The sequence below is a fragment of the Lissotriton vulgaris genome, chromosome 3_2 (genome assembly GCF_964263255.1).
Source record: "Lissotriton vulgaris chromosome 3_2, aLisVul1.2, whole genome shotgun sequence".
Taxonomy (NCBI): Eukaryota; Metazoa; Chordata; class Amphibia; order Caudata; family Salamandridae; genus Lissotriton; species Lissotriton vulgaris.
In genome coordinates, this window is record NC_141690.1 from 228,955,090 (window position 1) to 229,099,268 (window position 144,179).

The window sequence follows — 144,179 nt, forward strand, 5'->3', positions numbered from 1 at the left end:
TGCTTATTAGAATCGGTTCTCTCATTCTTCCCTGATAATCACAAAATGTTTCTTAATACCACTTTATGGTATAATAAATTCATATTGATTAAAAGTAAACCTTTCTACTGGAAAACATAGAGACAAAAGGACCTACTTTGGGTGAATCAATTATTTGAAGCTGATAGAGTAATGTCCTTCTCTCGGGCTAGCCTCCTATTTGACTTTTTTCCTTCATTTCGAAATAAATACCTATGTTATATGACGCTTTGTGCCACTCCCTCACCCAATTTCCCTCATCTACCCCTAACATTTCCCAAAACATTATTCTTTTTCGTAATCTCCTTCACACAAACCGTAGAGCTTCCACCATTTACTCTTTTCTTAACAGGTCCCCCCAACACTAGAAACAAAACTAAAATAGAAGTAGCTTGGGAACAAGACTTTTGAAAGGTTTGGTCAATTTCCACCTGATCAAATATTTGGACTAAGATCAGGAAAACCTCCAGAGCAGCTCACAACACTCAAACACTTTTTTATAATAGGCTCCTCCTTTCTCCCTCAGCCCTGCATAGAATAAACACAGACATATCAGATATCTGTTGGTCGTGCTCGTCAGCACGGGCGAATTTTGCGAATCTGGCGTTTGCGAATTCGCGTATTTGCGAACTCGCAATCCGCAAAATCCGCGAATTTGCGGATTTTTTTGTTTTTATAGTGTTCGCAAGGGTTTCTGCCAGTTCGTGAGGATTTTGTACCAGTTCGCAATTGCGAACTTACTTGTCGGCACGCAACGGTCGAGACTATGTTGTTTCTACGTCTGGTTCATCATCACAGGTTCACAGCACCCTCTGTTTCAACACTGCCACCCTCTGTTTCACCCATGCCACCCTATGGTACATCAATGCCACCCTCTGGTTCATCACCATCACTGTAGATTATGGGGGGAAAAAGCAAGCACACCTGCCCTGCTTCAACTGACATGAATTAATTTGGGGTTGATTTATTAATGTGTCACTGTTTTAAAATTCCAGTCTGGCACCTGCTTCCTTATCTGTAATTTTCTTTCTGTTGCAGTGCAATTTTTTTTTCCAGGACCTTTGTGGCCTACTTGTAGCTATTCTATGATCCGGCAGTGAGGGTCAGAGCAGGGTCATACAATTGTTGCAACTAGCAACTGAACTCTGGAGGAGCCCCAGTCAGGAAGCACTCAGGGAATGGTTACTAATGATGAATTTGAACTTTTGCACCTGCTGAGTGCTTTCAGTTTAGCAAAACTCGTTTTTCTGCAGAACAGCAACTGTAATGCCCCAAACAAACTTACTTGTGAAAGTTGATTTCTAATCCAAAAGTGATCCAAAGAAAGTCAAAAGGCCTCAAATCCAAAAAAGTGCAGGCAAATGTCAACCTGAGGAGTTATTCTGATAAAAATCATCATTTTCAGAAGGTCTATGCTGCTTGCTAGTGGATTTCTTGTGCATAATGGCAAATTTTGTAATATCGCGAGTGCGAGAATGTTGCTGCCCGCCGCACCTACATGTTCGCAATTGCGAACTCTCGCGATGCGTCGCCAAACTCCCGCGGGATCCCGCAGCAAGATCCAAAATGGCGCAGCACTCGCAAAATATCGAGAAAAACAACTCGGCAAACGCTGAATGACGGTAAGTGAACGCCGCACGCCGCAAAATTGTATCACCAAGAAAAAAAAATCAGCTGCGTGCAAATTTGCGGATTTTCGGTAAATTCGCGAGCGTTCGCGGATTGCGAATTTACCGAAAATCCGCAAAATACGCGAGCGGAACGGAATTTCCGCCCATGCTTAATGCCGATTTAAATCACCTACTCTTTGCCTGTCCTTTTGTTCAGGATTTTTTGGGGGAAAGTATGGAAGCAGCTACCCGTGATTTTTGACTGTGTGGCTCCTCTTTCTCCCACTAATATTTTTTAGGTTCCCTGTCAGATGACTCGGATGATTGCTCCTTAAGTACACACATTCTGAACTTGCTCATAGCAGTTGCATCTCAGCAAATTACAAAAAATTGGAAACATTTATCCAAATTTTCTTTCCAGGCTTGGTGGTATGCAGTCTGTCATAACCACAGATTAGATACAGTTTATGTGTATCCTCCTTCTCTCGCTATTAAGCAATTATTATAATGGTACCCTGTCACTCAATACATTGATGGAAATGTGAAACGTTATAATATACGATCACCTGTAGAGCAAGAAGTCTTGAAGTCTCCTTGACATTCCACATTACATGATTGATAATATTATCTCTATTTAACAAACGCGTATGGTTATAATTTAGCACATTTTACCAAATTTTTCTTACTTGATATGTGATTCTTCTCCTCATTTCAATGTTATAATTGCTTTCTTTATATGACATTTATTGTAATTTATATTTTTCATCTTAATAAAATTACCTTTTAAAACACATAGATTGCACTGACCACAGGGAACCCTACCTTCACCGTGTGAATGTGTCTGTGTTCTCTCACATGGCTCGTAGTATTGCACTTTTTTAAATGAGGCAAGGCCAGCACTCGAATGCAGCAGGTTTGGTCTTTGTTTAAATCAACGATTGTGAACTCTGATAACATGTAAAATCTATATGGTTTTATCATTTTCTGCCCAAGTGAGTAGTATACTCCCTTTGCATGCTAAAAGAGTGGGCATGCCATAGTGATAAGACATCCATAGTTTATTACCGGGGCAGTGACAGTATTGTATTTCCATCCTAACAAATGTCCTGCACCATATTTGGCCTTTAGAGTAGGGCAGAAACATATTGACAAATTGAGGGCCAGAGAACCATTGTATCCTCTAGTGCCCCTCTTTCTATTATTAGTTTTAACATATCCATCCACCCCTCTAATAAAGGGATAGCTGGGTGCGGATATTAAGCCCGAGGTCACCAAAATATTCAAAGAGCTCCCTGGAATATGGTTGAGCCCATCTTGTCCTGTAGGAGCCAGGACGAACCTGATGATGAAGCATGCCACTATTAGAGTGGGTGAGGTTTTTATATGAAAAGAGAAAGACTCCCTCATAGCTTTATTCACTAAAGATGGTGATCATCCTGTAGGCGCAGTTTATATGCCTTTGTTTAGGCAGATGGATCCGTTTCAGGAAACAAATGTTATGTTATGTTATGTTATACCGTTTATTAAGCGCACAGCTGCCCTAGCAGAGGGGCATCCCGGCGCTGACAGCACATAACTACGATGCCTCAACCTACAGAAGAGGCCTACAATGGAGGGAAGAGGTATGTTTTAATTGCTTTCCGAAATGCCAGATAACTCTTCAAATTGCGGATGGAGTTGGGAAGCGCGTTCCAAAGTTTGGCAGCTAAAGTGCGAAAAGAGCGCCCCCCACTACGGAGCCTCCTCACCCGAGGGAGAACAGCCAGATGTTGTACCATCGACCGAAGTTGCCAGAAAGGAGTGTATGGTACAATCCGGTTGGCTAGGATAGCTGGGGAGGAAGAGTTCATGATCTTGAGGAGATACAAAGAGACTTAAACTCTATACGTTTAACCACAGGCAACCAATGAAGCCACATTATTCTGAACCTTTTGCAGTTGCGAGATTTCAGTTTTATTAGACCCAAGATAAAGTGAACTGGCATAGTCCAGTCTTGACAATATAGAAGCCTGGACAATAATCTGCCTAATGGAGGGGGTCAAAAAACCCCAGCCGAGGTTTGAGCCCTTGCAGGATCCTGAAACAGGTCCCTGCCGCCTTCTTGGTTTGTGTTTGGAAACTGAGGGCATCATCTACCCAGACACCCAGGTTTTTTACCACCTATTCGGTGGTGGGTGCATGCCCAAAAGTGGCCGGCCACCAATGCTCACTCCACAGCTCAGTGTATTTTCCTACCACCAAAACCACGGAATTGCTGGAATTGAGCTGGAGACAGTTGGCAGTCATCCACTCTGCGATAGCCTCAAGATCACTTGTAAACTCAGATGCGTCCTGGGTTAGATCGTCCGAGAGTGTGACTACCAACTGAGTATCATTCACATAGGACACTGCCAGGAGCCCTCTGCTCTTTGCCACCGTTGCTAGCGGTTGGACATTGAGATTAAAGAGGGTGGGCTCAGGGCTGAGCCCTGCGGCACTCCCTGTTTGATAGTGTAGAGCTTAGAGGCAAAAGGGGGGGGCGGCTACCTGGAAGGTCCTCTCCATAAGAATAGAGGTAAACCAGTCCAAGGTTGAATCTGTGATGCCCACCTCCTCCAGCTGTTACAGCAGGATTTGGGGGACACAGTGTGAAACGCGACACTCAGATCTCATAGGAGCAGTGCCGAAGTACGGCCCTCGTCTAAGGCCCCCTCAGGTGTTCGGTCACAGCTAGGAGAACAGATTCCGTGCTGTGACCAGAGCGAAAACCATTCTGAGAGGGGTCCAGTATATTACTGTCCTCCAGATAACTGGTCAAGATAGAATTGATATAGGCCTCCGAGATCTTAGAAACTCATGGCAGAAGGGAGATGGTTCGGAAACTTCCTGATTTTGCTGCATCAAGATTTTTTTTTTAGCAGGGGGACCACCATAGCTTGTTTCCATGAGCTGGGGACAACCGCCGTAGAGAAGGACAAATTGATCACCTGGCTCAAGGGAGTGAGGAGCACAGGTAAGATCTTCATAAATTGGTCCAGCTTCAGTGGATCAGTGGGAGACCCAGACTTAATCTTGCTCCAGAGTACAGACAGCTCCTCTTGTGAGATTGGAGGGAAGGCAGCCAAAGTATGCAAAGAGGGAGGTCTATGCACATGATCAGAACATAACGCAATCTGTGGGAAAGACTTATAGATCGTTTCCTCTTTCTCGACAAAGAAGGAGGCAAAAGTCTCACATTGCATATCTGACAATATTACGGTCATATTGTGGGCTGCTGATGATTTGAGAGCTTTCAGTATCGAAAAGATACTTTTGGAGGGGTTATTACTGTTCTTGATCTCATCCGCATAATAGGATGCCCATTCAGTCTCAATAGCCCTATGGTAATTCTTAATGGCTGCCTGATAACGCCCCTTCAAATTAGGGTCGTAGTCCCTCCTCCAAGCTCTCTCCAGCCTTTTACACACCTTCTGAAAAGATGTAAGCTTAGTATTGTACCAAGAATTTGATTTGGTAGTGCGACTTTTAGACCATTTTATGGATGAGAGAGTCCAGAGCACGGAGAATCCAGACCGACAATAAACTATCGTCCATGTTTGGATTATCCGCAGTGGTTGTAGAAAGGAGGCCAAGAAATTGAGCAATGTCGAGTTTATGCCAGGGACGTCTAGGTACGGACTTCTGCGGCACGCTCTTCACAGGCACTACCCCCAAGAGTGTCATAGTGATTAAATAATGATCAGACCAGCATATTGGCGTAGGAGTGTGAATGGTCAGGAGCGAAAGGTTGGAAAAAAACAGGTCCGATAAATGACCCACAGAGTGGGTAGGGCCCTGCACCCGTTGAGATAACTGACTCAAATTCAGCTAGGAAGTTGCCTATATCAGTATCTTGGGAATTATCCAAATGCAAATTCAAATCACCCAGAAGGCTAATGTTAGCTGCTCTCATGGCTAAGGGGCACACAGGCTCAATTAGTGCCGCCCTAAATGCCTTGGAGGGCCCTGGCGGGCAGTAGATCAGTAAGCCAGACATGGTATAACTAGTGTTGAAGGTGATCCCAAAATGCGCAGATTCACACCAAACCAGGGGCTCCTTTACAAAGGTGCATGGGTAGTAGGAGTTAAAGACAACTGCTATCCCAACCCCCTAGACTCTCTATTAAGAGTCAGAATGCTAAAACCCGTGGGAAGCGCTAGACCTGGTTGAGCCACCATGTTGGCTCGGCTGACAACCACGTGTCGGTTAGAAAGAGGACATCAGGGTCTTCGTCCTGTAGCAGATAATAAACATCAGCAAAATGTTTTGCTAAAGAACGACAGCTCAGGCTAAAATGTTTAATCCGAGGACTGGAGCTGGGAAGGGTGCAAAGGGATACAACGGCTGCTGAGTTAAAACCACAATTTAAACAAAAAAATTGACCCTCCACTGGAAAAGAAGAGGGGGGTGGCTACAACGCCTCAGACTGTTCTTAATAGCGAGGAGAGCATCCCGAGAATAAAGAGCCCTCCCTCTAATGGAACCAGCAGCGGGTCTGGCGACGGCCAGGCGTGGATGGGCGCAGACAGGCTTGCCTTTGACGCGCCAGCGGCGCACCCGCTGCGCGCCCGCTACCGCATGGGTTGAAATAGATGAAACACGGAAGTGCCGAGACCGTGCCCCTGAGTGGCAGAATGTCGTCACACCCTCCGCTTAATCGGCACATAGCTGCAGCGGAAAGGAACAGAGTACTAGAGGAGGCAAGTTGATCCCCACCTAGAAGGCAGAGTGTAGATAAAGCCCATTTAACAAATAAAATAAGAAGCTGGCCCCCACAAAGTACAAAAAACATATAACACAGTAGCAGCAGAGTTAAAAGCGCTATTCAATTAAGCAGTTTGAAATGCGGCAGTAAGCATACAGTAAAAATGTCCACAACGAAACATCCTTCTGACTTTGTTTTGGTGACTCTTCTATGCAAAATCACTGAGACCATGTGATATTTTAGACAAATCTAAAACTGTGGCTGAGGAACCCTTGGAGGTCCACAGCTTTCCTAAAAGAAAAGTCAACAATAAAGATACTTTGAAGAATCCCATATCTACACAAAGAGCATCCCATCACAACAGATCCATGACCCTTTGCCAGTCATATCGTTATATCATTTGGGAATTCAGTTTGGAATTTTTTAACTCTCTCACCACATCAGAGAAAACAACTTGTTTTCAAGCCAGGTAAGAAGCATGTTGATGTGTTAAAATGTTATGTGAAGCTTCTCAATGTTTTAAACCCCCACCCCCCATGGAGACACTTCAGTTAGTGCCCCTACTGTTTTAACCCCTCCCATGCTCATGACGAGCTCAGCTCGTCATGAGCCACGGTTCCCATGGGCTCATGACGAGCTGAGCTCATCATGACCGTTAGAACGCTCACACGCGGGGCTAATTCCCCTGCTGTGCTGAGCGTTCCATTAAACGGGCGTGGTTGTGACGAGCTCAGCTCGTCATGAGCACACGAGAACCCTGGCTCATGACAAGCTGAGTTCGTCTTGAGCACCGGGGCGCTGTGCGCGCCCCCTTCCCCCAGCACAGCAGGAGAATGTGTCCCGCAGCCAAGGGGTTAAAAATTCAGCCCCCTGAAATGGGGAAATACAATAATTGAGAATGTATCTCTTTGACTGGTAGTGTACCTAAAACAAAACAATTATTTAGGATTGGGAATGGATTTACCTCAGGGTTTCAATAGAGGACGAACACATTCCCTACCATATGGATCTGTCTCTACAGATTCATCCTGTGTCCCCACAACTGTATCCTCAATTAGTAATGGTAAAACTCTGTCTTTCCAGAAGGTCCTTTCGATCAAGGTCTTCTGGTTCCAAGAATTACCTGTGCTCAACACGCTTCATGAAAAAGTGGAACCTGCACTTGAGTGGATACCCTGACACCACTGCTCAACTGCTCCCTAGAAACTGGCATTGTGTCAGTATACTGGAAGTCATCTATTCAAACTCCCTTACTTAAAAAGCCAATCTTAGAGCCTGAGGACCTGAGCAATTTTCTCCCATGTCCCTGCTACCCTAATCAGTGAAGCTCTTGTAGAAGGCAGTGATGGTAGAACTACAGGGTTTTGTGAAGAAGACATGGCTCACTGGACAAGTTAAAGAAATAAGTATCATGAGCCATTGAGAGGAGCTGCAGTGCCACACATGCTGCACTTTTATTTTCTTTTTTTTTTTTTTTTTTTATTTATTAATTTTTTTCCCCCATTTACACCCATGGTGGTGGGAGACAGATTAAAGCAAACAAAGATAAATCATACATAATTGTACATAAGAAGAAATTATACAGTAATTATTAAAGAACATTATTATTTACGTCGCCAACCATTTTTCAAAAGGTGCCCAATTCTTGGAAGCAGTTAAACGTCTTTTCTTGCCTCTAAAAGCCTGTACAGAAGTCTCTAGTTTAAACCATGCCAACATCCTGGTCTTCCAGTGACAGAAAGTGGGGGGTTCAGGATTTATCCAAAGTGATGTAACACAAAGTCTGATCATAGCCATAGCAATAAACAAAAATGCTTGGAGATGTCTCGTTTTTTCAAGAGCTGTAGAATATTCATAACCAGTAATTACCATTTCCGCTGAAATTTTAACAGAGGTTTGAGTTATCAGAGTAAGAAAAGTTTCAATTTGATTGATGAACAAAGATAGCGCCGGACATTTATAAAACATATGAATAGAATCTGCAGAATGAAATTTACATCTTGCGCAAAACGCCCCTTTACCCCCACTAACAACCCCCCATCTAACAAGCTTTGCAGGCGTATAATAAAGATTATACATAGCCATATAGCTTTGCGTACGCAGAGTACCTGAGACCAAAACAGACCTGGCTAATACCAATGGAAATTTTAAATCAATAGAAGGTACTCCAAATTTCACCGCCCACTTGTTATTTTGGTCATCTAAATCATCAGGAAGTTGCGATAGGAGAGTCTGATATAGACTACCAATTTTTTCTTTCTTTCTTATAGATTCAACAATTGTAATTTTTTCAAACATTGTTAAGTTTTGAGGAAATATTTTATCAAGAAAACTTCTCAGTTGCAGATATTTGAAAAAATGATTAGACTGCATATGAAATTTCTCTTTCAAAAAAGCAAAAGAAGCCAATTGCCCATGATCAGCTAAATCACCTATCTCCTTCACACCAAGAGAAATCCAAGTAGTTACCACCCCCTCTTGAAATATCACTGGCAGTAATCCACAAGCATTTAATGGGGTATAATAATTGATCTTGGGAATATGAAAATGACGACGGACTTTTTGCCATACTGAAAATAGAGCCCACAGTACTTTAAATTTGGTTTTTTTAAAATAGCTCGGTTCAAGAATACGAGTTAATACGCCTTTTGTAGTATCTCCCAATGATATTGAATATATTGATGGAGATATATGTACCGGAAGCTCAGGAATATGCCCTAATAGAGGAAAAGCAAAATGTTGGATCATAGCTGCCCAATAATAATATAATAGATTCGGAACGGTCCAGCCCCCACGATCCTGCGGGAGACATGTCCACTTGGCCGCCCTCCTTGGTTTGCGATATGACCATAGGAATCGTTGACATATTCTTTCTGCTTTTATCAAAATTGGACTAGGGATTAACAATGGAAGGGATCTAAAAAGATATAAAAATTTAGGGAGAACAATCATTTTAAGGATATTGCATCGGCCAAACAGCGAAAGATGTAAATGATCCAGCCGTTCTAATTTATTATGGAGGGAATCAATAATGGGAGAATAATTCAAATCTGGGATCTGTTCCACGTCAGAAGAAATTTGGATACCGAGATATGTTGCCTCTGTAATTGTAGAAAGATGAGAATTTGGCATAGCAGTAGATTGTAAGATTTGGGTTTTTTCAATATTTAGCTTATAGCCCGAAATTAAGCCAAATTGAACTGCTAAAGCCTCCAATGCTGGAAATGATCGGGCGACATTGTCAGTTAATATTACAATATCATCGGCGTATGCCAGTGCCTTATATTCGATTCCATGAACAGTGATAGGAGTAATAGCCGGTGAGTTTTCTATCATACATAAAAAAGGGTCAATAAATAAGGCAAAAAGAAGAGGAGAACAGGGGCAGCCTTGCCTAGTGCCCCTGCTAATAGGAAAATAATGTGATTCAGTGCCTGAGATACGAATTTTAGCAGTTGGGGATATATACATAGCTTGGAGAGCCTGGGTAAACACTGGTGTGAAGCCCTTCCAGCTTAAAACAGCCCATAGATACCCCCAGGAGACCCTGTCGAACGCCTTTTCGGCGTCCAGCAGGATCACACCAAGGGGAGAGTTTGTAACCTTTGCCCAATCTAGAAGAGCTACAACACGCCTGATGTGGTCAGTCGTATCCCTACCGGGAATAAACCCGTGCTGGCGAATAGAAACCAGAGGGAGAATTATTTGGTTTAAACGGAAAGCAAGTATCCTTGAATAAATTTTACTATCAGTATTAATTAGCGCAATCGGGCGATATGATGCTGGATTTAATTCGTCCTTTCCTTTTTTTTTTGAAAAGTACAATAGTCGATTGCCGCCAGGAATCAGGAACCGACCCAGTCTGAGCAAGGCGAAAAACTTCTAGCAATTGTTGCTTAAATGTATGTGAAAAAATTTTATAGAATTCTAAATGAATAAGATCGGGCCCAGCAGCTTTGCCATTAGAGAGGGATTTCATAGCGTTTACCACTTCCTCCCAGCTGATAGGCTCGGCTAGAATTCGATTCTGATCATCTGTGACCTTCTGGGTGTCAATAGATTGAAAAAATTGAAAGAGACTGGTTTGTTGTTGGGAAATTATGTTCATATCCTCTGTGTATAGGGTTGAGTAAAAATCCACAAAGGCATTCATCACACCATTAGTTGTGTCTTGTACTATTCCAAACTGATCTTTGACCTTAATAATCTGGCTAGCTACAGCCCTTTGTTGTAGGCGTTTTGCTAACACCTTGCCAGAATTTTCACCAAGCTCATACATTGAAGATCGAAATTGAAAATATTTGGTTGCTATATCTTTATAGAAAGGCTCCAGTACGTTTGATTTTGCTACAGCAACTGATTTCAAACTGGCTGCTAGATCTTCCCCCATACGGATATTTAGACTTAAATCCAGTTCAGCTTGATGAAGAGCTGCCAGTCTGGTTTTAACTGCTTGTTGCTCTGTTTTCCAACGGTATGAGGCAAATCTCTTTGTTTCACCACGCAATGCAGCTTTAAATGTATCCCAGACAGTACCGACTGAGGCAGTATTACTATTAATTTCGAAAAACTCTGAGATCCAGAGAGTGAGTTGATCCTGATAAGTTTTATCTAATAGGAGTTTCCTATCAAAAGTCCATGATCTAATTTGATTGACAGGGCGATCCCAGGGACAACTGAAAATAATAGGATTATGGTCGGATATAGTCCTTGGGCTAATTTCAATCCTGACAGACCCTGCAGTTTGAAGAGATATAAAGACAAAATCAATGCGAACCAGTTTTTTATGAGGTATTGAATAAAAGGTATAGCCCTCTTGATTTGGATGATGATAATGCCAGAGATCAGTCAGACCGTGTTCGATTAAAAGAATCCGAAGTGCCTTATAAACTTGGGGTTTGCGTCCACCGTAAACATTATGTTTTGTTATATCTAGGTGGCTGGGAATATTGATATTAAAGTCACCACAGAAAAACATTGGATGGGGCCAGGTAGCTAGCTCTATATTTAAATTCCTCAAAACCTGCGGGTCGTCCAGATTGGAGGCATATACCGAACAAACAGAAAACAACCGGCCCCTAACCAAGAGTTCCGCTATTACCCATCTACCAAAATTATCTTGCTTTACCCGTTTAACATGGCCAACTCCAGTTTTTAAGATAATAGCCACACCCCGAATTGTAGAGGTTTGTCGGGTATAAGCCACAAGATCATAACCCAGAAATTTGAGATAAGCCCGATTGCCCCAAGGGATATGGGTTTCCTGCAAGCAAATTAAATCCACCGACATCACCTGCAACATCTTATGAAAAATCCTACGTTTTTTAGGATCGTTTAATCCACAAATATTCCAAGTTGCACATGTCAATCTAGGAGCTGCCATAAGATTGAATTAAGGACAAAAAACAAAAATAGCACGGAGAGACTATTAAACATTTTATAAAACAGATATTTGCAATCCAGCTGATTTTTAATGAGAAATGAAAAGGTTGGCTTCAAGTTAAATATGTTGAATACATTTGAGAAACAGAGACATCTGTCCCATGCCTCAGGTCTGTTCAGCTCCGTCCGCCACCACCACCACCACACCACCCCACAACCCACCCCAAACAACCCAACCACCCCAGCAAAGCCCACCCACCCACCCAGAGACCCCCCATACCCCTCGCCCCCCATAGCGGGCAACAGGACTGTAGTCCTTACGATGGTTGAGCAAGCGTATCACTCCGCTCCACTGAACCAATAGCTTCCCCCCTTTCTAGAACAAGGACAGGGATCAGCATTTTATATATACCTCTCTGGTCATCAGAAAAAAAAAAAAGAAGAAACAAAAGAAGATATGAGGTATAGATGATTACTACCCTGCATTTATCAAACAGACAGTATAATACAATGCCTAGATATAACTATATTGAATCCAAAAATTCCCTAGCAGGTATCTCAGAGAAAAAAAACGTTGTCTGTCCCTTAAAAATAACCTTTAATTTTGCCGGGAAAAGCAGGAATGCCTGGGCTCCCTTAGCCTGACATAGAGAAATCTGTTGTCGAAGATGCCAGCGGCGAGTGACAGTCTCTGAGCAGAAGTCTGGACGAACAAAGAACTGAGAGCCCTTAGCAGATCTCTTCTTGTTGGGTCTGGCAAGATCAAAGATACGTTCACGGGCAAGGAAATTGTTGAAGCATACCAGGATAGCACGGGGATAGGGATTATTGACAGTAGCAGAGGCAGAAGATTTTTTTTTATTGAATGGAAAACGATGCGCCCTCTGTATTTCGAGGTTCCAATTCCACTCGACAACCTCTGGAAATGCTTCGGAAAAAAGCTCCACTATAAACTGGCGAACATCATCACCTTCCTGGTTCCTGGAGCAAGATGGCGGCCGTGACCTCGGCCGAGTGAGGAGGCGTTCTGCTCTCCTAGACCATAGCGGACCCCTGAATGATTGCTTTGCCTGACTAAACTGCCTTGGAAAACTCCGGCATCCAGCACAGAAGGCGCTAGACTGCTTTCTGACATTTACCTTCTGCTTGGCTGCTAGCTTGAGCTCTGTGTTCTCCCGGCTGCTTGCTGCTCGTTTGGAGTCGGAGCGGCGTTCGTAGTGGTATTGCCGTTTCTGGTGCCTCACGCTGCCGGATTTCGAAAAGACAGAATGCCGCCCAAAGCACTTTCTAAAGCAGCGGCCGCCGCTTTCAAAAAGCGCGGCTCGACCCGCGGTCAGCAGGAGCCGGAATCCAAGGGCGTTACACCCGGTGCTCAAAAAGCCCGTCCTGGAGGCTCAGACAAGTCCTCCCTCGTAACATCAGTGGCGGCTGCTCTCGCTCCTCCCGCTCCTTTCATCCCCGCTAAGGAACAGACGGTGCCTGCAATGTTTGACAGGTTAGGAGCTAAGGGGAAGGAGTTGAAGGCAACTGATGATACGGCTGGGAAGGGGGTGGCGATTCTTACGGCAAGTCTACCTGTAGCAGTACCCAATATCATACTGTTCAATGTTGGAGGCTCCCCACCCCATATCGACCCTCTTGAGTCTCATGATACAACTTTTAACAACAGCTTGCTGAAAGAGGTAGTCGTGACTCCAGGCTCAGCTCCAGACATTTCTATTGCTAAATCTCCTCCCGTCCAGTGCATGCTGGGTAATGAAGTCCAATCTTCTAATAGCCTCACAACTGCTCCTTTGGAGTTGCCAATGGAAAAATGTCATGATACTAAGGGGTCTGTGCTTAGTGAATCCACTGAGAACTTTTTTTCTGTTTCTGAGCCTTCTTTATCTGAGGAGGATGGTGCTGATCACCCAGAGCTCCAATGGTCAGACTACGACAGCGACTCTGCCGATTGGCGTGAGGCCTCAACTGACTTCAATATTGCTACAGTACGTAAAGCTCCCGGCGCTAAGGCTCTGTCCCCTCAGCAAATTTTGCAGAAGGATTATGGGCAACAATCTCAATTAATAACGCAGGATCAAGATCAAGATCAAGATCTGGGTGGAGACACAAGTGAGGTCGTTTCAGCTATCCCCGAAGAGATTTCATTAGTCACAATTTACCAAACTATAATGATGCATAGAGAAGCAACCAAGCAAGAAAACATGCGCACGCAGGGGGTATGCCGCAAAATGCAAAATTCTCTTCGTCGAGTCATTAAAACCTGTACTGAGACTACCACCAGGATCATCGAAGCTGAAGAACGAATTTCAGTCCTTGAAGATGCCGTAGCCACTCAGAAAGATCTTGTTATAGAGGTTAAAGAACAACGTAAGGACATTTTATGGAAGCTTTCTGATCTTGAAAATCGGGCAAGAAGGAATAACCTCCGGGTCTTGGGTATAGAGGTGCACTTTTATTTTCAATGTCGATTGTATTCATTGCATTCAAACCAATCAGTACACATGTAGGAACTGCCCCTGCCTCACTGTGGCAAGAGAAAATAACTTTATTAACTATAAGCATAGTGAGTAGATTTGGGGATACCAAGTCTCTGAACTAAAATTTAGTGAGTGTTTGGAGTAAGCTGCTCTGTTTATGTTTATGTTTTGTAAAGCGCATGGCTACCCAAAGCTTTCCGGCGCTGGTGAGTGCTGTGAGCAGAGTCGGGCCTCTGGTACATTAACAAGGAAACAGACATGTCTTAAGTTTTTTCCTGAAAGAAAGTTCCTTTTCCAGTGCTCTGATCCTGGGTGGAAGCTCTTTCCTCAATTTTGATACTATGCGTGCAAACGATCTTCCTCCCCATCTTATCTTTTTTACCCTGGTTGTACTGAGGAAATGAAGATGCGAGGAACTCAGGTGTCTAGTTGGAACATAAGTAGTTACCAGCTCTATGAGCTTTACTGGGCCCTTATTATTTATGGCCCTATGAGCAATACAGAGGGATTTAAACTTAATCCTTGCATCAATTGGGAGCCAATGCAGCTGTTTGAGGGGTTCTTTTGAGGAGACATAACTTTGAACCTTTGGAAGGAGCCTTGCTGCCGCATTTTGCACAGTCTGAAGTCTCTTTATTACGTATTTGGGTGCCCCCACATAAAGTGACTTGCCATATCCAGACAGGAAACTATGAGGGATTGAATGACCGTTTTCGTTAGATTCTCTGGGATCAATACCAGTATCTTCCTGAGCATTCGGAATAAAGAGAAACAGATGTCAGACAGTTTGTTTGCTTGGTGATCCATTGCTAGCAAATTCTCTAATCAGATTCCCAAATTTACTATCACTGCTTTGGGAACAGGGGGTGGGGGGCATGTCAACAGGCCAGCTACTCAGAGGTCTGTGTATGGTCTGGTTTCCAAGGATCATCAATTTCGTCTTATCACCATTCGCCTTTAGACAGCTACTTGAAATCCAGGGGGGTAGTCAATCCAAACAGGGTGCAGAATGTTTATTTCCTGGATTAGGGTCTTCTGTGGGAGAAACAGCCAGCTGGGTGTCATCTGCATAGGAGACCGCTGACTGGTTAAAGTCCTGCACTAAGGTAGGAAGCTGGCACACATATATATTGAAAAACGTGGGGCTGAGAGACGATCCCTGTGGGACACCACAAATCATTGGAAAGCTGATAGAGAGGCAGTCTTTGTCCATGACTTGGTAGGATCTGTTTTGCAGATACGAGGTGAGGCAGTTTAATGATTGGCCCTGAATTCCCACCTCGCAAAGTCTATCTCTTAGGATCTTGTGATCCACTGTGTTGAATGCCGCATTTAGATCCAGTAGTAGGATGGCGGCTGGGTCTCGGTTATCCAGTATAGCTTTGAGCTCCTCTGTGACCACCAGAAGTGCTGCTTCCGTGCTATGGTGGGTACGGAAGCCCATCTGTGTTGGATGAAGAATGTTGTTATTTTCCAGAAGGTTTACTAGTGTCAGATTGACATGTTTCTCTAGTACTTTTCCTAGAAAAGGTAGTAATGAGATGGGTCATAAGCTGGCAAGGATTGCTGGATCTAGCTGAGGCTTTTTCAATAGTGGTCTAATTACTGCATGCTTTCATTGCTTAAGGACCAAGCTCACCTCTAGTCAGAGATTAAGAAGCTAAATAAATGACGGTAATATGACCTCTGCCACTTTGGATGTTGTTTGTGGGGGGGGGGATAGGGGGTCTAATGGAGATCTGGATTTAGTTGCCTTTCAACTAAATCCAGATCTCTATTTTGAATTATCTCTTTGTCTAGTTGCCTTTCTAAGATCTAGAAAGGCAACTAAATCCAGATCTCCATTTTGAATTATCTCTTTGTCTAGTTGCCTTTCTAAGATATAGAAAGGCAACTAAATCCAGATCTCCATTTTGAATTATCTCTTTGCCAAGCTTAGAGAATTTTGCTAGAATTGGAGGCAATGGCAGGTCCCTGCCGTTACTTACCTTCCCTAGTGCAGGTTCGGGATTGATCTGGAATTGATCATAGATATCGGCCACTTTTTTATGAAAGAAGGATGCTATATCGTTGCATCTTTCTTTTGTAGCTTGGGGAGCGGTGTTACTATCAAGTGGAGTGGATAGGGTTTTAACCACTCTAAATAGTTCTTTTGCGCAGTTCAAAGCCTGAATGATTTTTTCCTCATAGAATTTGGTCTGCGCTCTCTTTATTTAGTTGTGATAGGATCTGACTGAAGCTTTATATTTTGTTTTAAGTGCTGGGTCAAATTCCTTCCTCCAGTTTCTTTCTAATTTCTTGCAATGTATTTTTATTGCAAAGAGGTCATCATTGTACCAAGGGGCTTTTTTTGAATGTGTTTTAGGTCTGGACTTATTTTTGGGAATGCATGCATCTAGTGACTGGGTGATCCAATTTTCCCATTGCTGACAATCCTCTTCTAGATTACCTACAAACTTAGGAGTTGTAACCTTCAGGACGGTTCCCCAAGTCCCAAGATCTAGCTTAGACCATCTTCTTATGGCCGTCATCTGGGTACTTCCCTTGATCTGCTGGGAAGTTTAAAGAGAATAAGACAATGATCGGACCAGGGTACCAGGATTATTCTAGAAAGAGTAACCAGAGGGTCATTCGAAAAAATGAGGTCGAAAGTGTGCCCTTTCGCATGTGTGGGGGTTGATACGAGTTGGGTTAGTTGTAATGCCTCAAGATCTGCTTTTAGCTTTTTGACGGAGGGGTTGTCCTGTATGTTGCAGTGCAGGTTGAAGTCGCCCAAAATTGTCATGTGGGTTTTTTGTAGAACTAGGCTGGCCAGTATGTCTGGGATTGCCTTCAAGAATTTGGAGCTAGTACCCGGAGGTCTGTAGATGAGGACATCTGAAAACATATGTGTGAGGGAGAATGTGATCTAGAACTGAAGGCTGTTTCAATTTAACATTATTAAGTCATAAATGTAAACATGTTGAGTTTTGCAGGCTTGCACTTCCTTCCATTTCCCTTTCCTTTTCCACCCCTCCTTTCACCCCTCTTGGTATCTTCCTTTGTTCCACAGAGCTTGCTTTGGAATTTTTACAGTGTCAGTTTTTTCTGTCTCAGAAGCATTTCTGTTGGTGGAGAGAGGAGACTTAAATAAACTTCTCTTTAAACTTCCTTGCTTAATTCTTAATTATATCACTGCCGACGATCTGTGTAAGGGGACAGATGTCCGGTTTCCTCCCCTTCTGGATTCTACTCCACCTACTACTACAACTACAATTGTGGCTACTGAATTCTACATAGTTTAAGGTACTGTTTTACTCACTTTTCTTGGACCTTTTGATCCTTCTCTGTGGAATTGCTTTCATCTCCGTCTTGGATCTTCTGGCTGATCTGTGGGGTGTGACCTTTGGGGTGTCTGCTCCGGTGTCCTGGAATTGCTGGTGGAACCTCTCTGGGCGGTGTTGCCGCTCATCAGATCTTTTACACGTTTTCTCCATTTTGCAAGGTTTACGGTCATTGGATCCTCCTCACCTGGTGGATTGGGAGTCACTCCTTGTGAAACCTCATCGTGGAATTCCTCTTTTACAGCGATTTGCTTTGTTTTGCTGCCTCTGCCTGATCTTGGAGGTGTGTGACTCCTCGGTGTGTCTCTTTCCGGCTACCTTACAGACACGGAGGGAACCTTCTTGGGGCGAGGTAGGTTGGTGTTGTTCCCGCTGCCATTTGCTCAGACTTTAAGAACTGCCTCTGGGCGGGTATGCCTGATGTTGGTTACCGCCGCTCTTGCATACTTGCTTGATTTCCCTCAGCCTTATTCTGGCAGCAATTTCCGTGTGGCAATTTATGTGACAAGCACTCTGCATTGCTTTATTGTAGATTACCTCAGTGTGCTACTTCACGGTGACACGCTCACCTTTCTCTTCAGTTTATTTCCTCAGCGTGACACCGGAGATCACCTCAGCGTGCCACTTCACGGTGACACGCACACCAATTTCTTCAGTTTATTGCCTCAGTGTGCCAGTGGAGATTCCTTAGCATGCCACTTCACAGTGACACACACACCTAATTCTTAAGTTTATTGCCTAAGCATGCCAATTCACCGGGACACGCGGTCATCTCATGGCAGCAGCCTTTGTGTGCCTTCTTTCAATGACTCACACACCGCAGTTATTTTTAAGTTTCTCTCAGCGTGCCTCTTCACGATGACACGCACACCATTGCTTCCTATTATTGGGCATTGTTTCTGGAGGTTACACGCATTTTTCCTGACAGTGTTTTCGCATGTCAGTTTCAGTGATATACACACCATAATATTTATTGAAATTTACTTCAGCGTTGCCACATCGCAGTGACACACACACACCACTGTACTGTTTCTCATTATTGGGCATAGTTTTCCAACGGTGACACGCACACCAATGGTGCGATATTTTTGCGTGTCATTCTCAGGGTGACACTGGAGATTGCCTCAGAGTTCACAGTGACATGCACACTTATTTCTTCCGTTGATTGCTGCAGTGTGCCACTGGAGATTCCTCAGCGAGCCACTTCACAGTGACATGCTCACCTATTTCTTAAGTTTATTGCCTAACTGTGCTACTTCATTTGACACGCACAACAATTTCTTAAGTTTATTGCCTTGGCTGTCATATCTTGGGAGCAGCCATGCGTGTCTTTTTTCGGTGACACGCACACCGCTGTTTTTTTTTTTAGTTTCTCTCAGCGTACTCCTTAATACCAATATTCTCATTTTGTATTACCCCTTACTAATTGTATGTGTTGGGCATTTGTATTATGATGACAGCAGCTAGTATGTCCCAACCTGCACCATTTCTGAATGAATTTGTTGAACCTAACATTTCATGAAAGGAATGGGAGAAAATGTTTTAATCCTACTTTATCCGAATTCGGAGGAGAGAAATTTTTCTCAACAAGAAAACAACACATGGTAGGAAGATCTTCGTGTCATTACCTGAGCCAGAGTCTGTTTCTGGCGATAGTGAAACTGATGAGGATGAAGAGGATGCTCTTTTAAAACTACAGAATAACTTTGGTGATAAGGTTAACATTGTACTGGAACAACACAAGTTCTTTAGCCGAGTTCAAGGCAAACAAGAAACTGTATTCACCTATGTGGCTGTGCTCAAGGTATTAAGCAAATTGTGTAAATTTCGGGAATTGACTGATTCTTTTATATAAGATATCAACTAGGGCGCTGCCCTAATAATAATACAATTCAAGAGAAACTGTTACAAAAACAACCAAATCTTCAAGAAGCCATTGAGATTGCTAAGTCTTTTGACGGTGCTCTTCTTGGAAGCTTGGGGTTCATCGTAGTGGGAGGCTGTGTGTTCTTACCGGTGTTATGTGTCCATCGTGAGCGCTTAGATACCTCGGGGTGATATAGCGCTTTATAAAAGAATAATAACATAACATAACATAATAATAACATAACATTTTGAACACACTGCCATCTATTTGAAAGAAATTAGATCCCCATGCCCTAATGAACAAGTTTCAGAAGTTAAGGAGATGGAATCCGAAATTGCTGTGTACAAAATATAAATGACAATTGAATGATACTGAACATTTTAAACTCAAATGTTTCTGTTGCGAAAGTAGGAATCATTTAGCCAATAACCCTAATTGCCAAGCGAAAACAGTATGTAGGAATTGTGACAATTAAATAAATAAAACAAATTTCGTTGCGCGCCCTGCATTGCAAAATGTGATGCAGTGTGAGCTATGAAATTCGTTTTATTTATTTAATTGTTTACATACCTCCATCCATCCATAATCCGGTGTTTAATACCCCCACCCTGCCCCTCCCCGCCCCGCCTTTCTGCCCCACAGATCTCCCGTAACGGGCCGCTACTGGATAAGACCATGAGTCAACTCAAAGCTTACAAGGGTGGCCATATTCTATTGGCTCTGTTAATTTTGGGAAGTTCGTCATGAACTAAATTTTAACCATAATCTTTTACTAAGAAATGACAAAGTTATACCACTTGAACTCTTACACAACACGATTGTAGGTTTAGTACACAAGGGTCACCTAGGAAGAAGAATGACCAACGCCAGACTCAGGGAATGTTACTGGTTCCCTAACATGGATTCGATGGTAGAAAAAAAAGTCAAAGATTGCTCTATTTGCGCAAACAGTGACAAATCTAAAATAACTCGTAAAGTTCCTCTTTCACCAGTCTCTGTTCCAGACAAACCATGGGAGAAGCTGTCTTTAGACATTATTGGTCCTATAAACCAGAATAATTTATCTACATGTTTTGCATTTGTTTTGATAGACTACCAGTCCCACTGGACTGTCATGAAGATGGTGAATCAAATTACCACTGATTCTGTGATACAGTCCTTAAAGAAACCTTCGTAACAGAAGGTATTCCATCTGCTATTGTTACTGACAATGGGGTACAATTCACCTCTTCCATCAAGAGGGAATTTTTCAAGAATCTGGACATTACTCATTTTAAAACCTCCATTTACTGTCCTACGGCTAACGGCCTAGTAGAGAGAATGAATAGAATGATCCAAGAATTTTACAGTTATCTTGCACCAACATGATTCCAGTAGAACAAGTCATCCAAGAAATGCTATGGGCATACCCTACCACCCTCAACCAAGTCACAGGTATATCACCCTTCTCTGCCCTTAAGGGAAGGAAACCCTGCACAAAATCCTTTCCCAACTGGTTGGGAGGTGGTGTCGGCGTACATGTCAACACCAGGGACACCATATCCAAAATTGTTGCACACCAAGCCAAATACAAATCGTATTATGTCATTAAACATGGCACTAAAATTCTGCAGTGGGAAATTGGGGACTGTGTTTGTGTCAGGAACCCTAAGATAGAAAGTAGTGACTCCAAATTCTCCAAACCCATGCAAATTGCGACAATCAAACACAATATAGCTATCATGGATAATGGTCAAACATGTACCATGGATAGGTTGTCCAAAGCTCATTCTGCTACCAATATTACAAGATCCAAAGGGAACCCTCCCTCTTCCTCTTCACACTGGAACTCTTCACCCAGAGATTTCAGAAATCAAAGATTCCATAAGGCTCCCATATGGCATCGAGACTACAACATGATTGGGTAATTGTTTACGGCAATAACAATATATCATTCTATTAGCCATATGAATTTGATATTTGTTATTGTTTTCATTTATGACATATAGACTTTTAACAATTTTATAACTATTATGTGCCATGTGAATATCATACATTTGTTATTGTACTTGTATTTTTCTTTTTTCCTAGTTCTATTGATTTATTGTTGATTGGTTCCGGGGGGTGGGTAGCTGTGTTACAATTTAACTTTATAAAGTCATAAATGTAAACATGTTGAGTTATGCAGGCTTGTACTTTCTTCTGTTTCCCTTTCCTTTTCCACACCTCCTCTCACGACTCTTGGTATCTTCCTTTGCTCCACAGAGCTTGCTTTGGATTGTTTACGATGTCATTTTTTTTCTGTCAGAGAAAAACTTTGGTTGGTGGAGTGAGGAGACTTGAATAAAATTCTCTTTAAACTTCCTTTCTTAATTATATCAAAAGATTTCACATTTTGGTAGGGAGAGGGAGGAGGTAACAGATCTGTAATCAGTTTTTAGAATGATGGCAATTCCACCCCCAACTTTTCCTACCCAATCTGATCTGTGGATCTAGTAGCCCGCCGGGAGGGCTAGGTGGATATAAGTATCTGAGCTGTCATTAAGCCACGTTTCCATGACAAACAATACGTCCAGTGGATCGTCTTCCAACAGGGTTCTAATTTCAATGGCATGCCTGGAGAGTGAGCACGCATTGATCATTCTCAGATTCCATGTCGCTACTTGTAGCTCCTGAGTGATGAGATGAGAGTCCTTATTCCAATACAGTTGCCTACAGACTTGTTTGCTGTTAGTCCGTAGTTCATTATTTTATCCCAGCAATGATGAACATAGAGGTAGGGGGGTCTCAATGCTAGTAGCTGATTTGTGGTGTACTTGAATTGACCTGTGCTGGTAGGAGCAGGGATCCTGGCCCCTGGGCCAGGTCGGGCACGCATGGACGCAGAAGGGCTTTCATTTGGCGCGCCTTTGGCACGCCTGCGGCGCACCCACTGTGCACGTCCGCTGCACACCTGACTCGCAGCCGCCATTTAATGGAGAAATGAAGTTGCAACTAGAACACCAACCTCCTGCCTTCGTTCTCACTCTATGGTTAAAGGAGGCAAAAAACGTACTCTATTGTCAGCAGATTCAAATTCTATTTAATACAATTCAGTTCTAATAATCCTTTCAAGTGGTACCCTAAAACATATAAAACATAAAAATTATTTAGGATTTAGGAAGAGTTTAAAACATGTGTATGAAAAAAGTTAATGCGCATGAGGCAGAGGACATATCAGTGATCTCACCTCCACGCTCGACCCGCAGAAATGGAGTTGGCCACTAGAACGCCAACCTCCCGCCTTCGCTCTTACTCTATGGTTAGAGGAGGCAAAAAGCGTACTCTAGGGTCAGCAGATTCAAATTCAATTTAATACAGTTCAGTTCTAATAATCCTTTCAAGTGGTGCCTTCAAAGATATAATGCATAAAAACGATTTAGGATTTGGGAAGAGTTTAAAACAAGCATATAAAACAAGTTATTGCACATGAGGCAGAGGACAGAACAGTGCTCTCACAGTGCTATATGTCCCAAACCGAGCATTCGTTATGTAATACAGAACTTTTACATGGGAAAGATAAAAATCTCCAACAAGAAATATAAACTCTCAATTAAACTAAAACAAAAAGTTTAAATAATCGCTACAACTTAGTAGAGTACCTCAGCATTTCTGAAGATTTTTTTAACTGGTGTTTTCTGCAGGTCCACCTTTCCTGTCCTGTACAGCTTTTTTGCAGGAATTGCACCCCTTTACTGGTATTGTGAGGTTGGTATTGAGAACGTGTCAGTTGCAACATATAGCTGGCTGCTGATGGTGCATAGCTGTTTCAGTTAGTATATTTATTTAGCGAGTTGAGTCTTCTTTGTCCAACAAACTATTTGTACCTCAGCGTCAAATAACCTGTATTCTGCAACTGGATCTACAAGGAACCATTTGGAACTGGATTTTACACAAAGGGATGCATTGACTAAAGAAAGGACAACTAGGGCACCAGAAATCAAATGGCTAAGCTTGCATATTTATTCTAATTCAGCATAAATGCACACCAGATCATTGATTCTACCTAGGACCGTAATTGGCTGTATCAAGATGAAGATGTGAGCAGGGATATCTTACGTTTGCAGAAGAATTTGATGTTGATCAAAAATGCGATTAGAATGATGAGACTCAGTGCTACCAAAGGAACCAAGATGTACAAGGACCAGCTGAAATCGAAGGAGGCCTTCTTCAGGGGCTTCACTGCAAGACAAATGGCTCAGTGAGAGGTACAATCATTAGCTATTTCATCAAATCAGTCATGGCAATACACAGAGCAAATGGTAAACCTGCAAAAGATGGCTAATGTATAGAAATGAAATGTATATTTGAGACAAGTCTTGTTAAATGCATTTGTACGAACATGTTCCATTAATGCATTGCGGAACAAATCAATCTTCACAAGGACGTCATAGTATCCTTCAACCCTTACTGCCATTGCAAAAAAGGTTGGGTCTATCCATCATATGCTCTCTGCTGCACACAAATGTATGGAAGTCACACGAAAAAAGGCGATCTTTGACCTTCCAGAAAATGTTACCTGCCCCATAGTCACCTGTAATTCAGCTTTCTGCCCACACCTACCTGATAACAACTCAAAAGTAGCTTAGATGTATTGGAAATTTACTACTAGACCATCGATCCAATGTGGGTGAAACTGGCTTACTGTGAGAGGGGATGTAATTCGGCGTGGCCCTGAACTTAATCCGATATGGCTAGTGCCTGGTCATTCATCTGCATCAAAGATTTCAGGACTGGTACTCTGCTAATTTTGGCTGTCTCACAGCTGTATCCTGCCTGCCCTTTCTCTTCAACACAATACACTGCCAACTTATCAAATTACTTACCTTTGGAAATTCACTTTATGGTGGATACTCTGTCTAACCACAGATTTCTCACCTGGTGGCACCATTTGGGATGCTTCAGTGGGACCTGAACATGCATTCTACATTTGAATCAATACACAGCTGTTCTCTGCACTGCATTCTGAAGATGTAATTCCTCATATTGATCACTTCAATTCATTGCATAATTTAATTACAGGCAGTCTGTCCAGCAGCCCTTCACCATCTTCTGTAAGCTAGTCCTCATGATGAAAGTGCATCACGAATGTTGTTATGCCTTGAGAAGTCTATCACCCTGCCAGCTTTCATCACCCCACCTCATCCATCTAAAATATCATCCTCCTGATTCAAAGAGAGGCCCAAGCTTTTACTTTGATCGCACCAAAGAACATTGGGTGGATGATCAGCATTTTGTTGGGTTCCCTTGTGCAAAGAAGGGGAACGCTGTTCAGGAAAGAATCATCTCCAGATGTATTCTCTTGTGTATCAATGTCCATTATGGAGTGGCCAAGAAATAGCCTCCAGAAGGTCTACATGCTCATTCCACCAGAGCAAAGGCTACACTGCTGGCACACAGTGTGCCAGTGTTGGACAGTTGCCAGGATGCTACATGGATGTCACTCCACACGTTCATGAAGCATTACTGCCTTGATAGTCATTAAGCATGGGTGGATTTCGCGGATCCACGATCCGCAAATTTGCGGATCCGCAAAATCCACGATTTTGCGGATTCGCGGATTTTGTGGATTTTTTTAATGGGGGGGGGGTCTTCTGTGCGAGTTCAAGTGCCTCTTGTGTGTATAAATGGTCAGAGACCGATCAGAGCAGCAGATGAATAGAAAGAAACTCCTGGTCACAGGAACAGCACGAGGATTGCGCTCGTGAAAGTCAAGGATACAAAGGCCTCTATCCAGCATCACAGCTGATTTTCAACGGTGGATTTGGGAAGAAGGCACACCTGCCCAGCCTCGACGACGCTCACGATTGTTTTTGGGCTGATGAATGAGTCACTGGATTTGAGCTTCAACTAGTTCCAGCGACCATGTGTGTGTTACTATGCAATCGCCCCGAAGGGCGCAGGGGGTCCCTTGAGTGAGCTGTCCATCATAGTGGGTAAATGGCGGGAAGACGGTGCACAGCCACCGCGAGTGTGTGAGCGGGGCCAAACGGGCGGGGCTTCCATGCGAGTTCACATGCCTCTTGTGTGTATAAAAGGTCAGAGACCGATCAGAGCAGCAGATGAAGAGAAAGAAGCTCCTGGTCACAGGAACAGCACGAGGATTGCGCTCGTGAAAGTCAAGGATACAAAGGCCTCTATCCAGCATCACAGCTGATTTTCGACGGTAGATTTGGGAAGAAGGCACACCTGCCCAGCCTCGACGACGCTCACGATTGTTTTTGGGCTGATGAATGAGTCACTGAATTTGAGCTTCAACTAGTTCCAGCGACCATGTGTGTGTTACTATGCAATCGCCCCGAAGGGCGCAGGGGGTCCCTTGAGTGAGCTGTCCATCATAGTGGGTAAATGGCGGGAAGACGGTGCACAGCCACCGCAAGTGTGTGAGCGGGGCCAAACGGGCGGGGCTTCCATGCGAGTTCACATGCTTCTTGTGTGTATAAAAGGTCAGAGACCGATCAGAGCAGCAGATCAAGAGAAAGAAGCTCCTGGTCACAGGAACAGCACGAGGATTGCGCTCGTGAAAGTCAAGGATACAAAGGCCTCTATCCAGCATCACAGCTAATTTTCGGCGGTAGATTTGGGTAGAAGGGCGGCACACCTGCCCAGCCTCGACGACGCTCACGATTGTTTTTGGGCTGATGAATGAGTCACTGAATTTGAGCTTCAACTAGTTCCAGCGGCCATGTGTGTGTTACTATGCAATCGCCCCGAAGGGCTCAGGGGTCCCTTGAGTGAGCTGTCCAAAGTGTCCATCCATCATCCTGGGCTGTAACTATTTTAGGATGGCGCCGGCAAGCTGCCAGCGCCATCCTAAAATAGTTACTAAATTAGCTTCATCAGGAAGCACTAATAGATCAAATAAAGCAGGTGCTCGAGCACCTGCTTTATTTTATCTATTAGTGCTTCCTGTTGAAGCTAACTTAGTAACTATTTTAGGATGGCGCTGGCAGCTTGCCGGCGCCATCCTAAAATAGTTACAACAACAACTTCAAGCTTGAAGGCTTGAACTTTTGCCCCCCGAATCCGCCGCTCGGGATTCGCGGATTTTCGGTAAATTTGCGGGAGTTCGCGGATTGCGGATTTACCGAAAATCCGCGAGCGGAACGGATTTTGCGCTCACGCTTAATAGTCATGCCAGGTGGGAGGGGAATTTTGCCTACTCAGTCCTGCAGGAATTCTTGATCTGAGCCATTCCACAGAACGCTTTGTTATCTATTCACAAGGTGAGGAATCTTCAGTTAGAGGATCTCATCAGGAGAAGATGTTATTTACCTTCGTTAATGCAATTTCTTGTGGATACTCAATATAACTGCAGATTACTCAATGACCCACCCACACAGTGGTGTCATCAATGATGTAATTTGAGATGTAATTTATGTTGTCATTGAACATGTCATGCATGATGTAATTTGGAAAGTCATAAACATAGTAAGAGAGGGGTGCAAGTTATAGTTAGCTCAGTAAACTATAACTCATGAATTTCAGTGGGTTTTGTTTAGTTTAAAATGACATTTTCACCTAACTAGAACGTCAATTTAAAAGATATATGTTCTCAATGAATTTCTGAGGTTTCTTTTTTGTGTCGTACTTGTTTTATTGAAATAAAAGCATACAATAGGGCTTCAGTGCAAGAAATGCAATAATGAACAACATTGAGTGGCACAATAAGAAAGGAAGAAATGGGGGGGGGCGTGGCTAGCAGCCGAACATGGCAGCAGCCTAGGAGACGAGCTCCGTGAGTCGAGCGGCCTCTCCTCCGATCCGAGCATTGATCCGTGCACCTACAAGTCTCCAGAAGAGGGACCCGACGCCCGGGACCGGGCAGGAGCTGAGTCAGAAACTCAGGTAAATATTTAAGCCCGGGTACGAAAGTTCTGGCAGGGCGACACAGCGGCCTTGGGAGTGGCTAAGATCCGGGGACTGTGGTGTCCCAATAAGCTGACAGGAAGTGTCGCCGGACCGGGAGAAGAATCGCCGGAAGTGCCCTATTAATGAGGAGTGGTGGTCGCGGAGAACTGGGGTAGGCGGAGATAGCAGAACGACACGACTGCCCGGGGCATCCTGAAGTGTGACAAGGGGAACGCAATGCAAGCACCGACCGTGACAGCCGGACTGCGGGCTGCGGTGTAAAAACAGTGGGACCGCTGCGAGAGCCGTCGCCGTCATCTGAGGACACATCGATCCGCTAGGAGGGTGAGCTTAGCATTGCCGCAGTGATACTGGACATGGCATTGACGGCTAAGCGGACGCAGGGGCGAAACGATCAGCTGCTATATTTAAGACGGCCCCCCTGATGCAGGCTTTCAATACCGGACGGAACGCGACGGCCGGCACACCATAAATGTACCACGCATGGGGAGGAGCGCTAACATAGTGCAAAGTGCCGGAGAGCAGCCTGGCTCAACTGACTCCTCGCCGCATGGACTCTGTGGACGCTCGGCTGCGGGGGTGATCAGCTGCGCATAGCACCGGCAGCCAGTAAAGAGTCCCCTGGTCCTTTAGCATACGTTGGGACCCGCTAGGCACAGTGAAGCGGCAGTGCGGAATACAGCCCTGCGCAGATCGATGGCGGACAATGACCACGGCGTAGGTGCCCACTGCCTTCAGGAGCAATAGCGCGGGCGGTATGCAGTCCATGCGTCGAAGTGACGGCAGAAATGGCAATGGCGGCTCTTCACGATGTAGCAACACCGACTCTAACGCAAGAGGCGGTGGAGGAACTAGAGGCCGACTTGTCGCCTGATGAGGTGCAATAGGCCATTAATGCGATACATTCCGCCAAGGCACTAGGTCCCAACGGGATTCCTATCGAATGGTTTAAAACTATGTCGGAAGCGCTGAGTAAACCCCTGCTAGCCATGTATGAGGACAGCCGTGACCGAGAAATTCTGCCCTTGGACCAGCGGATGGCGACCATCGTGGTGATTCCAAAACCAAACAAGCCACCCTCAGAGTGCGCGTCATATCGCCCGATATCGCTCCTCAACGCAGAAGCTAAATTTCTAGCGAAGCTGTTGGCTACTAGATTAATGCCACACCTCGCACTGTTGATCCACCCTGATCAGTCGGGCTTTATGCCACATAGGAGCACAGCACTGAATCTCCGTAGATTACATGGAGCGATAGCACGTGCGTCGCTACTGACGGAACTGGCAGCCATCCTATCACTGGAGGCCAGGATGGCGTTCGATATGGTGGAATGGGAGTATCTTTTCGCTGTGCTAACCCACATGGGCTTCGGTCCAAATTTCATCTCATGGATAAGACTCTTATATATGAGTCCAGTGGCGCATGTGGTGGCGAACGGCCATATTTCTTGCGAGATACCATTGGCTAGAGGGACAAGGCAGGGATGCCCGCTCTCTCCTCTCTTATTTGCGCTGGTCCTGGAGCCTTTGGCCGTGGTGATTAGGGCTACCCCATTGTTAAGAGGGATACTGTGGGGGGAAAACTGGGAAGACAGAGTCTCCCTGTATGCCGATGACATGCTGATTTATTTGACTGACCCGGAGAGGGGCGTCCCAGAGCGATGCGCACGGGCGAGCATCTGGTTACACGATTAACTGGACAAAGTCTGTGCTTTACGAACTGCAGGGCCCTTCCCCATCTCTTCCCAGCGACTGTCCATTAACAATAGCAAACACTTCATTTAAATATCTGGGTATACACGTCACGCACAGCGCCGTCGACTTCTACGAACTAAACTTACTACCGCCGCTTGCTCGATTGAGGAGTGACGTGAGGCATTGGAAGACCCTACCACTGACACTGCTGGGCCGGGCTGCGCTATTTAAAATGATGGCGCTGCCGCGATTCCTCTATGTGCTTGAGAATGCACCGGCCCTGGTGCCACCGCGTTACTTCCAAAAAGTGACGGCTATGGTGACTGGGTTACTATGGGGAGACCGCCCGGCCCGCATAGCACATCTGAAGCTCAATAGGAGCTGGTATGACGGTGGAATAGCCCTACCAAATATACAACTGTATTACTGGGCGGTGCAGCTTAAGGTTATTAATCATTGGCTGCATGCCCTGCAGGACGACACGGCATACCTAGTAGATAGAACACAACTAGGCACAAATAGTCTGCTGGGCCCACTGTACTATAAGGGACTTGCAGCAAAACTAATAGGTCCAACCAAACACACAGTAACGCTGTGGCACAGAGCGTAGACTAGGCTTAAGTGGGAGGGGGTCATAACAAAACTCACACCCCTGTGGGACACTAAAGCATTGGGCCACCTACGACACACCAAGGGATTCACCCAATGGAACAGCATAGGGATCTCCACGGTGGGGGGCTTGTGGACAAAAGAGGAAGCGGTCCCGTTCACTCACCTTCAGCAATTATACAACCTGGGTTCTAATGAAACCTACCGATAAGTTCAAATTAGACATGCATTGATGACAGCCATTGCGGCAGACACGGAGGTCCCAGAGTCATCCCCGCTGGAGGATCGCCTCCTTACGGACTACATAAAATCCAGCGCGACCTCCCTCACGTATCGTAAATTATTGAATAATCTGCCTGACCCCTTAGATAAACTACGAGAAAAGTGGGTGGGCGAACTGGGGGAACTTGATGAGTCGGACTGGAACGCTGCACTGGCATCCCCAAGGGAGGCGGGTATATCGGCGAGATTCCGACTGGTGCAGCTTAAGATACTGCACCGGGTGTATTACACGAGGACCACCTTACACAAAATGCATAGGGTTGATCACCCGCACTGTCTTAGGGGCTGCGGAGAGGAAGGTACATTTTTACATACACTCTGGGGGTGCCCAGTCATCGCCGATTGCTGGCGCCAAGTAATGGGCACAGTCTCCCAGACTCTGGAGGTATCTCTTACACCTGACCCCCGAATGTGTCTCCTGAGTGTATGGAGCCCGAATGACCTAGCGCACCAGGGGCAATTGTGGGCCATAATAGGAATCATGGTCGCCAAGCGGGATATAGCACAGAGATGGGGGGCAGTAGAGCCGCCGACGTTGGCACAGTGGTGTAAGAACATGGATGTGATTATGTTGACTGAGCGAACGGTGTATGTGATGAGAGCTAGCCCTCGCAAATGGAACAAGGTTTGGCTACCCTCGAATAGCTACCGGGGAGACTTGTGTGATCCTCTACCTGAGGAAGACGTTGATAGCTCAGAGGACGAGGAGGAGACAGTCTACCAGCTTTCCGTAAGGCAATAAAAACTCACTTGTTCCCACTTCCTTAAACCATGACCCCCCCCCCCCTCAGTAGGTTATGCTATGGTTTCTCAGTGCCGGGACGCCCCGTTGCTGGGGCAGCTGTCGCGCTGCAACAAACTCGTAACATAACATAGACTGAATAACACCCCTTGCTGGCTGATAGCGGTGATGGACTGGTGGACTGCTAGATTGCTCGAGCAGATGTTTTGGGAGGAGCCATGGGGAGCGGGACGAGAGCTGTAAAGGCCTGAAATGTAATGTCAGTCGGGCAGACGGACCGATGGATAGCGATAATGATGATTGTCTACCACTTATTGAGTCACAAGTTTGATTATGTTTGGAGGGGGTGGGGGGGAGAAAAAAAAAACATAAAAGTAAGACAAACTCTATCATATCAAGAAAATGCTGTTACGTTGATTGCCATTAAGTCAATAATTGCTGCCGGACTGAAGGTTGTCGGCTGAATAGCTGTGTATCATATATTCTGCTCTGAGAATTGTACGGCAGCCAGCCCCGGGGTTGTAGGCATTGCGCTGTGTATTATGGGCAACTGTGAATAAAGTCTTACTTAAAAACATTTTTTTTTAAAAAGGAAGAAATGGGGGAGGGGAGAAGGGAGGGATGGGGAGCAGAGGGGCGCAAGATGAGGGGGAGCAGGTCACTACTGGAGACAGGGTATTCTACCATGTGCCCTATTGCTGTGTGCCAGACTTCGGGCGATGCTCGTGGTATAGTAGGCATAGGCATTTCTCCCATTACAGTCAACATGAAGACCTTTGTGCCATGATGTCTCAGGAGGTGGGGGGAGGGAGCAATGACTGGGTATCAAGGGTCTCCGCTTGGGGCTAAGTGGGTGGGGAGGGTGTTCCGGGGTTGGAGAAAGCCATTGTCTATGCCGCAGGGTGGGCTGGACCGCAAGCCCTAAACTATGCAGAAAATGCTGTAGCAGTGGGGTGTGGGGGAGAGATGGCTGTTGGGTTGTTCAGAGGGTCTGGGTGTGGGTCAGGGGGAGGAGGCGGGAGGGGAGTCCTATGTCACCAGTTTGTTGGGGCATACAGTCCACAGACGTGCAATATCTGGGGTCCCCATCGCAGTGGGAGAATTCGTACGTCTGAATGCCCAGAACGGGGGGGAAGAGGAGAAGGGGGAGACAGAGGGATAGGGATGGAAGAGGGGAAATGGAGTGGGAGGGAGTGGTAGGGAGGGGAAGATGACACAGGGTGGTAAGGAGGCGTTGGGGAAGAGTCAGTCAGGGAGACTGGTGAGGATGTTAGGGCCGGGATCTCAGCCAAGGGAGGAAGAGAGGGGCCTATACCGTGCGGAGTCCGGTTCTCCTCTGCACGCGTCCGGACTGGGCAGGGGAGAGAGAGCTAGTAACTGTGTTATCAGCATTGGGGAGCTAATTGGAGAAATGGCTGTCCATGAGTGAACACCTTAGCCTGGTCTTGCATACCGTAAATGATGTGTTCATGGGACGCTGTCTGTATCATTGACACCATCCAGGCTTCCTGAGAATGGGGTGTGGGTGAGTGCCACTGGCAAAGGATCCAGAGCTTGGCAGTGGACAGCGCAGTGTGCAGGAGGCGACACTGTGGCCGGGATAGATCAGCGGAGTCTCTGAGACGTGGAGAGGATAACGGAGGGAGTACAGGAGAATTGGAGAGGCATGGTCACCCCCAGAATGTCCCCTACATGAGTCCAAAAGGACTGGATTGAAGGGCAATCGCATAGAATATGGGTGAGGTTGCATTGGGTAGTCGAGCATCTCCAACAGTTCGAGTGGGATAGGAGGCCAGCCCTTTGCAGCTTTTGCGGGGTCCAATATCAATCATGGAGCATCTTGAACAAGCAAAAATTTCAATCAGGCTTTCCGGGCGCCTTTGTCTAGGGCTTCCAGAAACTCAGGCCAGTCCTCTTCCTCAATGGTGATCTGAAGGCGGTCTTGCAACTTGGTGTGAAGGCTGAAGGAGAGATGTTGTGAGAAGAGGTAGTTCGTAAGTATGCTATAAATCTCCGACTTCATGCCCGAATACCAGCCCCACATGAACAAGTATTCCACCACCTGTGAGGGTTGTAAGGACCATAGGCGGGGACCTAGGCAGCGCAGCAGTCAGTGTTGCATTTGCAGGTATTGCCAGGCCTGTCGTGTGTGGAGGCCAAATTCCTCTTTCAGGTGATTGAAAGGTTTCGGGTTGCTGTCCAGTGGTACCTGGTCCAAAGTATGTATGCCCGCTTCCACCCAACTAGCCAGCAAATGGCTGCCCACCAATGCGAAGGCTGTCATTGCCCCAAAGCAGCGCCCTGTTATGTAGTCGGTGAGCCACTCCAAGGAGACGGTGGGCACAGTGCCAGGCTTTGGACATGGTCTGCAGCACTGGATGTGGGTGTGAAGGCGGTCTTGCCACTTGGTGTGAAGGCTACGGGAGAGATGTTGTGAGAAGAGGTGGTTCGTGAGTATGCCATAAAGCTCTGACCTCATGCCCCAATGTCAGCCCACATGAACAAGTATTCCACTACCCGTGAGGGTTGTAAGGACCATAGGCAGGGACCCAGGCAGTGCTGCAGGCAGTGTTGCATTTGCAGGTGTTGCCAGGCCTGTCGTGGGTGGAGGCCAAATTCCTCCTTCAGGTGATTGAAAGGTTTCAGGTCGCCATCCAGTAGTACCTGGTCCAAAGTATGTAGGCATGCTTCCACCCAACCAGCCAGCGAAGAGTCAAGCCACCAATGTGGAGGCTGTCATTGCCCCACAGCAGCGCCATGTTATGTAGTTGGTGATCTATTCCAAGGAGATAGTGGGCACGGTGCCAGGCTTTGGACATGGCCTGCAGCACTGGATGTGGGTGTGATGGTTGGGGTGCATGAACCCCATAGAGAAGGCCGAGTCCATCGCCTCGAGCAATGTTCAGTGTGAACCCTTTGTGGAGGGTCAAAGCTACCCAGTATTAAGTTGGTGAGTTGAGAAAGATGTAAGGCGAGAGAATAGTGTTCCACCGATGGTAAGCCCAGGCCGCCACAGGAGCGACACCCCATAAGTTTGGCTGCAGCTAGTCTAGGTCGGGTGGATCCCCACACGAAGACTTGAGTCCAGGAGTCTGCAAGACGTAGTGTGGCCAGGGGCACTGTAACAGGGAGCATACCGAGCGTGTAGGTAAAGGGTGGTAGCATGACCATCCGCACCACCTGTCCTCTACTCCACATAGTAAAACCCAGCAGGAACCATTTATCAAAGTCCTGTTTTATCTGCTTGATGAGGGGGGTCAAGTTGTCCAGGATCATCTTGGTTAGGCCCCTGTTGACCAAGATCCCCAAAGACTTGAGCTGAGAAGCTTTCCAGCGGAAGGGGTATCCATGAATTGCCGCCATTGTGGTGCAGGTTGACAGAAGGAGGGCCTCACTCTTGTCCCAGTTTACCTTGTATCCGGACTATGGCAACAAAGTAATCTATGACTTCCAGTAATGCTGGAATGGAGTTGAGAAGATCCAGCAGAGTGAGCAGGATGTCGTCACCATAGAGATATACTTAGAGAGGCCTTCCACAATGGGGGTGCCAGCTATGAGTGGTGAGTGGCGAATGATGAAGGGCAAGGGTTCCATTGCTAGTAGGAATAGAAGTGGAGAGAGCGGGCAGCCTTGTTGTGTGCCCCTCCAGATCTGGAAGGGGTCGGAGATGAACCCTCCACAGTTCACCTGGGCCGTTAGGCAGTTGTATTGCAGCCGTACCTTAGAGGTAAACTGTTTCCCAGTTCAAACTGTTCCATGGTGATGAAAAGGTATCCCCAGTCAATGCGATTGAAGGCCTTTTTGGCCTCTAGGGATAGAGACACAGCCTCCTCTGGAATGTTCCTGGCAGTCTAGAGAGTATGTGCCAGGGTGCGGAGATGAATCCTTGAGGAATGGCCTGGTACAAAACCGACTTGCTAGTTATGAATGAGGGAGGGGATGAATGTTTTTTTAAGCATGATGCCAGTATGCTTGCCAGGATCTTAATGTCACTGTTTAGGAGAGATATGGGCTGGTAACTACCACACAGCAACAGATCCCTTCCTGGTTTGGGGAGGACCTCAATCACCAACCTGTTAGAGAGGGATCCCAAATAGGCCGTCCGCTCTGCCTCTTGGAAGGCTGCATGTAGGGAGCCAATTACCTCTTTCCCTGCCCATCGGTAGAATTCAGCCAGGAAGTCATCCTGTTCTGGGTTTTGTGATAGGGTAGCTTGGAGATGGCAGCTGCTATCTCCTCCTTACTAATGTCCTCCGATAGCAGCTCTTGTCCCTTGTCCGTTAAGCAAGGGAAGTCAACCTTCTCGAGAATGTTGTGATTTGATCTGCACCTACCGGTATCTCCGAGGCATGTAGCATGCCGTAAAACGATGCAAACTCTTTAACAATGGCCTGGGGTTGGGTGAGTTTCTCCCTGATCATCGACCTGATAGCTGGTATGGCCATGGCAGCCTCCCATTGCCAGGGCTGGGCCGCTAGCAGGCGGCCTTCCTTCTCTCCCTGATCGTAGTGCCTCCCTTTTATGCACTGGAGGGCATACTCTGCCTTGGAGGTTTAAAGGCTGTTGAGGGCCACACGGCCTGCTTAAGACGGTGGCGATTGGGCACAGTGGGGAGGAAGGAGTAGAGGCGCTTGAGAGTGGTGATCTGTGCCTCCAACTCAGCACTATGAAGAGAAGCCTGCTTATTGGCCATGGCGGGGTCCCTATAGTAAGTGGCGTGCAGCCACATCATGCACCCAGAACCTGTAGGTACTGCAGCAGAGAGCCATGTGTACAGGATTCTGGGTAAACACCAGTCCTGCACCTCTAACACCTATTTGACATTTTTTTACCCCATCCCTCCTTTTAGGTCAAAGCCTACCAGACAGCACACCTGTTGGGTTTGATAAAGAAACCTTGGAGACAATCAGAAAGCTTCCCTATGAATGCATTCTGCATATTGCTTATCATTGGCTTTGTGGTTTGTAACTCACATTTGCTTGATTTCTATTTGCTGACTTTATTTGTTTCAGGCTGTCCAGCTTACGATTGTCTCTTCCCTTGCCCAAACCTTATTTACAATATTTTTCCACGATTACTGGATTCCTGTAAACAGGCTTTGAAATCTTGTTCTATCTTGTCACATTTGCTTTGCAGTCAAAGACAGAGGTCAAATGTCGGGCTCTGTCCTCCAGGGAACTTGGTCTTTACTTTTCTATCTCTGACTTCAAGGTGAGAGGATTTATGTGACAATCATGCTGGTTACTGAGGGTGTCCTGGTCAGAAGGCTGCGAGATGGTATTTTTAAGTAGAGCTTAGGCAGAGCATGCGCTGACTCTCAACATGCTGTATCTACTCTGTGGGCTTTCACCACGCTCATCACTTTTCATTGGTTCCTTGGTCTGCCTTTCAAAACTCCTTTGGCTTCTTTGGCAAATACTTTACATTTGTCCCACCTTGTGGCTGTTTTGTTCCTCCCCTGTAGACTTACCCCGTTACATGGATCAGTTCACTTCTGGACATTTAGTTTCGGTGCACTACTTTTTCTTTTGCCTTGGCTCGTGTTGCCATCCCCCCACCACCTACTGCACGTCACTGCATTTCCTGGTCATGTCGGCGCCTGTTGATGCTCGCAATTCAGTTAATCTCACCTGTGTGGTGCCATCACCCCCACCACCTCCCACTTGTCCTTCTATTGTTATTGATATGTTTGCGCTGTGATTTAGGATTTCTTATATTTACTTTAACTGTTTTGTTCATGGTGCTCATGTTTTTAGTGGCTACTAAAAAATGTTGCCTGCGTTTCTTCTTTCCACTCCCATCTACCACTTCTCTGTGTTGCTGTCCACCGTTGATACACTGCTGCTCGCTCTATGATTTAGGATTTCTTTAATGCATTTTACAAGTTTTGCATGAGACGCTTCATTTTTTCTCCCACCTAGCACTTCTCTTTCTTGTTGCCCCATCCCACACCCCACCCCACTGCACCCACCTGTTTAAAGAGTAGTCTCCTTTCAGCGTTTTATTTATTTAAATAGTTTTGCTCGTATGTTTGATACCTAAGTATTGTGTTTCACAAACCATTTTCACCAAATTTTTCCAGGATTGTATTCCTAGATTCCATCTACCACTTCTCCATGTTGCTTACCGCTGTAGCTTCTTGTTGCGAGCGTTGTTATTTAGGATTTCTGTATTTATCTTACATTTTGCTCAAGATGCTTCCTTTCTGCTCCCAACAAGCACTTCTGTCTTGCTGCCTCCCCCTCACTCCTCCCTATCATCCCCACTTGTTTAAAGAGTAGGCTCCTTTCAGCGTTTTATTTATTTAAACTGTTTTGCTCTTATGTTTGATACCTAAGTATTGTGTTTCACCAAACATTGTCAGCACATCTTGCCAGGAACGTATTTCTTCATTTCACCTACCACTTCTCCATCTTGCTTCCCCCCATCGCTTCACTGCTAGTTGCGCTGTGATGTAGGATTTCTTTTATTCATTTGGCATATTTTGTTCCACCCAGCACTTCTGCCTTGCTGTTCGCCCCACACTCGTTCCAACCACCCCAGTTTGTTGAAAGAGAAGTCTCCTTTCAGCTTTATATTCATTTAAACTGTTTTGCTCATATGTTTGATACCTAAGTATTTTGTTTCACAAAACATTGTCACCACATCATGCCAGGAGCGTAAAGGGGAGAGGGGGGAGGGAGTGGGACTAGGGGGGGAGTTGAGAGGGTTGGGCGAGGGGGGGGTTTGGTAGGGGATGGTGAAGAAGGTTGGTTGGGATTGTTGAAGCATTACAATCATGGGGAGGGATGTGAGGACCGAAAAGCAGCCCTGCCATCTCCCAGTCAACCGGTTGTCGTTGATTCACGCTGTATTCCCCAGCACAGAACTTTCTCCGCTATTGCGCCGCTCGACCTCCGGGGTGTGAGCTAAATGGCTGTGTGACAGATGCAATGGAGAACCACATTTACACTGGGTAACGACTGGAATGGCATATATGATCTGTCTGTACTACCTGTTTTGCTGCAATAAAAATATATTTACAAAAAAAAAATCATGCCAGGAGCGTATACGCCTTCCTTTCACCTACCACGTGTTGCTGACCCGTTTCGCTTCCCTGCTGCTCGTGCTGTGATTTAGGATTTCTTTTATTTATTTTGCTCCAGGCACTTCCTTTCTGCTCCCACGCATCACGTCTGCCGCCTGCTTTTTAAAGAGTAAGCTCCTTTCTTTGTAGGACTATGCTATGCTTGTGAAGCGTGCGTAGTTTGCGCTACTACACGAATTGCATATAGCACTGTGCAAGAACGTGTAGCGGGCATTTTTTGCTTGCTCGTGGTCCTCAAAGTCAAGTTGGCGACTGTGAGCGAGAAAAATCAACATCCCGGTGAGACTTTTTCCCCGTTTGTGATCAGCAACATCAAGTTGATGATCGCGTGCATGGAAAATATACCTCCCATCGAGATTCTGAACTCAGGGAGGTCAGGTTTCTCATTGTGAGTGGTCGCGTATGCTTGCGACCGCTTGCGATGAGAAACTACTAGTCCGCATTGAGAAAGCTGCCGCTCGAGTACAAATCTACTCGAGCGGCAGAAAACGACTGCTTGCACTGTGCAAGATGCTATTTGCAATGCTATTTGCAATGATTGCACAGTGCGGACAAGCATCCGGCACTGTGCAATCAGTGCGAACAGCATTTCATTACTGCACTACGCAGTCTGCGTAGCTTACGTACGCGTAGTGCTACTACGCAAACTACGCCCAGGGTTGCTCCTTTCTGCATTTTATTTATTTACACTGTTTGGCTCGTATGTTTGGTAACAAAGTATTGTGTTTCACAAGCCATTATCAACACATCTTGCTAGCAACGTATGCCTTCATTTTATCTGCAGAAGGAGATCAGACATAAATCATGCAAATGTTTAATTCAAATATTTGATATACATTTTAACGTATAATTTCATCCTTCGGTTAGGGGCAGCTCTCAGGGAAAGCAACTTCACTTACGAATTCCCTCCATTTATGTGCAAGGCAAGTCAAGCACAGAAGATGCAGGGCAGATACCTCCGCACTGATTGAAAATGTGCCTTCTGCATGCTCTTTTCTGTAGCTGTTATGACACATTTAATTGCTGACATCCAGAACATTCCTGCGAATACACAGCTCTTGAATCACCCTCTGGACACTCACTGCGCTTCATTTCATTCGTTACGGTGAATATATGGAAGTTCAAAATAAAAAATAGTGCTGCTGAATATTATCAAGGGACTATTTTTGTTTCGGTAAAGGCTGTAGGGGGAAATTAGGTTTTCATGGATTTTTCTTTACCTTTTGAATGCACCTTAATGGCGAATATACGAGAAAAGTATTTATGTGTTCTGCATTTGCAGTTAACTTAATATATGGGCCTGGATACATTTGTTTACTTTATCAGGTACCTCTTATGGAATTATTTTATGGATTTCTAAACCTTTTAAATGATGTGATGAATGAAAATTGTGGAATTTATGTATAACTTGAAGGTATATGAGTTATTGTAAAGTTAAATAAGCAAAAATAATTTAAACAAGCGGAAAAAGGTATTTTCTGAATATAAAAACACAATTTCACACAAGTGACAGCATGCGCATCATACAATGAATAGTATGTCTCTAAGAAATCAAATTGAGAAAAGGACTTCATGTACTTCTTTACTAGGGATGCACAGAATATTTAATTTCCAGTATGTTAGCATATAAGCCTCTACAAAACCAGTTAAAGAACATCTTCTACCTCACTCCAAAGAGCAATCTTCTGCTTTCTAAATCACGAGTGTGGAGCAAATAGTGTTGAGGGTGCTTCTCCCACTCCTTACTAAGGACATTCTACTTGGAGAACGTTTTTTCCAAGAGGCATCTATGTTGGGAGTCAGCATACCCCTTCCTAAAAAGTACCATCCTTTTTAAAGGTCAGAGTTGAAAAATCTGCAAGGAAAACCTCTTAGAGATAAGTGAGTTTTAACAATGATATGCTAAAAGAATTTATACAGCGCACGTTCACCAACGGTTTCTTGGCGCTATTGGATAGGCAAAGGAAAAAATCTGCGGGATAGAAACATTAATCGGTCAATAATCAATCAAAGGCTTGGGAGAACAACCAAGTCTTCAAAGCCTTCCTAAATGAGTGGTAAGAGGAGATAAGACGAAGGTCAGAGGGCAGGGAGTTCCAGAACAGAGGAGCTTGGGAGGCGAATCTCAATCCCCTAAGTCTTTTCCGCTTGAAGGGGCACACAAACAGCAAATTGGAGCTAGAAGAGCGGAGAACTCGGGAAGGAACATATCGTTGGAGGAGAGAGTAAATGAAGGCCGGGCCATGATGGATAAGAGCCTGGAAGGTCAGACAACCCACCTTAAAGAGGCTGCACTGGATCACCGGGAGCCAGTGCAGGCTCTTCAGGAGAGGCTTAGCATTGCTGGTCCTAGGCTGCCGGAAGACCAGTCTGGCCGCTTGATTCTGGATAAGCTGAAGTTGATGAGACTGGTAGAGGGGAATACCAACATACAATGAGTTCCCATAATCAATGCGGGAGATGACCAAACCCAGCGTAACTTGGACCAGGGCCTCATGAGTGAGGAATCTGCTGATCTTTCTGATGTGGCGGAGGTGAAAAAAACAAGCTGACATCACCGATTTAATCTGGGATTTCATAGTCAGATCCTCACTAATGGTGACTCCAAGACTCTTGACCGAACTTACCGGGCAGGGGGCACTTCCCAGCAAGTGCGGCCAGAAGCTGGAGTTCCAGGGGTTGCCCGAGCTTCCAGTAAGCACAAGCTCAGTCTTTCCTGGATTTAGCTTGAGTTGGTTCGCATTCATCCAGTTGCTGATGAATGACATGGTTGACTGGAAGTTCTCAATAGAGGCAGGGGAGGAGTCCATGTTAAAAATTAGCTGGAGGTCATCCGCATAATTGAAGATGACTCCTGGTTTCTCACGCAGTCTAGAAATGAAGGGAGAAATATAAAGATTAAATAATAACGGGGAAAGGGAAGAACCTTGAGGGACCCCACAAGTAAGATTTTTAGCTTCCGACGTGAAGGGGCGGAGACGAACAGCTTGCTTACGGTCCTGTAAGAAGGAGGAGAGCCACCTAAGCGGGGTGCCCTTGATGCCGGCGTTCTCGACTCGCTGAAGAAGGATGGAATTGTCAACGGTGCCGAACGCCGCCGACAAATCAAGGAGCACCAGGGCATGGGAGATATTTTGATCAGCCCCTTTCCTAAGTTCGTCATGGACTGCCACCATCACGGATTCTGTAGAATGCTGGGGTCTAAAGCCAGCCTAATGTTGATCCAGTACCTGAGAGCCTTCTACAAAGGAACCAAGGCAACTGGAGACATAAGCCTCCATGAGTTTGCCCAAAAAGGGGAGCAGGGATATTGGCCGAAAGTTACTCAATGACGCAGGGTCTGCCCCAGGTTTCTTAAGGATAGGTGAGACCACAGCAGATCTAAATATGCTGGGGACTACCCCCCAAAGAAGGGAATCATTGAGCAATGAAAGTGGCACCTCTGGGAGACGAAGGAAGATCTTGCGGGCAATGTGAGCGGGGCAGCTGTCAGCAGGGGAACCAGAGCGAACCTTTCTAAGAAGAGAGACAAACATTTCACGTGTGATTGGCGGGAAATTCAAAAATAGGAGGGGTTACTAGGGATATTGCCTGGGTCAAAGCTTGCATCGGGTGTAGGGATACTTGCCTTGATTAGGGCTTTCTTTTCAACAAAGTAATCGTTGAGGGAGTCACAAAGATGCTGGGAGAAGGAAGGAGTCATCGTGATTTGGTCAGGTGTGGCCAATTCATCAACTATTGTGAAGATCTCCCTCGATTTATTGGAGGAGTTAAGGATTTTATCCGAAAAATACTTAGTTTTTTTCCCCAAGAATAGCTAATTTATATTCCTTCAGTGCAGCCAGGAAGGTGAGCTTCTTAAGGGGACAATAATCCGACCTCCACTTGCGTTCGGTTTGTCGAAGGGCAAGCTTCATATCTGTTAAGGCCTTACAAAACCAGCGCTGTGCATCGTGAGGACGCTTATTGCTAAGCTTCTTTAGTGGAGCGACAGCAAGCCAGGTATGAATATTTTCCACCTGAATATGAACAGACAGGGGGAGCCTGCTTCGTCCACAGAGGAGGGGATTGTGGTGGCTAACGAAAGACAGAGCGAAGGGATATCTACTTTGCCCCAATTCCGAATCAGTGGGCGATCAGTGGGGCACACTCTGGTGGGTAAGACTCTAGGTACAGTGAAAGAGATATGAAGTGATCATACCAAGCACAAGGGGAGATCGGTAGATTTAAATCATCCTGATTTAAACACCACAACTGGTCCAGGATATGACCCTTGACATGGGTGGTCGTGTGGACATGCTGGAGAAAATTTAGACTGGTTAACAGGTCCGTGAACTCTCTAGAAGGGGTGCTTTCATGCTGAGTATGGGGCCAATAATTGAAATCCCCTATGATAAGGGTTCTAGCATGATTAATTGCCAATTCGGCTGCCATGCTGCCAAAAGAATGCAGAAAGCCAGGCGACTGTCCAGGAGGGCGATAGAAAAGAGCAAAAGTGAGGGGAAGGGTGTCCGACTCAAATTTAAAAATCACATAATCCACCGACTGGATGGGGTACATAGTGAGAGAGATAACCTTATAGGCTTGAGAAATCTATGGCAGCAACACCCCCCCCCCCCCCCCCCCCCAGGTTTCCCCTGTGGCCGATTTGTCTGGAGAATATAATAGCCGTTAGGGACGGCAGTCAGGATATCAGGGGTGGACACAATGTACCTGTTAAAATGAATGATGTTGGTGTGTAGCCAAGTCATATGGATTAAGGATGAAGGTTTATTTAGCTTAGTTACAATCACAAGAACGCCCCACCAGGAGCAGCATCCTTGCTGCTCAGCCCATTCCATCAACTGACACTCATCCAAGCACAAACACATACGACATTCTAATGACCTCACATGCTGCCTGAGCAGCAGGGACCTGGAACACTGGGGAGGATGCATAATAACTAAGACAAGTTACAAGAGTACCCTTTAGGGTTCTTTCACTATTGTAGTGAAAGCCATTCATCCGACCACATTGTTGCTCTGCAAATGCACCTGACAGTCTGGGCTCTTGTGTTCTTGGAAGTGCTCTCATAGACAATGATTTGCACTTAACTGCCTAACTAGTGCATCTAATCAAGTTCTCTACTTATGCTTTTTTATTGGGGTTGCAGTACAGCTAAACATCCCCCAAGAACCTGTGTCTCACCATTTCAGAGCACGTACACTCTGGTGAGGAACCGCTGAGAAGATCCTTTTCACAAAGCATTTAATTTTACTCTTTCCATGCATGTTTTCTATTTACCAAGAACAAAGGAAAACTACCATGAGAATTAATTTGGTATGCGTAGTACCTCTCAGCTTTTAAGAATGTACGTGATTCCCTAACAACATCATCAGTGTAATCATTAGATTAGAAGACTGGATTTATCTGAGATAGAGACACCTATTCCAAGTTGGGGCAATGAGTACTATTCAGCTGTTTAATGTTTTGTTAGTCAAGCATGCATTCCTGTTTCCTGAGGCAAGCATGGATTCCCGAATCACACTGCATAACCCAGTGTTTACTAATTGTATAGCTCTCCAAACCCTGGCGGCACAGCACCCCGGATAATGTGCTGCATGTCTAAACACTTCCCTCTTAGTCTTTCTGTCTTCCTACGAAGCTCTCACCTTCATCTTCCTTCTCTCTCATCTTCCCCAATGCCTCTCTCCTTATCTGTTTATCTCCGTCCTCTCCTCTCTTGTACACACTCTCTTCTTTTTTCTATTTGTCCTGTCTTCTTCCTCTGCCTCTTATTCCTTTATCTCTCTCTCTCTGCCTCTCTCTAACGCTCTTGTTTATTTTCCCTGCTCTCTTTCTTGCCCTCGGTCTTCTCACTCTTTGTAGAAATTTCTCTCATTTTCCTAATATCTAAGTGCCCCCCTCTTAACTTCCTCTCTTTATTATCTTCCATCTTTCTATTTTTTATTTCTAACACAACCTAACCTTTTAGTTCTCAAGCATTGTCTTTTTTCTTTGACTAACAGCAGTTCACATTTTTGCTTCTCCGTCAGTTTTTACTTTCGCCCTGTCATTCCTTTGCTTTTCTCCCTGCTTTCCATGCATTTTCCTCTCATTTCCTGTATATTCATGTCTCTCCATTTTGCAATACTTCTGTCACCCTTTCTCTTATTCCTCTTTCTCTCCTCTGTTAATCTCTTTCCACTCTTCCTCTCACCATTTCCCCTCATCTTTTTCTTTTCCTTTTTGATGCTCTTTTTTCTCTCCTTCTCTAGACTTCTGCCTTCTCTCTGTCTCTATCTGATGATCACTTAGACACTCATCCTCTATTTATTTTAATCTCTCTTGTGGTCACTCTCATTCTGGCACACACTATCTGTCTCATCTCTCTCAGTTTCACTCATTCTCTCTCTCTCTTCCTCTATCTCCAGCAAGCACATACACACACACACACACACACACACACAATTTCTTGCTCTTTCTCTCTCTCTTAGTACTCTTTCTCTGCCACCCTCTGTCCTTCCTGGCGGTATAATTATTTCTATTCTTTTGCTCTCCTCTTATACTAATGCAGTCTGTCTATCTCACATTTATTTCTTCTCCCTTACACACCCCCTGTTACCTTAGTGCTTTATTCTCTCTCTCTGGTCTCAATACTTGTATATATATATCATATATATCATATATATCAAATTATACTGATGTCAGACTCTGTCTGCACAATATCTAATGTGCCCCATTGTCATAAGTGCAGTCTGCCCGTGGAATGTGGCATCTGTTGAATCTGCCCTATTTTTCCTTAGCTCTGGAATCCATTGTGGTGACTTAGAAGTTGTTACAGCTGCAGATTGCTCTGCTAAGCACTCTGCCCCAACCCTGCAAGCTTTTCGAAGACTTCTTACACAAGCACATTTATGAGGCTTTGAGCAAACTTTTTATTTTAAAATGTTTTGTTCTCAAGTACCATTTAGCCATCTTGCAAATGTAAATACAAGTTTTCAAATAATATGCCAAAATGAACTCACTGCATAACAATTTATACATGCACACAAATGCACAGATCATTAGCCATATCTACATATCAATATTCAATTTCTTAGAAAACACTTAGAGCTTAAATTGTTGACTGTGGAACCAGTAGATTTAGGCTTTAATCCTGACTCTCTTACTTGACTACATTGTGTAATCTTATGCAAATCCAGTAATCTTCATTAATCTGAATCCACTCGTCTGGGTACCTTGTGCCATACTTTGATATTTAGTGTGACATAAAACACCACACAATTCCTCACTACACAACTCACCACCACACAATTCAACACCACACAACATAATTTCACTCTACATAATACCACTTAACTCAACATGATTCAACTCCACATAATTACACTCTACTCACTAACAGATAAACACACCCCAGATAAAACCACTTTATGCCACATACCAACATTCCACATAAATACACTCCACACCATGCCACATAAATCCATTTAGCATAATTTCACTCAATGCAACACAGTTCCATGCCACACAATTCAACTCCACACAGTTCCGTTACACAACACATATTTTGACAACAAACCACATCATTCAAAACAATTACACATTTACACAACACACCTAATACATACAATCCACACCACCGAATTCCACATCATGTCACAAAATTCAAATCCAAACCACATAATTCTACTCCAATCTACAACACATGGGTAAAAGACATTATCATTTACAACGCCTATCTCATATGGTTTCTTTAGGTCTTCACGCACAGGTTTTTCCCATGCCTTTTCAAGGTTTCCATCCTTCAATTCCACACTCTCCTCTTCTTCTTGGGGTGTCTTCTACATAAACAGGTGCTCCATCTTTATATGTCTCTCCACTGCTATCTCCTTCTTTCTCACACATTCTTTCAACTCCTCAGTCTGGATTTTATGCAGTACTTTGTGCGCAAACTACCAATCCCTCTCTGTCTTCCTGTATATCTATTCTGTGAATCTCTCACGACTATCTGTCCACCACGCCACATAATTCCACTCCACAAATCCACTCCACATCACAGAATTCCACCCCACATAATTCCACATATAAGAAATCCAATCCAACCCATTTAATTCCACTTCACATCACATACATCCACTCCACTCCAAATCAAAACACATGGGTAAAAGACATTGTCATTGAGAACGCCAATTGCTCTAACTCTCGAGAATGAGAAACCTATTGGCATTTCCAGTGCTTGTTTTTCTAGCACACAACAAAATTGAAATGTCTGTAAATTAATTGTGAAGATACTTCAGAATATATGAGAATTAGGACAGCATAAATTGAGCACATGGTTTTTTTCAACTCTGAAGTGTGGTGTAAGCAAATATTTTAATACAATCAAACCAAATTAATACACTAGGTTTTGACAATTCCACACATTACCGTTTGTGCACTGTATACTTCCATCAGTTAAACTGTATGTCTGTGCAAATGTAATGGCCATTTCAATTGAAAATGTGTGGGATGTAATGGCAGTACACTACCACACCATACATACTCCAATTTACCCTACTTCACTCTACTCTACATCACTCCACGCCACTGCACTCTACTCTGCACCACTCCACACTACATCACAGCATGCCATTTTACACTTGATCACTGCTCTCATCACTGCACCACTCCACTCTACGCCATTCCACTCTGTGCCAATGCACTCTACCCCACACTTCTCTACTATTCACCACTGCAGTCTTCGTCACTTCACCTTACACCACTCTGCGCAAATCCACTCTGCGCCACTCTACTCTGTAGCACAGCACTCTGTGCCACTGCACTCTTCTGTGTACCACTCCACTATATGCAAGTCCACTCTATGCCAATCCTTTCTATTCCACTCTACTCTGAACCTCTGCAATCTATGCCACTCTACGCTACACCACTGTACTGCACCACTCCACTCAACTCTGAACCAATCAACTCTATGCTACTGCACTCTGTGCTACAGCACTCTACACCATGGCACTCTGCGCCATGGCACTCTACTCTGCACCACTCTACTCTATGCTACTATACTCTACTCTGCAACACTCTATTCAACTGCAATCTAAGCCAATTGCACTCTATGCTTTTGTACTTTATGCCACTGAACTTCACACCAATGCACTCTACCCCACTCTACTATATACCACTGCACTCTATGACAGTCTTCTCTGCAACACTGCATGCACTCTCTGCCTCTACACTTTATGCCAATGCACTCTACTCTGCCCCACTCTACTCTCCACCAATGCACTCAAACCTGCATCACTCCACTGTACATCACTGCACACTAACTTGTACCACTCTACTCTGCAACACTCCTTTCTATGCTACTTCACTCTACTCTGCACCACTCTACTATATGCCACTCTACTACACTCTAAGCCACTCTACTCCACTGCCCTCTAAAATACTGCACTCTATGACTATCTATTTTATGCCACTACACTCAATGCCACTCTATTCTACTCTGGGCCACTCCACTCTATGCCACTCTATTGTACGCCACTCCATTCTCACCAGTGCAATCTACCGGCACCATCCACTCAACTCCACTCTACACCACTCTATTCTACACTCTATGGCCTCTGCTCTCTACACCAATGCACTCTACACCACTGTACTCAAAACCAATGTATTCTATACCACTGCACTGAACACCAGTCTACTCTGCACCACTGCACTGTACACCACTATACTCTACAACACAGTATGCCACTGCACTCTACACCAATGCACTCTACGCCAAAGATCACTGCTTTCGTGCAATAAAGGAGCTACATGTAGATGTAGTAATATATATTCACATGTATATTTGCAAATGACACTAGCACGAAGTAGAATACTTAATATGTTGTTTTTTTCGCATTTTTCATGTGCATTGTCTACTAAAAACCCAAATGCATGCATCTGAATAAATTCACGTTTTTTCTGTTTACCGTATTGTTTGTCTCAAGGAATTTGGTAAAGAAATAAAATGTTGGACACACATCTGTAAATTGATAAATATGTCCCAGTAGAACGAAATACTGGAAAGGATTGCTCCAGTGCTAAGCAGGTAGGCATTTATTGGACATTTACCTGTGGTCGGGGCAGTGGGACAAGGGCAGTTGTCTGAAGTCCTCCCATCAGCAGTGTGATTGGAAATGCTTCTAGGAGCTGACGTGGTGACTGCAAGTAGAGAAAAGGAAAACACGTGACTAAACTAATATCTACTGCTCTAACTTCTCCAAACAGTGCTACTCTTGCCATTCCACAAGGAATAATATTAACCTAATTTTATGTAATCCCGCAGACGCCATTTTGTATTTTTATAATTCTCTAAATAGCATCTCTTATCATTAGCAGGAGTAATCATGACACAATTGAATACTTAATCATTGATTGGCATATCAATTATAATGTTAGCAATATTATAACTCTAACTACTACTAAAAAGTAATAATACTAATACTAGTAATAAAAGCACAATTATATTCAAAGTTTATTGTAGTCCAGTTTGATGTACGGTATCATTCAAAACATATTAAGCAACAACTTGGCTATCAGTGCGGCTCGACCATTTGGTTCTTGTGGCACCACCCTAAATCTGTCCCTCTTCAACCCAATGGTCTGACAGTGTGGAGCAAACAGCAGCAGACCCTCGGACTGACGGGGGAAATAAAAGATGTGCATATTAGATGGACCCGCAGGCTACCTCCCCATCAGGCATGGAGTTTGTATGGCTCTGATGCTGCTACAAAATACTCTGTGGGACCTAAATTCATGGGGCAGATTTACGAGCCGCTTGTGCAACTTATGCGCCGACGTTGTGATGTGTTTTATCTAGGAACCTGATCAATATTGTGACCTCATGCCCCTATACGGCTATAATCAATACATATCCCTATAATGGCATAATAATCAGAGCCATATTTCAGTAACTCGCCTCTGCAGTGAATGACACAGCAGAAGCCACTTCCTTAGATTCCTAGAGAGCACACCGAGTTCTTTCGACATACCAAACCCCCAGCAACCTGGGAAAGCCCCGCTTGCTTTGTTTTGATTAGTAATAGAACTCCTGCGAGCACTGTAAGAACGACCAGTTCTTAGTGACATCTTTATTGACGTCTTATGCCCAAAAACTTACGTCAAACTCGGCACCTTTCAGGTATAAATATACCAACGTTGCCTTAAGCAAACACACAGTGGTGGTGAATACTGGAGCAGAACAGCTGTCCCCTTGCAGAAAGCCCAGCAGACGCGAGAAGCCCACGGACGCTGCCCCTCCTCTTTGACGCACAAGAGAAAGACGCTGTCTTTTCTCCTGCAGAGAAAATCCAGCTCCGGCGTTTCTAGCCTACCCTTTGCTGGTGACTGGGATATCGGGTCCTGAGAGGGAGATACCAGACCTCCTACATACTATTCCAGAGGTACGGTGCTGACTAAACCCTTAGAGAGAATTCTTGAATCAAACTCTTGGCAACCCAACTTAACTTAAACTGCTACTTACTTACTCCCTCCCACGTATTAGGCTTAGGTCAGGTACACCGGGGTAGGCGTAGTTAGAAGCACCAGTTGAGGTCGTTAGCCAATGTATATATGAATGTATATATTTTATTCATTTTAACTATCTTATGGCTAAGAAACCATATCAATGCTTTTACAGTATTATTTCGTAATACTCCTTTTACTGTACCCCCTTTTCATTATAACAAGTCTTGCAATTGTGGCAATTCATTTCTCTTGCATGAGAAAGAAGACTGCTCAATAAATAATATCTTTTATTGAAAACGCCCGTCTCTCTATTCTCTGCACCCTGGTGAAACTAAGAACGCACGTCTGACTGAGTGAAATAGCTGTCTATTGTTTCACACGACTCTAGAGATTGACTCTTATTCTGGGGAGCAAAGTTGTCATGTTTATGCGGTTGTCGGAAGCTGAATCCCTTCTTGTCTGAGCCAGGGAAGCTGATCACTTCCTATTCAGTCAAGAAAGTTTCCAGTGACCTCTGAGCTAGCTGGCGCAAACCTAAATTAAGTCTTACATAGTCAGTAGGGACCTAGAACACCACAGTCCTACGTCTACACTGCTGTTTATGTTATTCCAATGCGCAGGGCCTATAGGGAAAATAGGAACTACACTACATGGCGCCCAACGTTTGGTAAGGCGATAAAACTAACGCAAGACGTTAGAGTAACTCAGTCGTGCTTTTTCACACAGACCCTTTCTCCCGTAAATACTCCAATAGACGTCTGGAGTGGGTGAAAGGTTAAAATCCGCCGGAACTTAGTAAGAAGAGATTCCTATGTAGAGTTTCTGGTTTAGTCAACGTTGAAGGATACAGTGTTCCAAAATATTGTGCACCTAATCTTTGTTTCCTTGAAAACTGCTCTGCAAACCTTCATTAATAAAATGTCAGAACATGGCGAAAACAAAGAAACCAATGAAACCGCTGTAGATGCGAATCATCGGGGTTTTGATGTTACAGGGATTAATGAACCGGGTGCAATTATCATCCCGGCAAACATAAGAAAAACTATAACTTTAAAACTTATAGAAAACGGACTGACAGCACGAGGTGGTACAGTAATTTTCGTGATAGAGGCACACGAATATCGGCAGACAGAGGTATTCTATTCTTGGATAAATTTTCCAGCGGCAAACGCTACAACACACGAGTTCCACTATTACAAAATAGAGGAACCACCGGAAGAGTACGCTCCTTTCGAGGAGATTGAAATCCCATTAAAATATCAAGAGCACCTGCTCTGTTTTAAAGGCGCCCTAAAACATAATGATCACATCACCAGGCTCGGTCCACTAGGTAGACCAGGAGCAACGTGGCCGGTTCTAGCCAGCTACACACCACATCCAGACATTGAAAAAATGTCAAGAGAAGAACTTTTAGCACAGCTAAAATTATTAATTAAAATACACGGACAGTTAGTCCAATATGTAATGCGGACTGCAACAGTCCAAACAGCTGTTAATATTCCACAGCTAACCCCTCATCAGGGGAACACAAATAAAATCACACCACAGAACATACAATCATGTCTTGGAAAAACAAATTCCTTTCTGGTTAGCACAGAAAATTACTCAAATAGAGGCAGTATTCCCGAATACTACCCCTATTGAGAAACACAGAATTCTGACTATCTGCCTTCCAATGGGGGTTGCACCACATGTGGAGGATTGTGACACTTGGGGTACAGTCTTTGCTTCCATTTACACAAAAACACATGGTGTTCCGTCTATGGCGGTAATACCAGATGTGCTAAAACAAATTCAGAATGGTCCAGAACCTGCTTTAACTCTTGCTATGAAATTACTGAAAGACTTCAAGCAGGTCTCGGCTATATTACTAGCCAACATAAAGGGAGAAGCAGCATCTGTGGCGATCCGCCAGAAATTGAAAGAAACGATATATCAGAACAACCAATTGAACTTGCCAGAATCATAGAAAAATGCTATGAAGAATTAGGTAGAGATAGTTTGGGTGGGAAACCAGTAAAACCCCAACTACTTGAAAATCCTGAAAAATTATTTATTAAAAATAATCTAAACACTCCTAAAAAGAGCTGGGATGGAAATAAACAATCCACTCCCAAAGAAAAAGTTTTCCAGTCCAGAGGAAGGTCTCCTCGGCGGAGAGAAAGAACTCCGAATGGAGAACACCAGTCTCCCCAGAGGGAGCCCTCTGAGAAAAGATATAACCTTAGAAATAGGGATAACTTGAAAAAAACTGATAGATATCAAAGTATTGATACACGTCCCTCTCGATCTTTTTCGCAGAAATCGGAAAGAAGAGGACGGTCAGATCCAAGGGAAGAGCACACCAAGTCCAAAGACAAGGAACCTGCTCAAAGTAAAAAATTACAATTTCCAAGAAAGAAGGTAGCCAGTATTAGAGTAATCGAACATGCCGAGAATACTGAGGACACAGCTGAAAAACGGAGAGTGGGCACAGACAATGCTAGACAGTGCAGCAGAAATCAGCATAGCTCGCAAGATCCTGATGAGTCATCTGGAGACAGTGGACACGAATGAATACATTCAAGTAGAAACTGCAGATACCAGAGTTAGCGAACCTCATAAGATATACAAAATAACACTGCGCATAGAGGGAGATAAGACTAGGAAAATAAGGGGTCTATTTTGGGATAACCTCTCAAAAGGCTATGACATCCTGTTAGCCGAGAAAGATTGGCCCCCAGAGTTTGTCAGGGAGTGCCCTCATGGCGAAGAAATGATTATGCCTGCCTACTCAAATCACATTCCAATTCACACTAAATATATATATATGCAAGGGAATGGGCAGTAGCCCAGGCACCGGCATTATATAAGAATCATGTAGGATGGGATGAGGACTCTCCTCCTCATAAAATCCAGTTAAAATGTCAACCAACTGCACAAAGGCAGTACCCAATTAAGCAAGAAGCAAAAAAACTGGTCAGGGAGATTTTAGATCAACTTGAATACCAAGGGGTAATTGAAACATGCACCTCTCAAATGAACAATCCTTTGTTTCCTGTCTCCAAACCAGACGATTCGTATCGTCTAGTCTTGGACTACAGACACCTTAACTCATGTTGCAAAACATTTGCGGTACAAAATTCGCACAGTGCAGCACTAATGAATAACATAGTTCGCAAAAAATACAAAACAACATTAGACATATCTAATGGGTTCTTTTGTCAAAATATTGCACCAGAAAGGAGGTACTTGACCGCTTTTTCAATAATGGGGTCACAGAAAATTTCTGTAGGCTCCCACAAGGATTCAAGAACAGCCCAGGACTATTCTCAGCCAGAGTAACAGAGTTACTACAAATGTATGATGATGAGGCATTATCTTATGTCGATGACATCTATCTCACAGACGACGACTTGGATACTCACTTGAAAAGAGTGAAAACCATAATACTTGGGTTCGCAGCAGAGGGTTACAAATTCAACTTTAAAAAGTCACGAATTGCCCATCTAACAGTCCTATTTTTAGGATACGAATTATCAAGTGAAGGAAAAAGCCTAGCGGACAACTTCTTAGAGAAGTGTGCTGTACTCCAAGCACCAAAAACGCTGAAGAACTTACAATCGATTCTAGGCTTCCTGAATTTCGGAAGAACTTACATTCTAAATTATGCAGAGAGGATTAAACCTCTTTATGAATTAATAAAACCTGATTTTAAACCAATCAACTGGACTCAAAAACACACAGAAATTTTGAGATCACTACGAACAGACATGTTAGCTAAAACAAAATTAGAAACACGTGACAATACACGCAACCTTGTAATCCGGGTCATCCCAGGAAGATGCGGATTCACGTACCTGACCTCTAATGAGGGAGAAACGGTACCAATAGCTTACAAATCACATTTGTACACACAAGCAGAAAAAACATTCAGTCTCACAGAAAATACTGTAAAGGTAGTTCAAACTGCTATAGCAAGAGAACGAGCCCTAGCCCAAGGCAAAAGAATAACTGTTTTCACCGCAGAATCAGCCTTCGAGGCACTAATCAGCCCAGTAAATCTAAAAACAGTGGCACTAGATCGGAAATGGATGCAGTGGGAAAATTCTCTTGCTGCAGAAGACGTGACATACTATTTTGTCCCGAACATGAAAAAACTAAATGATTTAAAATACGAAAAATAATATCCTCTGCCAATCGAAATTCTTTCTCTAGAACAGTACTCTTGTATAATCTATACAGACAGATTTGTACAGTATTACAATGTTGATGATAAATCCTACGATGCAGCCTGCGAGATTATTAAAGGTCGCTGGCTCAGCGGTAAATTCAGACCGAAAATAACAAAAACTGAATCACTGAGAAAATGTTCGGCTCAGCGAGCTGAAATCAGATCTTTAAAGATGGCGCTTGAAAATGCCGAACGTGAATTCCCAACACTAATAGTGTGCGATTCGCATTTTTGCGTCAATTCTTACAATAATGATTTGCAGAACTGGGTTCAAAATTATTACAAAGATGACACAGGCGCCACAATCAAGCATAAAATGCTTTGGAAACAAGTAGTTCTTTTACAGAAAGAACTACAAAAGACTCACGTGATACACACTCTGAGTCATCAACGTGATGGCGTTCATGTTGCAGGGAATTCATTGGCTAATACAGCCAGAGCGGATGCAACTAAACCGGCTTCTGTAGCCACAAAAAAGCGTTCAGAAAAATACATAGACGGGGAAACCATGCTGGCGGTAAAAACGTCTTCAAAAGACAACTGTGCAGCACTACCTGTGAACTATCCACTCAATTATACTAGCGTAATAGATGCAAACTCCGTTACTTTTGCTCGAATCCCTGGAGTGGGGGATAGGGTAATTCCAAACACAAACCGGAGAATCTTTTTAATAGCAGACGCACACATGGGATTGGGTCCGAGGCACAGAGGAATCTCTGATAGAATTACAATCAGAATACTGGTGGCCGGGGATGAGCCTGCAACATTATAAATTTGCGAAGAGCTGTCCAGACTGCAACAGAGACCGCAGTAACGAGTCAACCGGAGTAATGCCATGGCCAAGAAATCCAGCATCCTATTAATTCCTTTTTAGACTATAATCACTTAAAAATGTGGCCCCAGCGCTCGGCTGACGCCAGAACTGTTATAAAAGATTTGCGAGTCTTTATCGGCACATACGCAATTGCCATGCTTCATTCTGACCAGGGTCCTGCTTTTAGCTCCCGAGCTTATAAGGAGGCCATGACCAGCATGGGCATTGGATTGCGGTTCTCTTGTCCCTTCCATCTTGAGGGAAACGGGGTAGTGGAAAGAAAAAACCGAGACATAAAGAAATCTATAACGGCAAAGGTATTAGGTTCGGGTGATGGGTGGGTCCAGCATTTAACAAGTGTCCAATGTAGTCTTAACAACTTGCCAAGAAATTCTCTAAAAGGTTTCAGCCCGTACGAACTATTGTTCGGAACTAGAATGTATGTTCAGGACTTAGATAGTCATGCTTCAGTGGTAGTAGATAAGAAAAAAGACTTTGACATCAAAGATCGTTTGGCTGTTTTACAGTACTTAAATGAAACAAGAAAAGCCCTGAGCAACATAAAGTTAAAGCAACAGCCAACAACCACTGAAGACACACCACCTGTCCCAGCAAGACCTGTCTGGATTACAAAGATTGGGGATCTGGTCAGAGAGAAAATAGCGGTGAAGAAGGAATTTGGGCCTTCTTATAGAAAAGCAGTACCTGTCTTAGCAATCATCGGAACAAGACCAGTCGTACTACCGCCCCTTGCTGGTAAAAAGGAGAACAGAGTTGTATCCATCGACCTGGTAAAACCACAATCATGTGGCCTATAATAAATAGTAGGCCCAGTGGACTCCCAAGAAGTAACAGAATACCCAAATTTGCTAGTATCCAAGAGGTTCAAACTGAAAGACTAATCACATTTGATAAACCTACAGTGAATAAAAAAGGACTATGCAGAAATGCCATGGAACTTGTGCCTCTTGAAACCCAAATTGAAACAGTTCGTCATGAAACACCAGTCTACAATGATGTAGCATCAGAATGTGCTAATGAAAGCCAAATGGAGAAAACAATTCCAACTATCGACAGAACTGCATCTGGCTAATTCATCAATTTCGATAATTTCTCTGAAGATCAAAGCGACCCTGAAGTGACGCCAGAAACAAAGACTTTTAAAGAAAAAGCAACAGAACTCTTTCATCAACTCAAAGAAACCTATCTTATTTCTCCATGATTGGAATTTTGGATTGGGCTAGGTGTATTTTTCCTCCTGCTTTGGCTCATCATGGTACTTTACTTGGGAAAATTCATTGAGGGAAAATACAGTACAATGGACACAGCAAGTCAGAACATCAACTTAGTTCTGAAGCTTCACAAATCATCTCACATCGAGAAAAGAGAACTATCATCAGTAAATGTCACAGCCATTCCAATACCCGGCGGGGTAGTTTGGGACAAGACAGACTACGAAATATATGGCCCGGTCGAACTCTTGAAATATCCTCATCAATTTAAGGTTTCATTAAGTGACTTCGTAAAAACCAAGTACATTCTCTGATGATTGGGACTTTGAAAGTATAAATAATATGATGTCGGATTTAGTTTTGTCAGCAAAATTTACAGAACATGATTATTTGCATGGTTCATCGAATTATGAACAGATGTACTGTTTTACTCATTATGTAGACCACTATTTACATAAATCTGCTCAACCTAGAAATGTTTTTAAATATAACCAATGGGAACATTTTGCTACTCCACGTAAAAGCAGTTCAAAAACATTCTATGAGAAATTCCAATACTTCTCAGGGTTTAAGTGATGCAGAAACATTTTATTATAAACTGTTAGATAAAACAGGGACGAAAACCATGCTGACAAATACTAAATTCATATATTCAGAAGCATTTTATGAAAAAATGATTACATTTGGTTTTGATTTCTGGAAGAATAACATTGAAACAAAAACCATCTGGGGTACAAATGATTGGCAGGTACAAGGCCTAGAAGCATTCGAGCCTGCATGATCCCAGAACAAAAAATGTTCTTGAATGACACAATTCAACAAACGACCTGTCTTGGCCTAGCCAAGATTAAAGACCTTAACAAACCATCTATTCCAAAGCCAATACCTGATAATGCAACAACAGATATTGAGGTAGACGTATCCCAAATTTTAAATGAAAACAGAACACATCCTGATTGGAAAAAGTGGTTAATCTGGCCTACAGACACGAATAACTGTCAAGACAGATTCCTGAACAAAATACAGGGGCTAAAAATGACGAGACCAGACCCTAGATACTCCCAGAGACAACATCCAGGGATAGTAACAACATACAGTGTAGGGAAATTATGCCTTGAATAGCTACAAACATCCACACTGGCACAAATTAAGCAACACTTATCTTTACTTAAAGATGGTGCTGACGTGCGAGATTTCATAATGGGACCACGCAAGCAGCGTCAAAAACGTTTCATAGTGGCCAGTATATATGCTGCTTACAACGAGGCATGGAAAGTGACTCAAATTGAAACAGCAGAGAAAATACGAGAAATTGATCGTATTAATTTGGAAAAATCACTTTCTGTTGTGGACAATGGGTTAATGACTCTGTCCTCCAGAATATATTTACTGGACAGTATTGTATCATCTGCTATTGATATAATAGACCAGGACTTGCTAATGTTACAACATGGCCAGTCCCAATTACGTTCTATTGTACAACTAGGCTGGACGTTGCAAAACCTCAGTTGGGGCTATGTGCCATGGCGTTTAATCAACACAACGTCATTGTTTTCTATCTTTAACCTTACTGATAAACAAATCAGTTTGGCACAAAAAGGAGCAGACTATACAATCCTGAGCATCGAAAAACTTGAGAGATTACCATTGACAATGTCAGAAAGACCTGTCATTGAATGGATAATACACCGGATTATCACAATTCCGATAACAACTTTCCAGTTTAAAAATTGCCTTGAGTATATACCGGCAGGCCAGTATGAAAGGTTGGGTAAAGGATACATTAAGTCATCATGGAAATTACCTTATACACATACATGTTATAGTGACAACAACAAAAATGTATTTCTTAGTGGTAATGAATGTAAACAATCACTAAGCGGTATACTTTTGTGCCAAGGTATTAACTTGCATGGGGCCTGTGAGGGTACTTTAAATAACATTTCATGCCACCAGCACGGCACACCTGCAGCACAAATAGAGCCATTCTTTAGACAACTTTCTAACGGTAGTTACGTTCTAATAACGGATCACAGCTGTTGTGGCTTGGTGCCAGGGAAAGAATATTTCTTAAGCGTCAGCTCCATGGTCACTTGCTGTATGCAAGCATTGTATCCAAATGGCCCTGGAGACTCAGTGGCTCCGATTTGGCCTCCTTTGAATATCTCTTCTATACAAATTGATACTTTAAGCAGAATGAAGTCTGTGCTTTTGCAGACAACAGTGCCCATCACGTCATCAAAAGAGACGTATGATCTCCATAACTAAAGTCCTTGGACTAGCCCGGCAAAGAGATCTGAATATGACCTGGTTTCTTTCATTCAGACCTATATGGCAGACCTGCATCTTACCTGTGCTTCGATGTATGCTATGCGGAGAGGAATGCGTGTTAGTCACCTGTCTTGCACTACAGTCAGCAGTACCAATGGATGTCAATACTTTGCTAAGTCCAGTAACGGCTCACGCATCGTGTTGTCCCCAGCGGTTACCAATCCTGATGACGGCATTCGTTGAGACTCCTGCGCTACGACTAGGTGGTGGCAGTGAAGCAAGACATGAAAGCAACATCACCCAGGTACGACCTTCTGTGAGCATTGCTGATCCTGAAATCAATGATAGCAATCATTCTCACAACTGCCAAGTTACAGCATTATCGAACTTGGTCGAACTGTCACCTGAATATGTAGACCAATTCTTTGCGAGCCTGTCTGAAATGATGTTCTCCCCTGAACAGAAACAATAACTTTTTGGAAAACAATCCGGCACACAGCGTTCCCATGAACTCTGAATTCGGCCTTCAGCTTTGATAAACAAAAGCTACTGAAAAACGTTTGGAACTATTTTTGCTCCGCTCATCATGAAATTATTTTTTCCAAAAATCCAAAATATTTACCTTTTTCTGGCACAAGTACTTTGCTTAAAGTAGAACTATTCATAAAGAACAGAGCTTCTATTTTTAGTAGATCTAGAGACAAAATTTTACCTCAGCCTCCAGCACATTTTCAGCAACTGCATTTATGTGTGATGAAATAGTCTCGCCCTTCTTTTCTGTATTAAGAGACATTTCATGTGTAATGTTTCGCAAAATCGTTCAACTGAATATATATGCAAAATTTTTTTGAATGATTACTCTGCTTAATACGTACAGTACCTATTATCATTTTCATGTATTTCATATACACCATTTCAAATGCAAAAATGTATTTTGGGGTGGGTAGGAATACACGTGCATCTTATTGCTTAAGTTTTTAGTAATTGATGGACATAAATTCATGGAGTGGGTGATGTGTTTTATCTAGGAACCCGATCAATATTGTGACCTCATGCCCCTATACGGCTATAATCAATACATATCCCTATAATGGCATAATAATCAGAGCCATATTTCAGTAACTCGCCTCTGCAGTGAATGACACAGCAGAAGCCACTTCCTTAGATTCCTAGAGAGCACACCGAGTTCTTTCGACATACAAAACCCCCAGCAACCTGGGAAAGCCCAGCTTGCTTTGTTTTCATTAGTAATAGAACTCCTGCGAGCACTGTAAGAACGACCAGTTCTTAGTGACATCTTTATTGACGTCTTATGTCCAAAAACTTACGTCAAACTCGGCACCTTTCAGGTATAAATATACCAACGTTGCCTTAAGCAAACACACGGTGGTGGTGAATACTGGAGCAGAACAGCTGTCCCCTTGCAGAAAGCCCAGCAGACGCGAGAAGCCCACGGACGCTGCCCCTCCTCTTTGACGCGCTGAGAAAGATGCTGTTTTTTCTTCTGCAGAGAAAATCCAGCTCCGGCGTTTCCAGCCTACCCTTGCGGGTGACTGGGATATCGGGTCCTGAGAGGGAGATACCAGACCTCCTACATTCTATTCCAGAGGTACGGTGCTGACTAAACCCTTAGAGAGAATTCTTGATTCAAACTCTTGGCAAAACCAACTTAACTTAAACTGCTACTTACTTACTCCCTCCCACGTATTAGGCTTAGGTCAGGTACACCGGGGTAGGCGTAGCTAGAAGCACCAGTTGAGGTCGTTAGCCAATGTATATATGAATGTATATATTTTATTCATTTTAACTATCTTATGGCTAAGAAACCATATCAATGCTTTTACAGTATTATTTCGTAATACTCCTTTTACTGTACGCACTTTTCATTATAACAAGTCTTGCAATTGTGGCAATTCATTTCTCTTGCATGAGAAAGAAGACTGCTCAATAAATAATATCTTTTATTGAAAACGCCCATCTCTCTATTCTCTGCACCCTGGTGAAACTAAGAACGCACGTCTGACTGAGTGAAATAGCTGTCTATTGTTTCACACGACTCTAGAGATTGACTCTTATTCTGGGGAGCAAAGTTGTCATGTTTATGCAGTTGTCGGAAGCTGAATCCCTTCTTGTCTGAGCCAGGGAAGCTGATCACTTCCTATTCAGTCAAGAAAGTTTCCAGTGACCTCTGAGCTAGCTGGCGTAAACCTAAATTAAGTCTAACATAGTCAGTAGAGACCTAGAAGACCACAGTCCTACGTCTACACTGCTGTTTATGTTATTCCAATGCGCAGGGCCTATAGGGAAAATAGGAACTACACTACAGTTGCATCACTTCTGTGACACAGCGGCGGCGTAAACCATGCGCCACGTTGTGCCCTATTTACCTACTTCATCTTAAAAACCCGTGAGTATGCGTTCCAAAGAACCAAAACACTTACATGTCACGTTTTGTCTAGTTAAATCCTGAACTCAGTGTGAAAGCTGTCAGGAGACATAAATGAACACATTCTGAATTAACACCAATTCTTGGCATCAACTTCTATCAGCGACTAACAGTGAAATATTCCAGAAACATAAGATCAGTTCAACAACACTAACCTGCTCTCGTTTGCTTAGGAGCGAATTTCCTCTCTTACTGAGGCATTCCGCCATATGAAAACGCCAGATATACTATTGCCCTCCATTTTAAATTCAAAACCCGCCGGTAGCGTTCATCATCCTGATCACGTGGTGCATGAAACTGAAAGAGTTACTCCGTGCCTAAACGTTCTAAACACAACCAAAAAGCCACATGATATACTCTTAGCTCTCTCAATCTGATAAGCCAACAAAATTACTATTTTAAAAGATTACAGGTGAGGAAAAAACGAGAAAAAAATACTTAGAACACTAAGACTCGAACTCCTGAAACAAAAAGTGTCCTAACCCGCGGCAATCGCGGCGTGCTATGTGTGTGGTGATGTGAGTGTAATGTGTAATGATGCAAGTAAGACATTTACTCCATTAGCATAACAATAAACAAAACAATAAAAAATAAAATAAATCGCAAGATCCACTCTCTGGCCAAGGAAAATGAAAAACATTCATAACTAACATGATAATTCCATGTGTTCATTGAGACCATTAGGATTCTGGGTTGACAGTTTTTGAATCCAAAAGTTCTCTCGTTGCAACAAGTGCTTGGTATTGTCTCTTCCTTCTTTTTTCTCCACTGTTTCAAGTATCATATATTTCAATTAAGAGATATTATGCTGTTCCTCCATAAAATGTGTTGCCACCGTGGATTTAGTGTTTTTCATGCGCATGTTGGATTTGTGTTCTGTAAGCCTTATTTTTATACGTCTTTCAGTCTTGCCAATGTAAAGTTTTCCACAGGGACATTTCAAAGCGTAGATCACATTGGCCGTGTCACATGTTGCGTTGACCTTGACTTTAATCTCATGTCCTTTCATGGGGTGATTTATTTTGTTTCCTCTGATGATACTGTTACAATTGCCGCAGTTCAAACATGCTCTTGTGCCGTTATATATTTTGATATCAGATGGTCTATTCTTCAGTATTTCTCCTAGATTGCAAGCTCTTGTGTACGCAAATAGGGGTATATTCTCAAAAGATTTCTGAAAATTGGGTTCCAATTTGAGTATGGTCAAGTTTTTTGTGATGATTTTCCTGAACTTCTGACTGAGTGTGGAGAATTTAGATACAGCTACAATCCTTGTCTCTTCCTTTTTGGTTGTTGCTTTTAGGAATTCCCTCCTTTCAATTGTATCGACCTTTTTCGTGAGTCCTCCATGATGTTTTTAGGGTACCCTCTATTTGAAAATCTCATTGCCATTTCCTCCAATCTAGATTCCATTTTGGTCTTGTCGGACGTAATTCTTTTGACTCTTGCAATTTGAGGGAAAGGAAGATGTTTCTTGAGATTGGGCTGATGAAAACTCGCAAAATGTAACATGTCGTTCCTATCAGTGCTTTTCCTGAATATATCTGTTTCAAACCCTTTGTCTGTGATTGATACCTTCACGTCCAAGAAGGTAACAGTTGTATCTGAAATGTCCCAAGTGAGTTGTATCCGATCATCTACGTCATTGAATTTGCAGAGAGCAGATTGTAAGTGCTCTTTAGATGATTTCCAGATGATAAATATATTGTCTATGTATCGTACTAGGAGCTTTACATTGTCACACCATTCAGTTTTTGCAAAGATATTAGTTTCTTCGTAATCCTGCATGAATATATTGGCGTATACCGGCGCCGCCAAATTTCCCATGGCTGTTCCTGTTAGTTGCTGGTACCAAGTGTCTTTATATCGAAAATAGCTCTGGTAAAGTGTAAACATCATTAATTCCATTAGGAATGTCTGAAAAGAGTGATCTAAATCCGTGTTGAGTAATGCTTTTTCTACTGATTCCATTCCTAGAGAGTGTGGTATGGATGTGTACACGGAACGTATGTCTGCTGTGCACAAGATGAGACTTTCTTCAGGTTCAATTGTGATTGTCTCAAGTTTCAGTAAAAAGTCAGTGGTGTCTTTTACCTAAGTTCTCATGGTCTTAACTGTGGGCTGCAGATACTTATCAAGTAGTTGGCCAATGGGTTCGTGAAGACTTCCACGAGTGGAAACAATCTGTCGTAATGGTGGATCCATCAAATTTTTGTGAATTTTGGGTATCATATATAATACCGGACTCTTTGGGTTGTGTTTGATTAGAAAGTTCTTTGTTTTCGCATTGATGGTTCCCATTTCATAGGCTTTTTCAATGATAGTTCCTAAATGTTTCATGTATTCCATGGTGGGATTTCCATCCAATCTCATGTATGTATTGGTGTCTGTTATGTGCTCCATGACTTTTTCCTCATACATGATACTGTTCATGATAACTAGAGCGCCTCCCTTATCCGCTTTTGTACAAGTGTTCTCAGGTTTTGAAGCTAATTTCTTGAGAGTATCTAGATCTTTTTGGGTGATATTCTTCTTGTTGTGGGTCACAAAACTCAACCGTGATAAATCTTGTTTCACTAATTTTTCAAATACATCCAATGTTTTGTGGCTAACCGGTGCTTGAAAAGTGCCGGTAGTCCTCAATCCTCGTAACTGGTCTATTCCTTCTTTATCTTGTTTCGGAAGTACATTATCGAAAAAGTGACGTAATCTCAATTTTCGCATTAGCTTAAAAAAGCTAACTTCCAATTCTAGGGCATCAGTATTAGTCGTGGGTACAAAATATGTTCCTCTTTGTAACAATTCCATTTCATATGTACTCAACTTATAGTTGCTGATGTTAATGACTAATTCGTCTGGATCTTGTACTCAGCGGCCGCTCCCACTCGCTCCCTGCCTGTCCAGAGAAAGTGCCTCGGCGATTTCCTAGCGCCTGGTATCGTTTGCATTGATTTATTTATTTATCTGTGCTCCTACGTAGCGGTAAAATAATTAATTAATTTGCGCTTTACAGAATTTAGGCATTTCTGAACGACGACTGTGCCCCTGCTTTGTCCCGCGCTACCCCACCGCCATTTGCTGTTGTTGTTGTGTTTACCCTGTCCCCGTGTCTCCTCCCCGCGCCCGCCTCCCAGCCGACCCTCCCACACTCCGCCCCCTCCACTATCCATTTATGGACAGATGGACCTACGCGCAGCGACCACGCGCTGCGGCCGCGCCGAAGGTGCGCCAAAGGTAAGCCCGTCTACGCCCGTCCGCGCCTGGACCGCGCCCAGCGCCAGACCCCCTGGCCCCCGTCCCTCCCAGCCCCCCCGCATTACCTACGATGCCGCTTCCCTCCTAGCCCTTAACCCCGGTCGCGCTCCCAACTGCGTCCAAGCCGCCCCCGGATACACCCATGGACCCTTCTCTTGCTACTCCTGCAAATTCAGCGGCACCGACAACATCTCCGCTACGACCACACCACAGACTCCCGACCCCACCCACCTACAATGCATCCTTCTCAACACCCGATCGGTCCACAGACACGCCATTGACCTATGGAATCTACTAGACACCATCTCTCCAGACGTCGCCTTCCTTACGGAAACATGGATGAACGCTTCCTCCGCACCAGACATCACCATTGCCATCCCTGAAGACTATAAGATCACTCGCAAGGACCGTACCGGCACAGGAGGAGGAATCGCTATCGTCCATAAGAAATCAATCCGCATATCAACCAGCTCGGACGCCAACCTCGCCAACTCCGAACACCTTCACTTCCAGATCCACGTCGACCCCAAGACTACACTCAGAGGCACCCTCCTCTACAGACCACCAGGACCCCGCGCAAAATTCAGTGAAGACATCACGGACTTCATCACTCCACACGCGCTCCCCTCCAAAGACTACATCCTTTTGGGAGACCTCAACTTTCACCTTGAAAAGAACAACGACCGCAACACCGCCACCCTTTTGGACAACCTCGCCAATCTCGGACTTAAACAACTTGTCACCACCTCCACCCACATCGCAGGTCACACACTCGACCCCATCTTCACATCCAGCAACCATGTCTCCTTCAGCCACACCACAGACCTCCTCTGGACTGACCACAGCTGCGTCCACTTCACCTACAACAAACCAAAACCCAGCATCCACCTCCAACCTACCCTGCAAAGAAACTGGAACAAAATCACCACGGACCAAATCTCCGCTTCGCTCCTTCAAAACACCCCAGCCCTCTCATCCAACGCTAACGAAGCTGCCGCCAACCTCACCATCTGGCTATCCAAAACCGCTGACACCCTAGCGCCACTGAAAAGACGTCAAAACAAACCTAGCAGCAAGAAGGCCTCCTGGTTCAACGATGATCTCAAGAAGTCCAAGAAACTCTGCCGCACCCTTGAAAAGACCTGGAAAAAAGACCCAACCACCAGCACCAAGGACGCCTTCAAAAACGCCACCCGCATTCACCACCAACTAATCCGAAAGGCCAAAAGAACAGCATTCAAGGATCGACTTGACAACAACGCTCACAACAGCAAGGAACTTTTCAACATCGTCAAGGAATTTTCCAATCCCTCGGCCAACTCCAACGACATCACCCCCTCTCAAACCCTCTGCGACTCCCTAGCCTCATTTTTCCACAACAAAATTGCAGACATCCACAACAGCTTTGACAACCAACCCGGAAACCAACCCACCCTACCAGTTGCTGATCATCCTCCCCCGGCGAACACCCTTAACGATTGGAACCCAATCTCCACTGAAGACACCATCCGCCTAATGAACTCCATCCACTCAGGATCTCCCACAGACCCATGTCCTCACCACATCTTCAACAAAGCAGACTCCGTCATAGCACTGCACCTCCGAGACGTCATCAACTGCTCCTACAACTCCGCCACCTTTCCGGCAGACTGGAAACACGCTGAACTCACCGCCCTTCTGAAAAAACCCACAGCGGACCCCACCGAACTCAAAAACTACCGCCCCATCTCGCTCCTACCATTCCCGGCCAAAGTCATCGAGAAAGCTGTCAACAACCAGCTCGCCGCCTTCCTCGAAGTCAACAAATCCCTCGACCCCTCACAATCCGGATTCAGAGCAAAACACAGCACTGAGACCGCCCTCATCGCAGCTACAGACGACATTCGAACTCTACTGGACAATGGTGACACCGTCGCCCTCATCCTCCTTGACCTCTCTGCAGCATTCGACACAGTTTGCCACAAAACACTGTTACAACGCCTCAATAACATCGGAATCCAAGGAAAAGCACTTGAATGGATCACCTCATTCCTCACCGGAAGAACCCAGAGAGTCCGTCTTCCACCATTCACGTCAGAGGCCTCTGAAGTCATCTGCGGCGTACCACAAGGATCCTCTCTCAGTCCCACCCTCTTCAACGTATACATGAGCCCCCTCGCGGCCATCGCACGCCAACACAACCTCAACATCATCTCCTACGCGGATGACACGCAACTGATCCTTTCTCTCACCAATGACCCCAGCACCGCCAAAACTAACCTACACAAAGGAATGAAAGAAGTTGCCGAATGGATGAAACTAAGCCGTCTGAAACTGAACTCAGACAAAACAGAAGTCCTCATCCTAGGTACATCCCCATCTGCATGGGACGACTCCTGGTGGCCGGAAGCCCTTGGAAAAGCACCCATCCCGACAGACCACGCACGGAACCTAGGCGTCATCCTGGATTCTTCACTTTCAATGAACAGACAAGTCAGCGCCGTATCCTCTTCCTGCTTCAACATTCTTCGCATGCTCAAAAAAACATTTCGCTGGATCCCCTCCGACACAAGGAAAACAGTCACCCACGCTCTGGTCACGAGCCGACTGGACTATGGAAACACCCTCTACGCAGGTACTACCGCAAAACTCCAGAAGAAACTCCAACGAATCCAAAACGCCTCAGCCAGACTCATATTAGACATCCCACGCAACGAACACATCTCTGGCCACCTTAAAGACCTCCACTGGCTTCCCGTCAATAAGAGAATCACTTTCAGACTGCTTACCCACGCACACAAATCACTCTACGACATCGGTCCAGAATGCCTCAACTCACGACTGTCCTTCTACACCCCCTCCCGCCAACTACGTTCTTCCAACCAAGCCCTCGCCACTGTACCTCGCATCACCAAGACCACCATGGGAGGCAGATCCTTTTCATACCTAGCTGCTAGAACATGGAACTCACTCCCCGCCTACCTTCGCCTTACCCAGAACCACCTAGCATTCAGAAAGCAACTTAAAACTTGGATATTTGACAAGTAATCCCCCCCCTTCCTAAGCGCCTTGAAACCCTCTGGGTATGTAGTGCGCTATACAAATTCTTTGACTTGACTTGACTTGACTTGTTTGAGTTTCTTCTTTTCTTTGTCTTTCTTTGGTACTGTCGTGCTTCTCGTGTTGGGATGTTCCTTCTCTTTTTCCTTTACTCTTTCCTCTCCTGGGTCTCCTTTTTGGGCTTGGCCCTGGTCTAAAAAAGGATTGATTTCAATTGGAGCGCTTGATATCACAGCTGTGCGACCTGCCTCAAATTTCCAGTTTAACAACCCTGCTGATCAGCAGTGATGCGCCAGTCATCATAAATCTGCCCCATGGTCTCCAAATCTCCAGTAGGGCCCTGCATGTCAACACCGAGAAACCATTAGTGTTGACATACAGAGCTCACACTAACAATGTCATTAATACTACAGGGTCCATTTAGGCCCTGTGCTGTCGCTCATCCTCTGTGTGTGATGCAGGACCTGCCATGTGTGCTGAACGAGGAGTTGATGGACCCAAATGAGCCTGAGAGATGTGTAGGAAATGTGAGTGGGACAGGTTTAACCAATCAGCACAACATATGCATTACAAAAATGAAAGTCTTGAATGATCTGTAGTAACATAAGACACGGTCTACTGTCCCAGCATGATGTAAGCACGCTAAACACACACCCACCACCAGGCGTCATTGGTCAGATGACCGTGGCCAATAAAAGGGACTGAGTGCACGTGCTCAGGGCCCATTAGCTAACCATCACCACTGTGTCTGCGTGTCTGATTTCATACCAGCATAATGAGGGCCTAGTGCCCCTCATCATCACTACATTGGCGACGAGGCGGAGCTGTGCCCAGCGTGCCACAGCTACCAGAAAAATCGTGGGAAAAAGGGGAGAGAGTTGCAGAGCGACGTCCCGCCCCCCCTTACCCGCAGGATGGCGCCGGCCGCCGAGAGGCCAGCGGGGCGTGTGGCGAGCCCAGGCCTGGACAGAAATGAGAAGGTGACCGGGAGCCCACCCCACACCTCTCAAGCACTGCTGCGTGCCGCCATGGTAGGTGAAGTGCGTGGCGGAAGAAGTGCCCAGAGAAGAGTGCGGACCGACCAGTGCCGACCTGCGCCGGCCGCATCTGAGGCCTGACCCAAGGAAAGCCAGCGGAGCCCACCCGCGTGGCAGCAGAGGCCGCCGGCTGAAGTTGACGAGGCCGAGTGCCCACCTCGACCCCGCGGTACCGACCAGTGAGTGCCCCCAGCAGATGAGCGCTGCACGCACCGGGGGTGCACAAGAGGCACAGCGGGGGCCCACCCCGCTCAGGTGGCCAATGACGAAGGACACTACCCCCAATGAAGCAAGGCCAGCGGAGCCCACCCGCGGCCTGCCAGCAGCGTCCACTGTCCTCCGCCGTGCAGCGTGTATGATGTGAGGCTGCGGCGGGGTGAATGAACTTAGGAGTGAAGTACCCGCAGTGTGTGGAGAGCTGCCGGGTGGGAGTGCATTGCAAGCGGAGCCCACCCGCATGGCCATGGCGCCCTGCCGGGCGCGATGCGGCCGAAAAGAACATATAGCAAAGCAAGGCCAGCGGAGCCCACCCGCGGCCTGCTATCAGCGACTCCTGCCCCCCCTCCCCGCCGCGCGGCTGCTAACAAGAAGCAAAGCGGCCCTGGTCAACCGGAGGAAGTCGGGTGCTCACCCCGACCCTGTAGCGCCTACCGCTGACGACCCCAGCCGAGTGCTCCATCGGAGGGCATGAAAAGAGCGGCCAGAGAAGAACCCCGAGACTGCCGGCGAATTGTCCCTCACCCTGCGCAGCAAGAGTGTTGCAAGCTGCTGCCGCGGGTGGGGAAAGTGGAGAAAAGACAAAGGAAGGTGCGGCCTGCGGCCGCAGAAATAAGGAAAGCCAGGCCCAGGGAAAGGAACTCGCCGCACGAAGCAGAGCCCTCCCACGGTGGTTCCGCGCCTGCCCAGACCACAGTGCCTGCACTCGGAGACGGCACACAATGAACTAGCCCGGAAAAAAACCACGACTTACCGGGGGTGAGTCTCTGGGGTGCCTGGCTCCAGATCAGCCATCGGAGCCAGCGCCCAGCCCGCTCATAGGGTGACAAATGCGAGGCCATGAGGAGCACTGAGACCAGCCAAAATGAGCCTGGGGCCTGGCAGGCAGGAAAATGAAAATGCACGAGGCCCGTAGCATAATGAACACTGCCGGAGACAGTGAACATAAAACCCAAGCAAGGCAGCACTGCCATCTAGTGGCCGTTTTCCTGCACAACAGAGGATGAGGAAACAAAGAAGCATTGCACAAGCCCAGGAAAGGCCAGCAACAGCACAAGACTGTAGCAGCAAGTGAATGCAGGAAAAGCCTGGTTCAAAGCACAGGGCGGAAAAGGGGGCAACTGTGACAAGAAAGCAGATTGCAAGACATGAACACGGCCACGTCCGAGTGACACCAGACTACTACACAGCCTTTAAGGGCAAAAAGAGACGGCACAGGAACGCTCCAGAAGAGCTGGAAAATGGAGTGAAAGAACTCCACGCACAAGGAGGACAACGGAGCAGTGGCGCAGACCACCGGACGCACTAAGCCAAGCGGAGACCAACCAAAGGCGGAGCGGGACCTGATGGCCACAGGTTGTCATTGCACCACCGCGGGAAGTGAAACAGGAGCACCACCATGTGAAGATACAGTGGTCCCAAGACTCCCCACCAGGCAAGTGCGAGACAAGAAGGAAGCGCGACGATCACCGACACTGCTCCAGGGTCCCAGAAAGAAAGCAAGCACACCCCGTGAAGTAACGGGAAGCGACCTGAACGCGAAGCAAGGAGTGGTGATGTAACCCTCCGCACCCAACGAAGCACAGGAAGAGCGCAGACATAAAGCGCGCCAACGCCAAAGCACCGCAACAGAGTGAGTAGCGAGCACACGGAAGACGGCAAAGCGTGAAGACTCACGCAGAAGATGAAGCCGACCACTCAGTCTGGTCGCAAAGAAGAAGGGAGAAGCCGACCAACCAGATGGTCGCACGAAGAACCCGTATGACCACACGACGTGACGCATCCATGAAGCCGGCCAGCCAGATGGCCGCACCAAAAGCCGACCCACCGGGGGTCGCGAAAGGAGGTGACCGAAGCAAGGGTCAACAAACAGTGACATAGCAAGTATCCAGCAGGAGAACTGAAGATGGCCTGCCAGCATCGGCAGAGTGGACCGCCAAGAGGCCCAAGAAGTTCGAACACCAAGACACAGTCCACGAACATGGGCAAGCAAACTTCGACAACCACAATTTAACACAACGACCGGTCCAGTCACAGACGAGAAGGAGACAGTGTCCGAGAACCAGGACAAGATCAGGGGGGAAACAGGCGGAGTGCACGCTGCCTGGAGAAGTCTGGTCAGGAAGATGAAGACAGCAAGATGACCAGACCGCGTTGCGAAAAGGACGATGGAGAAGGAGTGGCACGACGCCACAGAAGAAAAGAGAGGTGAAGAGGTCTGAGTGGCACGATTGCCACCACCAAAGAAAAGAAAGGAGAAGAGGTCTGAGTGACATGACGACAGGAAGACAAGAGAAAGGAGCAGAGCAAAGTGGAGTGTGGAACAAGACACTACAACACACCAGAAGGGGAAACACCGAGGAGAACGTGAGCGGTGCACGTGCGAACCCGACAGTCGCCCAGGAAGGACAGAAGCGAGCAGGCTGGTCTGTTGGCAACAACCACCTCTGGGATGGAACTGACACAGGGCCGTGGAAATCCAGGGGCAGAGGCCTCAGGAACACGGGAGGCAGCGGATCCCACAACGAGAGACGGACTGTTGAAGCTCGAGCTGAAGATCCTGGAAGACCGAAGGTCGCACACGACGGAACCAGTGCCAACAACACCCTTTCAGGTGGAGCTTCGGACACGGAAAGAGGACCCGTAGCGACGTCCTGCAACACGTTGGAGTGACAAGGCGGCATGTCCTCCGGTCCAGTGGGAGCCTGGCAGAAAAGGGGCTCCGGGTCGTCCAGTGAGAGGGGACACCCACGAGAGAGGGGTATCCGTGAGAGGGATAACCTGCAGCTGAAGATCCCATCAGGAACAGACACCAGTTTGAACCGAACACCGTGACCAGGACGGTCCAGCGGAAAGCAACACACTCCGGACCTGCTAGTCTTACCTCTACACGTTCACAGGATGTGAAACTGAGCGAGAGAGACTGTACAGCCCAACCACTAGCTGCAAGTCTGCCAAGGCAAAACGAGACACCATTGCCAGTATTTGACGAGACCAGCAGTGGAGAAGACTACGTGGGGGTCCTCGTGATTGAGTTATGGGTTTTCCGCCGTGGAAAAGCATACGGATCTTCACTGCGGGGGCCCGTTGCGGGCCCCCTAGGTGAAGGGGGCTGGGGGGTGCACATGGGGGGTACCTATGGTACCCCCCTGCATTTGTATGCAGAAAGCGGCAGGCACCGCACGGTGCCTGCCTCTTTCTGCATGCAAATGCAATGACTGCATTTTTAACATTGCCGTGGGTGCAGCTTGAAGCCGCACCCGCCGCAATGTTAAAAATAGAGGATGTGACCACCAGGGTGGCGGTCACATCCTAATCGCACAGGAGGGGACTCCGCAGCCCATGCGGACATCCCCTCCTCCTCAGTAATCGCGGACGGATGCAAGTCCGTCCGCGATCATAATCGGCCCCTAAATTTGTAATTGATCAGAATTTTTCTCCCGCTTTTCTTCTTAAAAAGTATACTGCAAGGAGGAACCTACTGATACCAAATACTAAAATCTGGCGCGTATCAGATATAAAAATTCTTTCAGCTACTCTATACTTCCGCACACCAATATTTATATAGAGGGGTTTGATCCATTTTCTCCTTTGAGCCACGTAAGATGGACAAAAAAAAACGCATGCGTAATGTCCTCCCTCGCTTTCTCGCTACACATAGTACATTTATCATCAGAACTTTTGTTCCAACTTTTTAACATCAATGTACCATATCTAAACTTTAAGTACAGTGTTTTAGCTAAGGGTGGATTTACTTCATTCAAAAAAGGTTCGAAGTAGGGGTCTGATTTAAACGCAAGAAATTCTTTGGTGAGGGAGCCATTTGCTATATCATTCGTTCTATGTTCATTCATGTAGGCCCAAAAGGTAACTTTTAAAATCTTTTTCGAACTAGAAATCAATACAGTAGGATTTTTCCAAAAATGGAATAACCCGACCCTCTCTAACCACACTCTGATATGTTTAAACCATGTGATACAGTTGGAAACATCCAGGTCTTTTATCTCCACTAGTGCTGCTCTGTAGTGAAGGAGCTCGGGTGTGGTCCAAATCCTGACCCAAAACATTAAAGGCCTAAGTATTGCATAATGATCTGTGCGCCTCATGTTAAAGTCAGACATCATCGGAATTGTAGGAGTGCGCACAGGTACTTTTAAAAGAGTTCTCTAAAATATATTCTCTTTCACCTCGAAAGTCTTTTTGTAGGTCAGGCCCCGCAATTCCGCCCCATATAAGGCTGCCGCTTGGGCTTTGGCTCAAAACACCTCAAGTGCTGGTAGCACAGCTTTATTATGGCTGTCCCATGCCTTTTTAAGATTGGGCGACTATTCTGTGTTAGCAGTAGCTTACTTTTTTCAATTTGCAATTTCCACTGCATTTTAGAATCAAGGGAAATGCCCAAGTAACTCAAATTGTGTACATGTTCCAGCTTTTGATTTCCTAAGACCAGGTTTCCCCTAAATGAACTGTGGGGATTTATGAATGAAATATTATTTATAACGCGCAGCTATGCCCAGTGGGCGTCAAGGCGCCTAAACCAAAATATAAAGCTGTTAGCAGACAGAGACAGAGCCTACTGGTATGCCTTAATAAAGAGCCAAGTTTTCAATGACTTCCTAAAGAGGTCAAGGGAAGGAAGTCGTTTGATTTCAAGGGGGAGTGAATTCCACATCAGAGGTGCCAATATGGAGAAAGCTTTGGACCCCCATCTAGCCTTCTTGGCTCTGGGGATTACCAGTTGGTGTTGCTCGCTGGATCGTAAACATCTGCTCGGAACATATCTGGTAAGTAATGAACCAAGGGCATCAGCCGAGCCTGCAGTTAGAGCCTTATATGTAAGGCAAAGAAGTTTGAAAGTGATCCTTGACGGAATGGGGAGCCAGTGGAGGTTCTTCCTCGCTAAGGTCATAGATGACAACCACGGCAAAGCGAGAGCAAACCGCGCTGCAGCGTTCTGTATGACCTGTAGACGCTGGAGCAAGCCCTTGTTGGCCCCGGCGTACACTGAGTTACAGTAATCGAGCCTTGAGCCAACAAGGGCAATCACCACCTGTTTCCGCGCCTGTGGGGACAGATAGTGCACAATCCTTTTCAGGGTCTTGATGACACCCCAACAGGTCGCCACCGTTCTATTCACCTGTAGCTCCATGGAGAGCTGGGTGTCAAAGATGACACCTAGGTTTCTAGCAGATTTGGTAGGTATGGGGCAACTGCCCAAAGAAGGGGGCCACCAGTCATCTGACCATATGTCCTGGTCCTTGCCAAAGACCAGGACCTCTGTCTTGTCCCCGTTCAACTTTAGGGAGTTGGAGACCATCCACTCTGCAACAAGTTGCATGCAGGCCCTAAAGTTAGAAGCAGTTTCACTGACAGAGTGGGTCAGGGATACCATAATCTGCGTGTCGTCCGCATACGACACTAACTCCATCCCCTGAGATCTTACAAGTCTTGCAAGGGGGGCCACATAGATGTTGAACAGGGTCGGACTCAATGCCGACCCCTGTGGCACCCCACATTGCAAAGACTTGGCAGGGGAGAGGTATTCACCTAGCATGACACGTTGCTCTCGATGTTGTAAAAAGGAGCTCAGGAGACTGAGCGCTGGTCCGACTACCCCTGCCTCCCTTAACCTAGATGTTAAAGTCAGGGGAGACAGGGTGTCGAAAGCTGCTGAAAGATCAAGCAGCACCAGTACGGTGGTGAGACCCAAATCTACTTTTCTGCGGATGTTATCCATGACTTTTGTCAAGGCAGACTCCGTGCTATGTAGCTTTCTAAAGCCATGTTGGGACCCATCCAAGAAGCCAGAGGCGTCGAGGAAGTTCGAGAGATGGAAATTCAAGTGGGTCTCCAACATCTTAGCAGGGGCTGGCAGCAGAGAGATGGGTCTAAAATTTTTCAGCACTCCAGGGTCTAAGGTGGTCTTTTTCAGAAGCGGCTTTACGATGGCTCTCTTCCAAAGTGATGGAAAAATGCCCTGTTCCAAGGCTCCATTCATTACCTCAAGCATCGGGGGAAGAATGATCTCTCTGCAGTTTTTAAGTACCTTGAGGGGCAGTGGGTCAAGGGGAGATGAAGATTTAGTTTTATCCAACAGGCTATTGAGATCTTCTAGCGTAAGAGCCGGGAAGTGTTCAAGGGACTGAGGGGAGTCTAAATTCCAAGCCTCCAGTCGTGTGATTTGCACGGAATCCTCCGAACTGAGTAAATTCCTCTGCGTCTTTAGGGCTATGTAAATATCGTCTATCTTTTTATAAAAAAAGTTCGATATGTCATCACATAGCTCCTGGGAAGCAACTACTGGATCAGGAACCTGAAGAGAGCAAAGGGAGTCTACAATTTTAAAAAGCTCTCTGGAGGATGTTAACGAACAGGTTAAGCTGGAAAAATAGTCCTGTTTTTCCTTAATGATTCGCTTTCTATACTCCCGTAGTAGACTCTTGTAGCCTTCTCTATCTTTTAAATCCCAAGATTTACGCCAGCCACGTTCCTTCTGTCTACATTTTTGTCTGAGCAGCCTCAGATCGGCAGAGAACCAAGGGGCGGATGGCTTCTGTCTAGCTGCAGATTTCAAGGAGGGGGGAGCTAGCTCATCAGCAGCTTTGATAATGGCATCAGTTAAATCTTGAGCCGAGTCATCAACCTTCTGTTTAGTTGAAATACTGATGTTGCGGATAAAAGGTGCAAGTGCCTCCTTAGTGAAATTTTTGAAGCTCCTTTTAGATTGTTTTTTACCAGTGTCGGCCGTAACATCAGGACATGCATTTTGTCTTGCTAGTGTTTATCTCTAGGCCTTTTCCCCTGCAATAAGAGTGAAAAGTATTAAGCAGGCATTGCAAGCCTTTAGCAGTTTGGGAAATTAAAATAGTGTTGTCCGCAAACAATAGGGCCGACACTACCTCACCCCCCCAGTTTGGGAGAATCATTTTTACATTTGCTTAGGAAGGTAGGGATATCATTGACAAACAGGGAAAAAAGAGTTGGTGCGAGTACGCAACCTTGGCGAACACCCCTTTTTATAGGGATGGGACTAGTCAGTTCGCCACATGGACCCCACCTCACCTTTGCAAAGTTGTTTTGGTGTAGTCTTTTTAACTGGTCTAAAATGTTGGTCGGTAGTCCCTGTCTTTCAAGTGCCTTCCACAGCAAGTGCCTGGGGAGGAGATCGAATGCGGCTCTTAGATCGACGAATGCCACATACAAATGGCCCTTCCTTAAGTTTACATATTTCCAGCACATGCAACACAGCCTAAACACTTGGTCTATGGTGCTGATTTTAGTTCTAAAACCCGCTTGAAATTTAGTGAGTATGTCTCCGTCTTCAATCCATAAATTAATTCGATTTGAAAGGTGCCTAGCATAATTTTTTTGTAATACATCAATTAAATTAATAGGGCAATAGTTCGCGGGATCCCCCCTATCACCCTTTTTAAAAATACAGATAATTACTGCCCCCCTCCACGTGGCCGGTATATCTGCTCCCGCAGCTATGAAATTGCACAGATAATTAAGATACGCCCCCCAAATACTTGTTTCATGCTTGAACAAGTCTCCTGGAATAGAGTCTAATCCTGGGGCTTTACCTTTTTTCACCAAATTAATGGCAGTAATTGTTTCATGTAGGCGAAATTCTAAATAACCCTCATTCTGATTGGACTTGATCGAATGATCCCCTTCAGCCTCAATTTCCGGTGCTGCATAAAGATTTGTGAAATGGTCACTCCATGTCTTTTCATCCAAATAGACTTCTCTAGAGCCTTTCTCTTTCCTATTTCTATTAGCCACTATTTTCCAAAATGCAAAGGAGTCTTTGCTCCTTGCAGCAATCAAAATATCTGACCAAATCGCTTCGTTCCAAACGGTTTTAGCATTCACAAGTACCTTCCTTTAGTTTTGTCGGGCTTCCCTGACCTTGAGAATATATTCCTTATTTTAAATTAAATTTATTAATTCAGTTTTAGCACTCCGGCATGCTTTATCATACCAGGGTTTCCCCATTGGCTTTTGGATTCCTGCCGCTCTATCTACCTTAACTGTCTTTGTTAATAGGGGGACTATTTCACTAAAGAACCCTTTATGTGATTCTAAGAATAAGCCCCCATCAATTATAGCTTCAGTATTTGTATAAATAGAAAAGGTGGAAGCAAATATCTGATAAATATTTGCCGGATTTGTACCATTGTCAAGTGTCTGAGCCCATTTAACTGCGCGGCAATTATTAGACACAATTACATTGTCAGCGCTTGATGGAAGAGGGCGGTTATTGTCAGATGCACAGGGTATCATCCCACCTTTTAGAATTAATTCAAGCGGCCGGTGGTCACTTTCCACTCTTAACACCACCTTAGAATCAATTGCATATTGCTATAGGTCAAGGACTAGTACTATATAATCAATTTTACTATAAGAGTTGTTCCTATGAAAGGTTGGGACCATAGGTTTATCCGAAGGAAGACGCCCACTACATGATCTTAATCCATGGGTCATCATCAGGCTCATTATTTAGAGTACTAATGATGTACAGGGGACCGTTTTTGTACTAAATAATTCAGGGATTTCGTTTGCCAAATCTTCATCCTCCTGAATGGAGTCTAGTCCTTTGATAGGCTCATATTCACATAATAAAGTCTCCTCCTATAATTATACCTGTACCTGTTTTAATTCTACTTAAAACCTGGTCCAGTTAGGCAAATACTAGTGATGGCTTTTTGGTTGCCGGGCAAGGTCGGCTATAAACATTATATACATGCAGGTCCCTCTTATCATTGGTCACAATTTTTATACCAAGAATATCAGGGGAATCCATCTCCATCTGCTTTTTAGTTCCATCAATGGTGATTTTCATCCAGATGACTAGACCTCCAGACGGCCTACCTCTATAGCTGCAATAATTCTGCCCTCTTGCTGCTGAGCCAAGCTCGAGCAGGGAAAGGCAGGACAATAGGTTTCCTTTCACAGGGATGTGTGACCACCTCCCAGACAGGACTTAGTGTATTTGGCCAGGGGAGGGGCGCTTGCCAGCGCCACTAGACTGATTTGAAGGGCACATTTGGTGCCCTCCTTGCATATCCAGTTGGAATCATTTCAGGGAGCCGTTCGCTCCCGCTCTGGCGCAAAATTAGACAAAGGACATGGGAGTATCCTCCCCACTGTCCAGCCTGTAGGAAGGACCCCTGAATCATCCCAACCCTTTCCTTAGGGTACTTAAGGGCCTACCTACTTCATCTTTAACCATCTGGGCATGTTGGACTTTGTTGGACTTCGCTTTGGGAAACAGGACTGCAACTGGGAAGACTCCTGCTGCTCCTGGTATTGTCGTCCTGCCAGTCTTCTGCATTGTTTGTGCCTCCAAACAGGTCTTCACCGGACCTGTGGATATCCAAGACACCCACAGGAATCTCCCTTGGAGTGAAGGAGTCACTCCTCTGCTTCTGCAGGCACCCCAATTAAGCTGACCTGTTGGCTGTTCCTGATCTCCCATGGACTCCGAAAGGTTCAGCAACACAGGTGGTGAGTCTGCAATTCCTTCGAGGGCTGCACTGTCTTCACATCAAGTTTTGAAGCTAGTATCCCTCGTCGGAACCGCTGGAGCAGTACCTCTGTGCACTGTGTTGACTTGCCATTGCCAAGGCTTGTTGACTCTTTTCTCCAGAGATCTTCGAGCTCCAAGAAGCTCCAGCCTCAAGCATCTCTTGCTACCAAGATATTCGTCCTCAACACATCCTCTGCACCGTGGGTCTTCATTATTGGGTGAGCTGCTCGAGGTCCTCTTGCGTCTCCTGTGCCTCCGGGCCGTGGGACCTCTTGAGAGTCTTCTTTGGCTCCAGTGGGCTTCCCTGCTTGCTTCGGGCCTGCTCTGACTTACTTGTGGTGAGTCACTTGGACCTTGCTGGTCCCGACACTGCATCTTTTTCGTCTACTACTTTGGTTGCCGTTGCCAAGGCTTGTAGGTGCTCTGACGGACACTGACCCCCTGGCTCTTGACATCCATCGTGGGACAGCTTGTGAATTGCTCCAAGTCTTCCACAGCATCCCCTGGCCTGCACAGATACAGCACCAAGGTCACGTTAACTCTTGTGCATCTCCGACATTGGTGGGCATTCGCCTTCCGTTCCTCCTGGTCACTTCTGAGTGGCATATACTCTGTCCCCTCTGCTTGCAGGTACATCTCATACTGAATTCACCTTTGGGTTCCTCCGGACTCTTTCGCCATCTTCGCCAGCTGCATCTTCACTGAAGTCCTCCATTGTGGTCTACGGTGGTGTCAGACGTCACTTTGCACCTATGGCCCTGCCTTCCCCGGTTTACGTATCCTGGTTTCTGGGGTATCCACACATGGGGTGACTCTCCAACCTTCTATCTTCCACGGGGTTTCTTCAGGGTCCTCTGGGAAGGGTCCTTCTTATTAAAAACTGCAATCACGACTTTTCCATTGACTTGTATTGAGTATGTGGTCGTGTTCCCACTCTGCACACGTCCTCGGTAGGGTTCCTGGGTACTTACCTTGGGTGGTTCCTTTGGTCACCAGCTCTTCTACATCTTCTGGGTCCAGTCTCGACTTAGGTCGTTGTTTGCATTCCACTTTATAAGTATATAGTTTGGTCTCCCCCTGGAGACCACTGTGTATTTGTGCTACTTCCGTGTTCTATTGCTAAAGTATTGTGTGTATTGTGATTATATCTCTGGGTAGGAGATATTGCAATGTGTTAGTGAGAGTTTATGATAAATATATATTTTTATAACTACACTTTGTGGTTCTTTTTCACTTAACCTACACTATGTGATTAGTACTGGTAAAACAAGTTGCTTTACACTCCTTCTGGACTAAACCTGAAGGCTGCTCTCCACAGCTACCACTTATAGAGCTTTCAGAAGTTGCCTCATGACCACTAACATCACCGTAAGGGTTGTCTGGATTATTGAAGGCTGCTACTCTTACATAAGTGAGCCCCATATACTAAGCCAACCACCTACAAAAAGAAATAATGTTTTTTGGTCTAAAAAAGCACACATTGTCACAGTAGTCCCTGGCACTACAGGGAACTAGTTTGTGTGTGAATGTGTTCCTTGTGAAAGAGCAGAATGCATCACACACAGTGAATTTATCCCATGGCTGACAAATTGGTCCATGCTATATGGTGTAGTGGGCAGAAGAAAAATTTGATTGCCCCAATAACAGACCAATGGATGAAGAGAGCTGGCTGGAAATCCCTATGAGTAAATAGAATTTAAATATAATTTTAGTAAAATGAAATGCTCTTCATTTTCACATATGGCATTTAAGGCATTCTTAGGGGAAAATGTACTGACAAATGTGCCATTTTGCTACCATATTCTTTAAAGATTTTGGGAAAGATGAAGTTACAACACTCCTGCAGAGGACTAGACTTGTCTGACTCCATTTAATGTTTACTGAGTGCCTTTTGGAAATATATGACTTCATAAGACTATCGTGACCTAAAAAAACCTCAAATTCACCCATTTCTTTTCCAGGATTTCCCTGGGGTGAATCCCCAACCTTCTGGAAAGTCCATTGAGGAGGTGGGATGAACTTACTTCACTCACTTTAATGTCGGATGCGTATTTATGCCCCAGCAGTTTCAAAGATCTCCAGCCTTTGCTGCCTGCTACAAAGGAGGGAAATAACATAAAATACAATTGACAATCTCCCTACTAAATCTTCAAAATCCTGCTTTTCCACGGTCCTTGTTTTTTTGTCATCCTTTCACTTTCTGTTTATTCAAGGCAATATCATCAATTATAAAAAAGTTATAATAGGCGCAAGTTCGTTCAACACAATGGGGCATATTTACAAGCCCGTAGTACCACCGAAGCGTCACTTTTTTGACACCCCGGTGGCGCTGTGTGCTGGCCCATTTTTACAAGGACACGCAAAGCCACCACACGTGGCTTTTCTTGACCTTGTTACTACTGTCCCATTTCATGCATCACTTTGCGTGAAAGGGGGGTGAAATGGGTGTTGCTGTGGGCGTTCCACTGCAACAACCATTGCTTTTTGATGCTGACCCTGGTGTACAATGATCTGTAAATCTGAGGCAGCACCAAAAACGAACGACATTGAAAAGCTGGCGTTATACTTGCACAAGGAGGAGAAAGGAGCAAATCGCCCTAATGGTTGTTTATGCGCAGGAAGGTGTGCCCTCCTGCACATCATCCCTTGGTTCAAGGGTGTCTGCATCGGCGCTAGGCAGCTTTTTTAATGTTGGCACAAGGAAAAACACGGGCTGCAACGTATTCTTGTGAATATGGTGCATCCCTGCATTTTTTTAAATGATGCTGTGCAGCAGTGCTAAATTACTTGCAGCGCCGCGCGTCTCAGCAGTGTCCTCTAGGCTAGTGTAAACCCCTCTACATCCACCAGTTTGAGAAGGGCTAATTTGGGGGTTTCGTCTATGCGGTGACCCATGGCGGCCCTATGTGTGGATTCTGCTGTGTCCTAAAAAGGTGGAAGGACTGTGCACCTCCATGCCGTCTGTAAAAATCACCCTGTACTGCATAACTGCAGCAGGGGCAGCGAGTGTCGAAGGTTCCATGCATGTGCCGCCATCACTGGGGTATATGCAGTGTAGGTATTTAAATTCTATGGGGGGGAATGCGCCATCACCGACCCCTCCTTTGGTCCCATTAGGGCCAGTGACCATTCAGTACTGTGCAATGCGACCAGATCCTCCTCCCAATGTTAACAAAACCTAGGCAAGGATTTGGGTGTATGTAGTACTAGGGACTTATAAGGTATGGATCCTTGGTTCTTAGGGGGAATGGGACCCATTGTCAGTTTCGTTTCTCAGGGGTTCTTTTCTTGCAGCTAGCAAGTGGGGTGAGGGAGGGCCTAAGGGTGTGCCTAAGTTGCAAGTACCTATAAAATTGTGTATGTTCAGGGCCAAATTAGTCTTGGAAGTATGTGCAGGGTTTGATAACCGTGCCACATACATGTCCCAGGGTGGTGATGCCCAAGGCGTCCCATCCAGGGAACCCCTCCAGGTATCGGACCATCTGTACCTCTGTGAGGGCGGATCAGTCCGAAGAACCACGTCCAAGGGCTCAACTGCATGAGCAAATAACAGGGACGACAATGGGCATTCCTGGCGCATCCTTCATCCTAGCACAAACGGTGTCAACATGGCACACGCAATTCTGACCTGAGCATGTGGCTCAGTCTATAAAAGTGGGTTGTAGGCCAGAAATCGGGGGCCAAAGCCCATGCATTGCAGTACATCAAACAAGTAGTCCCATGATATGCAGTCAAAGGCCTTTTCAAATTCTACGGGCATCACAGCAAAGGGCTGCCGAAGGGGGTCAGCAGTTGCCAATGCATTGTGTAAACGGCTATTGTGCTGACGTGGATCTGGTCGGCATGGATCCCATTTGATCCTTGTGTACAAGGTCTACGACCACCGTGAGGAGGCTAGTCACCAATATTTTGGCTAGTATTTTGGTATAACAATTTATTAGTGATACAGGTCTGTCTGATGAGTATAAATGAGGGGGACACTACACCACCATCTGCCATGAGTGTGTCATCAAGAGTAAGGTGGTATTCTGCTGATATCTGCTGTAGTTGAAGCTGAGAGAGATGCACATTCATCTCCTTTAAGGGGAGACATGGGGATAGTTCATATAGTCGACATAATATTCGGTGCATGCGTTTGCTGTCTCATTAGGTGTTGTGTGCGGGGTGTCCCTGCTGTTAGCATCACGGGCGGTGTTTGTTGGGTGCCTGTCTAGTATAAGAGCTTGCTAGTTTTGTTGCTATGGTCATATCAAAGTATATAAAAAAGTGAATGATATTGGCAGCTTAAGAGGCCTACCAAAAGCTTCCTGGATTCATCTGTTTTTAGTTAGTTGTGTGCCATGAGGGTTCTCTTAAGCTTGTGGTGTGCCTCTACTGTAGGTTGACCCTCATATTCACGTTTTGCTAATTGCACCAATAGACGAGCAATCTTCTGAAGCTTCTCTTTCTTCCGGTGGGCCAGGGTCGATATTACCATCACAGAGTCTCTGCCCCAAATGCCCCCACCGTGTTGCTGTGGAATCCAGTGATTCCTTGTTGGTCTTGAAGAACTGTGTTGGTCCTTCTCTAAGGGTTTCACTATATCACTATTTGTTGTCACACACATCGCGACGGCTCATCGTCTCAGCAAATGTAGCCATTAGATGTGAGGAGGGTTGGGTGCGGGGCGGCGGCTGTGTTCCACCTGATCAAGGGATGGGCCCATCACCCCATTGAAGTCACCACCAATCATTGTGAGGCCCGTGGGAGACCAAGAGGAGGGCCTCACTGAGGCATATGAGAAGGGTCTGTGTGAGGGGCAGTGGGGTACAGAACAATGCGCACATCCCACAGGGAAAATGCCACTCAGAAAAATTGGCCCAGCCGATCGGAATGGACCCAGTCACTCAGAGACATCTTAAGGACTTAGGGGGCCCTGGGCCAAACGTATTTTGGTGGGGTCCCTTTTGGGAAGAGTTTTGAATTCATGATTCAATTTAAGCTCTTTCACACAGTCTTTAGCCACATCACTAACAGGCTCACTCGTCCAAATTCTAAATGGGTTTACATCTAATTTTCAGTGTTAGTGTCTTGTGTTTTCAATATTGTAACACAGCAGTAGCTCACCAATATTGCTGCAAATAATCTCAGTGACACCCTCCCATTTCATATATGTGAAGTCCTGTTTTGATCTAAAAGAAAGTTTTTCGTATGGATGCTGCATGAAACATAAACACATTTCTCTGCAAAATGTGTGAGACAGACTCTCACATGTCGCCCACCATAAAAATAAATTAAAGGGAAAATGGTATTTAAAATGATCTGTCTCAAGAATTAGTATAGGTCATCAGGGCAAGACTTTCTGGCTCTCTCAGGGGGCCTCCTAAAAGAGTAGGGTCCTGGGCCACAGCCCACTTTGCCCATCTCTTAACGTCTCTGAATGGATGTCAATATCACTCGAGAAATGGAGAGAACAGTGCTGGAGCGATATTGCATGAGCGATTGGTTTTCTTCATGGGTATACCTCGGCTTGGAGAGCTGAGTGAGTATTGTTTCCTGTCTTTCATAACAGCCTGGTTTGACTGGATTCTGCCAGTATTCGACTGTCGCTTTGCGGATAAGGAAGTATGTTGGACCTCTGTCTGACACTTCCATCGGGTGCGCCGCCGGACATAGACATGCTCTTGGTACCTTTGAGGACAGTTGTCAAAAATATATTCCCATGTTGATGATGGCGTTCCTAGAGACTTCATGGGATGCTTCAACACCTGTTGGAATGGAGATCGGCTCCACCACGGATGTGCAGGCATTGGTGTCAAGCACACATGCATCTGGTTCCTCTCCGACAGCTGCCATGGGAACCAGTGATGACCACTCCTGCTCAATTGATATCATACTGGAAGTACTGGAGGGACTGCCTCCTGTGGATGCCATGTTCAGTGATGTTGAGCCTCCGGTACAGGATTCCTAAACAATTTGCCCTCTCCTGTGCTGGGAACCATTTGGCAAGTTTTTAAACATTTATTAAATTGAAGGTCAAACTAACTTTGTTTTTCTTCTCTGCTCTGTCTGAGCATAGCACTTTTCAAGGTGCTCTGAAAACCAATGATAATATAATCAAACATATAAAGGACCTTTTATGAACGCTTTTTAGGGAAGAACACTTTTTTCAATAGACCCTGCTTTTATGGAAATTTTTTATGAGACTTTTTTAGTGCTTTCTACTATGTTTTCATATACATGATTTTTATGCTTTTTTTATAGCATTTCCTTTAGCATTACCTAGCTGACCTTGTTGACCTTTTGATGATGAGTGGGTATCATGTACCTTAGGATAGTTCCATCATGTACATACCAATTACATACATTTTGTCCCATCCACATGACATAACAGTTCTACATAGGTGACCTTTTACCTAGAGGCTTACTTCTATCTCTCAGACACCAAGCTCTCGGTTCCCTAACTCAATCTCTGTACCTGACGTACATAAACATGTATTCAGGCACAGCAATTTATTCTGTCTAGTGATTGTCGCAGCTAATATGTTTTACACCAGACTGATGCTTGACCAATAAATACTTATTGAAACTATTCCAATCGTCATTCCATGTGTATTCTGAGAAAGATAAGCACGAGTGACTTACCGAAAAGATACAGTATTGTTTTCCACGCTACCTGAGGAATCAGGGTTGTCATGTGCAGTGGTTGCCAGAAACGACCTCCACTGCTATAGAATACAGGGGGTGGTAGTGGCACTGAAGAGCTAGCTGGTCTAACGGCTGACTCAACCTGTGGGGGTGTCCAGAGTCTGTCTGCCACCAAGCCCACAGTTTTGGTCATCCAAAACGCGCAGGTCCTGGGGGTCCTAGGAACTAAACGACAGTTCCTCCTCCAGTTTATTGTCTTTATGGGCCAGTCTCATATGTATTTCATCCACCAGGGCCCATTCCTTCACGTCCTTGTACCATAAGTTTATAAATGGTGTCCTCAGGTTCAACCATCCAATGGCCACCCTGCTCTTTGCCAACACCATTGTCAACAGCAGGAACCTCCAGCGCATCTCTCTCCCCCTGGGTTTCTTAACTATACATAACAAGCATACCTGTGGGGTTGCTGTCTGAATTAGACCAGCCACCTCCCTCATTCGTTCTGCCACTTTTTGCTAATATTGCCGGACTGCCCAGCATTCCCTTGCCATATGAAGTAACGCTGCACCATTTACTCCACAACTGGGACAACTCACTCCTCTGTCCGAATACATTCTACTAATTTTGATCTGTGTTAAGTGTGTGTGGTATGGGTAGTGAAAATGGGTCAATTTAAAACGGGCATTGCAAAATACTTTTTGAACGAGTTCGCATGTTGGGTTCCAAGCAGTGTCCTCCAAAGGGGTTCCCATGTCCTCCTCCTATGCACGTCTAGCAGGTGTCCCACCCTACCCTATCATCCTCTAATGTCTTGTACAGGAAAGTGACCATGTGTCTTGTTGTCCTGAAGAATGTTAACTTCAAGGTAGCAGTCTCCTTCGGGGTATTCAGGTAGTCCGTCCATGTTACCCTTGCTGTATGAGTTATTTTGGCATACTGAAGGAACTGACCCTGTCCAACACTAAATGCCTCCTGTGCCTCCTTAAACGTCAGCCATGTATCCCCCGGGTACAAATCCCCAAGTGTCAGGCAGCTGGGGTCCCTACACTGAACATTGGTCATGCCTTGGTCAAAAATAAGGCAACGGATGCAGGGTTCACATATACAGGTCCCTGGCAAAAGGTGATTTCTTAAATACTCTTGTTAATGCACGCTCTCATAGGTCTGCAACTTGACTTATCGGGTATAACCTTTGTTAGTTAGAAGAGTAGCCCATTTTTTTGCTTTTAGAATAGATAGGTAATTGTGATTCATGTGATTTGCACCATGTGTGGGGATGAAAAAGATCCTCCTGTATCAGGCAGACTGGATCAAAGATGCATCCAAAGTCATGCAGCTCTGTGCGCCTTTGTTCGATGATGAGAATGAGGGGAGTTTACCCCTCCCCGAGATTACGCAAACTGATTGGCCTGTCCATAGGGATGGGTGGGTAGAAATTCTCGAAGAATTTAATGTATTTTACTCTGTGCCTTTGAATAATTTAGCAGAATCTATCCAGACTTTCCTTAGAGAAGATATTTCCTTTCATCTGCTGATTTCCCATATCCCTGATTTTCAAGTCAGACTCTTGAATGCCTCTGTCGCTTTCGCTCTGAACCTTAATGTGGTTCACTAACAACTGACACCTTATTCTTAGGACTTCCGCTTACTTTTTTTGATGCTTCATTTAGTTTCGGTCAGTTCCATTATGGAACCGGGACTTCCTCTGTTCTGCATTTTGTTGTCTTGTAATGATTTGCATTGCCATCTGCCTGATGTATAATCTCAGATTGATTAACCATTCTGTTTTTTATGCATTTCTGATAAATTGGTTATTGGAATGAAGAAAGCCTGTACCTTTGATTAATCTGCTAATAAACCTTTATTGGAAATCTATCCTCTCTTTTCCAGGGGCAGCTCCTACGTTGGAGCAGAGGAGAGTCGCCCCACTTAAATTACCCCCAAAGATAAAAAAATAAAATGGTAATTCATACAATTTTATTTTTCATTCTCCTGTCTTGAACTGAGCGTCAGGATGGGGACAGGGATGCTGCTGAATGACAGCAGCAGGGAGGAGGGTGGTCTCTTTTCAGATTTCGCATGTCCCTTTTGCCAGCCGTCTTACGATGGCCAGCTACAGATGCGCACTTTGTAACCTCTAATCCAGCTGTTTTAAGACAGCTGGGTTAGAGTAAGTGCAGCTCTCCAGTGTCCTCAGGAGTGGCGAATAAGGCCGCTCCCTCCAATTAGGGCGCTGCTCTCACAGCATGAGAGCAGCTCTAGGATTTGTGTCTGCTAGCAGATTTGCTTGAAACTGATCCCGCACTGTTTTTTAGATTTGGAAATATGAGAGACACCTAATAAAGTTATTTAGCTCTCTATTATCCAATTTTTATATTCCTTCGCCTATTTCACTCTTCTACCCACATTTTCACGCACTGCTTTTCAGTCCCCTCTAGAAGGGTACACCACCCATACATTTAGTTACATTGGGACATCCATGTTCATACTGTGCATTTACAACAAATGCAGGAGCTCTTTCTTTGGTGAAAGGAGTCCCAAATGATGACAAGGGCGGTACCGAGAGATGACTGATGTGTACTTTTTCACCTGAAGAAGTATCATGCACTGTTGTTATTGATCCTTTTCACTATGCTTTGACTGAAGATTAGGTCAGTGGTCAGACTTTCCTCCACACTCTACGTTTAGACCTACAGTTACTCAGTGTTTTGTTTATAATATTAATAGGGAATGTAACTGTTTATGGTCTTTAAATATTTTCCCCAGGACCCTCCTCTTATCGGTTTGTTTACAATAAGTATGCATCCACACTTCATTCCCCATTCAGACTTGGAAAAACTCTGCATCTGGCAGTAGAATCTCCACTTTCCCCAAAACTATTTTACCACACAGAATTCTATGGGTCTCAGCATTCAGAATTGCCGTTTACATGTATTCCATGCACAAATGCTGCTTATCACATTCAAGTCAAACCATTGGCTTTGCCAATTCTGGGGAAAAGTAACAAAAAAAGATTGCTTTCTGTATAGAATGAATATAAGAGCTAAATAATTGAATATGTCAAACAGCGTGATAATTGACAGCATGCCGATGATTGAGCGTAATTTTCAGATGCAAAATAGTGTCTCATGCGGTTCAATGGAAGTAGTTCCTAGAGGGTGGAGTGGTACTCCAAACAACCAATAGCATGAAACGAGAGAGAAATTGGTAACAAAAGGTCATGCTGATAGATACGCTTTCAATCCATACCTAAAAAGAAGAGCAAATTGAGCGAGAAGACGGAGAGCCAAAGACACATGGCGACACCAGTACACACACTGGTCCATGGAAGCCTTACCTGGTGGGTAGTTCAGCCGGGCCCTGGTACTAAAGAACAGTACCATGTTTTTGCTAATGAGGCAGTAGTAATCTCCCTGGTCTCCCTCACCAAAGTTTTTGATTTCGAGGGTGAAGCTTGAAAAATCCCTGTTAACCTTGAACTTGTCCTCGCCAAAGCCATCGGCCCATTTGGGTTTGACATGGAAATGCAGAAAGAACTGGGGTGCTTTCATGGTTGCCAATTGACGGAACCAGTAGACCCCGTGATCCACCAACTCCTTATTTGACGGGACGCACTGGAGTCTGAGGGAGGCGGCGCTTCCCCTCATAGGGGGGGATGAGATCAACTTCAGCTCAAGCTTCTCCTGGGTAGAGTCTGCAGAAGAAACAAACACAAGACACATTATCACTCATGCTCAGGGAAGAATAGGACAGGACACTTTTTAAACACAACAACACAAAAGAAACAGTTTCTATTAAATAAAGGGCATGCAGTCTTTACATAAACACCCGGAGCAAGTAAGGCTTTCTGAATCTGAGGGCCACAACCAGAAAGGATAGTTCCAACGGTTAATGCCGCTGCAGCTGCACTAGTAATACGATGACTTTTTATGTAGCGTATCATGCAATATCTCCCCTACTTCTAAGATTCGAAACAACAAATGTTCCCATTAGCCAGTATCAATATGCTTAATTTATCAACCACGGAAGAATGGTAGGTTGAGTCAGCCCTACCAGGATCTTAACCTGTAATCAGCAGGATAAGCACAGATCTGGATCGCAAGCATCCAACCCACTGTTCTTAATTACTGATTTGTGCAAGCTATGCCTTTTCTAACTACTTTTATACTCTGTTGATCGGAGATTTTGACTCAGTCTTTCACCCTCCCTATGGTGAAAGGTACAATGAGTTGAAAACTTTAGCATATGATGACAAAGCACCTAGAAAGCTCCAAAGGGGATGAAACACTACACAAATTCAAATACTTGTTATTAGTTCCGTCAAGGGAATGTTAAGTGGGAGTGAGAACCAATCAGCCCCTTGCTTTCGTAGAGGGACTGGAGAGGCAGATCTATCACATTCAAACATTAATGAAACCCAGAGCCTGCTGATAAGCCAGCATATTAACTTCAACACTATATCTGCTCCCAGAAGTGGGATGAGGGCCAATACCTTTCAATATTGCCATGATTGTACTTATTATGCATAAAGATCTGGAAAAAAGTACACAGTCTCTGAGAGAATTATGTTTATGAAATTAGCCACTCCGTCAATAAGGATGTAACAGGTACATCCATCAAGCTAGACTTTTGTGATTTCTTAATTGGGATTTTTAAGGAATCGCAATAAAGGAATCGCAAAGGCCTATGCATATAGAAATCGCAAAAAAATAGAGATTTCTATACATTCCTTAATTGCGACTCACAATTTGCGAGTCACAATTAAGGAATGTCTTCCCATTTATTCCTATAGGCCTAGAGGCCCATAGGAATGAATGGGAAATGCATTCGCAATTTGCGAGTACCCAATAGGTACTCGCAAATTGCGCATGCAATTTCAAGGGTGCAAGGGTGTCAAAAGGGTACCTTGTTACACCCCTAAAATCTGCATATGAGTACATCTTGCACACACACATGCCCCAAGGGCATGTGTGTGTGTGTAAAATGGAACTTTGAAAAATGCACTTTAATGCATTTTTCAAAGTTTTTGCAAATTACAATCAAGCACAAATTGATTGTAATTTGAGACTTCTATTAGCGAAATCGCTATTTGTTTTACTTTAATGCATTGTATTTAAGGAATCTCAATTTGGGATTCCTTAAATGCAATCGCAATTTAAGTAATTGCAAATTGGAAATTACTTAAATTGCGATTTTTGCATTTGGGATGATGCATCCCAAATTCAAAAATTCTGGTCGCAAAGGGACAGATTCTAAGAATCTGCCCGTTTGAGACCGTTTTTTCTTCTGATGCATGTGCCTGTAAGTATTGTATAAAATTTAGATACATCAATTAATACAAGAATGTAGCAATTAAGTCAGAATTTAGCATATGTAGGAGTAGTATGAAAGTACAATTCAAAAGAAAAATTTAGAGGAATAACTCATAATCTGAACAATCAATTGTGAAAGGCAAATTACAAGCAAACTCTGTCCGACAGGACTTTTGGGAAACTGCAGTTAGGGATAGGAAGTCCATAGGATATTCATGAAACTAAGGGGCATGAAACTAAGGGCCATATCGCTGCTTTTGCAGCACTTTTTGTAGAAAAAGCGGCAATATTTTTATCGCCCTATTATCAAGCCTACGCTAACATGTGTTAGCGCACGCTTTCAGACGTTAGCTGTCTCTTTTTCTATCGCCTTGCATGTCAGCGATATTTATCGCTAATGACATGCAAGGTAGGTGTTCGTCAATAAAATAACATGAAAACTGTCGCTAACACAACTTCCCCTTAATATCAATCCTGCCGCGAACCTGCGTAGCGATAATAAAAGTAGCGTTAATCGCGATGTTCGCTGGTTTCTGAATGCCTGATTTATTCTTGACATAGCCATCTTGTCAATGGGAGATGGATTGTCATGACAAGTCCACCCTGGTCTATATGCAATGATTTCCCTATCGCTGAGCTTTTATCGCTGGATTTCCAGAAAAATACACACATTCAATCAATTAATCACATATTTTGTATAGTGCGCTACTCACCCGGTGGGTCTCAAGGTGCTGAGGGGGGGGGGGGGGGGCGGTACTGCTCGAAAAGCCAGGTCTTGAGTTGCTTCCTGAAGGAGAGGTGGTCCTGGGTCAGTCGGAGGTGGATGGGGAGGGAGGTCCATGTCTTGGCTGCCAGGTAGCAAAAGGATCTTCCTCCAGCTGTGGCTCTGCGGATGCGTGGTATGGCGGCGAGGGCGAGGCTGGTCGATCGTAGCTGGTGGGTGGGTGTGTAGAAAGTCAGGCGGTTGTTGAGGTACTTTGGGCCCAGGTCGTGGAGAGCCTTGTGTGCGTGGGTGAGGAGCCTGAACGTGATCCTTTTCCTGACGGGGAGCCAGTGCAGGTCTCTCAGGTGGCCGCAGATGTGGCAGTGTCGGGGGATGTCCAGGACGAGTCATGCGGAGGCGTTCTGGATGCGCTGGAGTCTTTTCTGTAGTTTGGCTGTGGTTCCAGAGTAGAGGGTGTTTCCGTAGTCCAGTCGGTTGGTGACGAGTGCCTGGGTGACCGTCTTTCTGGTTCCGGGGGGGATCCATCGGAAGATCTTGCGGAGCATGCGCAGGGTGTTGAAGCATGAGGACGAGACGGCATTGACTTGTCTTGTCATCGAGAGGGTGGAGTCTAGGATGAAGCCTAGGTTGCGTGCGTGGTCCGTTGGCTTGGAAGTGGTGCCCAGGGCAGGGGGCCACCAGGAGTCGTCCCAGGCGGAGGGCGATGATCCCAGGATGAGGACTTCCGTCTTGTCTGAGTTCAGTTTCAGGCGGCTGTTCTTCATCCATTCGGCGACGTCTTTCATTCCTTCGTGTAGGCTGGTTCTGGTGGTGGCGGGGTCGTTTGTGAGGGAGAAGATCAGCTGGATGTCGTCGGCGTAGGAGATGATGTTGAGGTTGTGTTTGCGTGCGATGGCTGCGAGAGGGCTCATGTAGACATTGAAGAGGGTTGGGCTGAGTGATGATCCTTGTAGTTCGCCGCAGATGACTTCGGTGGCCTTGGATCTGAACGGGGGAGGCGGACTCTCTGGGTTCTTCCGGCGAGGAACAAGATGATCCACTCCAGTGCCTTCTCTTGGATTCCGATGTTGCTGAGGCGCTGCACTAGGGTGCGGTGGCAGACAGTGTTGAATGCTGCAGAGAGGTCCAGGAGGATGAGGGCCGCTGTGTCCCCGTTGTCGAGCAGGGATCTGATGTCATCAGTGGCTGCGATGAGGGCGGTTTCGGTGCTGTGGTTGGCTCGGAAACCGGACTGTGATGGGTCGAGGGATCCGTTCGTCTCGAGGAAGGTGGCAAGCTGTCTGTTGACGGTCTTCTCAATGACTTTGGCAGGAAAGGGGAGGAGCGAGATGGGGCGGAAGTTCTTGAGGTCGGTGGGGTCCGCCGTTGGTTTCTTCAGGAGGGCGCTGAGCTCGGCGTGCTTCCAGCTCTCCGGGAAGGTGGCGGTGTTGAAGGAGGCGTTGATGATGTCCCGGAGTTGGGGTGCGATGATGGAGTCGGCCTTGTTGAAGACGTGGTGGGGGCAGGGGTTGGTTGGTGATCCGGAGTGGATGGTGTTCATCGTGCGAGTGGTGTCTTCGGTGCTGACCGGGATCCAGGCGCCGAGGGTGGTGGTGGGGGCGTTGGTTCGGTGGTAGCGTGCGTGGTTGGTGTACCGAAGCTGTTGTGTATTTTGGCGATCTTGCGGTGGAAGAACGAGGCGAGTGAGTCGCAGAGGTCTTGCGAGGGAGCGATGTTGTTGTTTCCGGTGCTGGGGTTGGAGAACTCTTTGACGATGCTGAAGAGTTCCTTGCTGTTGTGGGCGTTGTTGTCCAGTCGTTCTTTGAATGTTGTCCTTTTGGTGGTGCGGATCAGCTGGTGGTTTTTGTGGGTGGTGTGCTTGAGGGCAGTCATGTTTTCTGTGGTCTGGTCGTGGCGCCAGGCTTTCTCGAGGGTGCGGCAGTTCTTCTTGGAGTTCTTGAGTTCGTCGGTGAACCAAGAGGCTTTATTGCTGCCGGGTCTGCTGGGAGGGTTCTTCAGTGGTGTGAGGTCATCTGCGCAGTTGGTGAGCCACTGTGTGAGGTTGCTGGCTGCTTCGTTAGGGTCTGTTGTGCTGGCGGGAGGGTTCTGGCTGAGGGAGGTGATGAGCTGGTCAGCGGTGATCTTGCTCCAGTTTCTGCGGGGGATCTGCTGCGGGTGGTGGTGGTTTGTGGTTCTCCTGAAGCTGAAGTGGACGCAGCTGTGATCAGTCCAACGGAGTCCGGTGGAGTGGCTGAAGGAGATGTGCTTGCTGGAGGAGAAGACGGGGTCAAGCGTGTGGCCGGCGTAGTGGGTGGGAGTGTTAACCAGTTGCTTGAGTCCGAGGTTGGCGAGGTTGTCCAGCAGGGCGGCAGTGTTGCAGTCCTTGTTGTTCTCCAGGTGGAAGTTGAGGTCCCCTAGGAGGATGTAGTCTGAGGAGGCGAGGGCGTGCGGGCTGATGAAGTCTGAGATGGCTTCACTGAATTGTGTGCGTGGTCCCGCGGGCTGTAGATGAGGGTGCCTCTGAGGGTGGTCTTGGGGTCGGTGTGTATCTGGAAGTGGAGGTATTCGGCGGCGGTGAAGGTGTCGTCGGAGTTGGTCGTGATGCGGATGGTGTTCTTGTGTACGATGGCGATGCCTCCTCCAGTCTGGTTGACGCGGTCCTTCCAGGTGATCTTGTATCCGTCTGGGATGGCTATGGTGATGTCGGGCGCTGAGGAGGCGTTCATCCAGGTTTCTGTGAGGAAGGCGACGTCTGGTGATGTTGTGTCGAGCAGGTTCCAGAGTTCCACGGGGTGCCTGTGGACGGAGCGTGTGTTGAGCAGGATGCACTTGAGGTGGTTGCTACTCGTGCTCGGCTTGGCGGGTGAGATGCAGGTCCGGAGCAGGTGAAGGGTCCGTGGGTGCGTTTCGGGGTGGCTCGGTAGCAGGCGGGGTTCCGGTCGGGATTGAGTGCGTTGAGGGTGGCGGCGTCGTAGGTCAGTCGTGTGGGCTGGCGTCCTCGGGGGCCAGGGGTTCTGGTGCTGGGCGCGGTCCAGGCGCGGACTGGCGCAGACGGGCTTGCCTTTAGCGCACCTTCGGCGCACAATCGGCGCGCCCGCTGCGCTTCCGTGCAGCGACATCCATAAGTGGCGAAGTGGGAGGGAGGAGCAGCTGGTAGGCGAGAGCGGGGTGGCCAATGGCGGGAACAGAAGAGAAAGGGGCGGGCCGCAGGGGAGCAGCGGCGGGGAGCGGGGAGGGGAAGAAGCGGCTGGAACAATCACAGGTGCACGGGGACGGCTAAATAACAGGGGCACAGCTAACTACAAGACTGGCAAAAAACAGCAATACCGAAGAAAAAGGTATTGGCAAAAAACGGGGGCACAAGCAGAGACAACACAATACTGGCACAAGTCACAGGAATAACGCAACAAACCGGCGCTCAGCCGGAGCGAGGCAGCAGCGGAGGGGTCAGGGGTCCTGGCACTCATGGGGGAGCCGCGCGGTGTATCGAGCGACCGGCCCTGCAGGCAGGGACAAAGGTCATAGCTCAACACCGCGCGGCGACCTCCATAAATGGCCAAGTGGGAGGGAGGAGCAGCTGGGAGGCGGGAGCGGGGTGGCCAATGGCGGGAACAGAAGAGAAAGGGGGCGGGCCGTAGGGGAGCAGCGGCGGGGAGCGGGGAGGGGAAGAAGAGGCGGGAACAATTACGGGTGCACGAGGACGGCTAAATAACAGGGGCACAGCTAAATACAAGACTGGCAAAAAACAGCAATACAGAAGAAAAAGGGATAGGCAAAAAACGACGGGGACACAAGCAGAGACAACACAATCCTGGCACAAGTCACAAGAATAACGCAACAAAACGGCACTCAGCCGGAGCGAGGCAGCAGCGGAGGGGTCAGGGGTCCTGGAACTCACGGGGGGAGCCGCGCGGTGTATCGAGCGACCGGCCCTGCAGGACATTTCACTGCTATCGCTGGTTTTTTTTATCGCCTTGGAGATAAGCATTGAAAATAACGCGCTATCTCAGCGATAAAATCCGGCGATGAAAAAAACCGCACTAACGCCCTTAGCGGTAATTATCGCTGCCTGTTGATAATATGCCCCTAAGATTTCCACCAGCAGCAAGGACGGAAGACGGTTCTCTGGGTTCTCTCAAAGGACAAACAGGTACATGCATCCAGGTAGACTTTTGCGATTCCTTAATTGCGATTTTTAAGGAATCCAGTTAAGGATTCACAAAAGCCAAAACATGTAGAAATCGCTGGAAAAATATTGATTTCTAAACATTCCTTAATTGCGACTCGCAATTAGAGGCCCGTTGGAATGAATAGAAATGCATTCGCAATTTGGGAATACCCAATAGGTACTCGCAATTTGCGCATAATAATTTCAAGGGTGCCCAAGGGCATGTGTGTGTAAAATGGAACTTTCAAAAATGCACTTTAGTGCATTTTTTAAAGTTTTTGCAAATTACCATCAAGTACAAATTGATTGTAATTTGCGACTCCTATTAGCGAAATCACTATTTTTTTACTTTAATGCATTGCATTTAAGGAATCTCAATTTGCGATTCCTTAAATGCAATCGCAATTTAAGTAATCGCAATTTAGAGATTACTTAAATTGCGATTTTTGCATTTGGATTGATGCATCCCAAATGCAAAAATACTGGTCGCAACCGTTTGCGACCGGTTTTTCTTTTGATGCATGTGCATGATGGGATCTAGACAAATGGCAAGGAAAAATGAGGGTATTAGCAAGCCTGCTAGCATCTGACCATAAAACGACAGGGGCAGGAACTGAGCTAGGCAAGAGGAGCAGTGGCTCGGCGGTCAGTTCAATAAGTCTGCATAGTTTGCAAAGAGATGATCTTTGCACCTGCTCTGCATCAGAAGTGTCGCCAAGGAATGAGTCCATGGCAGATCTCCCCATCAGGCAGAGAGACAAAGCAGCATCAAAGGGCAAAGGGCAAGAGCAGCAAGGGACTCATGACAAAGAAGAGTGCTCAGGAGTCAGGAGCTCATCCTTCCAAAAAGTGTTAATATATTTTAGCAAGCCCAGAGATGATATAAGCAATCACCTCATTATGGTACGAAATTCCAAATGATGATCATCCGCTCACGAGGTATAAAAGTAGTAAGTAAAGTATATAGTTCCATTTAAGAATGCATGGGAACTGGTAGTCTGTCCATGGCACTCAGGTCATTGAACAATAGCCCATTGATCCATCAATTGTCTCATGGGAAAAGAGTGAAAGTTGTAGTCCCATACAAATGCTCTCCATAAGTATACAGAGGTGACATTTGTCACAAGAATACCCTTTGGAACATGCGTCTAAGAAGAAGGTGTAAGCTTTGCATTTTAAAGTTAAAGTTTTTAAGTCAAAATTCAAATTACATAGATATATGTGTACTTTCAGAAGTAAACGATATAAACCAATCAGTATATTGATAAAACAGTCACTCGTTATAAACGTTTTATGTAAATGTTCATTGGTATTCATGGCCTATTACCACATTTAAAGTATATACGTGGCTGCTATAAGTAAACAAATATTTATCCTAAAAAGGACGGTGCACAGAGAAGTAAGTGAAGGTCAATTGGTCTCCAGAAGTCTTCGGAAATACTTTATTGTTATGAATCTTTTTTTTTAAACCTCAGCATCAGCCGCAAAAAAAAAAAAAAGAAAAAGATTCTGAACAATAAAGTATTTCCGAAGACTTCTGGAGACCAATTGAACTTTACTTACTTTTCTGTGCACCGTCCTTTTTGGATAAATATTTGGTATCTGTGAATACAGTGGAGCTAAAGTGTGGCAAGCTCCGGACGTGTGTTGCACTCTTTTTGGATGGACTTGTGAGAACTAAGAAATTGAAGAGCCTTACCAGGGTCAGCTGCGCTGTTTGTTGTTGTAAATTATAAGTAAACAAATAGTTAAGAAATTTGTTTTAAGAAATATAGAACGCTAGTGTTAAAAATAACATGTTTGCGAAGTTTTATATTTCTATTTCAAATGTGACAGATTTCCACCAATATTTCAAGCGTTCAATGGTCCATTACAATGAGAGTAAAAGAATAGAATTTAGCCTTTACATTGTAGTATTTGTAATGAATTATCACACCGCAATCAAAAGGAAGCGGTATGAGGCGTTAATATGTTAATAGTTCATTGCTTTTATAATTGCAAAAAATGCATTTTAACGAGTTATTTCTTTTAATAAATTAAAGCATATGAATATGAACTGTAAGGAAGTTAGGTAGACTGGGCCTTATTAGCAAAGAATTAACGGAGCACGGTGCCACAAGCCATTTGTCTGCACTGCGTCAGGGATGCATCATATCTACAACAATTTAAAGGATCCTTTTGCTCTCCCCTGCGCTGACGCACAATTAGCTGCCATGCGCTGAAGCAGGCACCCTTGCACCATGGTGCAAGAATGCCTGCTTCATGCGGTTGATTGTTTATGTGAACGAGGGTGTCCCTTTCTGTACATAAGGAATCTGAAATGGCATTTTTCAACTTCTATGTGTGCTGCATTAGCACACAAAGAAGTTGCAAAACGTAATTTGTTTTAATGATTGTTTATAGACAGGAAGGGCCGCCTTCCTGCACATAAAGAATCACAAGAGGTGATCTCCTCATTCAATGTGTGCTGCAGAAAACAAGGAGAAATTAATACATTTCTCCTCGTTGCTCCTCCCTACGCCTCCCCAGGGGAGGCCTAGCATTCTGACGCATTTCCAGGTTTACGATTTCTCATAAATCTAGAAATGCGTCAGGTTCCATGGGTGTTGCGTGGGAACACCCACAGCAACACCAATGGAACTTCCCTTTCACGCAAAGTGCTGCATGTAAAGGGGCCAGCGTGGCTTTTCCTGTCCTTGTAAAGATGGGGCAGCAAAATGTGCAGCCAGTGCGTCACAAACAGTGACGTGCCAGAGGCACAAGGGGCTTGTAAACAAGCCCCACCCTTCTTACTTTATTTCTAAATCAAAGCACGCTTTTACAGTGCTTGTACTACAAGTTTAATTTAAGACTTCATTATCTCTTTTGAAACTCATGCAAGATGCACATGTTTTCACTTTACATCCATAATATATGTCATGAAAAGAGAAATCAGCATTTATGCTGCATAAATATATATGAAGTAAAGCAAATAAGTGCAAATCGCTCCCTTGCATTACTCTGTCCCAGGAGGCATTCTATGGGTGGAGCCGATGGCGTTTCTACGCATCCCCCATGGATGTTGGTGCATTCCAGATGTACCGTTAGTGGTAGAACTGGGAATGCGCCAAAATGCTATGCCTCCTCAGGGGAGGTGTAATGTGGAGAAATTCCGCAGCACACATAGAAAAAGGAAAATGCCTCTGCACCTTCCTGCACAAACATAATCCTGCCTGCAAAGCAGGCACCCTTGTACCATGATGCAATGGTGCCTGCATTGACACTAGGCAGCCAAAAGTGCTGCAGTGCAAGGAAAGTACAGGAAGGCGCTGTTTAATGTTAACTACGGTGCATTCCTGCCCTTTCTCTTTCATAAAGCGCAGCAAGCAGCCGCAGTCTGTGCAGGTAACAGTGGTGGGGCCCAGTGAGGGAGAGGCAGGATCTCGCGGGACGATGCAGAGGGAAAAATAATTATTTATTTAATTTTGCCTCTGCATCATCCCTCGAAACTGCCCCCACGGGGACCCTCTGACCCACCCCCGTTACCTGCACGGACCGCAGCTGGTAGCAAGGTGACTTGCTGCGTTGCGTGAATGTTTGATAAATATGGCTCTGAGTTAGTTATACCAGCGTAGCAGATCATAGACTTCAATAACAACATAGGAACAAGTTCGCAAAAAGTAATAATAATATTAGTCTTTGCCTTATTAGATACGTTTTTAAAAGTTATTACTTTTTTTAATACACAAATACCTAGATTGTCACCAAAATTGTCTGTTCTATGGTTTATGCCACACCATAAACTTTTGGATATTTCTCCAGTGTGAAATCTGTAAATTTACTTTGAAGCTAAAGGTAGAAGTGAAACTCTTTTTTCCTCTTAATTGTATATATTATACTGTGCGGTGCAATACCCTCGTCTGCACCCTCTGAAAAAAACAGGAGTGCAAAGAACTTTCCCAGACTCAATTTGCGCCTTGGTTCAGCAGACGTGTACCATGTAGCACGAGTGGGAAACTGGGTACAAAATACCACAGGAAATATTGGTCAGTAGTGATACAATGACAATTTTGTGGCTGTTCCCCACATTTCCAATGGCCACCTAATGAATATTTCCTGGAAACACCAATGGTTCCAACTCTAACCCTACACTGTGGATATTTCATGCAGTGAAGTAATGTAAAATGATGGGGCCCCCTGCAGAATATAACAAAGAGCCCCTGAGTCTTCCACATCTCACAGATATTCATTGCTATTGGGCTGAATGGCGACTCCATGAAATGTTGGGGGCCATCCTCCACCACCGCAGGAACTGGAGGCTTCTGTGTTATGCTCTTGATTCTGGGGTTATCTAATCCCATTCACGGGAAAAAGACATGTACCAATGCTGGAACCTGGTTGTGTTGTTTGCGCCTCTCTGCAAAACTTAGGGTGTAAGATTTTTCGGGGATTGGGAGGGGGGGGGGGTAAAGGTGCAGCAACCCCCACGGCTGCAAGAAGTAATACCAAGGCGGGCGGGGTAACTGCCCTACCCCGCTAGCACAAACTAGTCCACTTACAGCATAAACAGTTTTGCAATGATTTACATATAGAATGTGTTAAAGGAAAATCATGACTTTATATTTTTACATACATTTTTAGATCTGCCCCTCAACACATGGGCACCTGTGGATGAAAAGACAAGCACTCTAAAAGAACATAAGGCAACCTACTCGCTGCAACACAGATTGTACACACATTCATCAAAATTGTTGTATTTCTTTTTTCTCAATGCGTGTCGGTTGCATTGGTGCCTATTATCTTTAGTATATGTACATAGATAAATATACATATATGTCTATGTAGAGATATATATCTATACTACTATTATAAAGAGAGAACACAAACCTTTTGGCAAGGTAAACTCGGGAACCACAGCGCCAATCCACACACCCAATACATTGTTGTAATCCTCAGGGTGTGCAGATGGACATAGGCTATAGAAAATAAAAAAAAACGTAAATTTAAAAATATACCTAAAAAAAAAATGTAGCGCCCTGAAAGTAGCGCCGGCCTCGACGCTGACGGCCACGACGTAGCGCTGGCCGCAACGTACGTGATGACTAGGAGGAGCGGCGGTGAAGTGAGGAGCTCGGGGAGGAGCGGCGGCTCAGGTAAGGCTCTGGGACACGGGACGGGAGGGAGCCGGTGTGGGGGGTTGGCCCGGATTAACTGCGGTAAGGCTCAGGGTCTGAGGGCAGCATTTCAGGCTTGCGTGCTCTCCCGCCCCGGCCCCTGCCCGCCACGACATTGTCCGGGGGACAGACAATGTCGTGGCGGGCGGGGGCCGGGGCGGGAGTGCACGCAAGCCTGAAATGCTGCCCCCAGCCCCCTTCTGCCCCGGGCAACGCTGGGGCGGGCTGCTAGTATGTATATAAAGATATATATAATTTTTCTAAATATAAATCAAAGTGGAGGTCGGCACTTTGTAGTTATAGTTAGGACCTAGTTATCATAGGAAGAGTGTTTTTCAGTTTGCTAATAACTTTGGTAAATATTGATTAATCTTCATGAAACTTTCAAATGAGTAAGTACCTCCACCTCAGCCCCAGCCCCGAATATTTCAGGGTGGTCCGTCTAGCAGGGGCTGAGAAAAAAGGGAAGTCCATAAATGTAATTTCCTCTTTTATTTTTCCATAAGAATAGTTAACAGTGAGCGAAAACAGCTCATTGGAATTCCCCCAAATTTTGCTGAAAGCTAGAAGCTCGCGAGTGTTCCACGACCACGCAACTTCAAATATTAGAGCAAATATTAGAGCAATCTGATTAGCAGCTGGGGCTTTTGTTCCCTTTTGTCGAATCGCTCCTGCTGGAGCAAAAAACTATTTCATAATACTGCAGGAGCTTGCTAAAAAGTAACAAGAAATGTTGGGGCCGCCATTTCAGGGCATGGGACTCTGTTCCCTTGTCCCGAAGATTAAACAAAAACAATAAAGTATAAGGGGGCAGGGTAGAGGTACCCTGACCCTCTGTCTGGACCTTTCCCAAATGTTTTTTGCAGTATTCCTTTTTTGGGTTTCCGTGATCCTGCAGATGTACCGTGGGAGCCAGCGAGGTCCCTTAGACTCCTGTGGAAGTTGTGGGCCATGATGGCTCCTGCATGACCGTGTGGATTGAAAAAATATCTTTAAAAAGGGGCTGGGCCTGAGTGTCTGCAGTGGGTTCCGGCAAGCAGGTGGTTGTCTATGTGGCCTTCAGCTGTGAGGGGTATGGCATTTGCTGCCCCTGGGGGGGTTGGATGTAGGGCCTGGGTGCAGGCCAAGCATTGTGCCCAACCCCATGTTATGCACATCCTTTGGCCGTGCTCGGCATGGAATTGGCATTATGTATGGTAATAAAACCTTTTTAAAAACCTAGAAATTCACTGGAAAAAAATAAAGGTTAAAGTGAGTTATAGTTAGATGAAAATGTTAGTTTAAACTAAAAAGAACACTAAAATTCAACAGTTATGGTTATTTCCAGTACCTACTAAGCACACCCTCACAATGCACTGCTCATGACCTCACATATTACAACACACGACATGTTCTAAGACATCATTGATAACGTTATTTATGACAACTGAACTAACAACATTCACAAGAACACTGCATGGTGGGGCGAGAGTTATAGTTACTTGAAATAACCATAACTTTTCAGCGTTTGTTTTAGTTTAAAATGTTGTGTTTGAACTGATATATTCATGTAAGTATACCGTCACTTTAACCTCTCTATTGACCTGGATACGAAGTAATGGTTTGCTGTCCAAAGAAAAAGGATATTATTAATGGAATTAAATGAGGGGTTGTCGAGGGATGAGAAGGTAGTAGCATCAGAGGCCAAGAAAAGAGATGTTGACTGCATGACCTTGGGGAGCAGAGGGGTGCACAAGGATGGGGCAGGGTGGAGAGAAGCTGAGATCCAGAGAGGGAAGAAGACACGTTTGAGAGGGAGTTCTCTTCACAGGGCACCAGGACAAGCTGTTGCTGGAAGGGAATTATCTTGCTCTTTCTTGAAATGGAGGAGAGATGGTCCTGGTTGATCTGGCCTGTGATGGAACTCAGACCCTCAGGAGATAAAGGAAGGAGGCTTGCTATTTAGGCCTAGATTTACTAAGGATTGCGTGGACACTCGTGTGGCACAAAGCAATTTTGATTTGGGGGTTCCAGGCTTTTGAAATGGTAAGTACACATACGCCGTGATTTGTGCTGCACCTGCAAAAAGTTAGAAAAGATCCTTTGTAGTTTTCTCCTTTTTTGCACTTCTTGTATTCCAGCCTTGCTGTGTTGCTGCTGCATGTGTAACATGACCCCCTTAAAGACATTACCTTTATCTGATGAAGTGCCAATTTTTCTCCTAAATGGTTCAGGACAAAAACGCATATTTGCCTATGTCTTCAAGTACCGTGCTGTAAACCAGTAAAGCATAGAACCGCTGTAAACGTTAAATATATCAATAATTGTGTGTTAATTGTTCTGCTGCAATGCTTAATTTGAGTCATTGCAGGTGGGACCGACCAGCACTCATTTTTGGGAACTGACGCTTATTTTTCCATATCAAACTTTGACCCAGAGAAAGAGAGAGAAAAACAAAAAAGGAGGAAATGAGGAGGAAAAAAAAGACTAAAAAACAGGCACAAAGAATGAAAGCAGGGATGAAAAGCAACCCAAAAGAGTGAGATAAAGTCACAGGGCGTGTCTCGTGATAGAATAAAGTAAACTCAAGGCTATGCAACCTTAGTGTTTGGTTCACCCGACATCATAGCGCCAGCCACAGGCTTCAGATCAAAAACGTGGGCATCAGCACTTATTCTGTTACAAATTAGCCACTGTGCTGCATTGTTTTAGCTGATGGGGTTAAAATGTAAATTAGAAATTAGACCATTCACAAACCTTGGAAGTATTATATTTTCTTAGAAGATGATCATAATTATATGGTCCAGTACCACGTAATAGCTTGAGACCTCTCTGCCCTCAGACGTCTGTAGTAATTAACACAATATCATAACTATTTGCAAGTAACACATTTGCTACATCTGACGCTAAAAGAACTTAACTTTCACCTTTACTTCAGTGGCCTACATAACTCACTTTAAGGGTGATGCACTCCCATGGGATATACAACAATGAATTACACATCTCACCACAGACTCACATCAACGGAATATTTCTGTACTCACTTGGGATAGAGTAACTCTATGGTCGTAGTGGGGAGCGGCAAACAACATAGTCATATATTTTAATCAACATTAACAATGGTCACAATGCTAGAAGTGCTTGTGTGATTTTATTACTCAAAATTCAGCATTATTTAAAGGGATTCAGGACATATTGAAGATATTTAATGGGTCTTGTGAAATATAGGTTTTATCCTTGTAATGGCTATTCCAACAAACTCTATAGCATTGCCAATTGTTTTATCAACATTCTAGTCATGAAAGGTTAGTAAAATCTGAATATTCCAATTTGAATTTTTTCGTTTTAATAAAGCACAGGGTGCTGTTTCTACAATTCTACATTCTTAACTACATAATTAAGTATATTTTTCTTCTTTTACCATGATCACAAATTGCACACCCAACTCTAGGTCCTTACCGTAAACAAAAAAGTGTAGGATTATGTACATGAACATTGTATGCTGATGATAGCAATTAGGTAAATGTTGTTCTACTATCTGTACATTTTGCTACCCATAGATGTAGTTGGAGCGGCTGTACAAACATTCATTTAATACGTATGAACAGTGACATGACAGAATTTATACAAAGAATAGTGCATGTACTCCAAGATGAGTATTAACAAGCAGCATAGGACCTGATTCTTTTAATTATTAATATTACAATGTTATAATCAACATCATGGTTCCATCAGAATAAACAGTTACAGAGTCTGCACAAAACGAACCTATGGAACATAGTAGGCACTTATATATGTAATATATTTTGATATACATAAAGGTGTTGGCATTTTGAATACTGGTTATTAAACCACCGTCCTGGTCACACTTTTCCTAGATACTCATTTTCTTTTTTTATTGTACATTAGCACTACTTTTTATGATACGCGGGGTTCCTTTGATTACAAACATCTCTTGTATAACTCTGGGGCCCCATGTACTTTCTATGATCTGTTATGATCTTTGACCATCTCATGCACTTAATTGTTACATGACTTTAAATAGTGACATCTTTCTTTACAGCCTTGACAAAGTCCAGTGGACAAAAAACGTGTTGGATGTTTGAGTGCTCCCTTCATACTGTTTATATTTTTATTATTATTATTACCAATAGCGAAACAGTATACCCCAGTGTGTAACACTCTGTTTTCAATAAACAGTTGTCTGCTTCCAAAAAAACACTAATTTAAAGCCAACCGCTTCGAATGTAAGCATATAATATACAAATAGATACTGAGCAACATAGAATCCGTGTCAGAGCAAAGGTGCCCTGGGCCCTGATGCAAGCACGGATATTGCCCCATCCCCTGACTTGATAGAAAAAAACAAACTAATTGGAGCAAAGTGGGACCCTCACATCCCAAGGACTGGGTGCCATCGAACACCCTACACTAGTGATATCTACGCCGCATATGTAGCATTATCCTAAATTAGTGTAAAAGGGTTTAATAAAGCACAGGTTGGTTTATTTTGTGGCTATAACCCCTCGGTGGTAGTATAAAACAATATGTACCATTCTGATTGTGGATCTACATGCGCGTGTGCGTGTATTCTCTCCAATACTTTTTATGCACACACATGTAACCCACAACCCCCCACCACCCCACTCCAGTGCTCCACACTTACTCGCGGCCAGGCTCAGGAGCAGGGCTCCCAGGAACAGTCTTCCCATGTCTGCGGAGATGGCTTCTCGTGCCTTACCACAGGAGGTGCAGCGAGAGATGAGAGGGCTGCAGGCACGCGGCCTCAGCCCCCCGAGGCTTGGAGGGAGGATGTGACGTCAGCAGAGCCTTCAGGGGGACCAGGACTACATGATCAAAGGCGGTGCTGAAGGAGCGGCAACAAACATTTTACTTAAAACTGGCAATAAAATGGCTTTATTTTTGTATGAACTTCTATTAATGCGTTCTTTTGGAAACTACATCTTCATTCAAACAGCTGGACCTTGACATTTATTGGCAGACATCAAGCTCATAAATCCTATTCATTTTGTATGGATTTCAGAAATATTTTAAGTAGCACCCATTAAGTCAGATAGGAGAACTTAGATACCAACACACAGATTTATCAACTGAGGAAGCTGGGACCAAAAATCAGGTTTCCTAGTTGCAAAAAGAAAAATGTAATCGTAAAAAAATAGCACGGTATTGCCCCCCCCCTCCCAAAAATGGCATTATCTTCAATTGCAGAAAGCACCCTTTGCGATGATGACAACATTGTTGTCAGTTTCCCAACATTCGCAACATATTTCAATCCGTAAGTATATGCAAATAAATGTCATGACCAATAGTTCGAAAAAGTTACATCTATTTATCAGCTAAACTCTAGAAAAATGTCCATCCATTAGATCAAATGTTAATTTGATGAAACTAGTGCTATTAACCTCTGGAATAGTAACTAAATGTATTTGTCGAACTATAAAACTGGGAACAAGCAAGAAGTGAAAAGCAGATTTCCAATGTCATAACCAGTAAAATAAGCACCATGCATGCCTTTTGTTAGGCGAGCGAGGTGCACTTGCCTTCAGGTATGTGCTGTTATTTCTTCACAGGTGTTTTGTACCAGCTCTGGTGAACAACCTGGACAATCTACGAGAAACCCACCAGGGTGATGGTCATGCGGCCCAGACACCACAAGCATGTCCTGTCTAGTTTGTGCGCTCCTTTGCTAACCACAGAGTTGCTTCCTCCCTCAGATTGTTGTAGACAGGAGCGGATGGTAGGGCAGTGCCTTACCGTCCACAACATTTTCAGAAATACAACTGATATATTGTAAGGTAGAATGATTCAGTGCGTGAACTCTGGCTGAACCGTTGTTTGTCCTTTTGGGTTGTTTGTGAGCCAAACATCCCAAAAGGTCAAGGCCCGCCTCTCCTAACATAAGAGCCAGATTAGATGTAGGAATAAACATGCCCCTATGGTATCACATTCTCTTCAGCACCATCACTCTCCTGATCAGATAAAATGGCAAGTGACTGAACTAATACGCAAACCATCACGTGGAGGTGATGTCCAGCAAACACTAAATAAGGCAGAATGGAGCTGGATCTTGAGGTGCAACAGCATCAATAAAGGTTCCAATACGCTTGAGGAATGCAGTTCTTTAATCTCAAACTGAGAACCTATAGATGTTCATTTTTATTTTTATTTTCCTTTGAATTATAGGTTGGATTTAGTGTGACATTTTCTATTTACATACATATACATGGATGCAGCATTAGTACTGTATAACATCTTTGAATTCTGCTGTTTGTTATGCCAGTCAGTCAGTCAGTATAGCTTTATTCGATTTTGGTTTAAAATCATAAAAGCGTACAGTTAAAAATCAGTTACAAGTAAAAACATACATACAATAACACATAATATATGAAGTTAAAAAGTTTTTGCCCAGCCTGTGGAGATAAATATCTTAATTATAGCGTACTTTTCACAGGTTAAGCTTAAATCAAACAGTAATTAATAGGGGTTCCAATACTTGGGACTATAAAACAATGATTCCTGTCTGGTATAGGTGGAAAAGCTACGGCCGCTCGATACATGGAGTCCTCTGCCCATTATCATGTTGGAGCCTACCTTTAGGCTGGATGTGGGGATGCACGGCATTCTGGGGTAAAAATCATGCAGATCCCAGACGGAGATTGGGCCGTTACCCACTTGGGGTGCGCAGGTATGGGACAATGTCTCTCTGCCTAAATCTAACGAGTACTAGGTCACCATCAATGTCTTTTGGGAGGGAACCCAGCCAACCCACCCTTCTGACACTCAGTATTGTACCCTCGAGGTTAGGTGGCAGGGCTCTGTTTTTTGCCAACTAAAATTTAACCTTGTTCAGCAAATCATGTTGTCTCTCGGTTTTCCCAGGTGTAAGTAATGGAACTCCCACGAGGACATATACAAAAGGAGCTGCCTCCGGAGGGAGTTGGATAGGGGTAGCTTTTTTATACTGTGCTCTAGGAGCAGTAATCTGCGGCAAAAGGGGTTTTAAAAAAGTTTTTTGAGCTATTGATTCAGAAAAGGGGGTGGTGATGAACAGGGTGTCTGAATTAAGCAGACCACTCTTACCCAGTCCAAAGATCAGGGCTCGATCCATCAACGTTATTTATCTCACTGCACCATCCCAGCTCAGAACCTGGCTATATGCAAATCAGTTTGTCCCTGGCCCAGTGCATCATGGGAACAGGGCAGACTAAACTACCAAGCCAATTCTTCTCCAGAAAGGAGACAAGCTACCGGGGACCGGTTTCTGGCATTTCAGCCGTCTTCGGCCCGGCTTGCTTGTATCCTGATGGTGCAGTGAGAAAGGGACTCATGTCTGAGTATACCCTGCCACACCTATAGTGGGCAAAAACGATTCAGAAAAGGGGGTGGTGATGAACAGCGTGTCTGAATTAAGCAGACCACTCTTACCCAGTCCAAAGATCAGGGCTTGATCCATCACCGTTATTTATCTCACTGCACCATCCCAGCTCAGAACCTGGCTATATGCAAATCAGTTTGTCCCTGGCCCAGTGCATCATGGGAACAGGGCAGACTAAACTACCAAGCCAATTCTTCACCAGAAAGGAGACAAGCTACCGGGGACCGGTTTCTGGCATTTCAGCCGTCTTCGGCCCGGCTTGCTTGTATCCTGATGGTGCAGTGAGAAAGGGACTCATGTTTGAGTATACCCTGCCACACCTATAGTGGCCAAAAACGATTCAGAAAAGGGGGTGGTGATGAACAGAGTGTCTGAATTAAGCAGACCACTCTTACCTAGTCCAAAGATCAGGGCTGGATCCATCACCGTTATTTATCTCACTGCACCATCCCAGCTCAGAACCTGGCTATATGCAAATCAGTTTGTCCCTGGCCCAGTGCATCATGGGAACAGGGCAGACTAAACTACCAAGCCAATTCTTCACCAGAAAGGAGACAAGCTACCAGGGACCGGTTTCTGGCATTTCAGCCGTCTTCCGCCCGGCTTGCTTGTATCCTGATGGTGCAGTGAGAAAGGGACTCATGTCTGAGTATACCCTGCCACACCTATAGTGGCCAAAAACGATTCAGAAAAGGGGGTGGTGATGAACAGAGTGTCTGAATTAAGCAGACCACTCTTACCCAGTCCAAAGATCAGGGCTTGATCCATCACCGTTATTTATCTCACTGCACCATCCCAGCTCAGAACCTGGCTATATGCAAATCAGTTTGTCCCTGGCCCAGTGCATCATGGGAACAGGGCAGACTAAACTACCAAGCCAATTCTTCACCAGAAAGGAGACAAGCTACCGGGGACCGGTTTCTGGCATTTCAGCCGTCTTCGGCCCGGCTTGCTTGTATCCTGATGGTGCAGTGAGAAAGGGACTCATGTCTGAGTATACCCTGCCACACCTATAGTGGCCAAAAACGATTCAGAAAAGGGGGTGGTGATAAACAGAGTGTCTGAATTAAGCAGACCACTCTTACCCAGTCCAAAGATCAGGGCTTGATCCATCACCGTTATTTATCTCACTGCACCATCCCAGCTCAGAACCTGGCTATATGCAAATCAGTTTGTCCCTGGCCCAGTGCGTCATGGGAACAGGGCAGACTAAACTACCAAGCCAATTCCTCACCAGAAAGGAGACAAGCTACCGGGGACCGGTTTCTGGCATTTCAGCCGTCTTCGGCCCGGCTTGCTTGTATCCTGATGGTGCAGTGAGAAAGGGACTCATGTCTGAGTGTACCCTGCCACACCTAAATTGGGCAAAAACGATTCAGAAAAGGGGGTGGTGATGAACAGCGTGTCTGAATTAAGCAGACCACTCTTACCCAGTCCAAAGATCAGGGCTTGATCCATCACCGTTATTTATCTCACTGCACCATCCCAGCTCAGAACCTGGCTATATGCAAATCAGTTTGTCCCTGGCCCAGTGCATCATGGGAACAGGGCAGACTAAACTATCAAGCCAATTCTTCACCAGAAAGGAGACAAGCTACCGGGGACCGGTTTCTGGCATTTCAGCCGTCTTCGGCCCGGCTTGCTTGTATCCTGATGGTGCACTCTGTTCATCACCACCCCCTTTTCTGAATCATTTTTGTCCACCATAAGCGTGGAAGGGTATACTCAGATGTGAGTCCCTTGCTCATTGCACCATCAGGATTCAAGCAAGCCGGGCCGAAGACGGCTGAAATGCCAGAAACCGGTCCCCGGAAGCTTGTTTCCTTCCCAGTATAAGAATTGGCTTGGTAGTTTGGTCTGCCCTGTTCCCATGATGCACTGGGCCAGGGTCAGACTAATTTGCATATAGCCAAGTTCTGAGCTGGGATGGTGCAGTGAGCTAAAAAATGGTGATGGATCAATCCCTGATCTTTGCACTGGGTAAGAGTGGTCTGCTTAATTCAGACACTCTGTTCATCACCATCCCCATTCTGAATCATTTTTGTCCACCATAAGCGTGGAAGGGTATACTCAGATGTGAGTCCCTTGCTCATTGCACCATCAGGATTCAAACAAGCCGGGCCGAAGACGGCTGAAATGCCAGAAACCGGTCCCCGGAAGCTTGTTTCCTTCCCAGTATAAGAATTGGCTTGGTAGTTTGGTCTGCCCTGTTCCCATGATGCACTGGGCCAGGGTCAGACTAATTTGCATATAGCCAAGTTCTGAGCTGGGATGGTGCAGTGAGCTAAAAAACGGTGATGGATCAATCCCTGATCTTTGCACTGGGTAAGAGTGGTCTGCTTAATTCAGACACTCTGTTCATCACCACCCCCTTTTCTGAATCATTTTGAGCTATTGAGGCTGGTGCGTTAGGGACTATTGATTGGGTTGGAGCCCTTTTATCTTGCATAATTGGCTTGGAGTCATTGGGAGTAGTAGATGGGTGGGAACACTTAGAAGTTATAAAGCATTTATTGCATTTATTGGCTAGCAAGTTAGATTTGATGGTTTCCTCCATTCCAGTCAGCCTGTCCCCTAGTATGTTTATTTTTTCTATTAGTGGTGATATAATAGAGCTGACCAGTTGTTCAATAAGGGATAGTAAATCCAGCTGTGGAGGAGAAGCTGGAACAACTAATTTCTTGGCAGCATCAGGAGTCGTGGAAGAATTGCTGACTAGAGCTATGGGGCTAGAGCACAATTTTTGGACTTTTGATTGATTCCCAATGTAATTAACCCTACTATGTTTCCTTTTAACAGATGGAAATTGGGGGGATACTATCCTTTGGGTGTTTTCTGTGTTGCCTTTTTTGGATGAAGGGATGGGTTGCAGGGGGCTAACTGTATCAAGTAATACAGAGGAGCTTCCAGCAGGAAGCGGCGATTCCACTAAGACATGTTTGGTTTTACACAGGGTGTTTAAGTCATCTAACCATGCAAAAGCGTACTCTGTGTCTACTGTTTGTGTGGGCTGGGGAGATACGCCTTTGTCAACTTCTCTAGTAATGGGCAAAGTTGAGCTGTCTATATTATCCCCCTTGCGAGTCATAGTGTGATTTGGGTGTATCAGAATAGTTATCAGCGAATCTTGCGCTTCGGAAGGGAGAATGTACTTGGAGAAGGGCAAAGTCAATAAGCGGAGAACCAAAGGAAGCAAGTGTCTTCCTTTACCTCTTCATGACGATGAGCCAAGGGGGGTGGCCCCGTCCCGTCCTCCTCGGGCCTCTGAGGGCCACAGAGGGCCCGACCTTTGCCCGGGCTTAGCCCGGCGTCACCCGCGCGTCAGGCGACGTGGAAGGGGCTCTGTCTTTTTCTGCGCCTTTCGGGCGCATCAGTGGGTGGGAGGGGGCGGAGCAAAGGAAGCAAAGGTTTGTGAGGGTTGTGGTACCCCCGCTCGGCGGCCGCGTGTAGTTCCGGTTGGGGCGGCGGGGGGAACTGCTGCCAGCAAGGATGGTAGCGCCGACTGCGCCCTGCACGCTGAGTTCCCCAAATCCCCCGGTGAGTTGTCTTTTGTAAATAACCGCCCGCTCCCCAGATGGGGCTCTGTCTTTTTCTGCGCCTTCCGGACGCATCAGTGGGCGGGAGGGGGCGGAGCAAAGGAAGCAAAGGTTTGTGGGGGTTGTGGTCCCCCCGCTCGGTGGCCGCGTGTAGTTCCGGTCGCGGCGGCGGGGGGGGACCTGCTGCCAGCAAGGATGGTAGCGCCGACTGCGCCCTGCACGCTGAGTTCCCCAAATCCCCCGGTGAGTTGTCTTTTGTAAATAACCGGCTGCTCCCCAGATGGGGCTCTGTCTTTTTCTGCGCCTTCCGGGCGCATCAGTGGGCGGGAGGGGGCGGAGCAAAGGAAGCAAAGGTTTGTGGGGGTTGTGGTCCCCCCGCCTGGCGGCCGCGTGTAGTTCCAGTCGCGGCGACGGGGGGGGACCTGCTGCCAGCAAGGATGGTAGCGCCGACTGCGCCCTGCACGCTGAGTTCCCCAAATCCCCCGGTGAGTTGTCTTTTGTAAATAACCGCCCGCTCCCCAGATGGGGCTCCGTCTTTTTCTGCGCCTTCCGGGCGCGTCAGTGGGCTGGAGGGGGCGGAGCAAAGGAAGCAAAGGTTTGTGGGGGTTGTGGTCCCCCCGCTCGGCGGCCGTGTGTAGTTCCGGTCGCGGCTGCGGGGGGGACCTGCTGCCAGCAAGGATGGTAGCGCCGACTGCGCCCTGCACGCTGAGTTGCCCGGATCCCCCGGTGAGTTGTCTTTTGTAAATAACTGTTTGTTATGCATTTTGATTATTTTTTTTCAAAAGTTAGGACACAATAACTGTATATTCATAGTGCAGTTTATATATTTTCCATTTTTTGTATTGTCTAGGTTGTACCCTTGCGATGACTTTCGCTGTTTCACCCACGTAGGAGCATGACACAATGTAAGGTTGACTGCGATCCTATCCCATATATACATCTGTGGTTGATTCTCTTAAGTTTTATTCTGGCATGCTTTTTGCAATCTTGGATTACTGCTTTAATTTTTGATTGGTACCTGCATTCTAGTTTTTACTCTGCAGTGTATTAAGGCTTGTCTTGAAATCATTAGCCTTTTGTTTTGTTTGCTTTTTCTTCAATTGTTAAGATCTAGGGAATAATGCTATCCCTTCATTTACCTAGAAGTGGTATGTCATTTTCCGACTGTGCCTTGGATTACTCCCTTCATTTTTATTTTTGTAGTTTGTCAGACTTGATTATTTATTTATTAATCTTTTTCATTATGGCAGTTTGTAAATATTTTGTTGCCTCGATGGGTATGGGTCGCTGACACAGTACCCTACATGGCTGAGCCTGCGGCCTGACGGAGTCTTTTGTTTAGCTCTCTTTTGGGATTAGTGTCACTAGGCATGCAGGACAGGAGCCGCGACGACCTGGTCTTTGACCTTTCTATATTTTCTATATATCTTTTTATTTTAATAATTCTTATAGTCTTAATTAAAAAAAAAATGTAAACACATTTTATTAAAGGTTTGATATCATCTTACATCCATTTCTATGTAATTTTGCAGAGCTGTTCAAAGCCTGTATACCTGGTGCTGACATTCGGACACAGGTGATACTGTGAGCCCTGCGGTTGTTCACATTTACAAAGGGAGCCTTCTTGTCTCCTATTGGAGACTTATCCCCTGTGTTATACAGTCTAAAGGTTCAGTCTGTTCCGCTCTCTTCATTTCCTGTACCAAGTCCTTTAAGGTTGGTCCTCCCATTGCTGTGCCAAGTCATCCGGGTTCAGTGTCCTCTCAAACCCCTCCTTTATGTTCTCCCTCATCCATCGGCTGTCACTAGGTCCTCCCAAGCTCCAGCTATTTCTGGTGAGCCCTTGTCCCGCTTGGCCTCCCTCAGCAGCATCTCTCCCTCGTAGGCCGACCATTACATAAACTCCTTCTTCCAGCGCTCTATTCCCGCCCCCCCTTTCCTCCACTGTGATTTCCAATTCCTAGTGATCTCTCTTTTAGCCAGAAGGAATGCCAAATCTTGAAATCTACTTGTCACTTTGACTTTTGAGGATTGCGGAAACCAGTGTAAGAGACAATGACCCGGTGTTAGTTGTCCTATTGCCTTAATTTTTGTATATTGAGATATATTTTTGGTTCTAAAATGGTTGTGCCTGTATCCATACTTAAGTTTTTAGTCTGTTGTTTAGTTCTATTTGTCTTTTGTTTAGCTCCATTCGTGAGTAGTCTTATTTGAGATGCCGTGATTTTTCCACGCTCACTCTGGACTGTCAGGGACTTAGATCTCTTTGTGATTTATTTAATCAGTAAGGCTGCTTGAGCTCACCCGTTATGTAGCTTTTGCTTTTTTAAATCGTTCTATTTTATAAATCCAACAACACAATTTTTCTTGTTTATACTGTTCAGATATTTCGTGTTCTGAACGCCTATTGAGTCGGGTTGACAAATTGCACCGATCATTAGATTGGCACATACATTTTCACCTGTACCTATTTCTGATTTTTCCCCTTTGGTAAGCTTTACGATTTTTTGGGGTAAAAGTTGGGTTTATACCCTTTGCATTTGGCAACTGTATTTGAGTAACTTTATTGATTTGATGTTGTTTAGAACTTTGGACGTGATGGAGCGAGTTTCAGGAATAATTTTATTCTGACTCGTGAAGTCATATTTCCATAATAAATAATTTTATTAATGTGTTGTGCATGGTTTTCACTAAATCAACCTAGATTAAAAGTGAGTAAAGACACGCGGCACTAATATTATTTGCTTTATGTTGCATATGCGAGTTTGTTTTAACATAATCTACTAACCTTGTCTTATGTCTTTGTCAACATTAATGCGGTTGTTTATTTAATGGCATGTGCTTATTTTACATGTGCTTCTGTCTATGTCGTGTCTCTTTTTGTTTTTGCACAGGTTGGTGGAAAATCTTGCTGGCCTAAATGAAGAATGGTAGATATATTCTCACTGCATACGTGTGCTTCCTGCTAGATAACATAAACTAATGGGTTAACTTTAGCTATGGTGGGTGGGAAACAGAATGGGTCTCAATTCTTTAATTAATTACTGTCTTGTGTTTCTTTAAATAATAGTTTCCGAGTGGGCCTTTAATGAAAGATGCCTGGTTGGCAGTGCTGCTGAGGACGTGTCGTGACTTGACCAGAGTAAAGCTTTTACTCTCGAGCTAAAAGAATGTTTCCTGCCAAACAAAACAAAAAAGAATGATGTGCAGGACATTTGACGTCGAGTCTTCACGTTTCTTCGAGTGCACCACGGACACTGAGCCTTCTTTGCTTGCCAAGTTCAGGATGTCAAAAGTCTAGTACCCAGCTTAATGTTGCAAACCTGAGGAAGTTGAGATGATGGATTTTATGAACAATAGGGGCTTATGATGTGCCCCGGACATTGGTCACGAACAAGTGACACGTTGGTGGACTGACATGGCTCAGCCAATCGCGAGGCTGAATTTCTGGTGTTCTTTAGAAATTTAGATACTTAGTTAGTTAGAAAAACTATAAAAACTGACCCCTTCTCAAGAGCCCCTGCCCGCACTTCCTGATTCCCATGAGACGATGCTGATGGACAATTCTTTCATGTAAGAATTAACAGGGCTTTGACTTTGCTATTTCCTCTTAGGTTGTCAGTTAGGGAATAGATATAGGGTTTGAAAAATGACTGAATAATATTCATGCTTCTGATTAATTTGAATTGCCATGATCAATGTGCCTTTATTAATAAACAGCTAAAGTAAATGCTAATAAAAGAAATTCGTATTAAAATGCTCTTTCTTTGAAAAATAAAAGATTTAAAATGTCAAGCTGGTCTTGATGATTTTAGTCGTTACCATCAGTTAATCTATCGACCTAGGTGGCTTAATTAAATGTTTCGTTATTTTACCATGGTTATAAAGATGATAAAGTGCAGTTGTATATAACGTGTATATAAATTTAGATAAGTTTGATTAATTAGGCCACATGATTCAGTTGGCAAATATCTGTCTCAGTTTCTTATGGGCCTTGTAAGTGTTTAAAAATAATGGTGAGAATTGTGGTGTTGGAAGGTGTAGTTGAGGCAGAATTTATTTAGTGGCGCTGGATCAATTTCTCTGGTAGCAGAGTTACGGTTACTATGGTAAAGTACATGCTACATGGTAGTTACTTAGGATACATGTCTAAAACATGTTAAGTTTGGTCTCTTGTTATATGTAGTCGAAAGGTTTTTTTCTGCAGTGTGAAAATTCCTGGTTTAGCCGGTGTTGGAACCTGGGATGTCAGGTCACCTAGGGTAGCCTGGCCTAGGGTAAGTCACATTCACTAGAGGCACATGTGTGAAGGTTGCAAACCACCCAGCAGTAAATCAACGCAATAACACTCAAAAAGGACGCTACACCAATGTTTGGAAAAATATGAGCTTGTTTATAAAAACATTCTTTGCTCTTATGTCTTTAGAAATCACAGCTTAGTACATACAGTTGTCATGAAATTAATAATAATACTTTCAGAAGTGCTAACTTACATCACTATCAGCATCAATAGTACATAACACTAGATTCCAAAATTGGTTAGATTTGATTTCTATGAGACTCTATAACTCTCCCCCTCAGCACCACTACCCACCAAAAAGGTACACATCCAATGAGAGGTTTCAGTTATACAAGACGTTTACATAAGTGCCAGCAGCCTCTATGAGGAACTTTTACCCCTACTTAATCAGCAGGTACTCTCAGCACAGCATTGGCAGTGGTGCTACTCCCAGATTCTGGTCTAGTAGATGTCTTTCCCCAAACCTGTGAGCAACGTGGTTCTTATCATCCAATTTCACCCCCACCTCCAAGGTCACAGTAGGGGGAAAACGACTGGTGAAACTAGATCACTTTATCATGCACTAGTGTTAACTCTCCTTCCCTCAGGAAATGATCTAGGACACAGTCCTCCCCCTTCACCCCACACTCTCCTTACTGTGCCAAAGTTCCGCCCTGTCACGCGGTTCAACCGAGGTCCCAGCCGGCAACTGTTGAGGCGGTTTCCACCCGCCCAGCGAGCTAACTCAAGGCAGATGCGGGGAGGTCCAGGGAATGTCTCGCCGGTGAGCCGGAGTCGCCGCTGGTCTCCTCCGCTACCGGCCACACAACCCCAGGGCTGGCGCTAGTAGGTCAGACGGGCGCTAACGAGCGCCGCTTCCAATCCCCTTAGCTCGCTGGCTCCGCCTTCCAGAGCCGGGCAGCTCAACGGGGCATGCGCGAGGGGAAAGTGTCTTCCTGCTGGAGCCCGCGCTCCTCCGCCGACGCCTCCCTGCTACTCCGCCCACTCGGAAATCCACAAGGACTCCTCCAGGACCGCTCCTCAGCTCAGGACTGGCAACCACAGCTCCAAATCGGCGCCGCTCACCACGCGCCAATTCAGGAGCAGTTCAGCTCGACTTCTCTCCGCCTCCGCTCCCTCAGCACTCGTTACGACAGGTAGGAAGAGGGACACTGTGGGATATTGTCCTCGGGGGGAGAGGCCAGCAACCGGGGCATAATTCAATTAAAGAGCGGAGAAAGGGGAGCCACAAAGATTAACCCCTCTCGGTTTGAGATTCTCTTAGCAACAGTCTCACTAAAGTCTTTTCACTGGGCAGAGGACTGCACTCCACAGTGCTGCAGTCTCCTTCTCCTCTTCACATCCACATTCTTCCAGTCTAGGGATTGGTCAGGCGCCCAGGGTCTCCAGTAACCCTAAACAGCGGGGACAAGACAAGTAACCCAAGGGGGGGTAGAGTGTGAAGGACTGGGTTCTTTAAGACCCAGCGGTGCCAGGGCACAACACCTGAAACCTTCGTGGGTAACCTGCTCCGGCGTACGAATGACAGAGACATGGGACACTTCCTTCGGCGTCAAAGATTCAAGGTTTATTTACTGCAGGGAACACAGAAGTCACGACAAGTACAACACGTGCAACTTGGGGAGACTGCTTCAAATTGGCTCTGTGGATCGCTCCTTTTATACAGATTTTACCCATAGGACAACATGATACACAAAGGTTTACAACCCAGTTCCCATAATTATCCCCCAGAGGGGTCGTTTTGGTCACTTTGATACACACAAGGTCCGGAACATAAGTGCGGAAACATTTGGCGGTTCCCAACTGTAAAAACCCATCTTCCCAACATTAGTGCATTCCAATCGGCAGTAAAACAGATCGAAATAGGAACAAAGACAGGTGCAGAGGAAGACGGAGACAGTGGGGAGATCGGAAAGGGTGTAAAAGGGGAGGTATCGGGAAACACGAGATACAGGCATCAAAGGGACGTGCCTAATGAGATGCACGGCTGAGACAATAAACCGGCACGGCAAGATGAGCCTCGAGCGGGGCCATCTGCCTTACAGCATCATCCCCCTCATCATAAAGACACTTACAAAGGACACGTGTCTTCCGAAAATATCTTGGGAGTCCCAGGGTCGCGAAGCGGACATCGTCCGTTCGCTGGCTACTTGAGGGCAAGAGACAAAATGGATGCCGTATCTAAGATGGAACCCGTGGGTACAGATGAAAAACCCACATAACAAACGAACGGTTTAAGTTAGCACAGCGAAACTGCACACACTTACTAAACTCGTCATTTGCGGTTCATAGATACCAGACTCGACCATATTCGTCCGAGTCGAAAACACCACTTACAATTGTCACGGAACCTCAAGTGGTGGATCAATAGGGCAGCGTCCCAGTCCAGGAGGTCAACCCTTTGACTAACCTCCCCCCACCTTCTGCTACAGCCTGTCCTCCAGCTGACTCTCTCTGGTAAGACAAAATGGCTGACCAGCATTCCGCCTTTTATAGGCTGACCCTCAGAGGTCCAGAAGGGACCAGAAGGTTCTGGAATGCCCTATTCTCTATGGGACAGGTCCTAGGTTTGTCAGTTAGGTCAGTTGGTAGCCACCATTTTGTGACTCCAACTATATTCCTGTCAGAAAAGGCCTCTAGGCCTGAGGTGAAAGACTATGAGGGTGAAAAAGCACCTATCCCCTAGACCAACACCTTGAAAAAGCTAGTGGACACAAAAATTACTAAAGGTATGAGGGGCAAAAAGGGGACAAAATAAATAATAAATTGGAGGGACTATGCCAAAAAGTCAGACAGGTCTAACAGCCGGCAAAAGAGTAGTGTGACAGGTGAAGTTACACAGTGCATTTGTTCTGTTTCAAAATAGTGGTATTGATATATCACTAGTGTTGCGGACGTACAACACAAGTTTAGGGACCTTAGGTGTGTTTGGTTAAATGCATAGTGAGGATTGTCTATGAAATTCTAGCTTTGAGTATAGGGACTTGGAGCCCGTTTTAAAACTCTCTGTGAAAAGAGTAATAGGATTTATCCAAGCTTGAGTGAAGGGTAAGGAAGCGTAGTCTATTCTTACTGGCGATTCAGGATTTCTATGGTTGGTTAAAGTCCTGCCAAGATTTCATGTATGTATGATTAGGTTTTCCGTTTGAATGCGTAAATGATTTTGGGAGAAATAGCGTCATCTATTCCATGTGAAAGATTTTCTGAATGACTGTAAAAACTATCACTTTTCTTAGTGAAACAGACAAATGGTTTGTTTTTCTGTAGTTACTAACTGAAGTTCATTGAAAAGTATTGTTTAAAATGGCGCCGTGAAAATATCTTGTAAAGGAGGGGTGAGTTTACGGAGTGACAAACACAGCGAAGCTGCAGCGGCAGTATACGTCATTGGGTTCGCACTGTGATTGGTTAGTATACGTCACAGCAAGTGCACTGAATGGCTCATGTGACAGTGACTAGCTGATAGCTGGTTGGTCCATTCTGAATACAGTATTTCTATTGGTTGAACAAGGTAGTGACGTAGCTTAACTTGATAGGCTTGTTGGTGTCTTTCGCGCACGGATTGGCTAGAGTAGCGGAACATCAAGAAAATATTTACGATCTTTTTGAAATAAGTGATTTTGCTTAAAAACATGAGTTATTGGTACGGAAAAGAAGAAACGAAGCCTTCATGGTTTCAGAAAATAAAAAATGTATTTAATCCCGACAAGAAAATTGAAACGCGTGGTGGAAAATTACTTCATAAGTACAAAACACCCGCAGCATATATGGAAGGTGAATTTGGTTATCATACTGTCATTTGGTTTGAAAATTGGATGCAATATACAAAAAATGATGGCGTATTAGCATGGCCGGAAGATGGATCATTTAATATGAAAGTGTTGAGAAACCTGAGAGAAAAAATGATGACTCTTATGCCAAAGCCTAGACCTACACAATTTGAAGCTTTAGTTGAATGGGAGGTTGAAATGATGGAACTCGATCGAGAAAACAGAAGTTTAGCTAGAAACCCAAAATGAAATGTAAATAGAGAAACACATGAGAATAAAGTGAGACGTTGGAGAAAAGCAGACATGTATGATGGTCTGTACCCAGTGAGAATAATGACTACTGAAACACCAGGTCAAAAATGTACTCAAAAGAAAAATAATCTTGATGAAGAATTAGATGATGCAGTTTTAGAAGAAATTTATTCTACTAAACGCAAACCGCCACCTTATCAAGCAGAATCACAATCTACCCCGAGAGTTTCTTCAGGAACTTCTCCAAGTGCACCTCCAAGGGAAGCTGATGAAGGTTCGCCCAGATTTTTTAAATTACCTCAAAGAGTAGGGTCAAGAAATAATTCTAGTACGCCAAGAGAAAACAGAAATTATTCTCAAAATCCAGAACAGAGAAATGATCTTCTAGAAAGATTAGCTGATGTACCAGAAATTTCGAATTATAATAAAGCAAAAGAAGATTTAATCCAACAATTAACTAAAAGCATGGAGGCAGTGACAGTACCAGTAACAATTGGTCCTGTTGTACCAGTTTTTGATCAGAGAGAAAATAGACACTCAGCTCTGACTGTTCCATTAAATGCAGAAATTCAGAAAGTGGCTGAAAATTTTTATTCGGAGTTAACAGAAATTCACAGAGATAAATCAATGATGCCAAATTACACTTTTAATCAAAGTTTGTCAGGCTGTCAGACACCATCTGTTGCAGAATCTGATTCTGGTTCTTCGGAAAGAAGCTTGAATAAAATAGACATAATGCAAAATGCATTGTCTCCGCAAGCTCCTGAATTTAAAAAGCTTGATGTTGCAAAATTAAAAGCTGATTTGGAGGAATTAATAATTGGCACAATTGGTACTGACAATTTGAGATTGTATCAGGATGATGAACTGCTCTTTATCTGTAAGAGTGTTCAATGGAAAACGAAAAACAGGTATGATCAGCTGGAAGAAATAGCTGCTGAATTAGAAATTGATTTAAGCAAACAGAAACATTTGCAAAAACATTACAGAGTGGATTTTTCTGAAAAGGACATTGACAACCTGTATACTTCAGGAAGAGTAACCCATATTAAAGAATTGATAATTTTCCTGAAAAGATTAGGTGAATTAGGTAAATGGAGAATGAAATGGTCAAAAAATAAAGAGCAAGGGGGGCGTGGCTTAGCGGGCGGAGATGGCGGTCGCAGCTTTGTAGAGCTCCCGCCGGCCCGGACATAATTTGCTCAATTATCCTGGCCCCGAGCCCATACACGTACCACCTGTGCAGCGAGTGTGTCTGGCAGTACCGGGAGCTCTCTGGTGTAGTGGGCGGTGCTCCTGGGTGGTCCAGTGCGGCTGAATTGCTGGCGGAGGCATGCGGCCTGGAGCTCGTCAGCAGAGCCGGGACCTCGATTTTGAGGCAGCCGAGCGGAGGACCAGTGGGCAGCGACCGGTAGGCGGACCGGCCAGGCGGCATACCAGCTGAAGTTTGTGACACCGGTTGTTGGTGGGGCCGTGGCTGTGCCCCCAGTTGCCATCCTGCTCGTGGAGGAGGCGCCCGGGGCGAGGAGGAACCGCTGGGGCCTGCGCGGACTTCGGGCAGCCGGGGCCTCGAGTTTCGCGATCCAGGGGCCGGCCCCGGACTCGAGCTGAGGCGGACCAGTGGCAGGACCTGGGTGGCCGCGACCCTGGTGTGGGGCCATAGCAGACTGTCGGTGAGGCTGCAGTGCCCTCCCCTGGGGCTACTTGTGGGCCATTGAGAGACCGGTGATCCGGGCACTGCCCCAGAACTATTTATAAGCAGTGAGTGACTCCCCTGGGATCGCCGACCTGTTGGGGCCGGCTGTGGTGTTAAGGAGGTCGTGCACTGGAGTGGGTGGCCGCGTGATGCCCGTTGCAGTGGCATAGAGTGATCGAGCGCGGGTGGGCAACGAGACTATACACCCACGAGGCGGCCGGCGCGGTGAATGCAGACCAAGGGCCGGCTCGAAATTGAATTGTGGCACACAGTTTGGTTCGGCGAGGGAGCCTGCCTGGCGTTGGTATCCGTGGAGCCGCGGCCACCTTCACCCAGGAGTTGAGGGCCCACTGCGCTGGTCTGTGTTAGACGCTCTTGGCGGTCTGTGGAGCCCACACTAACGCAGACACTCGTGGTACAGTGGAACTGGGACTGTACACAGCCATGTCCAGGGGAGGTGGCGGTCTGTCCAAACAAGGACCCATTGATAAGTTTACGGGGCCCAGTGGAGGGCCCGGCGCATCCGGTGGAGGCAATGGAGCGGGTCCGGACAATGCAGCGCTAATGGCGGCAATCACCCACTCCAGGGACATGCTGGACGCCAAGATTGGGGCAGTGGGCGCGGATATGACTCTGTTGCGCCAGGATTTACGGAATGCGGTGGCACGGATTACGGAGGCAGAATCCAGGATTTCGGTGGTTGAGGACGACGTTGGGACCCTGAAACGGAAAATGGCGGAGATGGAGCACGTCCAAAAGAACCTCGCGTCTCGAGTGGAGGATGCTGAAGGGCGCGCACGCAGGAACAACCTTCGCTTTGTGGGATTTCCAGAGAGATGTGAGAAGGACAATATGGAGCAGTTCCTGTCCCAGTGGCTGGAGAGCTGGCTCCCCCAGGGAGTTCTCTCCAATTGCTTCGTAATTGAGCGGGCACATCGGGCCCTAACACAGAGGCCGCTGGAGGGCGAGCGTCCCAGACCAGTGATTGCCAGACTTTTGAATTATCATGATCGAGACGTTATTTTGCGAGAAGCAAGAACCAGAGGCTCCATCTCCTATGAAAATCGGAAGATTATGATTTTTCCCGACTACACTAAGCTTGTGCAGCAGCAACGTCATTCCTTCATAGCTGCCAAGGCCAAGTTGCGGGGCTTGAAACTTCAATACTCTCTGCTGTACCCGGCCCGCCTGCGGGTGGTTTACCAGTCCCGGACTCACTTTTTCGATTCCCCGGAAGACGTCTTTCAAATGGACTGACGAAACTGTGCGGATCAGGCCGCATGCCCAGCCGGGTCTGGACCCAGGTGGCTCAAGGGGCTCATCACAGGAGCGGAAGGACCGGCCGGCCCGGGGTGGACGACATCGGAGGTCCTGATCACGCAAGAGATCCGTCTCCGCCAGCGCGACACGGGATAGTGGAACAGTGGTGTCCGATCAATCTGAGAATGGTCGTTGAGAACCTGGGGTGACCTGCATTTCTCTACGGAAGGTGTGGACTCGAACTGCCGGGGGTTCCACGGTCAGACTTCATTGTTGGCAGCGCCACCACTGCCTAATCTGCTTGTTCTGAGTGGTGCCTTGACCATGTGTGGTACTACGGTTGAGGTTCGGGAGGCAACTTGATAGGGGCTACCAACCTCCACATGCGGTGGGAGTTGACTTGGGGGGGGGGGGGGTTGATCTTACTGTTTCCAAGGGATGTTGGGATCCATTGGTATGGTTGGTCCTGGGCCCTCCGTTTTGGGCCCGGGGTTGTCCATGCCGTGACAGGTACTTCAGAGTTCTATGAGGTATAGGGGTGGGGGGAGTGGGGGACAAGGGGGGTGAGAGTGGAAGTGTTGGGGGTGGCTTGGGCTTGGGTTCAGGTAGGGGTAGATGTTGTTGTTTGGGGGTTCTGGGGTAGGTGGGGGGGACTGCACGTGCTGTTTTCTGATGTACTGAGTAGGGTGTGGGATGTGTGGGAGTGGCACAGAGGGCTTGCCTGGGGGATCCCACTTGACTATGGCTGAAATGTCAAATATACTCCCTGGCGAGTCCCTACATGTGGTAACCTGGAATGTCCGGGGGATGCTCGATAAGATTAAACGTGGGGCGGTCTTGCGCTGGGGGAAAAGGGAGGCTGCTGATGTGCTTTTGCTACAAGAAACACACATGCTGGGATCGAAGGTACTTAGTTTGCAGAGGTTTGGTTTTCACCAGGTCTTTCATGCCGGATTTTCTAGAGGGTCCAGAGGTGTTGCTATTTTAGTACATCGCAGGGTGGCCTACGTTCACGAGAAGCAGTGGGCAGACCCACAGGGTCGTTATATCTTTGTCAAAGGGACGGTGGGTGCTGAACCAGTGGTTTTTGGAAGTGTCTATGCCCCTCCTCCTCTGCAGTGGCCCTTGTCTGAGAAGTTGTTTACAGTATGGGAGGATATCCCAGAGTCCTTGGCGGTGGTTGGGGGGGATTGGAATGAGGTGATGGATGTCTGTGTAGACCCTCAGAGGCGACAGGGAATGACAGCGGGTGCTCCCGCCCCCCCATCCCCCCTACCCGGTTGCATGCTATGGTGGAGAATATGGGCTGGGTGGATGTGTGGCGACATATGCACCTACAGCACGTGAATACACGTATGTCTCTGCGGTGCATGGCTCCTTCTCACGGCTGGATCATGTGTTTGTGCCTAGTGTATGCCTGGGTAGGGTGCGGGAAGCAGAGACATTACCGAGAGGGCTGTCTGATCATTCCCCAGTCTCAATCAAGATAGAGCTTCATACAAAACGACAACCATTCCGATGGAGGATGTCCTCGTGGCATATACAGAGGCCCGGATATGTCCAACACATACGGGAGGGGATTGACCATTACTGGTGGGAGAATCTAGTGGATGATGTTGATGCAGTTGTGGTTTGGGAAGCGATGAAGCCCACTATACGGGGGATCGACATTGCATGGTGTGCGGCCGCCCGTCGGAAACACCGGGAGGCAATTACTGAGGCAGCTGCACTGGTGGAGGCCTTGGAACAGCGAAGCCGGGGAGGGGGAGATGAGGTTGCGATACGGTTGCTCCTGCAATCGCAGCAGTCCTATGCTTCTATATTACTCGATGAGGCTAAACAGGCGTGGCTAGCCATGCGGAGTAGAATATATCAGTGGGGAGATAAGTCGTGTACGATGCTCCATAGGCTATGTCAACGCAGTCTTCAACCGATTAAACTGGCAGGCCTCACTGCTGAGGACGGGGTGGCGATTACAGACCCTGCTGAAATGGCGGCGAGTTTTGCCCGCTACTTCAAGGCGCAATATGCTCCACGAGATTGTCTAGCAGCGGACGAGGTAGCTAAATTCATTGATGACCTGCCGCCGAAAGCGGTCTCGGATGAGACCAGGAAGGCACTTGACGTTCCTCTTACGGCTGAAGAACTGGGGGAGGCACTGGGGCAGCTTAACACCGGGAAGGCACCTGGGCCGAGTGGCTACCCATGTGAGTTCTATAAGAAATTTCACCTCCAATTAGGGTCCCATTACCGATGTGCACTTGAGGCGGCATGAACGCAGGGCAGGCTACCATCTGATTGGCACCATGCCGAAATTGTGGTCTTTCAAAAGCCAGGTAGACCCCCTGACAGGCATGACTCGTATCGCCCCATATCCCTGCTAGACATCGAGGCCAAAATACTAGCGAAGGCTCTGGCGAACCGCCTGCTTCCGTACATTACGGACCTGGTCCACCCTGATCAGGCCGGATTCATGCCCCATAGGGCGACGCGTCACAACATCCGGCGGGCACAGGCGGCGGTGGATGCCATGAGGGCCATGGGGGAACAGGCGGCTTTGCTGCTGGCGGACATTGACAAAGCCTTCGATTCAGTTAGCTGGACGTACCTATTTGCACTCCTGCCCCGTCTCAATTTGGGCCCGGTGTTTTTGTCATACCTCAAACTGCTATATACAGATATCACGGCCTCGGTGCGGGTCGCCGGGGCGATCTCTGAAAAGTTTCAGATTGGACGGGGAACCAGGCAGGGATGCCCATTGTCCCCATACCTGTTCGCCCTGGCTATGGAGCCCCTGGCCTCTTGGGTGCGCATAGATGCACAGATGCGGGGCTTTGTGTGAAATGGGAACCTAGTGGACAGAATTGCATTGTATGCAGACGACGTCCTCTTCTTCCTTACAGATTTGCGTCGCTCAGGGCCCCGAGTATTACAAATTATGCGTATTTTCGGGGAGGTTTCCGGCCTTTGTCTAAACCTACACAAGTCCACTCTGTGGGTGCTGGGGGACGGACCCCTGGGCGTCAGGATTGCGGGTAGCGTCCGAAGGATTGAAGTACCTGGGGGTGTTCCTGTCGGAATCGGCGAAAGTTGCTTGGGAGCGCAATATAGTGCCTGTATGGGAGCGAGTTCAGGCAGATACCAAAACGTGGTCTAGGATGCCTCTAACCATATTCGGTAGGTCTGCGATCTTCAAGATGGTAGCGCTCCCGCGCCTTCTATATCAACTACAGAACTACCCCCACCCCATCAACCCCCAGTGGTTTCGACAAGTCAATTCTGTTTTGGGCCGCTTCCTGTGGGCTGGGGGAGCTGCCAGGGTGGCGCTGCGGACATGCTTCTTATTCACATATTGTGGTGGTCTGGCCACTTCCGATCTGTTGTCCTATTACCAGGCCTCCCAACTGCTCATTCTTAATGAATGGTGGTATGGCGACAAGGGGGACCCAGTCTATGCTCTGGAGCGCTCGCTGATGGGGGAAAATACGCTACACACGATCTTATACTCAGCCCGGTTGCTGCGGTTGTTGCTGTGTGTCACGAAAGTGGTCTTCGCTGTATGGAGACAGGCGCTGCGCCGTATGGGCTGGTGGGGCAAGCTAACGGCGGAAACGCGGCTGTGGAATAATGGACAGCTCCCAGAGCTTTCTACTCTGGCCGGTTTTGATGGCTGGGATGCCAGTGGGATCTCGTTGTTGGGTCATGTGATGTCCGGGGCCACCCTCAAATCGTTTCAGGAGCTCAGTACTGAGTTCCACATGCCCCAATCTCAATTCTTTCGTTATTTACAGTTGCGTCATGCGCTGGCCCCAGTATTGCTCACTTGGAGTCGCTCCCTGAGTTCAGTCCAGTCGAAGCGAAGGTCTTTATGGGAGACCTTGGGGATAAGAAGGTCTCCCGCATCTACCAGACGCTGGTTACTCATTGCTCCTCCACATTGCTTCCCCTTAGGGCGGCCTGGGAGGTGGATGTTGGTCCTCTAGACGAGGATGATTGGAGGGAGGCCCTGGAATCCCCACGAGGGACTGCAATTGCAATGCGGCTTAGGTTAATCCAAGTCAAATATCTTCATAGGGCCTATTACACCCGAGAGCGACTGTGGACTGATTGGGTCTCCTGAGTGTCTGCGCTGTGGGGCCGCAACGGGTACGCTGCTGCATACTGTATGGTCGTGTGCTAGACTGTCTAGTTTCTGGAGAGGTGTATGGGGCTGCCTGTCTGAGGTCCTGGGGTGGGATCTCCCCCGTACCCATCGGTTGGGGTTGCTCCATGTAATGGAGGGTGTTGGTGGAAACATATATAAGCGCCATTTACTGTTGTTGGGACTTGTTGTTGCCAAACAAGACCTGGCCCGAGCGTGGAAGGGAGAACGAGCCCCCCCCCTGTGTGCATGGAAAGCTGGCCTGGACTACTACATGGGACTCGAGAGACCGGTGTTTGAAGCAAGGGGATGCCCCCGTAAGCATTTTAAGATCTGGAAGCGGTGGGCTGATTATAGGGGGCTGTCATTGGATCCCCCAGTGGAACGAGAGGAGGACATATAAACGAGATGTGCCGCATGGGCCTGAGATCTGTGACATACCTATCACATTACACCCAAGTGTTGAATGCATCTTATACACAGGGAATAGGGGGGGTTGCGGGGTAGTGGGGTAGTGGGAGTTGGGGGGATAGGGGTGGGAAAAGGGGTTGTTCTTATTGGGCTTTTCTCCTGTTCTTGATTGGACATTGTGCTTGCAATATAAACTGTGCCAAGACTCTTGGTGGTGATCTCCTGGCTGTGGGGAGCCACATCTTTTATTCTGCTTCAACTGCTCAATAAAAATGTGTTGTGAAAAAAAAAATAAAGAGCAAGACAAAAGAGACAGAGGAGAAACAGTTTCCGAATTTCCTATGAGGGAAATAGCTGGTGGAGGGTATGTGCATGTCCCTTGGACAAGACAGGACATTCTGTTGTTCACAAATGATTTTTCTCGGCTGAGAGAAAAGCCTGTGGAATGGTATCGTCTGGTGGACAGATTTATCAAAGTGTCAAAAGTTCTGTGGATTGATCTGGATGGATTCTTTGACATTATTGCCCCATCAGATCTTCGGACAGAATGTAACATTTCTGTAAGTTGGCCTAAAGAAGAACCTGTTTGAGACACAATTTCAGGTGCCCCATCAAAAGATGTCATGGATTTATATAATAAAGTAATTTATTGGCTAAAAGACAAAATCCCCCCGAAAGAAGTAGATTGGGTTAAAATTGTCAGAACAAACCAAGAGCCAAAAGAATCAGTACATTCATTTTACGAAAGGTTACTGTTGGTTTTTAAACAATACAGTGGCTATGAAAAATTAAGTGAAAAGGACATGAGCCACTTCATTTACAGATTTGTTTATGGCCTGAGACCTGAAATAAGTGAGATGATTAAAAAACAGAATTGTGGGTTCGCAATCACTTTCAGTTGATGACATCTTGAGAAAAGCAAAATATTGCAGTGATGAGATTGATGCGAAGCAGAAAAAGCTCAAGGAAAAGGCAATGTGGGCACAGGTGAAGGTAGCTGAACAGCAGCAGATAGCCTTAGAAAATAAAAATGTGCAACAGAATCAAGGCAAATTTAGAAACAATTTCAATAAACCAAAATTTTATGTGAATATTGAAGAGTTACAACAAAAGCTCCCATGTTTTAATTGCGGTGATATTGGACACTGGAAGCAAGAGTGCAAAAATCCGCCCAGAAATTTTAAAAATTCATCATTGAATCCACAGATGCAGAGTGAGATAAATCAGCAGCAGCAGCTACAGCAGCAGTTAAACGAATTAAGTCAGCAGCGACAGCTACAGCGGCAGGTAGTGAATCAGCAGAGCCAGATTCCACAAGCACCTTTTCCCAACTGTGTGAATGCTCAGAGGTACACCCCTGAAGCAGGTTTCTGCGGAGGAGATCAGGTAAACAGATTGCCAAAAACGAATTTGTCAAATGTTTCTCAGCAATTCTGGTTGAAAGATAATGAAGCAAGTGATTCCTCTGAAGATTACTCATGACGGTGCCCGAGAGAGGAAGAAGAGTGTGTGCTTGGACCCACTCTTGAGGTAGATCAGGCTGGTCCATTTGTAAATGGTAAAGTGAATGATGTAGATGTCACTTTTCTTGTGGACACAGGTGCTACCCGTTCTACTGTTAGATCAGCAGAAATAGAAAATCTGCCTCTCTCTAGTGAGACCATCCAAGTAGTAGGTGTGGCAAATCAGCAGATTAAAACAAATTTAACTGAACCAGTAAAAGTTGAGATTGGGAATTTCAAAGACAAACACAGATTTCTAGTTTGTGACAGTAGTCCTGTAAACCTGTTAGGAAGAGACATTTTGTGTAAGAAGAATTGTAAAATGTATTGCTCACCGGATGGTATTGAGCTTCAAACTTCAGAAGAAGATGGTCTTTACAAATTAACAATGTTGATGGTCGAAGAGGAAAGTAAATTATTTCCTGCTTTTGACAAAAACAAACTGCCTGAAGAGCTTAAAAAGCCAGTCAATCCAGAAATTTGGGATTTAACTGGAGATGATATGGGTCTTATGAAACATGTGGATCCAGTAAAAATTACTGTTAAACAAGGAGTAGATTTCCCAAACATTCCTCAGTATAAAATGAAAGCTGAAACAATTGAGGGAGTCATTCCTGTGATTGAGAAATTCATACAACAAGGTGTTTTAAAAGAGATTGAGAGCAGCCCATGTAATTCACCGATTATGGGTATCAAAAAGCCAAATGGAACTTACAAAATTGTTCAGGACCTGAGAAAAATTAACCAGATTGTTGTTTCATGTTGTCCTGTTGTTCCAAACCCTGCAGTAATTCTTTATCAGATTCAGGCCTCTTTGCTAAAGCGCCGGGACACCCTCTTGGGGTAGCCGTGCGCTCAAAAAGTACGGCTTAACATAACAACATAACATTCCGCATGATGCAGAATGGTATACGGTCATTGACCTATGTAATGCATTCTTTACAGTTCCATTGCATCCAGAGAGCCAACAAATTTTTGCGTTAAGGTTCCAGGATCGCATCTTAGCATGGTGTCGTATCCCACAGGGGTATACTGAGAGTCCATCTATCTTTAATCAGTTATTAAAGAAATCACTGGAAGATTTAATTTTGCCGGGAAAATCAACATTGGTCCAGTTCATTGATGACCTTCTGGTGGCTGCAAAAACACGAGAAAATTGTGTAACTGACACCATTACTCTTTTGAATCGATTGGCAGATGAGGGACATAAAGTGTCACCTGCAAAATTACAGTTTTTCAAACAAGAAGTAAAATATCTTGGTCACAGAATTGCAAAAGGAATCAGACAAGTGACAATTGAAAGGATTAAAATGATTCGAGCAATACAACCTCCGACTACACAAAGACAGGTCAGAATGTTTCTGGGAATGGTTGGTTACTGTCGTCAATGGATTAGTGGATTTTCGGTAACCACTACAGAGACTAACAAAAGCAGATACAAAAGATCCAATTACACTGACAAAAACTGAGTTAGAAGCATTTGAGCAGCTAAAAAGAAGTCTGTGTGAAGCTCCAGCTTTAGGAATGCCAGACTATGACAAAGAATTTGAGATGTACTGCAGTGAAAGGGAAGGTTGTGCATTGTCAGTTCTGATTCAGAGACATGGAAAACTGAGAAAGCCAATTACTTATTTCTCAGCAGTTCTGGATCCTGTTGCAAAAGCATTGCCAGGTTGCTTAAAAGCAGTGGCTGCAACAAGTGTAAGCCTTGAGCAGAGTGAAGGAATCATAATGGGGGTTCCTGTAAAAGTGTATGTACCTCATTCAGTTGAAATTCTTCTTACTAGAAGCAAGACCCAGCATTTGACAAGTAATAGGCTAACTAAATATGAAAAAACAATTCTGGGATTGGATAATGTTTCAATTGCAAGATGTGTGAATCTAAATCCTTCCATATTATTGCCTGATGGTGTTGTTACTGAAGTCAAAAATGAAGCAGACATTGATCATGAGTGCTTGGATGTTTTAGATTATTGCACCAAGCCCAGACAGGACATAAAAGATGTTCCCTTGCCAGAATCTGATTTGGTTTACTTTGTTGATGGTTCCTGTCTAATAACAGAAGAGGGCATTCTAAGAGCAGCATATTCAGTCTGTACAGTCTCAGATGTTGTTGAGGGTTCCCCTCTTGAAGGAATTCGTTCAGCTCAAGTGGCAGAATTATTTGCTTTAATTCGAGCATGTGAAAGAGCAAAAGGCAAAAAGATTACCATAGTGACTGATAGTCAGTATGGATATGGCGTAGTTCATGACTATGGCCAGCTCTGGTCTCAAAGAGGTTATCTAACTTCTGCGGGAACACCAATCAGGAATGCAAAATTGATCAAAAGATTGATTGATGGCATTCAGTTACCAGAAAAGATTGCTGTCGTGAAATGTGCAGCACATAAAAAAGGCAATGACTATGTTACCAATGTCAGGTCCATGCCAGGTTCCGTCATGAGGCCCCCGTCAGTCCCCATTGTCAAAGGAAGAGTTAACGCATTGCTGCAGTTTCCAATCTGGGGCTCCATCCAGAAACTAGTTCATGTCCGCAGTCAGAGGGAGGGTTGGTTAACGCTTCCTGATTGTGCCACTGAGGTGTAGGGTTAGCGTTCTAGTCTTTCCAGTTCAGCCCGCCATTTCCTTATCCCGCGCGTTCTATGTGGCGCACTTCAACTGTTCCTTTCCGGCAGTTCGACGCCCCGATTTAGGCTCCCGTCAAGTCACTTAGGAATTTCCAGTTTTCTGCCCGTTTTCAGTCAGAAACTCTAAAGACTTCATTTGTGGGCTTAGACAGCTAGTTTGTCTTTGGTCCAATCCGTTTTCTGCATTCTGTATCCAGCCGCTGCTCCGCTATTCAAGGGTCCAGTGGAGTCGGTTGGAATTCCTGTGAGCAGCATTTATCAGTGGACAATTCCGTTTGGCAAGTATTCTTCCGCTTCACCTCAGCACACTAGCGGTAAGAATATTCTTTCCTAATTTAAGACTTCTTGTGGCGCTATTTCAGTCTAGCGTAATTCTTGAATATTTCCTGAGGCAGTGACATCACTGTCAGGGAGAGTAGTTCAGCTCTTCCGACTCTGCCGGTAATGTCAAAGTTCGAGCAAGTATATTAAAGACAATTTGCAATTGAGAAGCAGTAAAGACTCTCCAGTGATTCAGCCTTTTCTAGAGTTCAGTGAGCCTTGGAAGTCTTGTGTTGTAATTCAACTAAAAGCGTCTACGAACTTCTACAAGTAAATGAGAGTATTCATTATATGCATATGGTAATACTGTTGTCTACCACCGCAACTACTCAACTATCTAATAGACATTAACATCAACAAGAGTCCTACTATTCAACAAGTTAAGAACCTTTGGGTAGCGGGCTCTACAAGAGAGAGGCAATATCCACACAGTAACAGGTATTTAGAGGTGGAAATGAGAGAGAGAGAGTAGAATTCCCCAATGTTGTTTGAATGTTAGTAATGATCTGTTAACTGTTTCAGGTGTTCACCAGCTACTTGAATTCAAGAGGTAGTGACGAAGACACTGGTGTGGAAGTCTCTCTTTGTTGTTTGTTATCCACTTCCCCTTTCCCTTCCATTCCTGGGCTTGGAGAAATCCGGGTGCAGGGGTGATTGGGAATTTGGAAATATTCATCATAGCAGCCTTGGCAACTCGCTCCCACGGAAATCAGGATAATTCAGGTACTGCTTCTGACAACCAAAGGTAATGCTTACGCAGATGAAATTGCAAAGTACTGCGCGAAAAACAATTATTCAATCAATCGGGAAAAGGACAACAGTCACATTCTGAACTCTCTCATGCTAATATCTGTAGTTGAAACATGGCAGGGAGTAAAAGACCTACAGAATGAGGCAGATGATGAAGAAAAAGATACATGGCTAAAAGCAGAGTGCAGACAGCGAGAGGAAGATGACATTTGGGTTTACAAAGATGACAGACCAGTAATGCCAAATTGCATGATTGCTGACATGGCACGGATGTACCATGGTACAGGACATTTGGGAAGAGATTCCATGATCAGGTTATTCAGGGAGACTTGGTTTAATCCAAAATTCAGGATCATTTCAGAATCACTTTGCCAGAGATGCTTGACCTGCCAACAAATGAATCCAAATAGGAAGACTGTTGTGAGCTTGGGAACCATAGGACAGGAGGGTGGTCCTTTTACCAGGTTGCAAATGGATTTCATTGACATGCCACCACACAATAAGCTCAGGTATGTGCTTGTGATTGTTTGTCTGTTTTCAAGATGGGTGGAAGCATTCCCAACTCGTCACAATGACTCAGTTACTGTGGCAAAATTGCTTTTGATGCAGATCATACCTAGATATGGTTTTCCAGTCACTATTGAAAGTGATCATGGAACGCATTTTGAAAACAGATTGTTACAATTGATTTGTGAAGCATTGAACATTAAACAAAAGTTACACTGTGCATACAGACCAGAAGCATCAGGTGTTGTAGAACAGATTCATGGCACAATCAAAAACAGAATTTCCAAAATGTGTCTGGCTACAGGAATAAAGTGGACAGATGTCCTTCCACTTGTTTTGATGTCTTTGAGAAGTACTCCTGACAAAAAGACAGGCCTTAGTCCTCATGAAATTCTTATGGGCAGAGTTATGAGGCAAGCCTTTGTTCCAGTTGGCAAGCTATTGAGTATTAATGCAAGTGCAATTATCGAGTATTGCCAAAACCTTTCTGACGTAGTAAATTCTGTATTCCATCAGTTGGGAACAGATGTGATTTCAAAAGAAAAAGAGCAAGCTCATGATCTGTTACCAGGAGCCTGGGTCAGAACGAAAATTCATCGAAGAAGAAACTGTTTAGTACCCAGGTGGCAAAAAGCAAGACAAGTGATACTAGTCACAACAAATGCTGTCAAATGCAGAGGTCTAAAAACGTGGGTGCATGCTAGTCACACCATTTGTGTACCACCTCCTGATAATCCTGACGAAGAAAGTGACACAACTACTGATTCAGACTCTGAAGGAGAACCTGAAGATCCAGATTCTGAAGATCGACAAGAAAGTCGACATCTGGAAAATTCGGATGCGAATCAGGCATTGAATGAAAAAGATCTGGAAATTGTGACTCTAGATCCAGAAAATGATGAAAATCTGCTAGAAAAGGAATCTGAAGCAGGAAAAGATTCTGAAGCAGAAAAAGAATCTGAGCAAGAAGATAATCAAGTCCAGGAGAGTATTGAAAAGCAGATTGGAAGCTCTGAAAGCAGGAACAAGAATTCTGGAACTGGGAAGTTGAAAGTAATTCCGGAAGAAGAGGAAGAATTACCAAGTACCAGCTACAAGGATGATGTTCCTAACGGAGTGAAGCTGCCGGGTAAAGAAGTTGTTCCTAGACATAGATTTGAAGTCTCAGAAACCGATTCAGATGAGAGCGACGAAGAGTCTGAAATAAGAAAATTCAGAAAAAGAGCTTGGAAAGCTGAATGTAATGAATCTGTGCCAAAGAAGAAAATCTTAAGAAAAGGAGATATTTGGCCAAAAGAAAACCTGAAATTCAAATTAGTGAACAGATCGAAGGAGCAGATCAACGAAATATCAAGCCAGAAAGGTGATTCTCAAAATAAAAACCAGACAGGAAAGAAAATAAAAGTAATTAGTGGTAAAGCAAAAAGAGTGATTAGGCCCAATCAAAAATACAAGTCCCCAGAGTGGACTTACATCATCATCCCGCCAGTAGTGGATGTTGGTAGTAGCAGTCAAGAGGATTTAGAAGAAGCCAGTGACAATGATTAGGGTTGTTGTTTTTTTTTAAATTGAGGTTTTATTTTTGGCATAAGACTGAAGAAATTATGTTAGGTGACACAAGGTCGAAGAAATTGTGTTAGCTGGAAAAACACACTCATGTGACGCAAGGTCAAAGAAAAGCTGTTAGAGGGTTACAAAAAAAAAAAATTAAAAGGGGAGGTATTAGTTTAATTACTTACATTATTTACACTTACATTATTTACACTTTTTTAATTTTTCTTTTTGATTTTTGATTTTTGATTTTTCTAAAATGCTTAGTTCTGACACTTCAAGGTGTTCCATTCTAAGAAGATGTTGCAAAATGTCTTCTATTTGTGTGATTCTATTAATCTTGGTTTGGTTAATCTTAGCAGTCATTTTCCCTTTTGGTATCGACAAGGAGAAATTCAAGGCAAACATGACAAGTAGAGTAGAGACTAAACAGGATAAACATGTTGGCAAAACTAACAGAGTTATTGAGCACAAACCAGAGATCCATCAAGATAGATCTGTTGGAGACTTTTCTAGCAATTCCTTTTCCAGACTCTTGTCAGAATATGTAAGAGTCATGAATGTAAAAGACTGTTACGTTTGTGTGAAGCTTCCTGTTTCTGTTTCTGTTTCAGAGGGGGCACTTATAACATGCTACCCCTTATTTATGGCATCACATGCAGTGTCGTTTGGAGTACTTTTACTCAGATTATGACGAAATCTTTGCAAATCTAAAAGTTGTAAATAGCTTAAACAAAGTCAGATCTGCTAAACAGATGAGGGAATTCTTTTTGGTGACTAATGAGCTAACCTATGAATATGCCTACAGAAACAATTTAACATGCAAGATGAGAGCTGAAGAGAAAACTTTCCTAAACATGGTTGAGGAGAGAAGAGTGATTTACAAAAGGAATGAGATGCTGAAACATGCTAAATCAAAGTTTTGGCAGCTTGAGTATGAGAAGCTTAATGGTGTTAATACAAATGCTGCTATTCACATAGATGAACCAGTTAGTGGAAAATTTTGCATCAGAAGAGATAATACACTGTATGATAATCTTTTTGTGGGTGCTAGTCAATGTGAAGATACATACCTTATCACAGGGGGGTGGAGATTTAAAGGTGGTAAAGACCCAATTTTTCCTGGAATTTATTTTGTTTGTGGTAACAAGGCGTATTTTAGCCTCCCAGACCATTGGTATGGGACGTGCTATCTTGGATTAGTTTTTCCAAAGATTTTTCATGTTGACAGAAATGCAAAGGGTTCCTTTGAATTTGGTGAACACCTGAACAGGTACAAGAGGGAGAGTTTTTCAGAAATCATGGGAGACATTTTTGGTGCAATCATTCCTATGGTAGGAATAACTCTGAATGCGATCAAAATTAGAAAGGTTTCCACAATTGTAGACAGATTGTCAACGGACACTGCAAGTGGTTTCCAATTAGTCAACACGGAACTATGCAGAATCGTCTTGCTTTAGACATTTTGCTTGCAAAAGAGGGAGGAGTCTGTGAAATTTTACATGTCCAGCATTGCTGTACTTATATCCCAGACAAGAGACAGAATATAGAAACACTTATTAAAAACATCACAGAATTTCATTCGGAAATTGAGCCCCTGGAAGATGAAAATTTCACTGAACGTTTAGGCAAAAGGATTGAGGCAATTAAAGATTGGTTTTCAGAAATTGGACGTTCAATCATTGGCAAAGTACTCTTTCCTGTAATCATCATAGTCATGGTGATACTTATGTTGAAAATTAGTTGCATGATCCACAAGAGGAAGAAGTATGTAAGGGAAAAGAGAAGGATTTACAAACTCAGAAAGGAACAGGAGAAGGAAATTGAATTAGAAGAGTTTCGGAGAGCACAATATGAGAGTACTAGACAAACTGCTGAGACAGGGGTTTAGGGAAACTAACACTGAGAGAATTCAAATGTGACGTCTCTAAAATTGGTTCAAAATTTGCTAACTTTTGGGTGTTGTTTGGTGATTTTAAAATCACCAGATGAGGGAGTTGATGGAGCGAGTTTCAGGAATAATTTTATTCTGACTCGTCAAGTCATATTTCCATAATAAATAATTTTATTAATGTGTTGTGCATGGTTTTCACTAAATCAACCTAGATTAAAAGTGAGTAAAGACACGCGGGACTAATATTATTTGCTTTATGTTGCATCTGCGAGTTTGTTTTAAAATAATCTACTAACCTTGTCTTATGTCCTTGTCAACATTAATGCGGTTGTTTATTTAATGGCATGTGCTTATTTTACATGTGCTTCTGTCTATGTCGTGTCTCTTTTTGTTTTTGCACAGGTTCGTGGAAAATCTTGCTGGCCTAAATGAAGAATGGTAGATATATTCTCGCTGCATACGTGTGCTTCCTGCTAGATAACATAAACTAATGGGTTAACTTTAGCTATGGTGGGTGGGAAACAGAATGGGTCTCAATTCTTTAATTAATTACTGTCTTGTGTTTCTTTAAATAATAGTTTCCGAGTGGGCCTTTAATGAAAGATGCCTGGTTGGCAGTGCTGCTGAGGACGTGTCGTGACTTGACCAGAGTAAAGCTTTTACTCTCGAGCTAAAAGAATGTTTCCTGCCAAAACAAAACAAAAAAGAATGAGGTGCAGGACATTTGACGTCGAGTCTTCACGTTTCTTCGAGTGCACCACGGACACTGAGCCTGCTTTGCTTGCCAAGTTCAGGATGTCAAAAGTCTATTACCCAGCTTAATGTTGCAAACCTGAGGAAGTTGAGATGATGGATTTTATGAACAATAGGGGCTTATGATGTGCCCCGGACTTTGGTCACGAACAAGTGACACGTTGGTGGACTGACATGGCTCAGCCAATCGTGAGGCTGAATTTCTGGTGTTCTTTAGAAATTTAGATAGTTAGTTAGAAAAACTATAAAAACTGACCCCTTCTCAAGAGCCCTTGCCCGCACTTCCTGATTCCCTTGAGACGATGACATGCTGATGGACAATTCTTTTTTATGTAAGCATTAACAGGGCTTTGACTTTGCTATTTCCCCTTAGGTTGTCAGTCAGGGAATAGATATAGGCCCACATGCATCATTGTTACATTTTGCACTTCCTAATTTGCGAAAAATAAGGAATCGCAAATTAAGAAGTGCAAAATGCTATGCATCATTGTTTTCGGTATTCCTTTGGGATTCGGTAAAAATCACAATTTTTACCGAATCCCAAATGAATACCGAATTCTTAAGTGCATTTTCGCAATTCCTATTGATTCCTATGGGCCAAAAGGCCCATAGGAGTCAATAGGAAGGCATCAGCAAATTGCGAGTGGCACTTTGAAAATTTCATGGGTGCAGGGGGGGGTCCAAAGGACCCCCCCATGCACCCCTGAAATGTATTTTTCGCATCATGTTTCACACACACATGTCCTAAGGACATGTGTGTGTGAAACATGAATGTAGAAAAAAAAACATTTGCAGCATTTTAAACACTTTTTCCAAATTTACCGAGTGGTTCAACCACACGGTAAATTTGGCACCCTAATTGCGACTTTGCACTTGTGAAAGTAATGATGCATTGCTTTTAAGAAATCGCACATCTGCGACTTCTTAAAAGCACCCGCAATTTTAGAACTCGCAACAATGTTACGAATTCTAAAATTGCTTCATGCATCCCAAAAAGCACTTTTGCATTCGCAAACGGCCGATTTTAAGTAATCGCACCGTTTGCGACTACAAAAATGCTTGATGCATGTGGGCCATAGGGTTTGAAAAATGACTGAATAATATTTATGCTTCTGATTAATTTGAATTGCCATGATCAATGCGCCTTTATTAATAAACTACTAAAGTAAATGCTAATAAAAGAAATTCTTATTAAAATGCTCTTTCTTTAAAAAATAAAAGATTTAAAATGTCAAGCTGGTCTTGATGATTTTAGTCGTTACCATCAGTTAATCTATCGACCTAGGTGGCTTAATTAAATGTTTCGTTATTTTACCATGGTTATAAAGAAGATAAACTGCAGTTGTATATAAAGTGTATATAAATTTAGATAAGTTTGATTAATTAGGCCACAGTTGCCAAATATCTGTCTCGGTTTCTTATGGGCCTTGTAAGTGTTTAAAAATAATGGTGAGAATTGTGGTGCTGGGTGGTGTAGTTGAGGCAGAATTTCTTTAGTGGCGCTGGATCAGACGCAGTCTTCATGAGATTGCCTCGATTTTTTTCCAATTCTGAAGGTTTCCGGAAATATACAGTAAGTTGGTTGTTGATCTGTTGGCAATTGGTGATTGTGGATCTTTGCCTTCTCCTCTTCTTTCACATATGCAGTGTTTGGCTTCTGAAAATAGATACTCTTAACTGAGTTTTAATTTCGTTTTTTTTACTTAATCTTACACTTTGGATTTATTTCATGATGGCTGATTCTGTAATATACCACTTTGGTTGGTTTCTAGCTGGATTTTTATGCATGCTATCTCTTTCATTGTGTTATGCTCCCATTCATTGAGGCAGCAGTTTTGGTTGGGGTACCCATCTATATTTAGGTTTTTATTTTTCTGATTCTTTTCTTTGGATGCTCCTTTAAATATGTTATTGTCCTGATGATGACCTTTAAGTAATATTGGTCGAAACGCCGTCAACGCCTACCCTTGGCCCATAGTTTTAAGTAAGCATTGACTGCTATCTTCTGCTCCTGTTACTTATTGGACTGATTCTTGTTTTAAAACTTTATTTCCTTTTTGCCATTATTTTTTGTCTTACACTTTATACTATGCTATGAATGATGTTTTTTTGTGTTATTATGAGAGCACCATGTTTTTGTAATTGTACATTGATCTTGTTATTGCAGTAAAGAACATCTTTTTGTAATGATTTTTTGTGTTCGGTACCCTTTTAAGTATTTTTTTGCCTTAATTCTTTGTCCTGAATTTCTTGTTCTTATATTTTCATGTGATTAACTTGTATGTATTGATGACTGCAAATTCATTATTATAATTGCTTTGATTAATTTTTTTAATGTATATTTTTCTCGAACCTTTGTAGCTCTAATATTGTTTACTTACCCCAGGTTTGGGAAATAGGGTTATCACCTGTTTGTTGTAATCTCTGGTTGGAACCAGGACACCCACACTAGAGGCCGGCCGCCTGGAGATGAGGTTCCCGGGGCCAAAATTGGCCCAGGAGGGGGAATACGCAACCCCCTCCCAATATTTTATGTTATTTTTTAAAATTGAAAACCAGAGTCCGGGCCCCTCCCCCTTTTAGTTAAACAGAATAAAAGTCTGGGCCAGGGCTGGAATCAGCACAGGGAGGGAGCCTCACGGTCACCCTAACTCATTCAAAAAAGACCTGGTCCCTGGGGATGGGGTCCCTGGGACCAAATTGGCCCAGGGAAAGGCCCCCCCCCTCGAATACATTTGAAAAATATATATTTTAAAAAAGCCCGGCAGGTCACCGGAGGCCCTGTCCCCTTCTCTTCCACTGTGCAAACACACCTCCTGGCACACTGCTGATTGGGGGATGAATTCCCCTTTGATGCTGAGGGTAAATGGGGGGAACAAGCCCTCCGTTTACGTCCAGTAATTCCCACAGAGCAGCATTGCTGAGAGATCTTTGGAGGCCAGGCCCTGTTTCTCCACCACTCTGCAAACTCACCTACTGGCGCACTGCTGGTGGGGGTATGAAGTCCCCTTGGATGCTGAGGGTCCATGGGGGCCAACAAACCCTTCTGTTACCTCCAGTAAGTCCCACACAGCAGGATTACTGACAAGTCTTTCAGACACCACGCCTCCTTTCTCCACCACTCTGCAAACGCTCCTCCTAGTTCACTGGTTGGGAGATGAGTTTCCCTTGGCTCTAGAGTTTACTTGGGGGCCAGCAAGCCCTACTGTTACCTCTAGTAAGTCCCACACAGCGGAATTGCTGAGAGGTCTTCGATGGCCACGGCCCCTTTCTCCACCACTCTCCTGTTACCTCTAGTAAGTATGACACAGCAGGATTCCTGAGAGCTGGTCAGAAGCCCCGCCCCCCTTTCTCCACCACTCTGCAAACGTGACAAATAGTTTTTAAACCATCGAAATTCGCTAAAAAAAACAGAGGTTACATAGACATTATAGTTACGAAATAGAATTTGAAAAACCCTAGAAATTCACTTAAAAAACCAAAGGCTACAGGGTTGTTGTAGTTAGGAAATAGAATTTTTAAAAAACCTTAGAAATTCACTGCACTTGAGTATTTGCATTTTATATCCAAGGGACTTACCCGACAGGAAAGTGACAGTGTCATCATTTGTGGTCAACATGATCCTCAATCATGGTGATTGGGCTATGGCAGATCAACATGCATGCCTTGGTGTGACCTCCTACTGTCTATTACAGTAAGCAAACTGTATGAGTCAAGCAGGACACAAACCAGATTGGAAATGGATGTTGGGTTATCCCTTGTCATGACTCTTAACTAATATTACACCTCCTTTCTTTGCAGCAGACCTGGGTTATGCTCTGATGACATGGGTCATGACTCCTGTGAAGAACCCACGAACAGAAGCATGGCTGACCTACAACCATGCCCTAGGCGGCACCAGGTCCATCATTGAGCAGACATTTGGAGTATTAAAATCCCACTTCCGGAGACTTGACATATCTGGGAGCAGATTGCTCTACTCGCCACCTATGGTGTGTACAATTATTTGGGTCTGATGCATTTTGCACAATATAAATATGTCAGGACAAATGTGCAATGGACAGATAGAAATGGGAATCAGGAAATGCCGGACAAGGAAGATGAGGAGCCTCAGCAACCTTGAATATTATTTGCTGGAACACGTAAGAGTGACCACTTCTTAAATAATTTGTTTTCAGAACCATGATTTTTCAAAATGATATCAAACTATGGTGAAAGATAACACATTGTTTATCTATCTGTAAATAGATTTCTAAGCACTACTGTGTATGCATTTTTATTCCATACTCACACTAAACCACTAAACATTCACATTTGATCAAATACTAATTGTCACACAGATAATGTATATAGTAATGTGGAACAAACAACATTAAACATCATCTGCACACTAATGAAATAGTGTGCATGCAACTACCTGTAGCAGATAGTCCTCCATCGCCAGCACAATTACCATGGTGTGGGAAAGTAGATAGTGTGCAATGACTGCGTGTGTGTCTCCTGATGCTAGCCATGTGTACGGCATCTTACTTGTGGACAAAGGTAACTCATTGTATGATGACTCTGAAGCAATCCACACAGTATGAGCATGGGAACACACTCCCAAAACTACAGTCTACATATGCTACATCAACAAAAGTATCCACATGTCAAATCCATTAGGTGATCTCATATCACACAGACAAATTCTAGACACCATACATTGCCAATGCAACATTGTTGCATGTGCACACCCACTGCAATGCACAAGCAGCACCGCCTTGATGCAGAGTGTAGGTACGGTGTGAGTTACGTAGCCTTACCATCAGCGATATATGACATTGTGTGGCTTACACGCAAGTAGGGATTGGAAATGTCTGACAATGAGCTACACATACAACTGTACTGTCCTCTGTGATTCAGTTACTATTTGTCATTCTGGTGAGTTCCAATGCCATGCAGGTGATGATTTGTCACCAGTAAGGAGAGTCACTTTGCCATTGAGTAGACACATGCCTCACATTCATCTATTGTGTCTATATTTTTGTAGATATTTCTCTTGGCATTTTATAATATTACATGTCATCTCAGTAGTTTACAAATCAAAAAGCAGGAGAGAATATACATCTTACGGCCTCCGCATTTACATTCATTAATATGATCAAAAACAGGTCTAATTAATATAAACTTCAAACCACCACCTGTATCATGTTAGAGTATCCCCTTACTTTTACGAAGGAGGAACATGCAGGTCTCCCAACTGTGCTACAAGTGTTCATATTGAGAAGACCAGAGTGACATTTGTATAGTAAGAAACCATACCAATAAGCAATGCTGAGCAATGTGAGTGAATGTATATAAACACAAAAACCAGGAGCGCTGCATGCATAGGAAACCATCAGCTAGTATTAAATCATCACATTTTCAGCGTCCAGGTGTGGGAGTCCCCATGAGGTCGGGGCATGTGCCCTCTGACTGGGAGCCCATGGGTGGGAAGGTCCTCCAACATCTTCCAGGATGATCAATACTATTTGGCTAGTGTCCACCGCATAGTATGTGGTGCGCGGAGGTCACTTGACCGCTCTGCTCCCTGCCTATATCATGTGTGTGGTGTCCCCATTCAGGAAAGCGCGATTGGTTGATTATTTCAAAGTCTCCCCCCATCTGGCCTCTTCATATGGCGGTTATGCTCATCCCCTGACCTATCGTCGCTGTCTGTCGACTCTTCCCCCGACCGATCATTGGGTGGTCCCATGTTATCAACAATTCTGTGCATACATCTGCAATGGGGAGAATCCATACCCCTCTAGCCTCCTCTCTAGTCAGTGCCCTACCTCACCTTTCGCCCATCTGGTGACATCCTCCCACCAGGTCTGCACTCTGGGACTTCTGGCTGACATCCAAGTCATGACTATACGTCTCTTAACCAGCACCAGTGCCAGGTCTATTAACCTTGTGCAAACCGTGTACGAGGCCGGTCTTGGGAACAACCCCAAAACACATGCATCCAGGGTGCAGGCAGGAGATCACCCGAGGGTCATCTTTAGGGCTTCGACAATCGTTCCCAGTAGGACCTCAGAGCAGGACAGTGCATACCATATGTATGAATCACAGCATCTAGGTGACCATATCTGGGGCACAAGCGGGGTCTGTCCCCATAGACCGCCTGGAGCCTCTGCGGTGTCATATGTATATAGTTGAATTGTATATATTTTATTCTCATATTCCTAGAGATTTTCCACGTGAAGGCTAGGATTCTCCCCCATTCTGGGTCTGACAGCTCCCTTTCCAGGATCTCTCCCACTTACCCCATAGGGCCAGTAGGGGGCTGCGTACCATTTTCGCAAGGGACTTGTATAACCAGTTATTAGGTGTCTAGTCAGCCCCAGTGTAACCAATAACTGCAGGGCCTCGTGTGTTTCAGGCTCCTCCCGGTCCCCCTCCCACAGGTCTCTGAATGTCCGTATCAGCACTTCGTATGGGAGGAACTGTCCTGGCGGCAAGCCGTAGTGTTCCGTCAGGTCATCCAGTGCTAACATGGCACCCTGGTGGTTGAAGTCACCAACTTTAATAAGTCCTGCGTCTTTCCAATCCATCATCTGTCTAGCAGTAAAGTGTGAGGTAGGATCGCCATGAGGGAGGCCAACCAATGGCAGTGCAGGTGTATATAACTGTGTTCCTGTTGTCTTTGAGATACATCTGTGCCAACATTTCAGTGCTGTGGAGAGTAGCACCTCTGGGTTTTGGGAGGCCATCAGTGGAGCAAGTAGCCCAGCTAGTCGGGTCTCCTCTCCTATCATAAGACCAATCACTCCTAGCTCCCCCTACCAACCCCACCAATCCATCTCGCAAGCCACTGGAGTTGGTAGGCCAGAAAGTATAGTTTGAAATCCAGAACTCCCAATCCTCTTTCCTCCAGGGAATGGCTGAGTACTGCCAGAGATACTCTTTTACACCACCATTCTAGATCAGGTCCCGCACCAGGGTGTCTAGATGTTTAAACTTTACGGATGGCACTCGCACCGGTAGGTTTGTAAAAAAATAAAGCAGCCTTGGGAGCATAACCATTTTAGTGAGTGCTATTCTAGCCATTACAGGTAGTGTGAGGCACTGCTACAAGGCAACACAGGCCCTCAGGGAGCGAAGGGCCTTCCTCAAATTAGCTTCCCGAAGGGCCTCCAACTGCTGCAAGATCTGAATCCCAGGTTTCTAAAGGAGGAGGTTGAACACATCAAATCCAGGGGAAAGTCCGATGGTCATGCCCCTCCCAGAGGAATGGGGAAGGCATGTGTTTTGGATTTATGGAGATTTAGGACCGACACTGCCTCAAAATTTCCCAAACATACCAAGGCACGTGTAATGCTCTCAGGTGTGTTTCATAAGTATAAAAGGATACAGTCTGCATAGAGGGAGATTATATGTTTGCCCCCATCTACTGTTATACCAGTGCTCCTTCATTATCGTTGAAACTCTGCCAGGGGCTCAATAGCCAAGCCAAACAATAGCTGGGATAGCGGACATCCCTGCCTTATACTTCTGCACACTGCGTATTGCGGGGAAAGCATATTGCCCGTTTTAACCCGGCCTGTCGGGGTAGTAGTAGCATAATCCATTTGACCCAGTTCTGTCCCATGCCCATCTTCAGCATCACTTCAAAGAGATAGTCCCTGCACTGCGTCAAAAACCTTTTCAAGGTCAACCAACATCAATAATGCATTTGGGTTTTTGATGGCCCCGGGATGATGCATTACATGGTGAGTTGCCTCAGATTCTGGTAAGTGTTACGTGTGGTGATTAAACTATTCTGAACCTCATGTATGAGGAGCTGCATATGAGGGATCAAGCGAAGTGCCAGGGCTTTTACTGAGGATTTTAAAATCAGTGTTCAGCATTGAGAGAGGGCTAAACTCTGTAACCCTTGTTTCTTGTGTCTTAATCTTGGGGAGTGGGATTACCACAGTGTTGTTAGTGTATTCTGGGAGCCTGCACAGTTTCCATGCTTCTGAGTACATATTCACCAAACGCGTGGTCAATGTCCCAGCATAAGTTGTGTAGAACTCTGCCGGGAGGCCGTCCAGAACCGGTGTGCTTACCCCAGGCCATATCTTTATCTATTACTAGCAGCCCGCCCCAGCGTTGCCCGGGGCAGAAGGTGACTGGGGGCAGCATTTCAGGCTTGCGTGCACCTTACCTCAGCGCTTGCTCCCAGTCGCACAAACCCAGGCCCCTGCTCCAGTCCGCCTCACTTCACCGCCCCCCACTACTCTCACTTAAATGTCTGCACCAAAGGTGAAAGCCGTTTTAAAACCTATCATTTATTTTGCTATCCCGCTCCAGTCCG

The 144,179-nt window shown here is 45.2% G+C and overlaps 1 protein-coding gene across 1 annotated transcript; it reads right to left on the reverse strand.

Moving 5' to 3' along the window:
- Positions 1-14,477: 14,477 nt before the first annotated feature.
- On the reverse strand, positions 14,478-87,599 carry CD8A (CD8 subunit alpha). The gene is made up of 5 exons (XM_086964466.1): positions 87,215-87,599; positions 47,801-47,890; positions 23,482-23,604; positions 15,494-15,735; positions 14,478-14,639 (listed from the first exon to the last, which is right to left on the reverse strand). The coding sequence occupies exons 1-5, from the start codon at positions 87,597-87,599 to the stop codon at positions 14,478-14,480; spliced, it is 1,002 nt and encodes a 333-aa protein (XP_086820592.1).
- Positions 87,600-144,179: the final 56,580 nt, after the last annotated feature.

Bases quoted from the DNA above. Each gene is read 5' to 3' on its own strand.
- CD8A (XM_086964466.1), bottom strand. From the start codon at position 87,599: ATGTGTCTTGTGTTTGTTTCTTCTGCAGACTCTACCCAGGAGAAGCTT. The intron at 47,891-87,214 runs GTAAGGCTTCCA...CTCTACTTGCAG, and splicing joins CCGGCTGAACTACCCACCAG to TCACCACGTCAGCTCCTAGA. The intron at 14,640-15,493 runs GTGGGAATTCAG...TGTTCCAACTAG, and splicing joins TAAGAGATAGACTTTGCGAG to ACACCTGAGTTCCTCGCATC.